General features: G+C 39.8%; 10 protein-coding genes and 1 long non-coding RNA gene across 62 annotated transcripts in view; 7 read left to right on the top strand and 4 right to left on the bottom strand.

Annotated features, from left to right (window-relative positions):
- The window catches only part of LOC111596821 (WASH complex subunit 4), a 5,162-nt gene extending 2,643 nt beyond the window's left edge, over window positions 1-2,519 (bottom strand). The window contains exons 1-5 of the mRNA XM_023311189.2: window positions 2,314-2,519; window positions 1,741-2,255; window positions 1,460-1,681; window positions 292-1,395; window positions 1-227 (exon numbers count right to left, since the gene is read on the bottom strand). The exon at window positions 1-227 is cut by the window's left edge and continues 29 nt beyond it. Coding sequence (XP_023166957.2) covers window positions 1-227; window positions 292-1,395; window positions 1,460-1,681; window positions 1,741-2,255; window positions 2,314-2,332 — 2,087 coding nt within the window. The 5' untranslated portion in view covers window positions 2,333-2,519. The remainder of the gene's footprint in view (window positions 228-291; window positions 1,396-1,459; window positions 1,682-1,740; window positions 2,256-2,313) is intronic.
- Window positions 2,520-2,845: 326 nt separating this feature from the next.
- LOC111596822 (ER degradation-enhancing alpha-mannosidase-like protein 2) lies at window positions 2,846-6,057 on the top strand. The gene is made up of 3 exons (XM_030224042.1): window positions 2,846-3,098; window positions 3,160-4,288; window positions 4,352-6,057. The coding sequence occupies exons 1-3, from the start codon at window positions 2,983-2,985 to the stop codon at window positions 6,014-6,016; spliced, it is 2,910 nt and encodes a 969-aa protein (XP_030079902.1). The 5' UTR covers window positions 2,846-2,982; the 3' UTR covers window positions 6,017-6,057.
- A 1,268-nt stretch (window positions 6,058-7,325) lies between these two features.
- LOC111596827 lies at window positions 7,326-8,426 on the top strand. The gene is made up of 3 exons (XM_023311197.2): window positions 7,326-7,353; window positions 7,417-7,659; window positions 7,983-8,426. The coding sequence occupies exons 2-3, from the start codon at window positions 7,494-7,496 to the stop codon at window positions 8,270-8,272; spliced, it is 456 nt and encodes a 151-aa protein (XP_023166965.1). The 5' UTR covers window positions 7,326-7,353; window positions 7,417-7,493; the 3' UTR covers window positions 8,273-8,426.
- Window positions 8,427-8,557: 131 nt separating this feature from the next.
- On the top strand, window positions 8,558-9,500 carry LOC111596825. Its single transcript, XM_023311196.2, has 4 exons — window positions 8,558-8,635; window positions 8,763-8,874; window positions 8,942-9,154; window positions 9,215-9,500. The coding sequence occupies exons 1-4, from the start codon at window positions 8,633-8,635 to the stop codon at window positions 9,412-9,414; spliced, it is 528 nt and encodes a 175-aa protein (XP_023166964.1). The 5' UTR covers window positions 8,558-8,632; the 3' UTR covers window positions 9,415-9,500.
- A 91-nt stretch (window positions 9,501-9,591) lies between these two features.
- Window positions 9,592-19,269, top strand: LOC111596823 (armadillo segment polarity protein). Of its 3 annotated transcripts, none has more exons than XM_023311193.2 (7): window positions 9,592-9,724; window positions 11,860-11,919; window positions 13,905-15,544; window positions 15,696-15,896; window positions 15,959-16,231; window positions 17,217-17,313; window positions 18,785-19,269. In XM_023311193.2, exons 2-7 carry the CDS (start codon window positions 11,889-11,891, stop codon window positions 19,051-19,053), a joined length of 2,511 nt encoding a protein of 836 aa, XP_023166961.1. In that variant the 5' UTR covers window positions 9,592-9,724; window positions 11,860-11,888; the 3' UTR covers window positions 19,054-19,269. The 3 variants fall into 3 exon arrangements, with proteins under 3 accessions (XP_023166961.1, XP_023166962.1, XP_023166960.1); XM_023311192.2 differs by lacking the exon at window positions 9,592-9,724 and adding an exon at window positions 10,065-10,206; XM_023311194.2 differs by lacking the exons at window positions 9,592-9,724; window positions 17,217-17,313 and adding an exon at window positions 10,062-10,206 and having other exon boundaries at window positions 18,785-18,894.
- A 312-nt stretch (window positions 19,270-19,581) lies between these two features.
- On the bottom strand, window positions 19,582-20,572 carry LOC111596818 (39S ribosomal protein L16, mitochondrial). Its single transcript, XM_023311185.2, has 3 exons — window positions 20,406-20,572; window positions 20,277-20,342; window positions 19,582-20,214 (listed from the first exon to the last, which is right to left on the bottom strand). The coding sequence occupies exons 1-3, from the start codon at window positions 20,452-20,454 to the stop codon at window positions 19,598-19,600; spliced, it is 732 nt and encodes a 243-aa protein (XP_023166953.1). The 5' UTR covers window positions 20,455-20,572; the 3' UTR covers window positions 19,582-19,597.
- Window positions 20,573-20,837: 265 nt separating this feature from the next.
- LOC111596840 (histone-lysine N-methyltransferase trr) lies at window positions 20,838-29,552 on the top strand. The gene is given in 12 exon segments (XM_030224032.1): window positions 20,838-21,823; window positions 21,891-23,997; window positions 24,032-24,158; window positions 24,161-24,694; window positions 25,139-25,360; window positions 25,412-26,388; window positions 26,512-27,502; window positions 27,574-28,047; window positions 28,110-28,705; window positions 28,778-28,907; window positions 28,975-29,157; window positions 29,227-29,552. Coding segments are annotated over 12 exon segments (7,062 nt in total). The 5' UTR covers window positions 20,838-21,195; the 3' UTR covers window positions 29,320-29,552.
- Window positions 29,553-30,459: 907 nt separating this feature from the next.
- LOC111596829 (APOPT family protein CG14806, mitochondrial) lies at window positions 30,460-31,403 on the bottom strand. Its single transcript, XM_023311199.2, has 3 exons — window positions 31,281-31,403; window positions 30,949-31,215; window positions 30,460-30,725 (listed from the first exon to the last, which is right to left on the bottom strand). The coding sequence occupies exons 1-3, from the start codon at window positions 31,323-31,325 to the stop codon at window positions 30,510-30,512; spliced, it is 528 nt and encodes a 175-aa protein (XP_023166967.1). The 5' UTR covers window positions 31,326-31,403; the 3' UTR covers window positions 30,460-30,509.
- Window positions 31,404-31,838: 435 nt separating this feature from the next.
- On the top strand, window positions 31,839-58,885 carry LOC111596739 (myosin-11). Its single transcript, XM_030224035.1, has 7 exons — window positions 31,839-32,187; window positions 32,443-32,544; window positions 51,215-53,928; window positions 54,293-54,456; window positions 54,518-54,721; window positions 57,774-58,055; window positions 58,123-58,885. Exons 1-7 carry the CDS (start codon window positions 31,984-31,986, stop codon window positions 58,455-58,457), a joined length of 4,005 nt encoding a protein of 1,334 aa, XP_030079895.1. The 5' UTR covers window positions 31,839-31,983; the 3' UTR covers window positions 58,458-58,885.
- A 5,308-nt stretch (window positions 58,886-64,193) lies between these two features.
- Window positions 64,194-75,508, top strand: LOC115483079. The gene is made up of 3 exons (XR_003944229.1): window positions 64,194-65,548; window positions 69,866-69,868; window positions 74,260-75,508. It is a non-coding gene; the product is annotated as an uncharacterized LOC115483079 (long non-coding RNA).
- Window positions 68,432-138,685, bottom strand: LOC111596842 (sodium channel protein para). Of its 50 annotated transcripts, XM_023311216.2 has the most exons (31): window positions 138,279-138,685; window positions 135,982-136,070; window positions 135,705-135,895; window positions 132,385-132,417; window positions 125,763-125,918; window positions 125,432-125,637; window positions 120,864-120,992; window positions 118,100-118,191; window positions 117,668-117,944; window positions 117,268-117,577; window positions 115,709-116,017; window positions 107,517-107,579; window positions 104,903-105,083; window positions 104,617-104,828; window positions 104,459-104,558; window positions 104,320-104,388; window positions 100,490-100,767; window positions 100,250-100,423; window positions 98,540-98,702; window positions 96,770-96,957; window positions 96,462-96,705; window positions 93,682-93,863; window positions 92,131-92,613; window positions 90,852-91,025; window positions 85,157-85,279; window positions 83,001-83,123; window positions 80,309-80,503; window positions 79,546-79,791; window positions 76,808-77,078; window positions 71,228-71,532; window positions 68,432-69,565 (listed from the first exon to the last, which is right to left on the bottom strand). In XM_023311216.2, exons 3-31 carry the CDS (start codon window positions 135,852-135,854, stop codon window positions 68,540-68,542), a joined length of 6,462 nt encoding a protein of 2,153 aa, XP_023166984.2. In that variant the 5' UTR covers window positions 135,855-135,895; window positions 135,982-136,070; window positions 138,279-138,685; the 3' UTR covers window positions 68,432-68,539. The 50 variants fall into 50 exon arrangements, with proteins under 50 accessions (XP_023166984.2, XP_023166985.2, XP_023166994.2 ...); XM_023311217.2 differs by lacking the exon at window positions 98,540-98,702 and adding an exon at window positions 99,852-100,014 and having other exon boundaries at window positions 135,705-136,070; XM_023311226.2 differs by lacking the exon at window positions 98,540-98,702 and adding an exon at window positions 99,852-100,014 and having other exon boundaries at window positions 96,501-96,705; window positions 135,705-136,070.
- Between the last annotated feature and the right edge of the window lie 5,494 nt (window positions 138,686-144,179).

Below are 144,179 nucleotides of genomic sequence, written 5' to 3'. Positions count from 1 at the left end.
TCCGTCGCAGGCACTTCGATGCAGCTCCTGTAGTCGAATGTTGTTTGCGTGAACGGATGCTCCTGACTGAGAAATAGATGTGCCAATGCCTCGACACGCAATAGATATTCCAGATGATTGCACAGAAAGTCCCGCTCACAGTCTAGTAATTTCTGCGTGGTCGGGCAGCTTGTATGCCTGTATAAGGCCAGGTTTTTGTCCAACTTGCTGCTGGCTGCAAACAAATTCTAACGTTTGTAAATGTGCATTAATAGAGGCGTTCAAATAGCTGGCGAGGATCCCTACACCTACCTGCAGTGAATAGGGATTATGCTGCTGCTGCACATACTCCTTGAGTCCGGCATCGGAGGTCAAGGTCAGCGAATCGTAGTTGCTGATCAATTGCGTTGAATCGAACTGGCCCAACATATTTTGTTGCAAGCGACAGAGATTGTTGGTGCGCAAGAAAATGGATTTGAGCAGCTTTTGCTTGTCGGCTGGCAGTGTGCGATCCTTGCCAAGATATTCGCTCAGCGCCAGATTCACAATGGTCAGCCGCCGTTTGTTGGGATAGCCTTTGATGGATTTCTCTGACAGTTTTAGCGTCGACAAAATGCTCATCTTCTTTTGCATTAGCTTCAGATCGACAATACTCTTCTTGGTCAGCATTAGTAGATGATGAATCTTTTGCTTTTGCCATTGCCAGAGGCTGCTCATAAAGCGTATGCATAGGATTTGATTGTCAGCAAATGTTTTCTGCAGTATTTGCAGATATTGTGTCAGTTTGCAAATCGTAAACAGAGTGGCTTTGCTTATGTGCAGTCCCAGTGTCAAGTGCCGCTTGATCAGGCAATCGATGAGGCCATTCACCTGGTTCGCATAGCCCTGGCCTTGTATAATCAGTTTCGAGAAGCTCTTCAACTGGCCAAAGGTGCCGCCAGCAAACACCCTTTGCATACTAATCGACCACAATGCCAGCTGTGTGCCCAGTTGGCGGCAGCTTTTCAGATCGCTAAGATTTATTTTCTCCACTGCTGCATGATATTGTTTAAGGCTGTCCTGTTGCTTTTCCTGGGCCTTGACCAACGTCTTCGCGTGCTTGCTAAAGAAGGCGTGGGGCGACCAGTAAACGTTTCGCTCTAAAGGAACACGCTGGTAACGCATCAGTGTATCCAGAGCGTTCTTCATCAGCTTCCCATCGAGCAGAATGCCCAGCTGATGCAGTACGCAGATAAATGCAGCGAGTCGTAGCAGATGCTTGGGCTCCTCATAGTGTTTATAGTCGTGCGCCTGATTCGTCTCGATGCAGCTCATCAGTTTGCGCATATACGCATTGGAATGTTGCGTTATATAATTAACATTTGCATCTTTCAGGTTCAACTGTCGCTTGGTCTCCAGCAAGCTTTGCAGAAATATCTATGGAATAAGGTGTTTGTGACATGGTTTGACATAAACTATTTTGTTTATGATGTTTGATTACCCGAAAGATGTTGCCAGTAATCACATTTTCTATATCATTAAGCGATGTCTCCAGGCCTTTTAGCTCGAAGGCGCTGCAGCTGTCAAATGTTTCGCTATTCTTAGCCAACGTTTGAAGCCACTTCTTGTAGAAGCTCCATTTGTTTGACAGATTTGACTGTTCGGTGAGCTCGTTAAATATCAAGATGTGCTGCAATAGTTCGGCCATTGCATCGAAGACATTCTGTGCAAATATATATATGGTTAAAAACAGTGAATTGCCGTTAATTCGTAGATACTCACAAAGAGATGCGCCTCGTGTATATCGATAGCAATGGATGCATAGCTAGTGATTTGTGACCAAATATTCTGGAGCAGAACAATCGCTCGCTTGAGCATAAAATAGACTTGGCAAAAGAAATCAACTGCTGAACTCATTTTGCACAGTATATGCTCTAGGCCCATGTTTGGACTTATGCCTAGTGAAATTTGCAAATTCTCCACCTGAATGCTCGTACTCAAGAATTTCAATTGTAATTGTTGTGCGCATTTGGTTAAGTCGCTGCACTGATTGCACAAATTGGACAAAGTTGTGAGTGGTTTGTTGGCCAGCAGCTCCGGCTCAGTTAGTCTCAGATTAAGGCTTCCATATATGCTATCACTCTCTATATAGTTTATTTCTATGACCGGCACGACAGATGTCAATAATTGCTCTTCTGTGCCATTGTTGAGCAATTGTTTTCGTAACAATTGCATTTTGTTGTCATGTTGTTCCATAAAAATGCCATAATCCTTGAGGATGTCTTCGGCAAATATGGCTGCATAAGGAAGTGGATAAATCATTATATAAAATATGGTTATTAAGTAAATACATACATAAGGAACTCTGTTTCATTTTGCTGTTTGTAAATGTTTGTGTTTTGACTTTTCTTTGTTATTAATCGAACCGATGACATCTTTTAAATGGGCGAGTTTCAACTATGTCATCGATACATTGCGACTGATTTTTAATTTCAAATACCGATTAAAAAATACTGCACATAAATTAAAGCGATTTGATTTTTTCATATTTTGTCTGTTTTTTTTTCTTTCTATAGAGAGAGTTGTAGTCAGACTTAGTTGAAGCTTACAATGAAATTTGAAAAAAACTTAAAGCTTAATTTTCTAACAGTACAACTTATTAAAAATATAAAATTTGCGACATCTTATTTTGTCACTTTTCTTATTGTGATGCACCTTAAATCACAATCAGGTAAATAATAACTTCATATAAGCACGTAAGGATAACCGTTTCATTGATTATTTTGTGGAACTTATTCATTATGATATATCGAGGTATCGTTATGATCTGCTGAAGCATCGATATATTTGTGTTTAAGAATACATGCATACACCGCTTAATAGCGGTAACAGCTGATTTTTGTTTTGCGACTACGTAGCCAGAACCGCAAATCGCACTCGTTGCTTCCGCTGGCTATGTGGACTTGACAATGCTCATAATCTAATTAGGGACGCATGGATTGCACGCAAAGCATTTATTGAAATATGCAAAAAGTTTGTAAAAGCGTGTACATCATCGGCACTCTGTGTATCCTACTCAGCTTCGCCACACAGCTAGTCGGGCAAAAGCATTATTCGCGTACACGCAAATTGGAGTTGCGGTAGGAATAAGTTTATATATGAAAACGTTCAGTGCTATATGTATATGTATTTGCAATGTAGGGAGGATGTTCGGCGCATGTTTCAGCATGCATACGATGGCTATCTTAAATATGCCGGCAACTATGATGAGCTGCGCCCACTCACCTGCGATGGCCACGATACTTGGGGCAGCTATTCTCTGACGCTGATCGACGCACTGGACACGCTGGCCACCATGGGAAACTTTACGGAGTTTCGTCGCGTCCATACGCTGCTCATCGAAAAGATGAACTTCAACAAGGACATCAATGTGTCGGTGTTCGAGACGAACATTCGCATTGTTGGCGGCCTGCTATCGGCGCATCTTCTGTCGCGTCGCGCTGGTGTCGATGTGGAGCCAGGCTGGCCCTGCACCGGGCCGCTCTTGCGCATGGCCGAGGATGTGGCCCGGCGACTGTTGCCAGCCTTCGATACCAGCACGGGCATGCCCTATGGCACGGTCAACCTACGCTACGGCGTGCCCAATGGAGAGACGTCGGTCACGTGTACGGCAGGTGTGGGCACCTTTTTAATTGAGTTCGGAACCCTGAGCCGGCTAACTGGCAAGAGCATATACGAGGAAGTGGCCCTACAAGCGATATATGCGCTCTGGGAGCGACGGTCGCCGATCGGACTGTTCGGCAATCATATAGACGTGCAGAGTGGCCGTTGGACGGCACTGGACTCGGGCATTGGCGCCGGCGTCGATTCCCTGTTCGAGTATCTGGTCAAGGGTGCCATTTTATTGAATCGCCCTGAATTGCTGGAGCTGTTCGCCGAGGCCCGGACGCCCATTGACAAGTACATGAGAAAGGATGATTGGTACGTGTGGGTGGGCATGAACAAGGGCCAGGTAACGCTGCCCGTCTTCCAATCGCTCGAATCCTTCTGGCCGGGCATACTGAGCATTGTGGGCGACACGGAGCCCGCCATGCGTACAATGACACGCTATATTAGCGTGTGGAAGAAGTATGGCTTTCTGCCAGAGTTCTTTAACATTCCAGCCGGCGAAGCGGCGGCCAATCGCGAGGTCTACCCCCTGCGGCCGGAGCTCATCGAGTCGGCCATGTACTTGTACCGTGCAACCAAAAATCAATATCTGCTCGAACTGGGCGAACACATGTTGGAGACGATTGAATTCAGTGCCAAAACCAAGTGCGGCTATGCGACGGTAAGACCTGCCCTTAGATTAAGACTGAGATTCCCTGGCTAAAGCGCATTCGCTTTCCATTAGATACGGAACGTGGTCACCCACGAGAAGGAGAACCGCATGGAGTCCTTCTTTCTGGCCGAGACCACCAAGTATCTGTATCTGTTGTTCGACGAGGACAACTTTCTGCACAACGATGGCGAGGATCGGCATGGCGAGCTGTTCGACACGGAGCAGAATGTGTGCGTGGTGCAGGCCGGCGCCTATATCTTCAATACCGAAGCACATCCCATGGACATGTCGGCGCTGCACTGCTGCCACGACTCGAAAGATGACATATTCAACATGCTCGATCTGGCGGCATTTACGCCGCGTGGTCTCTCCGAGCGCAGGAGCAAACAGCGCGTGGCTAAGCAGGAGGCATGGAAGCCGCAGTGCCAGGCGTCCCAGCCGGGCCATAGCTTCGAGGCAGCCAGCCAGGCGAGCACAGCCACAAATGCCAATGAACGACCCACCACTACCATGGCCGTGGACATTGAGGTGTTCGATGAGTTTCAGCAGCCGGCGGCGGATGTTCTGGTTAGCAATTTCGAGCGCATACGCGAGGAGCGTGAAGACAATCGAACGGATCAGAGCAGCGCAGTCAGCCGCAATCAGTTGACGGTCAGTGATCTGGACGATTTCTTTGGGCAGCGACGCGAGCATTTCGCCAGTGCCCAAGAGACGCTCAGCTATGTGTTCAACTTCATGAGCAACTACACCATGGACGTGGCCTTCATTCGGGGCCTGCAGCTCTACGATGGCAACATCAGCAGCGTCCTGGGCATAGCCGCTCAGAAGGAGTACGAGAGTCGCATGCGCTCGCTGTGGCAGCTCTTCGAGCTGGAGCAACAATATGCAGTCAATGTGCGGCTCATTCGTCGCCTGGGCCTGCTCAAGATTGAAAACGACAGCGAGCTGTTGCGCAGCTATTTGTCCAACATACTGGACACGCTGGATCACTTCGAGCGGCTGCAGCTGCAGCTCGCCTTCAATGCGAATGCCACGGCCGGCACTGGCGCTGGCGATCGCAACGACAGCGACGTGGAACTGATACGCAGTGCCATACACGCTGCGGCTCTGGACTATGAGCTGGCCATGCTGAATACGACGGCCATGCAGGACTTTATGTATCGCGTCTATTTGATGGGCACCAACGAGGCGCAGCTGCAGCACTTCCAGCCGCTGCTCAGCGCCGACGAGCTGAGCACGTTGCACGCTGCCGAACTGCAGCCGGCCGAGCAGCGGGAGCTCTTCAAGTACACGCGACGCATTGTTGACTTTCGCAAGCGCATGTCCGAGACAGTGGATCGCCTGCAGACGATTATGCAGGATCTGAATAAGGCCAAGACGGAGCCGGCAATAGCAACGACGCCAACGCCAGCGCCAGTGCAGCCAATTGCAGACAAAGCCACGCCCACCGACACAACAGACCTCGCAGAGAAACAGCAGCAACAGCAGCAGCCGCAGCCGCAGCCGCAACAGACGCCCGATGAGGAGGGCTCCGTGTGGTCGCAGCTGGTGCAGAATATTTTACGGAAAACAACCGTGAAACGGATTAAATTCGACGAGGCCGTGCTGCTAGAGAAGACGCGCAAATCTCTCGAGAAGCACGCCCACAAGCAGTTGTCCTACGAGCTCTTCAGCTGTCGACGGCCGGAGTATATCGAAGCGTTCGCCTATCGTGAATTCTATCCGGATGCGATGTGATCTGTTGACTGATCCTGTAGATAGTTAGATATTACGTATAAGTCCATCTATATATATATATATATATATATATATATATATATATATATATATATATATATATATATATATATATATATATATATATATTTATATATATATATATATATATTTATATATATATATGTATGTAACTATAAGTTAAGGTTCAGTTGTTGTGCGGAATTAGTTAATACTATTATATAATTTATTAATACTTACGTGCATGCCTCCATACTCAGCGCAGCGCGTGGCCCTTGGTTTGTTTGTTCGGGCCGTAATTAATTTTGATTGACTGTTGACTTTATTTCCGATTAAATCGGTGTATTTAATGTCTTCGATTAAGCCCAAAGGATTGCACAATGCCCTGCGCCTGTCTCCAGGTGCGGACTCCTGCTTTCGCTGCCAGGCTGCGAGTTTCACCTTCAGCTCGGCTGATGCGACGGCACGCAATGCCATTTACAATACCCTCTACACCTTACGAATGGGGTATGTGCAGGCCGTACGCATGCATGTGACAGAGATTAAATGAATTATGACCAGGCTTAGCTATTCGTATATATATTTAAATAACATCAAGTTGAATTTAAATAAGTTCCTCTGAAGTGCATCGACCTTCTCTGCGATTCTCAAGATAATTGAATTTAATCGAAATGTATAATTTAAATTGTATAAAGACATTGGAACTAAATATACTATAAAATATTTTATATTTTATTTTTACAATTATAAATAGCAGATTTATACAAACGTAAGATACCTCAATGCATTTTTATTTAAGAATTTCATATTTGTTATATATTATTAACAATCTGTACTAATTTAACAATATAAAATGCCACACGAAGCCGTTGTCAGTGCAAGGCTACAGGGTAGCATGTAATCGGGCATGCCTTCGAATGTATTTATTTTCGTATTATTGCTGCATACTTCATGGGTTCGCGTTCGGTTTCGCTTTGCGGAAACGTAACGACAGCGAATGACGTGAAACGAACGGCGCAAGCAGCGAAAGGGAAAACTTTTGCAGTCATGGATAACGATAACGATAATGATGATGATGATCGACTTTGTCCCCATTGCAAAATAATAAATGGCAAAACGAGCTGTAATGTTGACGTCGGTGTGTGTGTGTCAGATAGAGAAAGAAAGTGTGCTTGTGTGTATGTATGTAGGTCACGCCGCTGCTGCCGGTAGCCATTTGTATGCGTTTATATATATATATATATATATATATATTTATATTTACATATGTATATTTGTGGGTGCGTGTGTACACTGGCGAAATTGCCTGTCATGGGCTGCAGTAATAACAGAAGCAAGTACGAAAAACAATAACAATGGCAAAAGTTTAATGAGTTCAAGTTTTATAAATGAAAAGACAGGTGTCCTTGCAGCGCAAATCCCAATCGCAGACGGCGACGGCACGCTACGCGCCACAGACGTTGTTCTGGCCAGCGGGATGAAGCCAAAAAGTGGTGACAACGATGACGAGGATGGCGATGATCAGGACAACGATCACTTCGAGGGCGATCCACGCCCTATGCCCTACGACTTTGAAAAGGAGTTGATTAACAAGTCGAATAAACATATACGCCTTGCCGAGGTGTTTGTGCCCTCTAATATAGGTATGTGCTTGTTTAAAGTGTTATTTCTTTTGTACTTGAGGTGTTTCAAAAACTGTAAGCGGAAGTGCTTTTAAAACTGTGTTCCGATTCAAGTCTCAATTGCATACGAGAGAGATGAGGCATGGAAACTATTTCTTTCCCTTTCTCATCCGTAGCTGAACATTCGTCAATTGTGCGAATGTCACTTACCATATATCGGTTCGCATAAAAATTAGAACTAGTTAAATAATTGATTCGAAAGAACTTGAAGATAAGTCTAAGTTAATGGCATTTTTTTTCTTATAAAAACAAACAATTTAATGTTAAAAATTCCTTTATTTCAGTATATCCAATCACTTCAAAATTTTATTCTAAGCACGAACAACAGTCCATATTAAAGAAGCAGGCGCAGGCGCAACGCCATAGGTTCCATAAAGCGTTACCGGAGTATCCGTTTCTGGAGTCACAGGTGTACGGCTGGATGCCGCTGCAATGTAGAGAAGCGGCCACTTATTTGAATTGCATACATGCGCCAAAAAGGCGTTGCCGCATGACAATACACGGCGAACAAATTATAGCGGGGCGAATTACTGAACGCCCGCCTTTCAACGGCTTAAAATTCATACTTCATTAACATAAGATACTTTAATGACATAATTACCAATTGACATGCTATGATGTAGTAAACTGAATTTCTTTTATCAACTCGTTTAGTGGTCATGATTTGTAGTTAGCACATATTAACGTTAGTTGCATCTTTTCAAACTATAATTCAATTCCACTAATTCCACTAACAGATTGCAGTGGAACAATTGATTTACAAATTTTAAAAACTCTGGCAGCGCTGCATTTGGAAACAAGTTGGCAGGCCTATTGTCGTTAATGTTTACTTTTTATGTTGTGGCTCACAAAGATTTATCTAAATCTGAAACATAAAATGGACGTAAATGCGGCAAGTGATTAATAATCTAATAATACGCTGCACCGCAAGAATATGGTAAGCACGCAAATCACAATAAGAATGAACTTTCAAGCAGCACAATCGAAGTTTATGACATTTGTTGCCCTGGCAGCGGCATTTGCCGCTTAATTAGCCTCGATTTTAATGTACTATTTATTAACAGACACAATCAAATAATACGCACGCAAACAGCAAACAAGACACCGATTCGGACTCGCTGTCTTTGAATCCAGAACAACTATTAGAAGGCCTATTCCAAGCGCTGCAAAAGCTATGTAAGTTATACTTAAAAAACACCTTTTTTTTTAATAGTAATATAGTAATATAACTTTTCTTGTTTAGGGCTTCAGGGCCGCCGGCTTGTGTACTTCATTATGAGCGAACTAGGCGGCAATGAGTTTTTCGAAGCTGCCGTTTCATGGTGCGTCCAGCATCCAGATCTTTCGATCTGTTTGCTGGCTGCAGGTTTTGTATTCCTTTTGCCTTTGCTAATCATTTTTGGCTTTGGTTTTATTACCTTGGTGATAACATTTACAGGCATTCTAGTACTGGAAGGTAGTTGTATTAAGTATTAACTATTGAGAACTTCAAATTAATATCTGGCTCTAATTGCAGGCACTTTATTGACGTTTGTCTTGATGATATTTTTTGCCTGCATTGGAAGTTTGGCTATTGCTTTCATCATCTTTGCTGTTGTTGCATATTTTGGATTTTCACAGATCTATGGATTCCTTGGAATGGAGCGTTATCGAGATGCGTTTCTTAGATTTTTACAAGAAAATATTAGTGCAGCTACAGTTAATGAATCAAATTAGAAGTAGAACTTAAGCAGGTCATATTAATAAGCTATCAAAAAGAAAATATGTAGAATTCCCAGTAAGAAATAGACATATGAATTATTTGGTCATCTTCATGTGTTTTATTTTGTTTTATTTGATTTGACCACAGTTCAATTTGTCGATTGCAATTTGTACACTGTTGCTATCGATAGATGTATTGAAGCCATCTCTAATACAAACAATTAGTGTTTGCTGCAAAGAATTTGTTTATAAGCTATATTTATACGGTGCATACACTTTTGTGTATAAGTCCTGCGTCACAGCAGAGAATTTTGTTGTTGACACGGTAAGTAATACATTTATTAAATATTTTATAAATAATATTTCTTATGTATTATTAAGTTAAATACAAGTGGATTGTTGACATACTCAATGGGATATACATGACACACAAACATACAAAAGTACTTAAATACAAATGAACCAAATCTGATTTGAAACTACTATCATTTTTCTTAAAATCAATTGGTCATTGAATTCATCAAACGTTTATAGTTACCTTTAACTTTAAAAACAAACAAAAAAGTGAAAATAACAAAAAGTGAATAAAATTTATATCGAGTACATTACGTTAAATAATCGATAATAAGTACAATAATTGCGATAACTAAGCCAATCGAACGATAGTATCGTTGAAGGTATTGCAGGTCTTTTCTATGTACACACATACTTAGTTTTCGCTGGAAAATATTTAGTAATTTTCGTGTATTTAAGTGCGAGAAAATAAATAAAACCTGCTTTTAAGCAGACTTAATTCCTATTGACGCGGTAAGTAGTTAATGTTAATTAATTTTAATGTAAAACAAAAATTAAGAAGGTTTATGTAGAAAAAATGGTATAAAAAGAAACGTAAGAAAGTTGCTTATGACCAAGGGAAACAAGCAACTAGCGGGGGTGTGGTAGATTCACATATACAGCCATAAACACTGGCAGTTGCATGTATGTATTTATGTATGGAATCTCCATATTGTTTAATATGTTGTAAACATAAACAAAGATAGCTACATAAGTGGTATTCATTTCTTTAGTATATATGCATTTACTATGTATTCATTTATAAATACACATTAGAATAAAGACCACTATGTATTTCGATGGTATGTATGGCATACATATGTATATATGTATGCGTGCAGAAGGGAGCTGACAGCTTTCTGCGCAGCATAAAACATACACACATTCATATGTACATGTACACAAAACATATATATGAATATAAAGAAGTACTTGGATATATGTGCATGAGATTATTTTTAAATATTGTCATCAAAAATAATCAAAACCAGAAACGGTTTCCAAGAAAAGGTATGCAAATATGTCTTTTATTACCATTTTGTATCGCAGCATATGGCAACACTGTTAAGCTGCATTGGAGTTTCTGTCTTGTGTACTTATGTACACACAGTCTTTCTCTCTCTTTCCCATCATCTCGCTCACTCTCGCTGCACAATGTATGTATGTATATGCGTGCAACGCGGCCGCTACGGCGTCGTTCTCACTGTTTTCCAGTCACTTGTCTGCTTCGTTCGGTGCTGGTCGTTCGTTTCTTTGGCTGCGTGTGCTTAGAACCAGTACAAGGCTTGCCTTAAAAAAAAAAAAAAATAGGCAAAGCAGTGAAAACTCGACTACATACAAATATTTTGTTTTTTTTTTTCTCAGTGAATTATTAAAAAGAAGTAATTGGAAGCTGTGCTGAATTAAAATAGTTTTTTTTTTGCGTGATTTAAGTGCGTCAGGTTTGTAGCTGTGCTCTTCACATTGCAGGTAATTTTCAAAATCTAAGCTTGTTGCCCTACATGCACACACATATACATGAACATACAAATGTACGTACGCACTATCTAAACTATGCACCTTAGCATATTTTGTTTGCGCCGCTACGTCTCAAAACGGAAATACATGTTTGTTCGTACAAATACACACATATAGGTATACATATGTGTGTGTCTGTGCGCTTAGCTTATACAGTATAAGAAGTGAGTAACGATGCTCGTGTTACCTGCTGTTGTGAGAGTATAAGTTGAGGGAGTTAGTGTTCCATCTCACGTTTTCTTCCTCTGAAATTTGAGTCAGCAGCTCTCACGCTAAAATTTTTAAGTGCAGAGTATGTCAATGTTAATGTAATGCACATACATACATATATACATACTTGCTCATACGCTCATAACTACTTCAATTTTCTGGAAATTTTGTGAATGAAAGCATTTAGCGCTAAATAAGGGCCATAGAAACGATTAAGCATCAATGTTTATAAGTATATATGTATGTACATAAATCTTGTGTATATGTATATATAGAGCTTAGGCTTATGCAGGTAGGAAGCCGGTTGAAGGAGAGAAAAGTACAGAAATCGTATTTACTGACAGCGTTTGGCCATCTTAAACCATTTTGTATATATTTTCTTCTTTTCTTTTATTTTAGGTGTGGTGTAAATCGCCTAAATCACCAAGATGAGTTACATGCCAGCCCAGAACCGTACAAGTAAGTCTCTAAATTTATAACAATAAATAATTTACCGATATAAGTGTGGAAATTACCATTACATTAATTAATATTAATTAAATTTGACTTCCTTTTGACCAGTTGCAATTCAGCAATCCTTCAACTAGTTCAATTGCTCATAGGTTGTAACAGTATAACTGTAAAGTTCTCTCAAGCCTGCGGAAATGATTAAAGAACTTATCTCTCTTTTACATTGTATAAGTGGTTCACTCTGCACTCGCATTCCCGGTCTTGTTCACTGCAACTGAATCAAAATGTAAAAGGCTTGTGGCAGGGACAGAGGCAGTGTTAGGGCGGGGCTGGAACCCAATCAATGTTTTTGCACAGAGCTGCAGCACATATTCGCCTCAATGGCCATTGACAAACGATTATTTTGCAGCGGCAAAAGCGTAGTTGTAGTAATCGAATATAGCTAACAAATAGTGAGCCAGCTCGCTCCAGTGCACAACAACAACAACAACAAATGAATCTATCGGACGCCATTGTTGTTTATGTTCTTTTGTCAGTATTTCTTTTATATACATATCTTCTTTTTTTTTTATTTGAGCTGTAATGCATCTCTCCTTCTGCTTGAGTGCGGCCATCCCTGCCAACTTGTTCATTTTGCTCTTTGCGCTTTCAACATTCTTTTTTTTTTCTTGCTGCCTTTGCAAATTGCGCTTTGTAACGGCAGTTGTTGCTTTTGCTTCAACCACAGCTTCTCCTGCTGCTGTTGTTGTTTGCTTGTTCTTGTTGTTGCTGCCACTTCATTTGCAATTCGTTTGGTTTGGGTCGTGTGGGTGTGGGTGGGTGTGTGCGTGTGCTCTCGTGCTGTTTCTTCGAGCCATCTCCCTCGCACACGCTCGTTAACTCTTCCAGATATATGTATGTATGTATAAAAGTACGTACATACATACATGCATATATGTATTTTTCGTTTCTACTTCACTTGCTGGCGCACGTTTGGGACTTATTTCAGATTTGTACTGAACAATTTAATTAGAGCGGCGCGCAGTGGTCGTAGGGCTGACTGAAGGGCGTTCTTAGACCCGCCTGAGAATATGGCACAAAGTGCGTTTAATCGATCTGGGAAATATGCATGAATAGAGGCTTCAAGGCCTCAAGGACCTCGCTGCCGCCGTCGTCGTCGTCGACTGCCAGTTGCAGCGCATAAATAGCGCAAATTCAAAAACAAAGCGAATTGCTGAGCAGGCATAATTAAGGCAAAGTGGCAAACAAAACGCCCAACGCATTTGGAGCTCGCTTATCGCCCTATGCTACACACACAAACACACACACACACAGAGACAGCTGAGAAGCAGCAACCCTTGGAACTGAGTCATTTGTCCTGGCAGCGTTTTTTGGCTTTGATTGCTCGTTGAGACACAAACGACACTGATGGTTACGTCTTTTTTTATGCACATATAATATATATATATATATATATATATAGATATATCCATATATCCATATATATATATATTCCTTTATAAATATTGGTGCACGTTTCTTTTAATTTTGAAAGGGGCCGTCGCTTTTATAATATGCAAAAAATGTCCTGCAGCCCCATCCTGTCACATTCCTGTTTCAGTTGCTGTTTCCACTTCTCTTTTTGCTGTCACTTCGCTTGTCATCGTGTCGCATTTCAAATCCGACAAGAAGCCAGACATCGCCTTTGCGCCCGTCTCCTCTTTAACCCATTAGAGAAAGAGCGCGGTAGCGAGAGGAAGAATCGGCTTTAATCCTAGATATGAAGTGCACTTGTTATTTCCGCAACGGAAATGCAAATCCAATAAAAATGTGTTTGTTGGCTGAGTATCTTGAAGGATATTGAGCTGTCAGGATATTGCGGAAGAGTGTTTGAGCTGCTGAGGCGAGTAAATGGGTGTCCCGTTAAAGGATAATGTCGACACTGCTTCCAGTGTAGTCTAGTCAGGATTTGCCACAACATTCTGTTATATCTTATGCATAATTATCTTTTGCAGTGTCCCATAATAATCAATATAATCCGCCGGACTTGCCACCAATGGTGTCGGCCAAGGAGCAGACGCTGATGTGGCAACAGAACTCCTATTTGGGTGATTCTGGCATACATTCGGGCGCTGTCACCCAGGTGCCATCGTTATCCGGCAAGGAGGATGAGGAGATGGAGGGCGATCCGCTAATGTTCGACTTGGACACCGGATTTCCGCAGAACTTTACACAGGATCAGGTGGATGATATGAATCAACAGCTGAGCCAGACACGGTCGCAACGCGTACGCGCCGCCATGTTCCCAGAGACGCTCGAGGAGGGCATCGAGATACCGTCAACACAGTTTGATCCACAGCAGCCAACCGCTGTACAGCGCCTATCGGAGCCCTCACAGATGCTTAAGCATGCGGTCGTCAATTTGATCAACTACCAGGACGACGCTGAACTGGCCACACGCGCCATACCGGAGCTGATCAAGCTGCTGAACGACGAGGATCAGGTGGTCGTCTCGCAGGCAGCCATGATGGTGCATCAGCTATCCAAAAAGGAGGCTTCTCGCCACGCCATCATGAACAGTCCCCAGATGGTGGCCGCCCTCGTGCGCGCCATCTCCAATAGCAACGATCTGGAGAGCACCAAGGCAGCTGTCGGCACGCTCCACAATTTGTCGCACCATCGCCAGGGTCTGTTGGCCATCTTCAAGAGCGGCGGCATACCGGCTCTCGTCAAGCTGCTCTCCTCGCCCGTTGAGAGCGTGCTCTTCTATGCGATCACCACGCTGCACAATCTACTGCTGCATCAGGACGGCTCCAAGATGGCCGTACGTTTGGCCGGTGGCCTCCAGAAGATGGTGACGCTCTTGCAACGCAACAATGTCAAGTTCTTGGCCATTGTGACTGATTGCCTGCAGATTCTGGCCTATGGCAATCAGGAGAGCAAGCTCATCATTCTCGCTTCCGGCGGACCCAATGAGCTGGTACGCATCATGCGCTCCTACGATTACGAGAAGCTCTTGTGGACCACATCGCGTGTGCTAAAGGTGCTCTCGGTGTGCTCCAGCAACAAGCCGGCAATTGTTGATGCTGGCGGCATGCAGGCATTGGCCATGCATCTGGGCAATATGTCGCCACGTCTCGTCCAGAATTGCCTCTGGACGCTGCGCAATCTGTCGGACGCTGCCACCAAGGTGGAGGGACTGGAGGCACTGCTTCAATCGCTTGTCCAGGTCTTGGGCTCAACGGATGTCAATGTGGTCACCTGTGCCGCCGGCATTCTCTCGAATTTGACTTGCAACAATCAGCGCAACAAGGCGACCGTTTGCCAAGTGGGCGGCGTCGATGCGCTCGTTCGCACCATCATCAATGCCGGCGATCGCGAGGAGATCACCGAGCCGGCCGTCTGCGCTCTGCGTCATCTAACCTCGCGTCATGTCGACTCGGAGCTCGCCCAGAATGCGGTGCGTCTCAATTACGGCCTATCCGTAATTGTGAAGCTATTGCATCCACCATCGCGTTGGCCCCTCATCAAGGCCGTCATCGGACTCATTCGCAATCTGGCCCTCTGCCCGGCCAATCACGCGCCGTTGCGCGAACACGGCGCCATACACCATCTTGTGCGTCTCCTGATGCGTGCATTCCAGGACACAGAACGTGTAAGTAGAAGCAGAGTCTCAGTGCAGTCGTATTCGATAGTTTCCCAGGCATTCTCTTGATGAGTGGATCGCCATAGACTAGCTGAAGAGGAGGTGCTCCTCCTCTTCAATCTGTATCTTTATGTATATGTTTATTATCTGCATTATATAGCAACGTTCGTCTATTGCCACCACTGGGTCGCAGCAGCCATCTGCATATGCCGATGGCGTTCGGATGGAGGAGATTGTCGAGGGAACTGTCGGCGCCTTGCATATCCTTGCGCGCGAATCGCACAATCGTGCTCTCATACGCCAACAGTCGGTTATACCGATCTTTGTGCGTTTGCTCTTCAACGAAATCGAGAACATTCAGGTGAGTGTGGCCAAGGTGTGTCTCTGGAATTGCAATCGATAACTGAAATTGTGCATTTGCAGCGCGTGGCTGCTGGCGTGCTCTGTGAGCTGGCTGCCGATAAGGAGGGCGCCGAGATCATCGAACAGGAGGGCGCAACTGGACCGCTCACCGATCTGTTGCATTCGCGCAACGAGGGCGTGGCCACATATGCAGCCGCCGTGCTGTTCCGCATGAGCGAGGACAAGCCGCAGGACTACAAGAAGCGTCTCTCCATTGAGTTGACCAACTCGCTGCTACGCGAAGAGAACAACATCTGGGCCAACGCTGACCTCGGCATGGGTCCAGACTTACAGGTGCGTAACGCTTCCGCTTCCGGTTCCAAACTAGACGTAGACCTATCTATTGACTTCACTTGGGCTCCTATTTTCATTTCAATATTTGTATATACATTTCGCAAATTTATGTTTCGATCCCCAAAACTCCACAAATTTGTACATAAACATCTGTAGCAATACATATATAACTGAAACTATTTGTAAGCAGCAGATCAATCATGTATATAATATATATATATATATATATACTACACAAATTATCAGCATTGTATCGAATTATGAATTGTTTTCGAATCATTTTTAATGTTAGTTTTAAGTAGACTTTGATTGCATCAACTACGATTCCTCAATTGACCTAAGAAAAACAAAAACAAGAAAAGAACAATTTCAACCTCGATAAGATCAAAGTAAATGATGGCCTTGATTTATTACCATATATATATATATAATATTTATACATTATTTAGCTATTTTTATTTAAATATGTTTACTAATTACTGTTTAAATTTTGATTTTGTAATTAATTTGTATTTTGATTTATTTCGTTTCTTTTTTTCTTACATTATGTTTTGTTTGTGTGCAAAAAAAAAAAACAAAAAAAAAACCGAAATCGAACAAACCAAACACCAATCACACACATCGACCGAACTCACTTGCATCACGCACAACAACAACAACAACAACAACAAACACTATCAACTGCGCATCCTCTCTCTCTGTCTCTCACACACACACATAAACGCAACACAACAACCCGTGTTCTGTGTCTGTGTGTCTCTTCTCTATTTCCTAACAACTTTTCACTTCTGATCCATCCAAAAATAAAAAAAAATGAAAAAATAACACATACACACACACCCACACACACACACACCAACCAATCAACCAACCAACCAACCAATCAACCCACTTTTCGTATACTCACACACAAAATACATTTAAATTGACAACACGAACACGAACACGTACACGAACACAATCACGTTCACGATCACGATCACAGGATATGCTTGGACCCGAAGAAGCATATGAGGGCCTGTACGGACAAGGTCCGCCCAGTGTGCACAGTTCGCACGGAGGTCGCGCATTCCATCAGCAAGGTATGTATGCTCGCTTCCACCTACTACGGCTTTAAGGATCTACAGTCAACACTAATCAATCGCAAATCTTAACCCAGCCAAGCCTCGCCCCCAACCCTTGCCCCGCCCTCATTTAATTGCAATTAATCATATTGTATGAATGTGCGTGTTTCTATTCACTATTTGTTCAAGCCGAAACCAAAAGATGACGCAAATGGATTAGCTAAGCAAAAATACAAAAGAAAAAGCAAATTACGATTGAAGACAACTTTTCCCCCAACACCTCACTGTAGCTAACACTTAACCCCTGGCCCCACACCCTCAGGAGCCATCCGTTATCTCATCATTAATCAATTAGTATATAAGTGTCCTTATTAACAGTTATTACATACGTATAAGTGTCTAAGCGATTGCTGAACAAGTATCGTTGGTCGATTATTGCATACGTGCCTTTATTAATCGATTATTTCAGACATGAGTGCACCTACATATCGATTTGTACAATCATAAGTGATTAACCGTTATGCATATACATAAATATATATATATTTCAATGTCTTATCGATTAATACACAAGTGTTGTCCCCATAACTCGATAACATTACACAATTCATCGAAAGCAAAAGGGAAATTCACATGAACCAGTTCCAATTGATTGCCTATGATGATCATGTGAACTTTTCTTGAATCTTCGAATCCCTATGCTTGACACCTGTTTAATATTTATGTGCCCTGTTCCAAATCCCCAGACATAGTCGCTATCACCACCATCCATTTACTCCACCAATTTGCACGTAGAATGTGCCACACACATATATGTATGTATATATGTGTGTGTGTATACATCCAAATTCATTGAAACTTACTTCATTTCTCTTTGCGTCTGTTTAGTTAGTTACAAACCCTACCATCCGCCAATAATTTTAACTGTCTCTGCTCTAAACCTCATATAGTAATTGACAGTAGAATAAAGTATATAGAATAGGGATGATCTTTACCAGTAAAACACTTAATTTCGAGTCGAAATCGCATGCACTGCGTTATCATTAATGTCAAATCCTTTAGTAAGTGGATAAATAGTTGTCTTCTAGGCTTTCATATTTTCGTGTTCCATTCTCATAGCCAGAGCAAGCCAAGTTAGATTCTTGAACTCATACACATTTACCATAATCTCACACACACACACACACACAAACTCACAACTTTGACTTAAAGCAGGAGACGCCCTCAACAATTTCAGTTCTTTAACAATTTACTAAATATTATTTATTACGTTTATGTTGACATTGATTAAGCATTAATTTTGCACGCTTCTTGAATGAACAATCAAATATATATGTAAAGATGAATGAAAATGAAGCATGTACTATCTATTATATCATGTCAGTAGATATATATCTATATATATATATATATATTCGAATATGTGTTTAGCTCAGCTCTCGCCTATCGACTTGTTTTAATTATTTTATTTGATCTCTCATTCGTGCAGGATATGATACTCTACCAATAGATTCAATGCAAGGTCTCGAAATCAGCAGTCCAGTAGGTGGTGGTGCTGGCGCTGCTGGCAATGCTGTTGGCGGTGGTGCTGGTGCCGGTGGCGCAGCACCGCCTGGTGGGGCACCTACATCGCCCTACTCCATGGACATGGATGTCGGCGAGATTGATGCGGGCGCTTTGAACTTTGATTTGGATGCCATGCCCACGCCACCCAATGACAACAATAACTTGGCTGCCTGGTACGATACCGACTGTTAAGCACAGATGATAATGAGCACGATGATCATGCTGATGATGCAAGATGAAAATGACGACTACGACGGCGACGGCGATTAACAATGTCGTGCAATTAAAATACACACATTACATTATATATTAACATAAAGCAGAACAAACATATATAAAGTGCGAAATCTTACATATTACCCATATACACAAAAACAAAAAATGGAAATTAAACGAATGTTTGCAATAGAATCATAAATTAAAAAAAAAAAACGTTTTTCAAATTCAAACTTAGCTGATTGTCCAGCATTTATGTATTTCCTTCTCTTTCTGTCTTTCTTTTGAATGCAAAACGATAAATGTAGGCAAACGACTGGCAATGGAACACTTGCTATCGATAACGCACTAGGTATCTAGTGTCTGTTTTACATACAGTAGGCGGTAGCTAAGCGAAACGCCTTATTGTCTTCTGCAATGCAATGTGAAATGCAATTCAGGCGAGTGAGCACTGTACTTAAGCCAAACACAACAATTTGATGTTTTATTAAAACATTTACTTAGCTCATACATCGATTATTTATAAATGCTTGCCGAACCACTTGTGATCCACTGGCGACAGCCATCGATGGCAACCATTTAAGTTGTTTTGTATAACGTATTTCATTGTGAATGGATTTTGGTTTTCGCGTGCCAATTGCTCCTCCTCGACCTGCTGTTCATCCAGCATTTGCTGAGAGACAACCTTAGCCTGGAATGGCAACTGATTGGCCACCTGCTGTAGGAAGCCCTTGCATTCGATGAACTCACATTTGCCAGCAATTTCCACTATGACACGACCCGCCTTAATCGGGGTCACGTAATGATCGATGGCGCCCTTACCGCCGCCCATGCGCTGGCCTTGACCCTTCTTGGTGATCGGCTGCCAAGGCGCCGGCACACGCCATGTGGCAAACATTGTGTTCACGTTCATCTTGCGACCAATGGTCAGACGCATCATTTCGTAGTGGCCCCAGCGCAGACGACCGCCACCAGTGGCAATGATCGCATATTGCTTGTGCAGCAGCTGGTTGTGGACAAGCTCGGGTCCGCGCATGTAACGCAAACGTTTTTGCATTTTGGGCGGTCGAAGGTTGGGCGGCAGTTGGGGCATGCGCTCCATGATACGCAGCTTGGGTCGATCCACCTTCTCGATATCTGCAATATCGAGCCACAATTTAATAAAATACTTATTATACGCGATCTATATTACGGCATACTTTCATATTTGACTGGCGGTGGGAAATATTTGAGGCCGGCTACGCAATTGTAGTTCACATTGGCAGCTGTAAATGAAATGATATTGAATCAAACTATATCTCTGGCTGCGTGCAATAATGTGCTCTTACATGTTATGCTGTTTTTGAATAGTTGACTGACCGTTTTTAAGCACCACATGTTTGTTTTCTAATATATATTTAATATAATCGTGAATCCATGAATTTGTTCTGTTGCTGGTTGCATCAGCGCAGCGTTGCCAGACAGTCGAGGCAATAATTTTAAAAATTCTTTACAATTGTCTAGCATTCAATTATTTGTATTAATAAATAATTGTATTAAAAACTAAATCTTGATTTCTTTTTTTTTTTATTTTGGTATGTAATATTAATATTTAATTATAATACATACTTTTTTATTGTAGTAACACTGTTTTAAGCGTTACCGTACATTTTTCGTTATCGTATATATAATTTAATGATGGTAGGCGATATATTAATATTTTGTATATTCTGAAAACAAGCAAGGGAAATGATTACATTAACAAATTTGAAACAGTAAAAAGTACAGTATTGCCACACATGTTGCCAAGCTCAATATAGTTGTACAGGTTGCAGCATATGCAGGTATATAATTTGCATTTGCTTTTCTTGATGGAAACGAGGTATTTACGTGTGGGTGTGTGTACATATTGTTATCGAAAAATGCAACGCTGTCAAAGTGTGGTATTTTTCTTCATATATTATCACTGCTTAAAGTTTAGGATACCCTGCGCATACACGAAAAATCATTTTTTGTCTAAATAGTGTATGTTTTGAAACATTCTCTATATGTACATACAAACAAATAGAACTCCATATCCAAGTGCATTGAGCAACAATTGCTAGCGTTTAAATGTGTTTGGCCGCTTAGTTTGTTGTTATGAATATATCGAAAGTGACAACATCGCTTGCTGCTGCGGCTGCTGCCGCCGAAAAAGCGAAACCCGAACGTGTAACATCTGCAACGGCAGCGCTCAATTTTAATTCAATATCTATACAAAAGCGCAGCAGTGTGGACGACAATGATGATCCGAATCGCAAGAAAATAAAGCGCGATATTGTTATATGTACGCCCACAACCAGTTTACCCGCCAAACAACGTGCAGCTACAGCTACAGCTACAACAACAACAACAACCACAGCAGCAGCAGCAGCAACAACAGCAACAGCAGTAGCAGCCGTGGTAGTGGCAGCATCATCCACAAACACTGCAACAAATAAAATAACAACGGACGAGCCACTAACAACAAACATCAGCATTGGCGGCAATTTTGTTAGTCACTCGAATGCCAAGACAGAAGCTGCTGCCGCTGCTGCTGCTGCTGCCGCTGCCGCTGCTGCAAGTTCTGCTGACGTCTGCTGGGAGCAACGGGATGATCAAATAATCGTCTGTGAAATGAACGCCATCAAGCCAGAGGAGTCGTCCGCCACCACCGCGACCATCATCAACAACAGCAACGCCAGCAGCAGCAACAGTAACATCAGTAATAGCAACAACCCAAAGCAAAGTAAGTAGCGCCTAAGTTGAGAAGTGTTTGCAATGATTGCATTAAATTCATACATATTGTATTGCAGCTTATGCCAGCTTTACCAAAAAAGATGTCACAACAGCATCAATTTCCTCATCCTCCTCCACAGCCTCCATTATATCGATAGAGCCAAGCGGTGAGCAGACGCCTGGCAACAGCAGCGAGCAGCAGCAGCAGCTAGGCAAAACGGTGACCATTCAGGAGCTTGACTATGTGCTGCTGCCAGCAACAACAACGGCTGAGCTGAAGCCTGCGGCAACACACGAAGCAACAGTTACGAATAACAACACCAGCAGTGGCGGCAGCAGCAGCAGTAACAACAACAACAACAACAGTAGCTGCAGCAGCAGCAACAGTATTGCCAGCAGCACCATAGTCACTGGTAACATGACGCAAAAGTCAACGACGTCAGCGCAGCTACAACCAGGCAGCTACAACATGTTCAATAGTGGCACAACAACGGGCACGGGCACAGCTACGGCAACAACGACAACAACGCTGCTGAATCGCGTTAGCTTTCAGACAAAGTACAAGGGTCAGCAGGTGATGGTGAACGCCAAGAAGCTGGCGGAGGGCACGCAGACAACGGCCAAGGTGTCCATTGGCAATAAGATGATATCGGTGCCGCTGCTAAAGCCGCAAATACTGCAGGGCGGGCAATTTATGAGTGCGAGCGGTGCCACAACGGCTGGTGGTGCAACAATTGTTGAAAGCAAACAGCAGGCCACCGCTGTGACGACGGCAACGGTGACGGCCCAGCAACAGCAGCAGCATCAGCATCAACATCAGCATCAGCAGCAACAACAATTAAACCTCAAACTGGTCAAGTCACGCAAGAATCCAACAACCATCGTCTCGTTTGCCAATGTGCAAATCAAACCTGCCACTACCAAAATCGTCACCGCCAAGGTGGTTAGCAAAAAGATGTCGATGCAATTCCAGCAGCAGCAACATCTCCAGCTGCAGATACAACAGCAGCAACAACAGCAGCCAGGCGCCGGCAGCATTGTCACAATAACCCCAACTAACTCGGGTCAAACATTTACCATGCTGCAGCAGCAGCAGCAGCAGGACAAGCAACAGCACGATGGCGAATCACACGACCAGCAGCAGCAACAGCAGCTGCAGCAGCAGCCGAAAACAATCACCTACAGCGAGAATATACAAAAGATATTGCTAAACAAGAGCAAATCAATGGATGGCGGCGATGTCACCACCGAGTTTGGCAAAATTAACAGCGTGGTAATCAAGCCACTGGACAAGAGTCAACTGCACTGCACGCCCAGCATAAATATATTCAAGCAGCAGGCGCCACAGCAGCAGCAGCAGCAGCAGCAGGGAGCAGCTGGTGCAGCTGACGACTCGCTGCCGAAGCCAGCAACGGGCGCCACGCTCTGCACACGGCCCATCATATCCATTCAGAAGAATATCTCGTTGGTGGTGTCCAAGACGGCGATGGGACAGCAGAAGCCCAAAATGATAACGACATCGGCGAATAGCGGCGCAACGCTGCAAATGCAGCCCTTCAACTCGCTGGACGCTGAGACTGTGGGCAAGCTGCAGCTAAAGGCGCAGGCGGTGAAGCTGAACGAATCGAAGGCCGATGCCGGCGACAGTGAGTCGAAGCCGAAGCTGTTGCTGGTTAAGCAAGCGTCCGCTCCGCCGGATAGCCACAAGGATTTCCCAGCTGAACAGCAGCAGCAACAGCAGCAGGAGGAGCAGCAGCAGCAGCAGCAGCCGCAGGCGCAGCAGCTGGGCAACGCCACTGAGAAGCGCATCACGCTGCACGCGCGTGTAGATGATTCCAACAATGCGCTGCTCAAGCAGTTGCTGCAGAACAGCAGCAGCAGCAGCAGCAGCAACAACAGCTCCAGCAGCAGCAGCAGCAGCAACAACACCCACAATCTGCAGCAGATTTCTATAACATCGGCGCCGCTGTCGGCGCGCAAGGTCATCAATGTGCGGGCGCCGAGCATGGGTCTGGTTAGTTCGCTGGAGGCGCAATTGGCACGCCCCGTTATACCGCCCGTGCCGGCGGCCGTGAGCAGCAGCAATAGCAATACCAGCGGCAGCGGCAGTTGCAATACCATAACGACAACAACAGCCACTATGGTGGCTATTAGTCAGGCGGCCACGCCCACACCAGTTGTCGAGCCGCAAAAGCTGCTCGAATTGCAGCAGCAGCAGCAGCAGCAGGAGTCTGCACCAGCAGCAGCAGCAGCAGCAGCTACAACAACAACAACAGCAGCGGCAGCAACAATTACTGCCACGACAGCAGCAGCACCGCCAATAGCAACAGCAGCAACAGTTGCTGTTGCGCCGCCTGCGCCTCAACTTAAGCAATCGGTGCAAATTGTATCCAAGGAAACCTCGTTCATATCCACACCCGTGTCAGCCACAGCTGCAGCTGCTGCTGCCGCCGCCGCCGCTGCTGCTGCTGCTGCTGCTGCAGCAGCAACAGTCACGTCCTCGGCCATGCCCGCCGTGACCAGCAAGCTGCCCACGCTGATTGTTGAGCCGAGCAATAAGACAGAGCCACTGCCGCCGCCTCCATCTTATGAGCTGAGCACGGGGCAAGTGTCGAACGTGACCATTTCCATAACGACTAAGCCCACCAAGGAGCTGATCAAGCTCAGCAAGCTTGAGCCGCACGATGAGCCGCACGCCCAGCCGGAACCCGAGAAGCCGCATCTGCCCGCGCCAGTGCACAGCGACAACTGGAAGCTGCAGGAGAAGCCAGCAAATGTGAATCTGATTAGCAGCGAGGCGCTGAAACGAAAGTTGCCCATGCAACAACAGCAGCAGCAGCAGCAACAGCAACAGCAGCTGCAACAACAGCAGCAGCAGCAGCAGCTGCAACAACAGCAGCAGCAGCAGCAACAGCAACAAGCTGAGGAAAAGGAACTTAAAAGCGAAATTGCTTTGGGGCATAGCAACAATGTGGATCATGAGTTGATAAAGGCGCGCATAGCAACGCCGACAACGCTGCAACAGCAACAGCAACAGCAACACTTGCAGCAACAACATCAGCAGCAACAACATCAACAACAACAGCAGCAGCAGCAACAGCAGCAGTTGCAAATGCAGCTGCAGCAACAGCAGCTATTACAGCAACAACAGTTGCAGCAACAGCAACAGCAACAACCACAGCAGCAGCTGCTGCAGCAACAACCACAGCAGCAGCTGCTGCAACAACAGCAGCAGCAACAACAGCAGCAGCAGCAACAACAACAACAGTTGCAACAACATCAGCTACAACAACAGCATCAACAACAGCAGCAACAACAACAACAACAACAGCAGCAGCAGCAGCAATATCAGCTACACCAGCAACATCAGCTGCATCAACAACAAATGCTGCCACAGGCACCGCCAACACCAACAGGAGCAGCTGCAGCCGCCGCCGCAGCAGCAGCGGCAGCCGCATCAGGCACAGCCTTGTCTGAGCCAAAGGCCGTGGAGCAGCGCAAGCGACGGAAGCGCGAGGCGCAGAGGCCGCGACGCAGCAATGCGAATGCGGCTGCTGGCGCGGCAGCTGCTGCCGCTGCTGCTGCCGCCGCCGCTGCCGCTGCCAGCAGCCTGCGGGATATGCCCGGCACATTGCCAGCCGGCGCTGTGGTGCAATTGACCAATATGCCGGGCAACGCGCAGCTGAGTGGTCCGCTGGCCAGCGGCGGGCATTTGCTTACGGGCAGCAGCTCCGGCATGGGCTCGCCCATGCTGAAGAAGCGCGTGCGCAAGTTGTCCAAGGTCGAGGAGGATCACGATGCATTTACCGAGAAGCTGATGACGCACATACGTCAAATGCAGCCGCTGCAGGTGCTCGAGCCGCTGCTCAATCGCAATTTTCTCATTGGCCACGGCGCCTGCTTTGGCAGCAATGGCAGCAACGCCGCCGGCGGCGGCAAGCTGAAGGCCATTTCGCGTGCCCTTCAGCTGCAGCGACAGCTGGACGATAGCAGCAGTGGCAGTGGCAGCTGCAGCAGCAGCAGCGTTGATTGCGATCAGCTGCTCGGCCGCATTGGCAATCTGCGACATCCGAGCATCAAGTCGCTATACGATAGCGAACGCTTCGGCGGCAGCGGCGATGCCAGCAACAACTTGACCAGCAGCAACAGCAGCAGCAGCAGTCTGACGTCAAATGGCGGCTCGCTGTCGAGCATACAGAATGACTTCTACGATCAGGAGTTCTCGACGCACATTCAGCGCAATCCGCGCGAACGTCTGCAGCGCTTGATAACGGCAGTGCGCGATTGCAACCTGGAGACGACGGATCTCGTTGAGCAGCAGCAGCAGCAGCAGCAGCAGCAACATCAGCAGGCAGCAGCCACGCGCTTGGATGGCCCCGTGGCCTGGTCACGTCTCAGTCGCTATCCGGGCCTGGTGCTGCTCAATACCAATAGCAATCAGCGCTGTGCACCTGGACGCATGTCGCCGGTGGCGCTGGCAATGGACGCGAATGCTGTGCGAACGCGCGTGTCGCCGCTACTGCGCAGCTGCGCCGAGGACTTACGCAAGGCGCAGCAGCTGGATCTGGGCCTGTCGTTGGGCCACAACAGCAGCAGCAGCAACAGCAACAGCAGCAGCAGCAGCAACAACAACAACAATAGCAACAACAACAACAGTAGCAGCAGCAGCACCAGCAGCAGCAACTGCAACAGCAACAGCAACAACAACATTAACAACAACAACAATTACCAGCAGAAGAACCAAAATGTGATACTCTCGCTGCACACCTCGGCAACGGACAACATTGCCGGCGTGCTGCGAGATTTGGCGAATCTACTGCACTTGACACCCGCGTTAACCTGCAAACTGATCGATGCATCAGCAGCGGACAAGGCCAAGGAGCCGAGTGAACCAGAGCCGGGCCAGGGCCAGGGGCTGGGGCTGGGTCAGGGTCTGTCAGTTGCTGCCGTCACTAGTCAGGGCAATCTGCGCAAAATACTCACCGGACAGCGCAAGCTGTGCCGTTGCTGCAGCAGTGTGATCGCCGCCTTTGGGCTGCGTGTGCCGCATCAGAATTTGCCCGAGGAGCAGCCATCGCCCATGCTGGCAATGCTGCGTTCGCTGCTGCCGCGCAAATCCTCACCGCCGCCCTATGCTTACTTCTGCAATCGCAGCTGCTTTGCGCAGTACAAATGGCGCGGCAAGGAGGAGCCAGTTGATGAGGAAGCAACAACGACGACGGCGACGGCGACGGCGGCGTCGGTGGCGACGGCCTCGGCGACGGCCACATCGTCGTCTGCATCCAGTGCGCTGCCGGTTGCTGGGGATGCATTCATGACCATGTTGCCCATTGATAAGGTCGAGCCCGAAGACGTTGATATGGAGCAGCAACAGTCGCAACAGCAGCAACAGCAGCAACAACAACAGTCGCAGCCACAGCAGCCGCAGAGCGAATCGACGCCAACAACGCCGCCAGTGAAGCGCAAATGCATCATCAAGAGGTACAGCGCCGATTGCTTTGCAGCCGGGCCCGAATCTGCAGCCATCAAGCAGGAGAGCGAGGCAACGGCGCCCAATAACACCGTCTGGGAGACAGATTTCAATCCCAACAATCTAGAGGATTTGCGCCAATGCGTTTTCTGCAATCAACGCGGTGACGGCAAGGCCGATGGACCCTCGCGCTTGCTCAACTTCGATGTGGACAAATGGGTGAGCCACGATACCATGTGCAAATCCAATCTCTTATACATATTTATAAATGATTTTATTTGTATTTTCAGGTGCATTTGAATTGCGCCTTGTGGTCGAACGATGTCTATGAGACGGTCTCCGGCGCGCTAATGAACTTTCCGACTGCCTTGCAGTCAGGCCTCAATCAGGCATGCAGCGCCTGCCACCAGCTGGGCGCAACGATCAAGTGCTTCAAGTCGCGCTGCAGCAATCTCTACCATCTGCCCTGTGCTATCAAGGAGGAGTGCATATTTTACAAGAACAAATCGGTCCATTGCAGCGCCCATGCGGCAAACAGCTCGGCGGGCGTCACTGAGAACGAGCTCAGCTCGTTTGTGGTGCACCGGCGGGTGTTTGTCGATCGGGACGAGAATCGTCAGGTGGCCACGGTCATGCACTATTCGGAGCTGAGCAATCTGTTGCGTGTCGGCAACATGACCTTCCTCAATGTGGGTCAATTGTTGCCGCATCAGCTGGAGGCCTTCCATACGCCCCACTACATATATCCCATTGGCTATATGGTGGTAAGTACACACACAACCTATTGAAATTGTCAATGGATTCACCTGTTTGCTTGTTCCTTTAGAGCCGCTATTATTGGTGCGTGCGCCGGCCGAATCGACGATGTCGTTATGTCTGCAGCATTGCCGAGGTCGGCTGCCGGCCAGAGTTTCGCATCCAGGTGCACGATGGCAACGACAAGGAGCCGGATCGCGAGTTCCGCGATAGCACAGCCTCGGGCGTCTGGCAACAGATCTTGCAGCCCATTCAGCAGTTGCGCAAGGTGCACAAGTGGCTGCAGCTCTTTCCGCAGCACATTAGCGGCGAGGATTTGTTTGGTCTAACCGAGCCGGCGATTGTGCGCATCTTGGAGAGCCTGCCGGGCATCGAGACGCTCACCGATTATCGCTTCAAATATGGACGCAATCCGTTGCTAGAATTCCCGCTAGCCATCAATCCGTCCGGCGCGGCGCGCACCGAGCCCAAACAGCGCCAGCTGCTTGTCTGGCGGAAGCCGCACACCCAGCGCACCGCCGGCAGCTGCAGCACCCAGCGCATGGCCAATTCGGCGGCGATTGCCGGCGAGGTGGCGTGTCCCTATAGCAAACAGTTTGTGCACTCCAAGAGTTCCCAGTACAAAAAGATGAAGCAGGAATGGCGCAACAACGTCTACCTGGCGCGGTAAGCTACAGACGCGACTATATACCAAACATCTATCAAATGTATGGCATCTCTTTCTCTTCTCCGTATCAGTTCAAAGATCCAGGGCTTGGGCTTGTATGCGGCACGCGACATCGAGAAGCACACGATGATCATAGAGTATATTGGCGAGGTAATACGCACTGAAGTATCGGAGATACGTGAAAAGCAATATGAGTCAAAGGTGAGTGAATCTGTCTCTCTCTATCTCTGTATTGATATATATTAATATGAGAATTGTTTGCCAACAGAATCGTGGTATTTACATGTTCCGTCTGGATGAGGATCGCGTTGTCGATGCCACATTGAGCGGCGGTCTAGCGCGCTATATCAATCACTCCTGCAATCCAAATTGTGTGACAGAGATCGTTGAGGTCGATCGTGATGTGCGCATCATAATATTTGCTAAGCGTAAAATCTATCGAGGCGAAGAGGTGAATTCCCATTGTGTATATAACATACTGAAGCATTCAATTAATATTTAATGTCGTTTCGTTGCACAGCTCTCGTACGATTATAAGTTTGACATTGAGGATGATGCGCACAAAATACCCTGCGCTTGTGGTGCGCCCAATTGTCGAAAGTGGATGAATTAAATACCAGTAAACAACAACAACAACAACAGCAAACAACACCAGCAGAAGCAACATTATTAAACAGCAGCAGCAACAAATGGAGTTCGGATGCTGCTTGCCCATACCCAGTGAACACAAGTTGATTCGATTCGTTGTTATTCACATGTTGTACTCCAACACACATCATCAAAATAGTATATTCTTTAAGCAGTATATATGTACATATATTTATTAGATATATATATGCATGTATCCGCACATATATATATATATATATATATATATATATATGTATGTGACCATGAATGCGCCCTTCGTGCATATTGTAGCTAATTTGTATCCTATTGCTCATAAGCCAAACGTGTTTTGTAGTATAATTAAACAAAGAAACAAAAAAATAACAAAAATTTAAGGAAAAATGCAAAAAAAATAACAAAAACAAATATTAAAATTTCACGCATAAAATATTTGTAGTTAAAAATTTTAAGCATGTATTTTATGTTACTTACTTGATGATTCGTATGTATTACGTGCGTATATAATATATAAAACTATCTCTATATATATATTCTCTACCCAAATCCTGTAAACGCCAAGAGCAGACCTGGGTGTGCCTTCGTTCGTTTTTATTATTATTATTATTATTTAATTCTTCTTTTTTTTTTTTTTGCTGTTACGAGAGACTGTATAAGAGGATGAGAAACAAAAGAAAAATGAAAACACAATCTCTTCCGAAATGGTGTAGAATATTTATTTAATGTACATCCAAAACTGAATGTATTTTTTTACTTAATTTCATTTCTATATCTTAACATAAATTTATCAATTCAAGTGTATCTTTAGTTCTTAAGTAAATGTAAACACTTTAAAACATTTAACAATATATATATATATATATATATATATATATATATATATATATATATATATTATATATATATATGCATATAAATTATATATATATATCTATATATATATAAAATATATACATATATATAGGATTTTTGTTTATTTATATAATATTTACATGAACTTTGTTTTCTTTGTAGTGAAACAATTTAACTAAATTTCAACAATTTACATACTGTATGTACACCGAAATGTCATTAAATATATATATAGTATATATATAAATCGATGTATATATATATATATACTTTTGTTTAAAGTTAAAAACTTTGTTGTCTGTTGTTGATTGCGCTGGGTGGTTGCTACGTCTTTCTCCTAAGTCGATTTAATAAATTTTGCACTTCTACGGCAAACGCTAATGTGAGCATGTCGAAATTTTTCAAATACCATGAAATATTGTACATTAAATGGATGCGTCTATTTTTATCTAAAAACGATTTATAAAAAACACTCATTTGATCGGCGCTAATCTCATCGTTTCCGTTAATTTTGTGCAATTGTATGAAGTCCTCTTTTTCCTGCAACCAAAAAAAAAAAACAAAAAATTAACTACAATTTCAACTAACATAAATACAAATGAGAAAGAGTCGGAAAACGTGCACCGAAGTGTGAGAGAGATAGAACGTAAAACGTACTGTTTCATGCGTCTCTCTTACGTTATGTCTCTCTCTCTCTCTCCCACTCTCTCTCCCTTTCGCTTGCGTGAGCTGAATGATATAAATTAACTTCACCGTAACAAACCTCATAGAACCGTTTGTTGTGTTTTGTCCAAAAATCCATATTCCATTTTTCAACTTCAATGCGTAACAAACGTAATTTCTTGGCCAATTCCGTTTCATTCTCATCGTAATGCCGCACATAGGGCCGCAGATTGGATTGCGGATCCGGCGGACCAACGTAATCCGTTTTTACCAACTGCGGATCCGGCGGTTGTGTAAGACCAACGCTCACAGAACGTTTTTCGGAGCGCGCCTGTGTCTGATCAGCTGCATAGCGGCGTGGCCAGTGCTTAATGACAACATTTATTTATGTTAGTAATGGTATCTAAAAGGGTTTAGCTATGCACTACTTACTTTTAAGGAACTTATGAGTATCCGAGGTTGTACGGTTTTATTCATTTCTATTTACTAAGTTGTCATGTGTGTGTTTATATACATATATATAAGTAAATAGTGCCGCGACTAGTGATGAGCAAGAATTATCGGAATAATTAAGATTATGTTACGATAGTTCGATTGCTGGCTCTCTCTCTCTCTCCGCGCATGTCTTGATTGAAAAGAAGAGGGGCACTACGTTTTGCCGCCAAAACGCTAACTCACTAACTTATTCAAAAATATGAAAATAAAAGCGTTTTGTTGATAAGAAAATAGTGTACTTTTTACACTAACTATTGAGCTTGCATAAAGACTGGAGTCTTATTGTAATTACCCCTTATATTCAATATATATATATGTATAAAATAATATTTTTATTGGGTATTTCGTTTGAATGTTGAAGCTGTTAAGCTCAGCTAAATTTGGCGCAATAAAAGCTAAAAAGCCAAACAGCCGACATCTGTGCCTCACAGCATCCAGCATTTTGGCATGCACCCATCGATATATCGTCAGCAAATCTATCGATACCAACGATGACAATAACAATAATCAGCTGAAGCAGCTTTTGTGCCACGCAAAATTATAAATTAGTTATTTTTTAATCTAAGGAATATACAATCGAGTAATATATAGGACACTGAGCAAGAGAGCGTTGATCAACAGGACGTAGACAGCAGGCAGCATGTCGTGGCTAAACAACAGCCTAAACACCATCAAAGGACAACTGACGAACTTGGCCCAGGAGGTGTTGGCCGACACAGCCGGACCCGGCGACGATGATTACCGCGGACCTGACCTAAATACCAAGACGGCGGTGGAGCTGCTAACCGAGACGCAGATGCTCAAGGAGCAGCTGGAAAAGTCATGTGAAGACAAGGACCGTGAGGTGAGTACAAGGCGCAACTGCCACAGCTCCATTGGCTGTTCGGCTTGCGGCTGCGATAGTGGCTTCAATGCAGTGCATTTGCTGCATTGCATAGCAGTGAGCATTTGCTGCAGCTGCCACTGCTGCTCCATTGAAGCTGCAGAAGCTGCACTTGTAGGACTTCCTGTAGACGGCTCCTGCGCACTCTTGCCTGCTCTGTATGCTCTTCAACATATGTGCACACAGCGTTTAACTTTTTGCCACTTGCATCAACAGATTGCCACACTACGCAAGCAGCTTGCAACACTGAAGACCAGTCAACAAATTAACGAACCTGGCGTTGGCGCTGACGTTGATGGCGCCACAACAAAATCGCTGGTGAGTCGAGTGAATTCCTGCAAAACACTTTGATTAGCACTTAGAGCTTAGAGTACAGTAGAGTTGGGGGCGTGGCAAGCGGTGTTACGTGTGTTGGCAGCCAACTGCAGCGGCTGCATGCAACATTTCCGGTGTGTAACTCCGCCATGGACCATGTGAACCATATGCTAGGCATATATAACTTATATACGTATATTTATATGGCCATATATCGCTGGGAACATTGCGCTCCATATCGCTTGGCTGTTTGCTCGCGCTGTTTGCGTGCGGCGATAAGCAAACGGAGCGGAGTCAGAGCCAAAGCCATCGACTGCACGTAACTATATCTCTCTTGCTCATATCCCTAAATTAATATTTAAATTGTGATAAGCAGCAGCAGCGGCGTCGGCACCAGCAGCAGCAGCTCAGGAGCGGCAACTGCAATAGCAACAGCCTGGCTGCTTCGCCTGGCTTATCTGCTTGCTGGCCTCCTGGCAACGTGGCCTTATCAGCGTTTACCTGCTGCCACATTATGTTGCGCACACCGATAAGCAGCAGGCAGCTTGTCATATCTGCCCGCTCGCACGCTCCTGCCCCAATGTTCGCCTTTCCATGGAAAAGCAAGAATGACAAAAAAAAGTGAAATAGTTTAGGAAATTTCTATTTGGTTTCCCATTATGCTTCACACCACTATATGCCATATCTATTCAAATAAATATCTATATATAACGTATATGTATATACACGTATATCTATATACTTATTAGTATATTGTTGGCTATATGGGGTATATATCATCTGCTCTTGTTTGCTTAATTTACCGAATTATTTTTGATTAGGTCGCCTATCGAGCCTTGCCCGCATATAAGAACCCTTTCGCCCCGCCCCTCGCACCTCGCCCCTTGACGACCTGCGACCCGACTGATAGTGCTTGGGGTTGTGGCTTGGGTTCTACCTTTCTAATTTTGACTCTAATACCAGCGCTTAGCCAGCCTGTGCACAACTGTACCAAAATCGTATGATGCGTGAAGTGCTCAGTGTTCATATATATTTTAGATACTACACACATGTCTTTTAGATACGAGATATATCTACTGAAGATACTATATATATATTAGTTCATGTCAAACTGGCCTAGGCTGGCTAATATCGGCTTGTAATTAAGTTGACTAAATTATATAGTCATATATACAATTTCAGATGAAGCGAGTATTATTTCCAAACATATTTTAACATAGTTCGAGGCCTTTCTGCAATAGACTTTCTAGATGAAGCACACTTTTTAAAGACTGCTTCGTTTTTCTGTTTCCAGTTGTATTTTATGGATTATTTTCGCATAACTTTTATATATTTTTAGAATAAAAAAACACAAGTTTAAGTTTATCTAAGAATTTCATAAAATATCAAAACAAAGCTTCGATTGTTTATAACTTGGACTGTTTTAAGCTTGACTTCTATCTATATTTTATGCATATGCACAAATTAAAGTAAAAAGGTTGCTTTCGGGCAATCCCAACTGCATAATACTCGTTCCTGGTACAAAAACAGTTGAATCGCCTCTACTAAACCTCTAGAGGCAGCGTGCAGCAACTTAACTATTTCATTTTCGAGTTCTAGCCTTAAAACTTAGCATGATATAGTTATTTTCAGTTTGCCACGCCCCCAGGTACATATGTATACAATTTTTAGTGAATCAATAGAGCAGGTCAAGAGTAAATGAGCTGTTAAATCTAGAAATTGTAGCTGTGGAAAATACAGTTTTTACTCGATTTGCCACGTCCCCAATAGCTGTGGATTTACCTACTATATATTATTAATTTTATATTTATATACTTTTATATATATTTATTTATTTTATATTTTAGATTTTCAACTCAAGTATATATTTTGCCAATTTATGAGATATAGCCTTATAAGATAGCGTTTCCGTTTTGCCACGACCCTTGTGGGCGATAATATTTATAAGGGGAGAGTGCCAACGAGCATATTGTCAATTTTTAGCTTCTATATAGACGGACAGAGGGACTGACGAACAGCTAGACAGACATTGCTCAAAGCGAATATACTCTGTTCACTTTGTGAACGAGTATAAAACAAAGTTCTTTTAAAAGAGTTTATGTCTTTTGGTGTCGCATAGATTTTTATACAAAACTAGATGAAACTATTTGATATGATCTATATGTATATATATATCATATATATAATTTTATATAGCACTACTTTTATATATATATATATCTTTTATATAGATATTTCCGTATGTTCGCATATCCTCTAGGACTACAGTTGGTACTTAGGAGCGATGAAAGTTGGAAATCGTATTAGCTTATTATGAATTAATTGGAAAAGTAAGAAGAAGAGAAAACGCTCCAGATGGCAGGGGTTAGTCCGGGTCGCCGTTATCAGAGGCCGACTTGCCGTTTATCTATTGATTGGATCGATGGCAGACGCCATATTGTTTTGCATAAATGTGGCCCAGGCGGTTGGGCGATAACATCGTATGGTTTGGCTCTCTGCAACGCGACCCCATTAGCCGCTGGGCCATGTGGCCGCAAATATGGTGTTGGCCCGTTATCTTATCCGCACTGAGCTGGCCAGGATTCGATGGTTCGATTGTGTCTTTGTGAGGGTGTGTGGGAGGGCGAAGAGAGGCGCAGAGGGAGGAGGAAGCGGAAGCTTGGGGTGGGGGTTGCTCTGTATCTCTGCATATTATGGGGGTGGCAGATGGGCAGCCCAGGCCCGGCCAGGCCAGGCACCTATAAAAGGCGACTCACCTGCTCACAGCTCATTCATTTCGGTTACGTGCGATCGTCGCCCGGTTTCAACTATCAACTGCCTCCGTCTCGGCACTCGCACCCGCATAAAGTGTTAATTTTCTTTCTTTCTAATTTTTTTTTGTTTTTTTGTTTCATTATTTAACTTAACATATTTTTGTTTTTGTTATGTTGCCTCGGCTTTGGGCCTCGGTGCGCTCTTGTTGCTGGCCTAAAAAGACATAAACGCAATTTGCATTTTGAAAATCGTGTGAAATTTTTCCAAAAACCAGGCCAACAGCAACAAATAACTATTTACCAGTTTTTTTTATCTTTTCGTTGTTTTTCGTTTTGTATTTTTTTTTTTATCGTGTCGGAAGTTTGACTGCAGTTTTCATTTGAGGTAAGTTCCAAAAAAAATAAAAAATGGAAAAAGTGCGGCACATTATTTGCTGTCTTTGGCGGAAGAGCTGAATGGGCAATGGCTGGGCCCAGCTAGAGACAGCTCAGGTCTCATTGGGTCAAGATTTGAGCTTGATGAGAGTTGGCTGAAACTTGACTTAATGCAGCCTGAAATGTCTCTAGAGAAGAGAGATGTCGCTCAAAGGGTTGTCTCTTATAGAGCTGTCCTAAGACCTGATATCTAAAATGTCTCAAGGGGTCAAGATATGAGCAATCGATGCTTGATGCGACTGGGCTGAAATTTGACTTAATGAAATGTCTCTAGAGAAGAGAGATGTCTCTTATAGGAATGCCTCTCATAGATGACACTTAAGACGTCTCTTCAGAAGAGACAGGTCTGCACCCTGTGTCCTGGCCTGGCTGAAGATTCGAGCCTTGGTAGAAACTTGAGCTAATGAACAGACTTGACTTGTGAGATGTCTCTAGGGAAGAGAGATGTCTCTCATAGAGATGTCTCTTATAGAGCTGCCTCTACAGAAGCAACTAACTAACTAAATAACAGAGCAAACACAAAGTCAGTACATATGTCTGCTATATTATATAGTAATCACAGCGCCGATTAGTCGATAGCTGATGCAATGAAAGCAGAGATGTCTCTAGAGACAGCATGAAGGACGCGCCTTAGGCACCGTTTCAAGTGAGCAGCTAAAGCCTAGTTCCGAAATATTTCTTCAAATAGAAAAACAAATAGAAATATGTGAAAAATGTATAAAAAAAACTGAAAAAAATGGAAAGAGAGAAAAATTTGTGTCTCCATGCGTCAGCGCCAAAGCGAAATTAGTTTAATTGTTCAATTTAAACGCCATGATTAGAGTCGGCTGGCAAGAGCTGTGCTGGGCGCTTGACACGAGCGACGAGCACGCACCTGGCGTTGATAATGGGCGCTGTGGGGCAGCAATCCAGGTGAGGGGGCGTTGCCAAAAGGCGGTGCAGCTCGCATCATCATCATCAACGTCAACAAATTGAGAGCTGGTTGACATGTGGGCGGGTAATGAAGCGCGCATCACAAGAGCCCGCAGCCCTGAGCGCGCCGCGGAGTAGGGGTTGCCTATCGCAGGGGAAGCTGTTGGAAGGGGGAGGGCGGTGGGTACTGTTTTGGGGGGTTGCTGAAGCATATTGGCTGGCATGCACTGGAACCGGAAGCACGCCATGTTGGCAGCGTCGCGTTCCAACAACAAATATAAACTATTTGGCATTAGCAACTAATGTTACATGTCAGCTACGATATTTTTGTATATCTATCTGTATATAGGTGGTGGGGCTGGGGCTAAGGCTGATTTAGTTGAGGTGGCGAGTATTATTTTATATTGCTATCAGGTTAGATCATCAAAAACTTGCCTCTCAAGCGACGCGAATCAATGCAAAGCTGCGACTCTCTCTCTCTCTCTCTCTCTCTGTCTATCCCTCTCTCTCGCTCTCGCTTTGCCTGTTGTTTTTCGTCCATTTTGTGACCACGTCAGCTTCAATGGCCCCAAGCGTGTTCCATTTCAAAATGTTGATTTGTTACGCTCGGTCAAACTGTGTCAAATGGCTTTCAGCTGCAACAGTTCTTCTGCTTCTTCTTCTGCGACGACTGCCGCTGCGGCTGCCTTCTGCCTCTTCATAATTAGTGCAGCCAGCGGCGAGGAAACAGGGGACAGCCGCTGCGCCTAGCAGCGAGCGGGGGAGTTGGCCCGTTTGGTCTATGCCATTGGCGCTGCCTGTTAGCCATGGCTCGATTGTCGCAACCTTGTCCAATATGCGTGTCAATCGCTCAATATCGCATTTTGCATTTGTTTGCATTTGCCTCACATATTTTTCTTTATTTTTCTAAAAAATATATTTTCTATATCTATAATATTTTTATGAGTGTATAAAAAATTGCGTTTAAATATCTAAAAGTTAGTAACAATTGAAGCGATTTTTTGGTTAGTTCTTAAGAGAAACCATTAGATATTTTTATATATCTTAAAATTTCAATAATCCGTAGAGTATTATAATACGAGGTGCGCTCAAAAAATTTAACAAATTTTGTGTTTTTTCTTTTTCAACAATTTTCAAAAATATTTTTTTTTATTTTTTTTTCATAATTATTAAAGTAGATCCCATCGAATATTATATAATGTATAAAATGTAGTTTTCTATTCTAGTTTAGTGGCGCCTTTGTCTCCTCCATCATAGCCTCGCGTCATCCTTGGGGAACAAGTGGAGGCAATTCTGAGGACACTTTGCTTCAGTTTTTCCGCTATGTTTCTATATACCATATTTTTGTCGATAACTCAACTTAATTTCTTGTTATCGATAATAATCGATAATTTGCTTTAATTGTTAAAAAAAAAAAAAAACCTTGAATTCATCAATACACAGACTTAAGATATTTCGGCTGAGTTTAGCAAGCTCTGAAAAAGTGAGAAAGCAACTTCAACTAGAGCAACATTTTCTATACTACAGTCTAGGCAAGTCCATGCAGCCGCGCTGAGCTGTGTAGTATATAAAGTAGAGCATATATAAAATTATGGTATGTCTAGCAGAAACCTAGAATGATTGGAATAGCATAGTTCTGGCGCAGGGTTCAGGGTATCTCCTAGTCAGGCAATCCCACTTGCAATCTGACATGATACTCTATTTGTCAATTTGTCAATAAAGCTTGATCATCCGCTGATGCACCCACTGTGCCAGCTGCCATTCAGAGCCTAACCAAATACCCAAATGGTCAAGCAGCGAGCGACCAATGAAAACAAAATTGCATTTATGAAATTATCAAAAAAAAAAAGAAATATAGAGAAAAAACCCCTTTAACTATTGAAAATTACATTATATATGTATGTAAAATTGTTTTTTTTTTTATTTGTCTATTATTTTTAGTTTTTTTCTAGTTTATTTCTTATGTGTTTTGACCTGCGTCCAATGGGAGGCAAAACGTTGCATGTCGCTAAGTGCAGTTGTTACTCTGTTTGTTGTTGTTGTTGCAGAGAACTGCAATTATTTTTGTACATTTTGATAGTTGACATTGTTCATTGTTATTATTGTTGTTGTTGTCGGCGTCGTTTTTGTGTGTCTGTAAGTTTCTATAAACAATCAGCGAAGCGAACGGCAATTTTCACTAACTGCCCAACTGAGTAGCTAACAATGCCATTGCACAGTGTCCCAATCCGACTTCAAATCAATTTGGTGGGGGACCCTGTGAACACACACACACAGACACAGGCACCCGCACATTATGTGTGTGTGTGTGTTGTCATAATTCACACACAGATGGCGCTGCAGCTACAATTGCTACCCACTTCCGTTATCAAATTGTCTGCCACGTTGCGTTGCGTGTGTGTAACGAGACTTGAATCGAGGCCTAAACGGCGTTTTAAGCCAGAACCTGCATTGCGCCAACCCAGCTGCTCCCCTGCTGCCCGTCTGCTCGTTGCAGCTGCAACAGCTGCCCGCCACACCAGCTTCAACTTGGCCTGCAAATTCAAATGTTCTCAAGTTGTCTTTTGTGTTAGAATTTAACCTTCACTCTAATTATATGGGTGCACTTATATTTATGTTTGTCAATCTGTATGCATGCATATATAAATATATACATATATCTCATTGTTGCCACATGGCTGTAGCTGTAGCTGTAGCCTTAGGCCATCTGGGGGGCATTTGTCAATCAAAAATTAATTACTTCAGCTTAGCAAAGCATCGATAACTTCTTGTCAACTGTTGCTGACAAGGACAACGGGCGTTTCAAAGGTGTGTAGCTGTCAAAAGTGGGCGTGGCAGAAGGTATACTGCATATGTACATGTATATACATATTTGTATATTGTATATATTCTTGATGCGCCTTAGCAGCGTAATCATTCTGGCCTTTTTCTTCTGTCTCTCAACCTGGGAAGCTTTAAGCTCTTAGAGGCTTACAGCAGTAAGTGTAAATGATTCCGTAATATGTATATACGTATATATATTCTTGATCTGGGTAAACAATGCAGTCTAGATTAGTCTTTTTCGCTTGTCTGGCAATCTGGGCAATTTCTCAATTTCTCGCAGCGCAAGTTTATATCAAAACATCGATAACTTTTTACTTAGAATCGATTAAAATCGATCAATCTGGCAGTTTTCTATACTGTATATAAAATCATCGATACCTTTACATTAAGAATCAATTAAAAACGATCTAGTTGGGCAGTTCCCTAAACTTTATATAAAATCATCGATAACTTTTCACATATAATCAATTAAAATCGATCTATCTGGCAGTTTCCTAAACTTTATATAATCATCGATAACTTTTTCCATAGCAGCGATTAAAATCGATCAATCTGGTAAGTTTTTCTTTGAGCATGCGCAATTTAACTTTACATAAAATGATCGATAGTCATAAAATCGATATAAGACTAGCTTAAAGCTTCTTCAAACTCAAGCAAAATGAAAGAGATTTCCACTCCATCTCACCTTTCCCACCTTCTCCCATAAGCTGCGGCACAGAGCTTAGGGTATTTGCTAGTCAGACACAACCGACTCTCACTCGCTCTCATTGCTCTGGCATATTCTATAAAATATTGTGGGATAAAATTGACCGAAAGCCGAAAGGTATTTAGGCTTGGCTATGCCTCAGGGTATCTTGCAGTTGAGCAACTGCTGCCTTAACTTAGATATAAATACTTCTTCCCAATCACCATCAACAGTCCCAAGTGGGCAGTCAAAGTGGGCGTGTCATTTTTGCCGCCAAAAGAATTAAACATTGGCAGAAAAAACGAGTAGCGACTGTCATTGAGCATAGGCTGTCAGCAGATTATTTTACAGGCACTTAACGTGGCATTTACTGCGTTGCCAAAACAGTTATCAATATAGTTAGACATAAAGACTTAAAGATATATAAATTTTTAGCCAGACTTCAAGTAGCTAAACAGTGAGAGAGGGAAATGAAATAGAATCTTTTGCAGAAATATATTTTCTGCTCAGGCCAAAACCTAGTTGGGATCAAAATATAATAAAAATATAATAAAAAATTATATAACATTTGTTTAGGAATTAATAAAAAAGTTGAGATCAAAATATAATAAAAATTATAAAACATTTTTTTAAAAATTATTAAAAAAGTTGAGAAGAAATTTTAAACAATTTTATTTTCATTTGAAACTTTTCGCTTTCGGGCGAATGCGCCGCAAAGCATTTGCCTTTCGCTGCACTGACCCACTGACCCCTTGAACTTGATATATGAGCGTTGTGTTCTTAGAACTGCTGTACCACTGCACCACTTCACCACCGCACCGCCATATTCAGTGGCTAATTGGAAAATAGTAAGAGATGCGTTTAGCATTTAGCTGTTAAGAGTTTGGAGATGACGTCGGCGCGTCGTCGTTTTGCACAATTTGTTTAGATATTTTATGGGCCGTGGGTTATTTGGGCGTTCTAGTTTCTCAGATTTTCGATTTTAACAACTGCAGCAGCAGCAGCAGCAGCAGCAGCAGCAGCAACAACCGCAGCAGCAGCAACAAAACATATTTTCATTTTTTTGCTGTTGGCTTTGCCGTGTTTATGCAACTGCGCGACTGGCCAATAAAAACCTTAACGCAATGTTCACACACACACATAGACACACACACACACACTTACACACACATACACACACTTGAGTGAGAAAAGCGCGCACTTGGTTTTTCCAGTGCAAAAAGTCTGGGCTATAAATATGGGCGCTTAAATTTCGTCATTTATGGCCCGACTGGCCTGCTAACGAAAAATCTTTTCATAATTTAATGCTTATTAGCATTTGGCTTTGGGTAGAAGCAGCTAGCGCAGCTAGCGCAGCGGCAGCAGCCGACAGGGCGCAAGGGGTGGCTGCCCCTACGAGGGCGGGCTCGAGTAATTTGAGGAGAGCAAATGCATGGCCTTTGCTGGAGAGTTGGAGGTTGGACATCTGAGAGAGCAGTTGATATATATTATATGCAGAAACTGACTCGACTAGCACATACCCAGCACTTGGCACATCTAAGACAGACTCGACTAGCAGATGCCCAGCAATCAGTAAACTAGAAGCTGTCATTTGACTTGGGATTCTACTGATTCTCTATAGAAAATCTGTGCGACTTGCAGATACCCAGCACTATTATATTGAAGCGAATGCACTCGACTTGCAGATACCTCGCATTCAGTGCTGTTACGCTCCTAGCCATTTCCAGCTGAAATGCTGAAAATTGATACTAAAACAAAAATAAATCCATTCTTAGTTAAGCTTCGCATGCTTTCTCACACTAGAGTTTACCCCCAGACTTTTCTTTGCGTTGCTTCAATATGGCCGCCGGATATCCTGCTGCATGGTGTTCAGATCAAATCGAAAACATAAACATAATTAAATCGAATCCCTGCAGATTTACATTAGATCTTTCCTAAAACAGACTTAATTGGAAGGATACTAAAAGGGAATTAATGTAAATCTATAAACTGAAACTGAAACTGTTATACTTGCATGCCAAAAACTGTCATACTAGCATATAACAATTTGATATACTAATATAGAAAAAAACTGTTATACAAAACACCAGTTGTTATACAAGCAACAAACTGTTATACTAGCAACAAACTGTTATACCAGCAACAAACTGTTATACAAGCACAAACTGTTATATTAGCATATAACAAACTTGTATAATAGCCTATAACAAAATGTTATACTTGTAAGAAACTGTTATACTGAAAGAAAACTGTTATACTAGCCTATAACCCACATTTAATGCGTGTTTCTTAATGCAAAATGTCGGCCAATGTTGCACATATCGAACGCTTACTGTACCCAGTTCTTGTATACACATATATAGCGTGTTCCGTTTACGTATGCTAGGGCACATCTCCGTCTCTCTGTAGGAGCATCTAATGGGAGCTGGGTCAACTGTTGTCGGGCGGCGGATTTGAAGCGCGTTATTTGAATTTGATTTCTTGCCTGAATTTTAACAGCAATGTGTTAAATGGATGCCAATACAAAGCGGTTCGATGGTTGTACCTATTATTGTTGCTGTTGCTGCTGCTGCTCCGTGACGTGACACCAGGTAACAACGTACGTACCAAGTGCTATATACAAACACACACACACACAAGCTCTATGTATATGTTTATGTATATATATGCAGCTATGCATGGCCATATCTTTTGTATATCTATAGCTCAGACTGTAGCTGTAGCTGTAGCTGTGCTCTAGATCAGCCTTAAACATTTGCCTCGCTTAGACGAGGAAGATAAAGAGCAGCACAACTGCGACAACAACAGCCGCACGTCATTGATCATTATGCATCCGCATCCGTGTGTCCGGCTCTATACAAAGTCGACTATCTATATCTAATATGTACGCACTCTCTCTCTCCCTCTCTCTCTCTGTCGTTTCTTTAACTTATGCGACGATGCTCGTTTTCCACATATTGATCGAACGTGTGCAAATAAAATACAATTTAAATATTTATTATCTTTGCAGTTCGTTAGCATCTTGTATCTGTTTAAATACGACTTGGCCTCAATTTTGGGGCTATTCATACACACACATGTATGTATATATATGTATATATATACGTGTGTGTGTGGCTTCTACTATAACTACAATTCCTGGAGCTAAACAAATACCAATAAGATGAAAATTTATACAATTGGGTCGACAATTGGCGCCGGCAAGACGGACTTTTCTTCTTGTTCTTTTTGACTGGGGTGGGGGAGGATCTGAAGTGGAGTCACAGTTTCTTCAGATATATATATATGTATATATATCAACAATTCGATTTGCATTTGTTACAGAACGAAACGCGTTAGAAAAATGTTTTTGTTGCTGCTGCTGCTGATAAAAGAAATGCCCCCTCCCAAAACTAATTAACGCTTGCAACGTGTGTTGAGTTTTGCCTTGGTGTGCGGGTCGCTCACTCACGGGCTTGGTTTGACTTTTCGGGCGTCGGAAACGACAAATGTGGTCTATGTGTGGCTGTTGCTGTTGCTGTTGCTGTTGCTGTTGCTCTTACTGATATCGTGCCAGTCAGAGCGCGAGCAATTGTGTGCTAGAGCCAGATGCCACAACAGGTACATGGCTTGTCTGTATTTTTATCTGCTAATTAAACAGACGCTCGATTGCAGTAACAAAAACACAGAAAACAAAACAACAAAAAATGAACAGAAACAGCTACATTAACATCCCCGTTTAAAAGTCAACGACGTGGCCATATATTACTGCCTTATATATGCACACCCACACACACACACACATGCATACACGCTTATATATGCATATATATATATATATATATGTTAACAGTATCTATGCAAATTTCAAGTCGTGGCGCTAGAAGTCGAACATGCCGAAAACAATTGCCACAATTTTTGCTGACGCTTGCACCAACAACTGGCAGTCGCTGGGTACTATATAAATATCTCGTTCTTTATATACATATATTTATATATACATATAATTATGTAGCTATCTATATATATTCCACACTCCTAACATATCGTCATCTGCACCTGCAGCTCCCTTTACACTGCCCCAAAGCAAGGGCTACTCAACATCTGTAATATTGATTTAAATATTTTGGAGAAACTTGGCTGAAACACATTTTATATGTGTTATATGCTGGTATAAAAGTTTTTATTTACTATGTATAACAGTAGTTATTTGTTAGTATAACTGTTTGTTATAGGCTAGTATAACAGCTTGTATTAAACTATCTTTTTCTAATGTCACAGTTGGTTATATATTCTAGTATACCATTTTTTTTTGTTAGTATAACAGTTTGATGTATGCTGAAAAAACAGTTTTTTTAACCATTTTTTTTTGTTAGCATAACCATATTTATTTTTGTTAGTAGAACAGCTTTTTATTTGCTTGTATAACAGTTTGTTATGTATTCAAGTACAAAAGTTTGTTATAGATTCTAGTAGAACAGCATATAACACATTAAATATGTATGGAAAGTTGATCCAAATTTTAATACTTACTCAAACTGTTATACTAACAAACTATTATAACAGCATAAAACAAACTGGGATCGTTGAATTGTATGAAAACAACTTCATCTATTTTAGAATCCTCATCACCATGATCAGCATTATAAATTGTTACAGGCAGTGGGAAAACTTTCCTTATCTAACTTCGTTTTTCTACTGCGGGCAGTTTATCTATTTCAAGTTCTACAATTCTCGAATTTCGTATGGAAATTTCTTCTGTGCTCATGTGGGTGCTGCTAACAGAGCACAGTCCCATGCCGCGTAAGCTATATACAGATATATATTCCCATTGGTGCGTTATCTTTTTTCTCCTTTGAGGAGTTTCACTTTGTATCTCTCCTATAAACATGTTTCCGTCTGACTGTATGTATCTATATCTATATCTATATCTATATAGCTTTTCTCTCTCTCTCTCTCTTTGACTGTATCTGCGTGTATATGAGTTATCTGTATGCCCTAGACTTGATGCTGTATGGAAGCAAAGCCCACGTCTAAGGTTGTCCACCTAGACACACACACACACAGACACGCACACACCTGGAATTACACCTATGTGAATATTTGTTTGCCCATTTTCAACAAGTTGTTGCTATATATCTATCTAAAAACTGAAAACTACATTTTGAGTTCGTTTGTCGCCGAAGATACAAAAGCGCAGCGACGTTGCCGTCGCCGTCGCCGTCGCCGTCGGCGTTGAGAACAAACAAAAAAAAAAAGCAAATAAAAGCGACTTCACTTAATTTCAAGTTAAATAGCCGACGCGCATTATTTGAGTTTTGAAATGGAGAGCACAAGTCGGAGTTGGATATGCCATATACATAAGTATATACACACACACATATATATATATATATATATACATATATATATAGCTATAGAGACAACTCAGTTGAGTTATATATGTCTGGACATTGGAAATGTTTGTGTGTACACAACTGGACGGTGTCTTGTGCACCTCTGTTTGAATATGATTAGACGATAATTTCATGTGTTTCTCATGCACAAATTCCTAATCTTTTGCTCGAATCGGGGAGCAGTGGAAATGCCATTAAATCAATTGTGTCTAGATATGAAATCAATCATAAATTTGAGTAATTTCATCGATTTACAGCTTGTAAACAAAAGATAGCAGCAAAAGTTCTAATTTTGATTTCTCTATTAATTAAGAGTTGAGTTTGAATTGGAAAGCAAATCAGGCAATACTTGACTTGCAGCTAAACGACGGCTATGAGCATGAGTATGAATATATCTTCAATCCTTCAGTCGATATTGCGATCTAACAATTAATGAACATGAATTAATTAACAGACATAAATCGCATGTTTCTGATTGCATAGTTGATATTCTGATGATGCAGTATATGGATTTATCTTGGCAATAATTCATTAGTCCTCATACTAAGCAGCACAAACTTCAAGCATTCGCAATTAGACAAGCTGCTAAATAACAATTATAAAACAAAAATTAAAGTTTCAATCGATACTTAAGCTTTAGAGCTTGCATAAAGCACGAAAGAGAACCGCAATAATTGATTCTATTTATATATTTATACACTATATTTATATATATATATCAGCTAGAGATGATCTATGCTTTGGGCCCTATTTTACTGGTCCCCTCAAAATACATGCACGTACACACAGGCAACAGCATTTACATATATGTAAAATGCTCCAGTTTGGGCTGCTGACGTTGGCCGACAGGATTTGCCATTGAGCCGCTAGTCGACTGCGCGCTCATACACTAACGAACACACGCACACATGCAGAGCCAGCCGACCGTGTGTGTGTGTGTGTGTGAGTGATCGTCGCTGTAATTGTGACGTCGACTGTGGCTCTCAGCGCTTCGCTATTTTCCCCCATAGCGCAATGCACGTTGCGTTCACTCGTCGATCGGTCGCGCTGCGGGCAAGACGTGAACGCTGTCGTTGCCGGCCAACTATAACTAACTAACAATTCGAATTTGAAGTTCATTTCATTTACGTTTATTTGGCTGCCCCATTGCTGTACTCGCTGCAGTTGTATTTTTTTATTGTGTTTTTTTACTGTTGTTGCTGTTGTCCGCGCTCAAAACGTTTAAAGTTTAAGCAAAAATAAATGAGAGAAAAAATTTAAGAAATAAATAATAATATAAAAAACGCGAACACTATGCGACGCCGACGTCGCTAGCGTCTCAAGTGCCTGCCAAGTGAAAATTAACCGGGTTTTTTTCCGTTCTATGTACTTTACAATAATTTAGTTACGTTTTTCTATTATTTTTTTTTGTTTTCCGCTTTTTTGCTGGTCGAACTTTAATAAAAAAAACTGTGAGATTGAGTCGTTAAATCGGCTGCCAAATTAAGAATTGCAATTTTTTTTTGGCTGACACTCGAAGAAGAAGAAAAAACATGTAAGTTTCATATATTTTGCTGCTGCTGCTGCTGCTGTTGTTGTTATTATTTTAAAATGCTCATTAGCTTTACATGGAGGTGTGTAATGAGTACGTGTACTTAATTATGACTGAAGCTGATTGTCGTCTGGCCTGGCCTGGCCTGCTCTGGTCTGGTCTGGTCTGGTCAGCAACGACGAGATTTCATCGTCATTTTCGCCTTGACTTTCGACTTTTGTCTCTCTTGACATCTTCTCATATTATTAGCCTAGCAAAGTAATTCCCGACTTTATGTTCCGCGTCGTCTTTTTCTTCTTCTTCTTAGTTGGATATTGAACTGCATGCACTAAATTATTCCACTTAATGATAAGTCACCTTTTTTTGAGTTAGTTTCGTTGGCAAGAGCGAGCCAAAGTGCACATTCCTATAGTAATGTGCAGTATATATATATATATATATATATATATCTATATGTCATATGCATATATATATGACAGACAAAGCTAACAAAAGAAAAAGTCATGCTCGCTCATAATTTATTTTTTAATTGCTTCAGATTTCGAAAAAACTTCTTAAGTCATTTTTTTTTATTTTTAATTTTTGTGCTTATCTAAGCACAATTTGTGCTAAAACAAAAATACATTTTTAAATTTGATAAGCTTAATATCCTGTAATACCCTGTAAAATGGCCTTTTATGATTGCTTAGTTTATTTAAAAAAATATATATTTTTTAGTATTTTTTAAATAGTATTTTTGCTATAAAATAAAAAATTTAAATATCATTTTACAGTTGCTCCTTTTTCTTTATCATGTTTAGTATTTTTAAAATTTTTAGTATATTTAGTATTTTTAAAAGTTGTATTTTCTAAAATTTCTTTTTATTTATTTTTTTACATATATTTTTGCTACTCTTAAATTAATTTTTTAAGGGCCTATTCTACATGTAAATTATGCATATTTTTGTATACCCTGTAATAGTAATTAGGCAGCCATTGCAGCTTTACAACAGTAAAAATACGTTCGTTTCTTTTGCTTAGTTCTGGCGAAGTTCTTTTCAACTGAGTGGCATATTAGATACCCTACATTTACGTGTGCTTCAGAGCTTGGCTCTGATCTCTGGTATTCAGCTGAGCTACCTATTAGATACTTAGCAGTTTTAACAGGTATTCGAGCTTAGGTTTCACAAGTGTTCCCTGTTCCAATGACTGTACATTTAGATACCCTACACGAGCACTAAGCACTAACCGGCATTTCAGCTGGCTAGCAGTTTTTGGAATCTCTCGCAGCGGACTTTATATTTCAAACTATTTTCACAAGCTGCTTCCGCACTTCGCTCGAGCTGTGGCATATGTGTTTCAGTAAGACGTTTGTCACCTGTTGCGGTTTTCGAGTCTGGCCTTGCAGTTGCAGTTCAGCGAAAATTCGTGGCAGTGTTTACAATTTGCAATCGAATTTTGCTCGGTTTCAGGCGAATGGAACCAAACACCAACAAAGCAGCAAACGCAGACGGGCAATCAGAGACCCATATAGTTGAATATACATGTACATGTGTGTGTGTGAGTGTGTGTGTTTGGCTTTAGCGACTCCCTCGGGTCTCATTGCTGTTTATGCCAGCGCCGTTCCTCGCTAGCCCATGAGGCAGTGCTTCGATATTTATATATTTACTTAATTATTTATAAACAATCGGCCCATATAGGCCCAGTATATGAAAAGTCTTTATGCCGACCTGAGCACGGTTATGGGGCCGCGATAAGATAAGATGGATGATGATGGCAGCGCCAATGCGTATTACGAATGCAATAAAAATGCGAAGTGATTTCACGTTAAATATATTTCGTTAGACTACAATTCAATTTGTTTCTTTACAATATTTTTTTTTATTATTATTTGTATTTTTGCAGAATTTTGTTGAAAATTTCCAACGACTTCGGGGCAGATTATGAGCATGTGTGGCTGGCTTTTTATTGAATTTGTTCAGTAAGACTCATATCTAAAAATTCGCATAAAAATAGTTCCCCTTCATTAGCTTTATCAACTTTCTTAGAAACATTTGCAATTTTTTTTTTACAGATTTTTGTGCTAATCGAATTATTTGATAGAGTTTTTGGTATTTTTGTGTGTGAATATTCTGGCACATGTTCGCATTCAAATGGACGAACTGCGCTCTAACTCAGGTCCTACGAAAGCTAAAGACCTCAAATGTGAGCTATATATTACTAGATGCTGAGCGCTGTGGGAGTTGAGCAGATTTTTCTGATAACTTTGACGATTTTCTAAATATCCATAGGCATAACTTTCAGAGCTTTAACATGCAGAGCTTAGAGTATCTTCAGGTCGCGCATACCCCATACATTTGCTTGTACTTGACTATTGTGCAGCTGCAGACTAGCTAAATCGGGTCTGTAAGCCATAAAAAAAAGTGCAAATATATAAAAAAATTACAGGGTATTCATGTGATATGTCGAGTGGAAGTTGCTGGGATATTTTATATCCTTAGCAGCGCCTAAATAGTCGTTCGCTGGTACTAAGACCAGAGCACTTTACAGGGTGTCTTTCGCACGCTTTGCATTTGCTGCTTCAGCATGAATTTGATGAGCTCCACATACGGCTACGTATCCAGGGACTTGCTCGGTGTCTTCTACTTGGATTACACGTATTCGGCACATTTTTGCTTTGCTGCTGGCTTGGCTACGGCTGCTGGCATAGCAACCCCACTCACTCGACCTGCTCGCCGTGCCCCATTGAGTGCTGGCCTCTGGCAGCAGTCCCGCTGTTGCTGCTTATTTAGCTGTATATTTCCAGCGTTTGCGCTGCCATTGCCACTATCTAATCTCTGGCTCTGCTTCCTCTAGCTCATTAGCTTGCCACAATTGGCTGTTGTTGTTATTGGAGAAGGTATCGCTGTGTTTGCATTTCGTCTGCGTATGCTATATAACGTGTGTATAGCTGTATGCTTATCTATGGACTTAAGTCCTGGCCGACAATACGCAGATATATAGATAAACGTATATATATATATACAGACAGACATACATATATCATATCATATCATATCGTATCATATCATAATTCTGGGTATGTTCAGCTGACGCACAAAATGATCGATTGTCTCTTGTTGTTGTTGCTGCTGCTGTTGCTCATAGCCAGCTTTATAGAGCGCCTGCATGTGTGTGTGTGTGTGTGTGAGGGAGATAGAGTGCGTGTGCGAGCGCTGTAGCCATATAGAGTCGCGATGAATAATTTGACTAATATTTGTTTATGAAACACAAGTGTTTTCACACCCAGGCACACACACGCACACACTTGATTACATGGCCATTACCGTGTCTGCATGTAGATAACCCAATTTGCACAAGTGTCTCTGATATTTGTCTGTATGCGCTGCGTGCTCGGCTGGTATGCGTAAGAGATCCATGCGTTTTACATACGCCCTGGCCACGCCCACTTGTGACAGCAAACTCTGTTGGCTACAGTTTGTGCTAATTTTAATTAAGTTTCTATTTGCCCCCATTTACGAGGCAGCCATTTTAGCAGGTGAGCAACCAGTCGTAGTCTGTCATTCCGTCCGTCCGTCCGTCCGTCCGTCCGTCCGTCCGCCCGTCGGCCAGTCATGGGTTTTTATAGCCAATTTATTGTTGCCAGCGCGTCGACTGCTGTTGTAGTCAGCGACAGCCCTTCTGTGTCTGATAGTCGCTCACGACTCACACTCGACTCGACAGTCATTATCATGCGCTGCTCTGCCACCTGATAACATGTGCGAAGGGTTCGCGCTGCCGGGCAACGGGGCGCATGCGCAACGCATGCGCTTACCTGTGCCACGCTGACAACAAGGTACAGTTGCGTTCGCTCAATATAGTTGTGCATGAAACCGCTAAAAGTTAGACTAATGTTAAATGGTTTTATTTCGTTTCGTTATTTAGTAGCCACTACTATTTTTATGAACAACCAAGTTGCAGCTAAAGTTTGCAACACAAAAAAAAAAAAAAAAATTTTTTAATTAATTTTAATATTTTTGTCGAACTGTTTAGAAACTTTTGTGGTTCGAGTATTTTTATGAGCAATGAAATTTTGTCGAGTTTGCTTTTCCGAGTCGCACTACTATTTTTATGAACAAAGCTGCATAAAGCTTAGCTAAGATTTAATCTAACTCGAAATGCATTGCTCTTCCATGCGCAGCAATCCGGCGATGATCAAAATGTGGAGGACAGTTGGTGCTGGGAGCCGGCAGGCGTGGAAGCCACAGCAGCAGCAGCGGCAGCAGCAGCGGCAGCCCAAAGCTCATCGAAAGCTGGAATGGTGGAGGTTGCGCTGCCCGACACACCGAATGTGTCCATACTGAACACGATAATTGCGAATCTGGAGCAGGATAATGGCGAGCTGCGCAACTCGCTGGAAATGCTCGATGCACAGCATGAGCAGGCGATGCAGAATATGCTCAGTCAGAAGACCGAGCTGCAGGCGCAGCTGCTGGAGCTGAAGCAGCTGCAGGCCGATCGCCTGGTGGCGCACGAGCTGGAGATGGCGCGCCTGAAGGCACAGCTGGTCGATGAACAGAAGCAACAGCAGACAGTGGCGCTGGACCGCGAGCAGCTGCAGCAGCGCGTCGAGCAGCAGGGCAAGGAGCTGCAGCGCTGCATGCTGGAGCTGGCTGAGATGCAGCAGCTGCTGGAGAAACGGGGCGCCGACAATGGTGAGCTGATTGAGCGCGTACGTCAGGCCGATGCCGAGCGCGAGAAGCTGCAGCGCGAGTTGGACGAGCTGGTGAAGCAGTCCAAGGAGAAGAAGACGTCCGAGTCGTCCAACAGCTCGTCCACGGGCAAGCACAGCGAGGATGAGTTTATAGTTGTACGCAATACAGATGCCACCGGCTCTAGCTCGGATCCAGATCCAGATCCCGATGTCGACGTCGATGTTGATGTCGACGTCGATGTGGATGCCACAACGCTGCCATCTAGGGAGGAGCTGCGCCACAAGCTGCTCGCCCTGGAGACGCGCCTCGCCGAGGTGACGGCGATCAATGCCAAGCTGCAGGACGCCCAGCTGGAGCGTCAGTTGACCGAGTTGGAGACGCGTCTGCGCATTAGCGAGTGCGAAAAGGAGCAACTGCAGCTGGAGCTACAGCGCAAGCTGCAACAGCTGATGATGCAGAACCAGGAGCTGAAGCTGAACGCCGAGGCGGACCAGGAGACGCACGCCAATGATCTGGAACAGCAGCTGGGCGCGCTGCGCGCCGAGAATCGCCAGCTGCGCCAGGAACTAGACTCCAGCATTGCCCAGGCCAAGTTTCGCCAGGCCATAGCCGAGGAGAAGCAGGAGATCACCGACTTGGACTTGGACTTGGACCTGGACATGGACGCCTTAAGCCTGGCTGACAGCGGCTCAACGCAGTTGCGCTCGCTGCTCGAAGCGCTGCTCGCTGACAAATCCAAACAGACCCTGGATCGCACCTACCACCTGCTAAACGATCGCCTCAAGCACTTGGACATGGCCGAGCGGGACCTGATGGATCTGCGCAAGCAGCTGATCATCGCCGAGCACGACAAGAAGACGCTCGAGGCCGACATCTCGCAGTACGTGCTGCAGTGCGACGAGCTGATGAAGAACAACGAGGCGCTGCTCAACGAGATGGACAAGGTGAAGCGCAACAAGCTGGAGACCATCGAGGAGCACCATGAGGAGACCATAGCCCAGCTCGAGCTGCAGCTCGACGAGGCACAGATTCTGCTCCAGCGCCAGGAGCAGCAGCTGGCGGCCAAGCAGACTGAACTAGAGCAGCTCAGCTCTGCCGAGCACATTCCGGATGTGGAGCTGCTGCGCCAGGAGCTACACGACGTGCAGCTGGCCAAGCAGACCCAACTGACGCAGTTGCAGCAGCTCAGGCAGTCACTGCGTGCCAAGGACGAGCAGCTGGAGCTCAAGTTGAAAGAGAATGAAGAAGCCACAGCTGAAGTCCGCACGCTGCAAGCCCAGCTGACGTCCAAGCAGCAGGCATTGAGGCAGAGCACAGAGGCAGCCGAGCAACTGCAGGCCCAGCTGAAACAGCTAACGGCAGAGGCCGAGCACAGCGCGGAGCAGCAGCTGGAGGACTTGCGCGAGCAGCTGCAGACGAGCAGCAGGCAGGGCGAGCAGCTCAAAGTGGAGCTGGAGCAGCTACGCGGCCAGCTGGACGAGAAGACAGCGCAGCTGCAGCAGCAGCAGCAGTTGCAGCTGCAGTTGCAATCCCAGCTGGCGGAGCAACAAGAACAACAAAGGGCGGAGCTGGAGGCGCGCGAACAGCAGCTGAGCCAATTGGCGGAGGAGCGCGATCAGCTGAAGGCAGAGCAGCTGGCTGTGCAGTCCAAGTTGGAGGCACTGCAGCAGACGCCGACAGATGGCGCCGCTGTGCAGCAGATGGAGCAGGAACTGGAGCAGCTGAAGGCGCTGCAAGCGAAGGAAGGCGCCCAGCTGCAGCAGTCCATCGATGCACTGAACAGTGAGAAGCAGGAGCTGATCAAGGCGCTGCAACAGAAGCACATGGAGAACACGCAATACTATGCCGAAATACAGCGTTTGCAGCCGCAGGAGCAGCAGCTGCACGATCTGATCAAGGAGCGCGAGAAGCTGTGCGATCAAATCAGCTTCCTGAAGGAGAAGTCCGACATACTCACCACAAATCTGCTGACCGAGCAGAGCCAGCAGCGACGGCTGCAGCAGCAGCAGGCCGAGGCCCAGGAGCAGCAGTTGACGGTGCAGCGCGACTTGGAGCGACTGCGCGCCCATCTCGTCGAGATCGAGGAGCTGCACACGCAGGAGAGCGTCGAGCTGCAGCGCGAGCTGGACGAGACGCGCGCCAAGCATGCGGCCCTGCAGAGCGAGGTGTCCAAGTCCAGCACCGCCTACACGTCAGCCAGGTGAGTTCTGTGTTGGGTGACTCACAGCGGCCGCCATTTTGCGCGCGGCGAGTCATGCCTCGGCGTGGCGAATTCGCCAGCAGCCGGCGGCCCGCGATATGTGTTTTGCCTGATACAAATTGCATTCGATATGCGGTATGCCACTTAATGACTAAAGTGTGTGTGAGTGTGTGTGTGTGTGAGAGTGTGTGCTGTCGCGCTAATGCGCCATTGCCATTTCGATTGTTATCGATAACAGCTGACAGATGTTTTTGTGGCGCGTTTAGCGAAAAGCCAATTATAAGTGAGCAGCGAAATTGCAGCTTTCGTTTGCCTCGGCGATAAGAGGCAAAGTTTTACAGTTTCATTTCGTTTGCGTTTGTAGCATTCGAGCCAATCAGCAGGCGGAGACACTGCAGGCGCAGCATGCGCTGCTGCTGCAGCAGCGGGACGAGCTGCTCGGCAAGATCGGACAGTTCGAGGATCGCGAGCAGCGGCAGCAGGCGGCGCTAACCAATCTGCAGTGCGCGCTGGAGCAATTTCAGAATGGTGAGCGGCTATCAAATCGGTTTAGAGTTAAGCTAACAGTTTGGCATTCTTGTTGCCGCAGACAAGGAGCACGACATTGCGCTGGCCACGCAAAGGATGCGCCGCGAATTGCAGGCCCAGGTGGAGCAGCAGGCGCTGCTGCAAGCGGAGCTCAATGCGCTGCAGCAGCAGCTGGCGGAGGCCAATCAGGGATTGCGCGCCGCATCGCGGCTGTCCGATCAGCTGGAGGCTGGGCAGCAGGCCATCGCCGTGCTGCGCGACGAAGGTGAGTCCATGCACTCGAATCCGGCATGTTCACGTTTATTGACTAACCCCCACACCCACACCCACACCACCCCAACCACAACTGTCGGCAAATCGTTTCGTGTATCTAAAACGCATCAATTCAGCATTAAATCCACTTTAAAGGCGATTATCCAATACTGCCCAGCAATGCCTTCTAATATCGGCATGTTCTTAACCCACGATCCACACAGACCCCACTATATATATATATATACTATATAACCTGTTATATATCTATTTATCGAACTCACGCATACACCCGCACCAAGTTCTATTTGAATGTTTTTTTTTCCTAATGAGTGAGTGTTGAGTGTGTGTGAGAGAGAGAGAGAGAGAGAGAGTGAGTGAGTGAGTGAGAGTGAGCGAGTGAGCATGTGTATGGCTGTTAGTGTGTGAGCAAGAGCGAGAGAACAAGCTGTCACCTCACCCGATTCTCAAAGGTAAATATCAGCTGGTAATTCTGGGAGCAATGCCCAATATGAAACACTCGGAATTTCAGTTGGTATATACTTTTTTGAATTGCATTTTATCACCAAGCGCAAAAACCAAAAAACGAATCTGAACAAAAATGCAAAAAAAAAAAACCTAAAAAAATAAACAAAAAAAACATAATTTAAAAAAATTACAAATTAATGACACGCAAGATCGCACCTACGGCATGTGGCAATTGGCATATTGGCTGTAAACCCAAGTTGGTCTTTAGAGAGGGCAGGTAAACCCAATCGGACCTCATATTCCAAATAGCTTCTACGCTCGCACCGCACCCAACCACGTCCGTCCGCTTGCACTAACCAAACAACAGCACCGCCACCACCACCAGACCAAGATTAACCCCATCTCCCTCTGTTGCTGCTGCACACGAACACACACAGACACAGTTATATCTCCAAAAAAGCCAACAAATTTCCAGAATTATTTAGCTGCATTTTATGTTGTAAACTAAATGTTTTTTATATTCATTTATATGGCAATTTCAATTATGATTTGTAGCTTATAGCTTAGTTGTAGAGGAACCACTGTGCAAAGGATATACAAATTAAAAACCATTAAAAAAATATTTAAAAAAAAATTTAAAAAAAAAAATAAGAAAAAATAGTAAAAAAATTAAATTAGAAAAAGTAATTTTTTTTAACAGTAAAAAAATTCCAAAAGTTTTAATTTTTCTATTTTAAAGTAAAATGTCAAGCAAAAAATATAATATATTAAAAAATTTTGAAGTAATCTTAATATATTTTCTTTTATTATATACAGTCCAAAATACTATTTTTTGTTTATATAAAATCAAAGAAAAAATAGTTTTGAAATGTTTCTATTTGTAGTAAAATATATAAAAAAAATATATTAAATGTTTCTTTTTTTATCTAAAAAAATAGTAAAATTAAAATACTTAAATTTTTTTTGTAAACAAAATAAAAATTTAAACATTTTTCATTTTTTTTTAAATAAAAAATAAATATATTTTTTTAATAATTTTTTTTTTGATAAAGCAGATTAAAAAATATGTTTCTTTACAAAAACAAAATAATATTTAAATGCTAAATGTAAAATAGCAGATATTTAAAAATTATGTTAAATTTTTTCATTAATATTTTACAAAAAAAAAAAAAAAGATTTTGTTTTTATTTTTCACTTGATAAAAATAAAAACAATTAATAATAGAAAATATATCTGCTGCACAGTTTCCACTTGGTGTTCTAACTTATGATTTGTTGTTTCATTTATATTTTGCTGTTGCCTGCTTGCTGTTCCTATTATTATTAAAATTACTATTATTGTTACAATTATGATTGTTATTATACTTTAACTGTGAACTCTACTATATATTGTATGTATGCCATTATTTGTTTATAGTTTTAATTTTGTATTTATGATTTATGATTTATGATTTGCGTATATTCTATATTTCCTTATTGTTTAAATGTTTTTTTTTTATTTGAGTTTTTAGAGAGTTGATCGTAAATCGTATAATACGTCATCGTAAATCGGAGAGTAATATATATATAATATATATATATATATATATATATATATATATATATATATATATATATATATATATATATAAATATATATATATATAAATATATCTATATACATATATACATATATATATATATATATATATATACATATATATATATATATATATATATATATATATATATATATATATATATATTTATATTTATGCATTCCATGTCAAACTCCTATCTGCAGCATTGATTAATCTCAATTTGTAAATGTGAGCGATTTTTAACTATTTGACGCACTCACTTTGCAATTGGAGATTGCTCGAGACTGCAGCATATGCCACATTTTGTAACAAAGAAACAAACAAACAAACAAACTAAACTGATTCTTGTTTTGCTTGCATATATAGCCCACATATCCTCTTCTATATACATACATACATGCGTATATATCTCTCTTGTATATGGATAGATAAATATATATTTATGTACTCGATTGTTGTTCTTGTCTTTATTTCTTGTTTTCTGATTCGACCTTTTGCTATTGTTGTTTCTATTATAATTATTGTTGTTGTTGTTTGAGTTGAGCTAATGCATTGCAACACAGCCCCCTTTAGAGTAGAGTCCAGACTGACGTACCAGACCCCAGCTTTAGACCCCAGCAGCTGCTTAATTTAGCCACAAGCCGCAGTCGCAGTCGCAGTAGCAGTCGCAGTCGCAATGGCGGCCAGCCGCATCTGCATCTGCATCTGCATCTGCATCTGCATCTCCAGCAACAGCATCCGCATCAGCATCAGCGTCTGTACGGTTGAGTATTACATCAGGTACTGGTGTGCCATTTAACTAACGACCAGTACTTATGTCATACTACGCCGTGCAGTGTGCGCACTAACCGCATGCCACGCCTTAAGCAAAAATCCAAAATACGCGCGCGCGTCTTTGTGTAAGCCTTAGACATAAGTCAAGATCTGAGAGAGAGAGAGAGAGAGAGAGAGCGAGAATGCGTTTGGATTCGTCCCGTTACATAATAAATGCGAATTTGTTTTTCGATACTTTGCACAGTGGACAGCCTGAAGGAAGCCAACCAGAAGCTGGAGCAGAGCCTGAACAGCAGCGAGTCCAGCCAAACGGACAAGATTGACAAGAGTCTCATCAAGAGCCTGCTGATCGGCTATGTGGTTAGTGGACATGCGGGCGACAAGCAGCAGGTGCTGCGCATGATATCGTCCCTGCTCGACTTCAATGCCCAGGAATCGGACAAGGTCGGGCTCAACAAGCCCCAAAGCAGCTGGCTGGGCAACATACTCGGCGGTGGCGGCGGCGGCCCCTCTAACGCCAGCACAGGTAAATCTGAAATGTGTTCTTAAAGTTCAAGCTGGAATGGCTCTAATTATTTATTTACTTGCTGCAGGCAATGATAATTTGGTGCAGGCCTTTGTCCAGTTTCTGGAACAGGAATCCCAGCCGCAGTCGACGGCGCAGGCGCGACCCAATCTGCTCAGCATGGCTAAGCAAGCGGAGGCAACTGAAGCCGTTGGCGACGGCTGCGCAGATGTCGCAGCTGCAGCTGCAGCAACAGCAGCACAGGCAGCAACGGCCATCGCAACGCCGACGACAAGTATAGAGCACGCCACGCCCCCCATAACGGTATTGCCCCCGATGCAGTCGCTCCTGATGAGCAGCAGCGAATTCGCGCCCAGCCGCAACTCCAGCTCAATATTGAAGGATATTCTCAGCGACACTTGATTGTTGTAGAACCATTTGGAATTGTGTGTTCCGCGTGTGATTGACTTTATCATTATGTTTAACTATTTTTGTGTCTAATCTTTAATTCATATCAAATTGAATAGTTGTATATTAAAACGTGCAATTCAACTAGGCTAGCGAATGGAGTCACGGGCGCTCTACTCGTATTTGTCACTACAGATCCACACTTATGTTTGTATAACCTTTTTGTAACACACACACACACACGTACACACATACAAGCGCACTTGTAAATATGTAATATGTTAGATATATATATTTATATATATATCATGCCAATCCGTTGGGCACTCAGCGAGCTGTCCCGTCGCCTGTCCTTGAAGCGCCTTAAAAGCAGCTCGATGAAACGACAGCGAAAAAAGTTTATAAACATAGAATACCGGAAATAAATATTTAACTATAAACAATATATGGAATATAGCTTTTTAATTGGTCTTTGAATAAGACGAAAATAGGAGGAGGAGAGGAGAAAGAGAAACCGTCAGGAAGCTAGGAGATCAGAAGGTGATAAAGCTAGCAGCTGAGACGTTCAGGAGCAGTGCGGGAGGAGAGGATGTCAGGAGGATGTGGAAGACAAGAGGAGAAAAATTCAAATGGCGAAGAGACTAGTGGAAAGGAGCGCAGCATGAGTGAAAGTCAAGTGGAAAGGAGAGTGGGATTTTTATCCTGATAAGCCAGGCAATGAGCAGCGACTGTGCCACTCATAACATTTTGATCTGACCTGAACTGATCAAGATGTAACCGAGTTATAGCCATTAAAAATTCAAGTAAATTGATTTCATTAAGTGCTTGTGTTTATTTAACATAGTTTTACTATATATATGATCCGCTTACAAGTGACTTTTCGATTGGTCTTGTGCGCTCTTCAATCGTAGCTGGTTGCAGATCTCTGTGTCTGCGCAATGGATGTTGAAGTCCTTGGGTCTAGGTCGTATCGGATGAGGCTCATCAATGCTCTAGCCGGAAGTCCTTGAGCGTCCTTGAGTCATGCATCAGCAGTGATGTCCTGCGAGGCAACTTTGCCTTGGTTGTGCCTTGTGAATATTAAGGGTCTTAGCCTGAGTGAACACGACACATTTGACTCTAGCAGACGGACGGAAGTACCCTGCCTGACTGGAAGGGAAGTGATAAGAGTGTGGCATGCACTGAGCTAGATTTTCTATAGTGATTGACTATAAAATAGCAACTGTGCTACTGTATAACAGTTGGAGAGCTTTGAAGCTGCAGTCAATTAGAAAACATTTTGTATATTTTTTTTTTTCATTTGCATAACAAATTCAATTAAATCTCATTTTATTTCAGTTTTTGTTCTTTTTTTGTATTTTTTTTTTACAATTTATTAAGCTAAAGTGTGAAAAAATTTCGCTTTTAATTTAATATATTATTTTGTTTTTCGTTTTTTTGTTTTGTTTCTTATTTTTTGTTTTTGTTTTTATTACATTACAATATTTGTTGTATGCCCATTTTATTAAAGTTTGGATTCGTATTATAATTATAAATGTTTTGTTTTTTTTTTTTTAAATTATACATTAATGTAAATTATGCAACTTGCTGAGAACTAAAAAAGCATTAATTATTTATATATAATGAAATTAAAAATGATTCACTTCGGCTTTTTTTTTCTTAGCGCATTTCTGGTTTAATATTAAATTTTTGTTTTTGCTTTGCGATTTATAATTAATTTATATTTTTACATTAAGATGTTATTGTGCAGTTTGTTGCTGTTTTTTTTAATTATTGGGTATTTTTTGTTGTTTTACATTGAAGTTAGTTAATTATAATTTTTTGTTTGCGTAACAAACTAATTCAGGCATTTTTTGTATCTTATTTTTTTTGTTTTTATTCATTTATTTTTTTACTTCTGCATTTTTAAATACATTTATTAAAGTTGTATTTGTATTTTCTGTTTTCTTTTATATAATATATCTAATATATATATATATATATATATATATATATATGTATATATATACTTTTATAAAAACAATTTATGTTTGTGAGTGTGTATGTGTGTGTGTGGGTGTGTTTGTGTTTGTGTGTGTGTATTTTTTATTAATAAAATTAATACATACAAAATTGTTGTCGCACTGCATTTATTTTTTTAATTTTTTATATATATATATATATATATATGGATATATATATATATATATATGTATATATATACATATGTAAACATATATATATACATTATATATATATGTATATATATATATATATATATATATATATATATATACTTCCAGTTGTATTATAAAAAATGGCGCTCAAACTTAATGATTCTCTTCTTCTTTTTCTATTTTTAGTTACGAGTATTAAAAAAAAATTGATAACAATAGTTTTTTGTTTTTTATGTTTTAATTCGTATTTTGTATTAAATTTTTTTTTATAATTACGCGTAACATTCTCGATATTGCGAAAACATTTAGATGCATGACAGCTCTTAGTTTTGCCTTTATTATAATATTGCTAATAGAAGTTAATGGCGAGATGAGAATAACAAATCAAAAGGAAAATATCTACTAGAAAATGCTTCGACCTATATATACAAGTCGGGTGTGTCTGTGTGTGTGTGTGTGTTGGTGTTGGCGTTGTCTTTAAGCAAATGCACAATACAAACTGTTATACTGCTACATAAATATATATACTCATACATATTATCTTATATATACAGTCGATTTGTTAAGTAGAAAAGTGGCGGGTGTCATACATTTAGCTGCTGCTTCGGCTTCTGCTTCTGCTTCTTCTTCTTGTTATTCTTCTGTTTTTTGTTGTTGCACAAATACATATATATATATATATATATATATTTATATATATATATGTATATATATATAGTTATATATATAACAAAATATGTGTATATTATACAGTATAACAATTTCTGCTGTTGTTGTCTGTTGTCTGTTGTCTGTTGTTCTGGTTGGGCTTGTACAGTCATCTGAACCACTAATAATTTGTAGCCGGGGAAGTTGCTATCAAATAGAGTTGCTCAAAAACTGCGCTGTGGAAATGTGGAAGGTCTAAGGCTGTCTCGATATGAATGCTTGAAAGCTTGAACTAGACTAGAGCAAAGCTAAACAAAGGCTATGCGCATACTGACGACGTTTCTATGCGCTTCTCAAAGCGTTTTATCTTTGGCAGCTGTCTCATCTCCCTCTGTTGCTCTAGAGCCATGCTGGCGACCTCTCTATGCGCTTCTCAAAAAATTATATCCTAGCATGTTTCACAATTATGTGCTGTGATTCTCTCCTTGTTGCTATAGAACCATGCTAAGCATAGGCTATGCATGCTGGCGACCTCTCTATACGCTTCTCAAAACGTTTTATCCTAATATGCCCTTCAATTGAGTATTGTAACCGCAGGCGTATCTCTCTCTTTGTTTTTGTGTGTGTCTGCTCAAGCGAAAGAGAGAGAGAGATAGATAGAGAGAGAGAGAGAAAGAGAGATAGTGTGAGATAGAGTGAGAGAGAGTGAACATAAGTTGTGTGTTCCAGTAGAGTCAGACAGCTGTAGGCAGATGTAGGCATATGGCAGGCATATATAAAGTCTTTACAAAGACGTTCAGTTGTTTCTCACTAATAATTTATTTACTTCATTTACTTTTTGCTTAAATTGTATATAAAAAAAATATGCTAACGGTGCCTGTAGCTAACTCTCTTCTCTTCTGCTTCTTCTTTATTTTTGGTGTTCAGAAAAGAATTTGTTACATGCATGTATGTATGTATGTATACATATACACACATATATATATATATTTAAGTTACTCTTTTTTGCTTGCAGTGTATAAATATAAATACATTTTTCTTATTGTTTTTCGTTTATCTCATATACATATATATATACTATATATATATATATATATATAATTTTTTTTGTTTTTTGTTTTTTCCATTTGTTATTTCTATACAAGCTTCTTTTTTTTGTGGCGCTATTTATTAATTCTTTTTATTATTATTTGTAATAAACTTTCCATTGCTGCTGCTGCTGCTGTTGCTGCTAGGTAACTGTGTGTGTGGGTGTGGGTAGGTCTATGTATGTGTTAGCAGCTTGTTGCATTCTCGCTTGTTGCAATTTTGTTTTATATCTGCTTCGTCTTCTTCTTATGCTTTTTTATATATATATTTTTGCATATAAATTTTAAACATTTTGTTTAGTATCTTTTTCAGTCTGTTTTTTTTTTGTATTGATGAAAGTGTGTGTGTGTGTGTGTGGGTGTGTGTAAATTGCAAATATTTCGCTGGATGGCAACTTTCATAATTGAGTGTTTTGTTTTGTTTTGGTTTGGTTTTTCTTTATAGCTTTAGTTGTTTTTGACTCAACTGTACTTAAAAAAGCTTGGCAATTGGGCAAATGGCTGCTGGCAATCGTGTGTCTGTCAGTGTGTGTATGTGTGTGTGTGCAACAAAAAGTATATTTCAATTAAACTAAATAACAATTATACAAATTTAACAACAAAAAATTTGATGAAGAAATGTAAAAATTTTATATATTGAATATCTAATTGCAGTTTTTGTTTTCCTTTTAATTTAGTTGACTTTAGTTTCATTATTTGTTTTTAGCTATGCATATTAACTGGCTGCATTACACATAAATGTTTCTTATTTTTTTTTTACATTTCTGTTTTTTTTTGTTTTTATTATTTTTTTATTTCCTTTGAATTAATTTGCTATGCTTCGTTTGATTTTCATTCTTATATTGTTGTTTTATTTGTATTTTATGTAATTAACTAGACTTATGTAATATATTACAAATGTAAATGTACGAGTATAAAGCTAAAGTTGTTCTTCATTTAATTTTTCTATAGTGATTTGACAAAAAAGCATTTATTTTTTAATTAACTAATATAATATTCCACGCTTTGATTTAAGTGTACCTAAAAAAAAGTTTCTTGGTTTCTGGGTTTCTTTGTTGTTCTTGTTGTTTTTTTTATATATTTTTTTTTATTTTTTTTTGGTTTTTTCTGAATTTTTTTTTTGTATTTTTGTTTGCCTTGCTGTAGAATTGCACATAATTTGGGCCAGCAGTGTGCGGCAGTTGGCCGTTGCCTGTGGCCAAGTGTTGTGCCAGTGAGCCTGTGTCATGCAGGCGCGCACACACAGTTAGCAAGTGCACAGAGCTGGCGCAAACTGTTAGTCATGCTTACATGCAAATGTCAATGCGTCCGACATTTATTGCTCTCTCTCTAAGTTAATTCGAATATTATTATTATTATTTTGTGTTTTTTATTTTGTTTTGTTGCGTTGTGACCTCATTCAGCAGCACAAAATATGCAATATGTAATTTGGTTTATAAATAGGCATATTCATTTATGTATATATATATATATATATATATATATATATATATATATATATATATATATATATATATATATATGTATATATGTATATATATATATGTATATATATATATATATATATATATATATATATATATATATATATATATGTATATATATATATGTGTATATATATGTGTGTGTGTATATAACTTTATTCTGTCTAATGGCAATGATGCGCGTGTTGCTTCGAACGTAACCTCGGCACAAAAAATATTTATGCTAAAATATGAAATATATTTTTTGGTTGTTTATTCGATTATTAATTTATTTGTATTCATTAAGTACTTAAGTTTATTATTCATGATTCAATTATTTCAATTGTACAAATTTCTTTTATTTTTTTTTTTCATTTTTATTACTTTTATTTTATTTGATTTGATTTTGTTCAACTTTTTAGTATTTAGTCGCATTTTTGTTGTTCTTAAATCGCGTAAGCTTTAATTGTTTCATAGTTTGTTTTTGTTTTTGCTTTTGTTTTTCGTACGCTCTTGATAGACGCCTTCGTGTGGAATAAAATTCTTGTTTTTATTCAGTTTTTGTTTTTTTTTTCGCTTTTGTTTTTTATTTAATCTCGCCCCGCCCCTCATTTATAACAGTGCACTCAGTATATATATATACATATTGATATATATATATATATTGTCTTTTTTTTTGTTTTTGTTAAACTTATGCATTTTGTACGGAATTTCAAACTTAATTTTCTGTTATTTATGTTTTTTAGTAGCATTTTCGGTTAATTTTTTGTAGCATGTGTTCGTTCCTCTTTTATAATAATTATTAAATGGATTTTATATTCCTCGTGGATTTGCTTTTGTTGTTCTTGTTGTTGTTGTATTATTTGTCAAACAGCCAACAAAATGTTGATAGTCATGAAGCTAGTCAAATTGGCAATTGGCAATTGGCAAGCGTTGGTTAGTCGAATAACGGCAATTGGGAATAAGTCAAGGCCCCGTTAGGTGGCAGGAGTATAAATCAAAAGGCGCTTGGCAGCTGGGAGAAACGAAGTGGACGACGAAAGATCGAGCAGCGGCTGGAATCAGTCGATTCCGAACCAATCAACTTCGATAACCAAAGCAATCGATAAATGTTAAAATACTTGGACTTGGCTGCGTTTGATTCTGTTGTTGTTTTGCTTTTTGTTGTTGTTGTTTTTTTTCTTTTAAAGTTTGTTTTACAAAGGCAACGCTTAAACTGGTCCCCATATAATATTATAGCTGTGATTTGTTACTCCAATTCGTTCGGCCAGAGCCACAAAGTGCGACTGCAGCTGCAACTGTTATACGCCGTTGCAAGTCCAATTCGAGTTCGAAAAAGAAGCCAAGCTGCCGAAAGCTAAGCCAATGACAATCAAAACTACCAAAAAATAAAAAAACTTAAAATTATAAAGCAAAAATGTCTTGCAGTAAGCATAAAAGACTATTGGGAGCTCAATGCTGATGTTTTTTTTTCGCTTTTGGTTCGGTTTGCGTTGAAAATTGTTGCTAAATTGGTACTCAAAAAGTTGTTGTTATACAATTTCGATATGGTATGCAAGTGTGTACGAGTATGTGTATGTGTACGTGTGTGTGTATGTGTACGTGTGTGTGTATGTGTGTGTGTGGGGGGTGTTGATGTACATACATATGTACTTATGTATGCTGTAAATGTGAACAATTTCTACACAGAGTTCGTATTTCATATATATGTAGAGCAAGGCAGTGTGTTTAAAGCACATGTGTGTGAGTGTGTGTGTGTGCGATAGACTGAGAGCATGTTTCATACAGACTCGTGTGTCTAATGTAAAAATGCAATTTACATTTTCAATTTCTAGTCCAATTTTGAAGCAATAGCAAAGCAAGTGTGTGTGTGTGTGTGTGTGTGTGTGAATTTGCATGTGTGTTAGTGCGCAATGGAACCTCCCATTGTGGTTGTTGTTATATAGATAGTTATCAAGTTAGTTGTCAATTAGTATTTAGTTAATCCTTAGCTAGTTGCGTTCTAACTATAATTAAATCGCTTTTGCTAATCAAAAAGTGAAAAGATCGAAATGAAAATCTGAACAAAACATATATATATATATAAATATATATATACATGTCAACAAAATGCAATTTCGTACAGATTACAGAGCTAAGCTTTGAACGAAGCGATACGAAGCCAACTGAAACGAAACGAAACGAAACGGAATAGAACGCAGTAGGCGAATGCGAAATGCGAAATGCTAACTCCAGCTGAAAAGTAGGCAATATATATTTTTTTAATTTTCTTTTTCTTTTTTCTTTTGCTTTCAAGCTTTAAATCTGCTTTTGTTTTTGTTTTTTTTCTTGTTTTTTTTTTTTAATTGTATTTGCTATTTATAGACTTAATAAATTTATATATATATATTTTCTTTTCTTCGTATATATATATAATTTTTTAGATATTTTTTATTATTTTTCTCGCTCCTTTTTCTCTTTAGTTTCGTTTTTCTTCTCAATTAAGTTTTTGTTTTCTTCTTTCGCATTCGTCGAATTTCTTGCTGCTTTGTTATTGTTGCTGCTGCTAGAGTTATGTATTGTTAAAGCTGAATGACTCTAAAGCAGAGCACATGATCATCATCATCATTACCACCATCATCTTCATCATCGTCAACATCATCATTCAACAAATAAAACTTTACTCTTATTGTACACTCTTTGTGCTCCTTTTCTACTCATACTCACACTCACACACTCACACACTCACTCACTCACTCACACACACACACACACACGCACACATATGCACATTGTTTGTACTTTGTTTGCTTTTCTCTTTTGTCTGCTGCTTCTTTCTTGCTGTGTGTGTGCTTTGCTCGCTTTTTCTTTTTCTTTTCGTTTTCTTTTATAGTTTGAGGTTTGTTTCTTTTTCTATTCATTTTATGTTCACTTTGTTTGTTTTCTTTAAGTTCTTCACAGTTTTCTTCTTCCACTTCTTGTTCGTTTTTTTAGTCTTTCACACTTGCGGCACAGTTTTTGTTGTTGTTTAAGTTTCTACCAAGTTGAATGTTCAGGTTAATGTTTACTTTTTGTTCTCTTTCTGCTGCTGCTTCGTTTTTCATTTCCTTAGCCGTTTCGTTTAGTTAGTTATGTGTGGTATTTTTGGTTCCATATTCGTTTAGCTCAATGCGCCCCAACTCCAATGACAATGTCTCACGGTATAGTCGTGTGTGTGTATGTGTGTGTGTGTTAGTGAAGCACAGTTGCCGCAGCACAGCTGAAGCGCTCAGTGATGAGCATCTGACTGCTGTGTGTGTGTCTTAGTGAATTACAGTTGTGTCTGGCACTGTGTGTGTGTGTGTGTTGTCTGTGTATGCTTTAAACTTGTTGCTTTTAAATATGTTTCCGTTGCAAATTTTGCTGCGCTTAGTCAAATTGAATGAGAACACGAAATTCATGGCATAAACATTGAATGCTCGCGCTACAGCATTGCTCAATGGTTCCAATGTAGATTTATACCAGTACATATGTATGTGTGTGCCTGTGTGTGTGTGTGTGAGTGCGTGTGTGTGTGTGTGTGAGTGTGTTTCTTCAATTCTTAGTTTGTATTGCTTTTGATGGCAGTTCAGACGGTTTTTTTGTTTTCAAGATGTTTTTTATAAACTTCTTTTAAATATACAATACAAAATACTATTTAATCCATGCAATTGGTGTTTTCGAATCAGTTTCTTCTTCTTCATTTATTTGTATGCATATGTGTGCGTGTGTGTGTGTGTGTGTGTGTGGAGTTTATGCATTTGTTGTTATTTAGTTTTCATTTTGCACTGTTTTTTTTTGTTTACTTTATTTTTTTAGTTATTTTACATTTGTTGTATATATATATCCTATATTTGATTATGTGATTTATTTTTTGTTTTTTGTTTTCTTTTATTTTAATTTATTTTTTATGCAAATTAAAATATTTAAGGCTTCATTTGTTTTAGAATGTAGATTTAGAATTTGAAGAATCGAATTCAGTTTTTTTTTATTTATTAATTTGTTTATTTCATTTATTGTGTGTTTGTTTGTTGTTGTTGTTGTTGTTGTTGGTGTTGTTGGTGTTGTATTGGCTGTTTGCTAGATTGTACTCGTACTCGATTTCGTAGGAAATGGATTCATGTTTGATTCGTATATAAATAGAACATTTAGGCTTAATTCTTCAGGTAGGCCAATTGTGAATTGTTGTTGTTGCATGTTGCATGTTGCATGTTGCATGTTGTATGTTGTATGTTGTGTGTGTGTGTGCTTTGAAGGTAACTACGAGCCTGCTTACAAATTTAAAATATTTTCTTAATATGCTCAACATTTCTCTTTAGCTTAAGTATGATTGTTGTTTGTTTGTTGTTGTTTGTTTGTTGTTGGTGTTGTGCTTTTTCATTTGTATCATATTTGAAACTGAGTTAACTTAAATTTTTAGACACTTGCTGCTGTCGTTGTTTGTTGTTGTTGTTGTTTGTTGTTGTTGTTGCTGTTGTTGTACTTTATTACAATTTGTATGTTTTCCCATTGTTGTTGTTGTTGTTGTTAATCTATAGCAGAAAATTATGCTTGTTTCGCTGTTGTTGTTGCTGTACCTGTTTGCTCACTGTTGTTGCTGCTGTTGCTGCTGCTGCTGCTGCTGCTGCTGTTGCTGTTGTTGTAGCTGCTGCAGCTGGCACTTAGAGTGTTGTTGCTGTCGCCAGCTGCCGCTGCCGCTGCTCTCAATAGTCGCGTGCGTCTTGGAGGGGGGGGCGAGGCCTGGCTCAGACATCTGCCGTGCGCGATGTTATGCTCGGCGAGCGCGAGTGTATTACAACCTTGTGGCCGTTTTTTGTCACGAAGCCATCGCTCTCAACAAGTACGGCCGTTTGGCGGCCGGCGCTGCCGCCGCTGCCGGCGCTCTGGCCACCGGGACTGCCGCTTCCATTGCCATCGTTCGGACTATTTACATCAGCGTCTGCTAGATCATGACCGCCATTGGCGCCGGCCGCATCGGGATCATCAGTGTCAGCCGTGCCATCAGCGCCATTGTCGTCGGCGGCATCTGCATGGGCATCGGCTGCGGCATCGGGATCAGCTGGATCATGGCTGGCATCGGCAATGCCATCGGCATCAGCATCGCCATCGCCATTGGCCTCTGGATCGCTGCCGCCGCCGCCGCTTTCGGCGCGCGTTTTGTGCTTGCGCCATGCGTGCTGAATGAGGCGGGCGCAATACTCCTCGCGCTGGCGCCACAGCGTGGAGGAGACCGGCTCGTAGCCTTCGGTGTCGGGTCGTGCCGCAATTTCGCCAATTTCGCCCGTCTCCTCGATCGGATTGCCTTTGCGCGCGAAAAAGTCTTTGGTGAGGGCGTCGAGTATGTCCACGCAGTACATGAGATCACCGCGACAGATGGGTATGTCCATCGATATGATTTTGTACTTGTTCGGCTTGTGGATCTGCAGCGGCGGCTCGAGGACGTCTAAGAACTCTGAAAGCTGATCGTAGCGTATATACTGTGTACCCTCCGGATCGAACTGCTGCCAGATCTCATAGTACATATCGTAGTCGTCGTCGGTTAGACCCTCCTGCACGTCTTCGGTGGCCTGACTATAGTTCTCAAGAATGACAGCAATGTACATATTAATAACTATCAAAAAGCTTATAACTAGATATGAGAGGAGAAACGTTATTCCAACGGTCGCTGAACCACAATTGCCCGGATAGCCTTTGTCGTTGTCGGGTGGATCGCATGCTTCCTCATTGATAATGGCGTCGAGTACACCATCCCAACCGGCTGAGGTAGACATCTGCTCGTTTAGCGTATGCGCAAGATGCAATGGCAATCGATGGATCGATGGATCGATAGATCGACAGATCGACAGATCGACAGATCGACAGATTGATAGATCGAGATAGATCGATCGAGCATCGATAAACGATACGTTTTGAATTGAATTGCATTCAGAAGCGGCACGAAACGCATTTGTGGACGGCAGAGTTGAGCGGTTGGATGGTGTTTTTATTTTGGTATTTTTTTGGTATTTTTTGGTATTTTTGTTTGTATTCGTTGATCGTTCAGTGTGTTTGTTGTAGTGGGTCGATCGTAGATCGTGTCAAAATTGTAGTTACGTGTCGTACGTGTGTGTTTCATGTGTGTGTGTGTGTGTGTGGGCAGTGAAAGAAAAGTTTAAGACAGAAGATACAATAACAAGAAGAGTCATTAGTCAAACGTTAGGTTAATGGAGCACTTGGTTAAGCAAAACTAAGTAGTTGTTAGGTATGTTGGGCATATGGTAGTTGTAGTAGTTGTAGTTAGTAGTAGTTGTTGTTGTTGTTGTAGTAGTTATAAGTAATGGTAGTGGTTGTGGTTGAGGTTGGCTCGAATGCGCTTAACTGAATAGCTGGCTTGCAGTTGGCCAATTGATTTGGGCCACACGTATACATAGACATAGACAGGTATACATAGGAGCTTATGTATTCACACTGGACACTGTGTGTGTGTGTGAGAGAGAGAGAGAGAGAGTGAGTGTGCGTGTGTGTGTGGCGGCCAGTTGAGTCGCATTACGGTTTGATGGCCAAACAATGTAACGGTAAATGCAAGCGGCAGCTTTGTTCGTTTGTTTGAATTTTTTTGTGAACAGAGCAAATCGAAAGCTCAAAGAGTTGTAAACAGTTAAGGACAGAGAGAGAGAGAGAGAGAGAGATAGAGGGGGGAAGAGAGACAGTGTGTGTAAGTGATAGACAGAGAGAGAGGAAGAGAGCGTAGCGTAGTTTTTGTATTTCTTGTGGCGTTGAAAAACGCGCGAAAGTTTTGTTTTTTTTTTGCATTGTGTCATGAGGAAATTCCAAAATTTCATTTGGTATTTGTTGATAGAGCTGAATTAGATTTGTTTTTTTTTTTAATATTAGTTTAATGAATAAGTTTATGTAATGGGAAGAACCAAAGGGCTAAATAAAAATGGAAAATGGAACTTCAAATGAGCTCAAGCAGCTGTTCAAGAAGTTGCTGAAAGCCCAAACTGAAGAGAGGGAGAGGCAGAAGGTGAGGGTGAGAGAGAGACAGAGGGAGAGAACGAAAAAGTCACGTGAATAAATTGTGAATGAGAAAAAAACTCGCTCTAATTTAGCTTTTACCAACAACTACCGCAGCTTGAATCAACATTGTGATGTTGCCACTAAAACAAAATGGCGCGCACGGCAAGTGGCAACATAGGTCGAAAGGAACGCAATCGATAGATCGATGGATCGATAGATCGATAGATCGCTCGTCTGTCTGCGCGTTGCCAAAGGCTGTGCGACGCCAGGTGCCAGACCTGCCAGACCGCTCGCATTGCACTGGGCGGTTATGCTGGGTGGTTGGTGGTGGTGGTTGGTGGTTGTGTGTTAGTGTGGGGGCGTGGCAACATCACCCAACGACAACAACAATAGACAACATAAACCGTTAACGGAATTGTGGCAGAAACGCTTACCTGAAACAGCAATATCATGCTCTGGCCAAACGTCTTGAAGTTGTAGACATCGTTGATGCCGCTCTTCTCCTTCACGTGCATGAAGAACGACATGCCGAAGATCGCAAAGATGAACATCACCAGGAAGAGCAGCAGGCAGATGTTGAACAGCGCCGGCAGCGACATCGCCAGCGCGAACAGCAGAGTTCGTATGCCCTTGGCGCCCTTGACCAGACGGAGGACTCGGCCCACTTTCGCCACGCGCACCACACGCAGCAGCGTGGGCGACACGAAGTATTTCTCGATAATATCGCTAAGTACAAGACCTGCGGAGCGCGAGCGTCGATTGAGAAATTGAGTGTTCAGAATTATTGATGGCAGTCAGTTACTAGAGTAGGGCTCGTTTCAGAATGGGGATTCAGGCGGAGGTGGCGGCGGGGACGGGGACGGGGACGGTGGGGTGATCGGGTCGGGGTGGTTGGGCGTTGGGCGTTGGGCGTTGGGCTTTGTGTGTGTTGGAGGCTCAGGGGCGCGGCGCAATCAGAATTGCACAAGCAAGACACTAAAAAAAGAAACACAAATTAAATGAAGGGGCGGGTCGGGGGGCGGGGCAGCAGAATATTAACAATTTACATAGCTGAAATATTGAAAGCGTTAGGAATATTACACGGACGCAGTTGTTCGCTTGATTTACACAAGACTCTTACACAAACAACAAATAAGTAAATCATATACAAATACAAATACAAATACAAATACAGATACAAATACATATAGATATAGATATAGATATAGATATAGACATAGACATAGATATAGTATGTACAATTGTCTGATGAAATGATCATTTAGCTTCGCATTAGGCTGCAAATCAGTTGAGGAAACTCTTTGAGCTAGTCAGAAATCTAGAGTCTTTACAAGATATGGCAACGCTGCCATAAAAGAGTGAGGTTAGAACTGCTCTTGGAGTTCGCGAAAGTGAGAGCGCGAGAGAATAGAAATCTTTTTGTTAACTATTTGCAAATTAATCGAAACTTGAAGCAAGCATTTAGCATATAAGGTTCCATAGACTATACATAAAGATATCTTAGATCAATATCTGGACGATCTCTATGCATAGTGTATTCACTTTCATAGTGCCAAGCGTAGTGCAAATCATTTCATTTGAACACAATCATAAGATATATATATATATATACAATATCTGGGTTAGTAGAAGTTACCGTTACGTTACGAAACAGAAATGAAAAGGAAAACACGAAGAACATAGGATACACACAGATATTTATATATACGTATTCTTAGGTACGGGTATACAGCAGTGACATACAACTTACATACATACATACATAGTAGACATGAGTATGTTGAGTAAAACAAAAGAGAGAGAGAGAGAGAAAAAACGAAACGAAACGAAAAGAAAGTTGTAAAAGTAAGTTTTAACTGTAACTTGAACAGCAAACAGTAAGCAGCAACACTTAGTAGAGGATATCCATTTTTTAGTATTTTTTAAAAAATATTTTTTAGTATTTTTTTTTTTTTTGCTAGCGCAGAGGCGTTGAAAGCAGCAGCAGGCGTATGCGCAGGTGTAGGCGAGGGCGTAGGCGAAGGCGTTGGGCGTTGGGCGTTGGGCGTTGGGCGTTGGCATCGAAAATCATCTCGTGGCGCATGTCTTTAGAGATGTCTTCATACCGTTGACATAAGATCTTTGAGTTGTTGTTGGTTTTTTTCTTGTTTAACTTTGTTCATTATTTGGTTCGGGCTTTATATATGCATATATTTAGTTTTATGTATGCATATACATATATAGTAAGTGGTATGTGTGAGCGTCATTAACTTTTAGCGATAATCCGAAGCATATTTTAAGAGTGCCAAATATCAGCAAAAAGTTCGTTTGCCGCCCAATGGCGCTTGCTTTAGGGCAGAGCGGAAGGCGAGCGAGAATGAGAGAGCAAGAAAGTAGGGAGAGGGAGCGAGAGCAGCACAGCTGCATTGAAATTTTGAAACAATGTGTTCATTGGCATCTCATTCTCTAGTTGATACGAAATGCGCACTAGCGTGAGCGAGAGGGAAATGGGAGCACTACACACAACTGATAGCTGGGCAGTGGGCAGTCACTAAACACAACTCAACTGAAAGCTGGCTGAACAAACGAACTGTTGCGATTGGTTGAAATAGTAAAATGGAGTCAAATAAGAAGAAGAGCATAGCGAGTAGTTTTGAATGCCTATGCGTTATGCCAAATGCCAGGCTAATTAACAAAAAACAATAAACGGGAGCGAATTCACGAAAGAGAGAGCGGGAGAGCGAAAGACAGATAGAGAGCGAGAGAGTGGAGGGAACGTGAAAAACCAGAAAAAATAATAGAAAAATATATATTGTTTATATGTACACATATTAAGTCAAATCATAAGCACTAAAACTAGTTAAGACTAATGAGATTTTCGTCTATATATATTATTTTTTTTGCCAACTTTGGCCCGATGCGGGAGTTGCTGAGGTGTCTTCGGGTTGACCAGGTATATAGATCTAGCTAAATATATAGTATGCGTTTTACTACGTTCATAGTAAAGTACATAATCTCCATTGCAGATTGGACCAAAACCATTAAGAAGATTCAGGCTAGTGCCACGGTATTTGCTCGTATCGAGCTGGGTACGTTTTCGACTTGAATGCCAATACGCATAACATATAAAAGGCGGAGTTAAATCATAAACGGGTCACGTTATCCAACCAGTTATGCTACACACTATAAATTGGGAGTCGGCCAGGAGCTGGGGCCAAGGCAGCAGTCGTACGCGCATGTGTGCTAAACAGTGCGCACGGCCAATGCGTTGGCTGGCCGGCGAATGGAGTTTGACAATGGTCAAAATTTCTATACCGGGCAGTAGCTGACAGAGTTATGCAACCGACAATCGCACAGATCGGTTGAGAGTTGTGGAATGCCTGTTGACACCTAACTCTGATTGAATCTTATCGTGTTCTATTCATCAATAGCTTTTCATTTGCGTTTTTCTTTCTTTTTTTTTGCGTTTTGTGCAAGCCATTTTGAGTGTGTGTGTGTGTGTGTGTGTAGATATAGATTAGCATTTTTTGTTTATTATTTATTTAGATAAGTCGCTGTTATTTGCTATTCGCTTATTTGTTACGTTTTTTTTATCAAAAGATTTTTTTTTTTCATTTTGCATTTACAAAGCGTAGTTTTTTTAAGTTTTTTTCTTTTGGTAAATTTGTTTTGTTTTGTTTTGGTCTTTTTAAAGCGTGTATTAATATATTCGTCTATGAGGATATCACTCGGGGTCGAACAATCGAAGCCAAAGAATGAAGCATACTTTAAGGCGTTTGAAAAAATTTCAAGCATTTGCTTTAGAGTTTGGCATTAAAATTGATATTGAAACAGGTTTTAAAATACTTATTGAAAGTGCGCTTGGAAAACATTTGGCGCGTGTGTCACATAAAGAAGCAAAGCATGAATACAGAAAAGGAAAAAACAGCCTTAGCCCTGCTGGCTGCTTACTTCGGCCGGGTTACTTAGGAGTAGATCGAAGCGAGTTTCGACGTCTTCTTCTTCTTTTTTCGAATACGAAATCATAATCAAAGGAAAAGTAAAACAGATTTATATATATTTAAATGCAGGGTAATTGGCAGGGCATCGCCTGTCTGAGTCTGACTTCGGGGAAAGGGGGACGGGGGTTTTGTCAGCAGCTGAGAAACGGGGCTAGCGCACGGGCTGGGAATTTGTCGTTAGTCAGTTTCAACGGGCAGGCAGCAGCAGAAATGATAACAGCATCCCTTTTATGTACATGGAGTAGTATAAAATGGAAGCTCTCTGTTGCAGATATTAATGTAGTAAAGCATATTTTAAGCCATCTTTTGTACAGTTTATTTGTTGGATGTCTGGTCCAGACACACATAGCCATATGGGTTATCTACCTAGTTGCTTATCCAAAAACGAACCAAAATTTATTGAAAAGAAGTTGAAGTAGAAGAAGTAGTAAAAGTAAACAAAAACTGGGGGAGGCTTTGGGGCTTTGATTGAATATACACATTTTGAGGTATTCCCAATTTCTTGGCCCGGGCTGTTGTCATATTTTGTTCTTTTCGCTTTCGATTGTGTGTGCTTACGTATGCGCGATTGTTAAGCTGTAGCAATAAAAACGATCGAGTCGATCGAGTCGATCGAGCTCGAGGCTGGCAGTAAAAAGTTGTAAAATAAAAGATTTAAGTAATATTATAATAGATTAAACAATAATTGTAATGTAATTGTTAATACTCGCAATATCATAGAATTATTTCAATATATATTTTTAACGACAGTTACAACAACAATTTATTATTACAAATATGGACACCAATACATGAATCAGTTCAACAATTTAATCTTTACACATTTAAATTTCGAATAAATAAATACAACAAATATATCAACTATGTAATTTTTAACAAACCAACAACATTTATAAAGGGCGAACGGAAAGCAATGGGGATTTGCCTTGGTATAACAGTTCAAGGCAGTGGTATAACAACTGCTAACTGTTATACTCTCTTAGCAAAGTTAACTTTAAGCTAACAAAAACAAGCTAACAAATAATTTTTAATATAATTTTCCAAGGTATAACAGTTAAGAGCAATTGTATAACAACTATTTACTGTTATACTCAAAGCAAAGTCAACATCAAACGAAATAAAACAAGCTTAAAAATCATATAGAACATACTTTGCCTTGGTATAACAGTTTAAAGCATTTGTATAACAGCTATTAACTGTTATACTCAATGCAAAGTCAACTTCGAACTAAAAAACAAGCTAATAAATCATTTGGAACATACTTTGCCTTAGTATAACAGTTAAAAGCAGTGGTACAACAACTATTAACTGTTATACTCAAAGCAAAGTCAACTTTAAACTAAAACAAAAACAAGCTAACAAATCATTTGGAATACGTTAAGCACAACGACTTTAGTTTGTTTCACACAATATTTAGCACATTTGCCAATCTACATGGACTGATTATTTTTGCCATGACTGTATACAGGTCTGGTCCATGTAGGAATTGCCAAAGAGCTCAAATGGTTATGTGAACGAGCAACAACACATAAATTAGATTACGATTTTGGTTTTTAGTAAATTTGTACTTTTTTTGTTTTCGGTTTTTGCTTGGAAACAGAACAACAACAATAATAATTACGATAACGAATTACGAATCAACATTGAAACGAATATTTGTTGGGAAATTGCATTTTACGTTTAAATACGACAGCAAAGTTAGTAACAATTATTAGAAAGTTTATGTTTTATATATAGATAGAGGAATAAGGAGCGTTCTGTGTTACAAAATAATACAGAGAGAGAGAGAGACAGAGATGGTAAGAGAGAGAGAGAGAGAGAAAGAGAGAGAGACATACACACATACAGCAAGAGCGTACGGTTATGTGGAGTTGGGGGGATATTCGTACATTTTGGTTTGGAGATTGGAATCATTTTTTGTTTGGTTTTTTTTTTTGGTTTTTTTCGCCTAGTTGTTTAAGCTTTTTGGCATTTTTGGTATTTTGTTGGTATTTGTAAGAAGAAAATTGGTATGTTTTTGGCATTTTTACTTACCTAAGATGGATAAAATGACAACTACTACATCAAATAAATTCCATGGCTCAATAAAATAGTGATATCGTAAAGCGAATATTTTTAATAGACATTCGGAACTGAAAATAACTACGAATATCGCATTGAGATAGTCAAGGACCGCGTTGTACGTGTCCGACGCATCGTAACGATCGAGTGTCATGGTGAACATGTTTAGACCAATGAATAACATAATGATTATGTCGAATTTCTTATCGGTTACTATTTCAAAGACTATTGCTTGTGGACGCCACTGTAAATGAGAGAGGAATCAAAAATCGAAATCAAAAAAATCGAAAATCAAATTAAAATAAATAAATTATTTTTGTTTTTTTTTCGTATTTTTTTTTTGGGATGACGTCGTGGATACCCAAAGTAGAGAGAAGAGAGATAAGAAAAAAAGAAAATAGAAGAGTTTGGTATAAGTACATTTGAGTTAAGCACGATCGCAATTACTTGTGTGTAGGTATATGGCTGTGTACACATACACACTAACACATACATACACACATACGTATGTATGTAATAACACCATGTATGCACATGGACATAGGCTCTACTTATGTAACTAGTTAATACGGAGTCCTCCGACTCCACACTTAGTTGGTATTTAATGTATGATTAGCTTTTCTTTGTATTAGCTTTAGTATTGGTATTGGTATTAGTATTAGTATTAGTATTAGTTATATGTTATAGATTAGATTTGATATATCGTTTATCGTTGCCTAACTGCATTTAGCGTTGTAGATCTGTGCCAATAGCAATCTTTTTTCCATGATCAGCGCGCGCCCACCTGTATGTACAGTAGAGTATGCGTGGAACACACACACACACGCACACGAGCGGGTGTGCCTGCGTGTGTGTGCGAACATATTAATACATAGAGCAACAGATTAAAGTTAGAGTGTAACAGTGAGTCGGTGCGCTTTGATTATCATTCAGCAATTGTTACTTAATATGAGAGCAGCCATTGTCATTCACACTACATCTTAAGGACAGACAGCATTCACAATTGATTATCGATTATTGATAATTTGAGTTGATTAATTGATTAGTTGATTAGTTGATTAGTTGATTAATTGATTAGTTGATTAATTGATTATTAAGTATGTTCTTTTTGGTGTTTCGAGTACAGTTTGGAGTATATTTAGTATAAAACGTGCTGCTACTGTCGTGGTCTGATAGTTTGATGTATGTACGTTGGGCCGGGGTGGGGGACGTTAAGTCTTGAATTTTGGATCGTTGATCGCTGATCGGAACATGCCTCTTAGCTGTGTCTAACATAATTTCATTTGTGTCTTCTAACGCTACACAACATGCCCAAAACATGACTCAGATTCACGTGCCACTTAATTGATATTTAGTCAAAAAAAGAGAGTAGAGGAAACATGCATTTAGATTGCCTTTATAAAGAGAGAGAGAGTGTATTGAGAAATATATATTTATAAATATATAAAGAGAAATAGAGAGAGAGCATATATACATAAATAGATTGATTTTGTTTTTTTGTTTTTTTTTTTTATTCATTTTTATACATAGAATTTTGGAATTGTTTTTTGAATTTTGGCATAAATTTCATGTTTGTCTAGGTTACAAATGGCAGACATAAAAATGTTTAAGTACAGACAACCAAACGGACACAATACTTAAATATTGTTATCGAAATGAAGTATTAAGTATTATTATTAAGAAACAAACAGTAGTATGTCGAGAACATAGTATATACTTTAAGGAGTTCGCTCAATGGCAACGGTAGCGTGCTCTCAGCAATATCGATCGATGCACAAGCTGCTTCAGCTGCACACACACACACACACACACTCTGAGGAGTCATATGCATGTGTATGCACATATGTGTGTATGTGACTTGTGGCTTCTACAGGTTGTGCATGCCACACACTACGGCAGCTATTCCAGCGACTCGACTTTGCGCTTGTTTTAAGATCCATTTATTCAACTTGAACAAAATATTGCTAGAGAACAGGGCCTTTATCAATTTGAGATTTGAGATTTGAGATTGGATATATATTGCTGAATAGTTGTGTTAACAGATTTGCAAGGGTATTCGTCGCGTCGGCGTCAGTTCGTTACGGTCCAGTTCGGTATTTGTTTATAATATTGTTATAATTGTATTCAGTTTTCGTTAACGCATAGAAAAAAGTATATATATATATATATATATACATAAAATATATATATATATGTGTGTATATATATAGAGGAAAATAATATATATATATACAAATTGAGTACGATTGGCACAGATGACGCGATCGCGAACTATTCTTCTTCTTTCGTTTTTTGATTTATTTGATTATTGATGTTTTCATTTCAGATATATATATTTATATATATATATGTGGAAATATTTGATATATCATTTAATATTCATTTTATGTGCAGCATTTGAGCCGAGCATTTTGAACTGGATGTGCGTCCAATTCGAAAAGTTTTTGTCAAAAATAGAGTTGGAAATGGAAAGTCTGATCGTTGAGCTCGCACTGCAAAAGTTAAATATTTTTTCATTATTTTCTTTAAGGTTTTTCCTTGCGATAATTCAGATAAGTTATTTTTGTGATTTTTTTCTGTTATTGTTTTTTTTTAATGTTAATTAGTTTTGTTTTCTTGATTTTTTTTGATTAGTTGGCTTTGTTTTTTATGAAGTATTTATTTGATATTTTTTTGGTTTGTTTTTGGTATTTTTTTTTTTGTTGTCTTACCCTTGGTCTTGGAATGGCTTTTAATGGTTTTTTAGAGCCCATCTTTTTCATAGCATTATAGTACTTTTTCTGATCTTCTGTCATGAACATTTCTAATGATCCACCTGCTTTTTTCTTTTGCTCATTAAAATTATCAATGATAACACCAATGAACAGATTGAGTGTGAAAAATGATCCAAATATGATGAAGAACACGAAATATAAATACATGTAGATGTTCGTTTCACGAATCGGCTGCTTGTCCACCTGGTTATCGATATCGATAGCGATATAGATATAGAGATTTTGATTTTGATTTTGCATTTTGAATTTTTTTTGTATTTTGCAATTTTGTCATCGGTTGAAGTTTTTTTGCGGTTATTGTGAATGGATCATTTTTAGTGTTATACGGCAGTGTTGTTGTTGTTGTTGTGTAGTTTGTTGTTGTTGTTGTGGGTGGCCAGAGTAGTTGTAGTTAGTTGTTATGTTGTATTGTGTTGTTGTTGTTGTTGTAGTTGTAGTTCATATAAAAAAGAAGAAAAAAATATATAGATAGAAATGTTGATTAATTGAAAATTACTTTAAATACTTATAGATTCGTATGTATAAATATAGAGAGAGAGTATTATTATATTTTTGTATAGGATTGCGTTTAGCTCATCTTTTTAAAGCGCATAACCAAATGGATAGATATATATATATAGATAGATATATATCTAGTGTATATATGTATATATGTAGGCAAGTAAAATAAGAGGAAGGGAAAAGAACTGAAGAACATTACCTCTCGTGAATCGATTGCATCGTTCATTATTTGTATCCAGCCTTTAAAGGTCGCCACTTGGAAAAGGCACAGATACGCGTTACCTACATGATCGAAATTCATTGCTGAATTCACCCACGTGTAGTTCTCGCTCTCGCATGCGTTGCGATTTGGTATTATCTCGTGGCTGAGCTTTGTTCCATTTAAATCTTCGCACTGCATTCATCATCATCAGCATCATCGTCGTCGTCATCAACAGCAGCAGCATCATCATCATCGTTGTTGTCATCATTTTGTATTTTTCATTGGAAATGTTTTTTTTTTTTTTTTTTTTTTTGAGATTTTGTTTTAAAAGAAATGAGTTTCAGTTATGCGAAAGTTACATTTGGCAAATGGAGCTTAAACTGCTTCTACACAGCCCAAAAATAAAACTAACTTCCAAATATATCAGATAAGCAAAAACGATAAGTCGTAGGATTTGATTATGGGAAACAAAATATAATTTGTATTTTCTATATAATATTTATTTATTATATTTTTAAATAAATGCTCTTTAAATACATTTAAAAAAATGTTATTTGTCATATCAAATATTCTAAACAAAACATTTGAAAATATAGTATTTTTTTTAAATATTTATGGAGCGTATGAAAATGTTCCAAGTAAAATATTTAAAAAATAAAATTTGATCTTGAAATACAATTCTTGCTAGGGCTAAGCCGACTCAGCTTCAATTTCTTGTAAAAGGTTAATTTAAAATTTCAATAAACTATAAAAAAACTAAAAATATAAAATATTAATAAAATATGTTGTTTATTGTATTCTGTTCAAAAAATTCTTGATTTGGAATATAAAATGTTACATATTTAAATATATTTCAAAAGTTTTTGTTTTAGTTAAAAGAAAACCAACTTTGACTCATTTCTAACTAAATTGAAAGATATATATTACATAACTGAAAGAGCCTATAGGTAAGCTTCACTGTATAGAAAAAAGAAAACACGTTCTCAGCTTCTTTTCGGGCAGTGTAAAAGCAGTTTTGGAATTCAACATAATTTAGGCTAAGCTACAGCTAATTAAAAATAAATTTATTACAAGTAACTTGTAAAGGCATGTTGCAAGTGTATCTCTGTGTGTGTGTGTGAGTGTGTGAGTGTAGTTTCAGCAGCTAATTAGCATTGTATATATATATACAGGTGTATATATATATGTTTTAGCATTTGATTGCAGCCACTTGGCTATAACTGAGATTAAATTATGAGAGAGTATTTTGTGCAAGAGGCGAAACTAAATTCTAGTACTAAACGAGTGTACTAAACATAATTAATGATTAATTGGTTGTTTTTTTTTTTTGTATTGGTATTGGTGCAGCAACAGTCGTGTGTCGCATACAACTGAGCGTTAAGTGTATTGAGTACTTGATTTATAATTTGGATATGCAACTATTCATGCTCTGTGCCTAACTGGAATGCTATCTAGGACGCGATACAGTTGGGCAATATTATCGGAAGTACAGAGTACATGTTACATGGTCCAGAGTACATGGTACCTAGTATATAGGACAAAGTTGTTCATGGTACGTGGTACAGAGTACTTGGTACAAAGTGCAGAGTACAAGGCACAATGTACAGAGCATAAGGTACAAGGTACAGAGTACAATGTACAAGGTACAGAGTACTTGGTACAAAGTGCAGAGTACAAGGCACAATGTACAGAGCATAAGGTACAAGGTACAGAGTACAATGTACAAGGTACAGAGTACTTGGTACAAAGTGCAGAGTACAAGGCACAATGTACAGAGCATAAGGTACAAGGTACAGAGTACAAGGTACAAGGTACAGAGTACAAGGTACAGAGTACAAGGTACAGAGTACAAGGTACAAGGTACAGAGTACAAGGTACAGAGTACAAGGTACAGAGTACGAGGTACAAAGTACAAGGTACAGAGTACAAGGTACAAAGTACAAGGTACAGAGTACAAGGTACATAGTACAAGGTACAAAGTTCAAGGTACAGAGAACAAGGTACAGAGTGCACGGTACAAGGTACGTAGTACAGAGGACATAGTAGTTCATGGTACACAGTACTTGGTACATAGTACAGAGTACAGACTATATAGTACAGAGTACAAAATACATATAGTAGTATATGTATGTATATATATTGATAGTTGGGTAAGTAAGTATTACACCGGAGTATGTACAGCAGCATATTTACAACTGAATGCCTACACAAGTACAAATACATTCTCTCTCTTATACTCGTACTTAATCGACAACAAAAAATAAAGGCAGAAGAAGAGTGATAAGTACGAACGAGTGTACAAGCGAGTTAACTAGATAAGTACGAGTATTTCGAGTATTAATATTGTTTCTCGATTTCGATTTCGATTTGGATTTCGAGTTCGAGTTCGATTTCGATCAACTATTTACGAAAAATAGATGCAAAGATACGCATTTCACAGTCAAGTCTGAAGACCATTTGAATTCGGATTGAGAATCGTGTGATTTCTTGAATTTGTATTGTTGAATTTTCTTGCTAATTAAATGCTGCTTGGATTTCGGGTCGAAAAGTGGCACACGCTCTGCATTGAGAGGCCTTGCACCAGTTTTGGACCGTCGCTTTGTATATTTTCATTTGCTTTTTGGTTATTTTGTATTTGGTATTTAGAATTTTTGGTTTGTTTGGTTCTGGTAAAAACATTGGAACGTACCTTAAAATATTTTCCAGCAAAAAGCTGTACACCCATTATGGCAAAAATTAGCCAAAATATTAGACACACCAATAGCACATTGAAGATGGACGGTATAGCTTGTACCAGCGCATTAACGACGACCTGGTTTCATGATAATTTTGTTACGATATCATATTTGGTTTTGTTTTTTTTTCGTTATTTTTGAGTTGTTTTTTAATTATGCGAATTTTTTATATTTTTTATTATTATTTTTTTTTTTAGTTTTATTTTTGCGGGTCGTCGTTTTCGATGTTCGATGTTGGGAAGGTTTTTGGTTGATGTGGATAGTTGTGGATATCAGGAGCAGTTTTTTTTTTTTTTTGGTGTTGGTGAATTATGGTGGTTTTATTTATGTTTTTCATTATTTTTGTTTGGTTTGTTTGGTTGTGGGGGAGTATATAGAATATAATACAATAAATGCAGAGAGAGATATTTAGTCAATTTGGCAATAAAAGTTAGCAATTTATAGTTATAAGTAAGTTAGAGTTGGTTTAGTTAGTTTGTGTAGTAAGCATGATAAAGTACAGTTACGCTATTTATAGATCAGTTGTGTGTGTGTGTGTGAGATGATATCGTGATGTCTGCTGAGTATGCTATGATGATGATGATGATGATGCTGATGCTGATGTAGGCGTTGTTGGTGATGCGTGTTGTGATGTTTCTGTTTCGTTGTGGTTAGAACTACTTCAGTTGGAGCATGCAGCAAGCGTTGAGCTGATTTATCAGTCAATTAGTTCTCACATTATTTATATGTTTGTTATGTATATAATAGCAGCAGCAGCAGAAGCACAAGTGACTGGCATAACACTAGACAACACAGCATTTACATAGATCATGAAAGCGGGGGGCACTCAGCAATGCGGCAGAGAATTCATAAGGGTGCACTAAACTCTAAGCTACAAAAGAGATTTACATTTGGTGCTCGTAATCGTATAATATATAAAGATATATATAAATATATTAACTTAACTAAACATGGGCTTGGGCAATGCGTGATGAGAGAGTCGATGGAAAGTGCTCAGTATTCAGCATTTGTCTTGGTTCCGAATAGTTTCCCGTTTCTTTCGTTGACAATTATTAATTCTTATGCTTACATACATATTTACACACGTATGCATATGCATGTTTAGCAGTTTTAGATAGACATAGCTGAGCGCTAGCTCTTATAGACTCTAGGCTTTACCAGAGGACAGAATGCAGGTAAACTTTTGAAGAACGAGCTACGCAAGTACAAATGAGCGATAGATAAAGATAGATAGAGGCAGAGAGAGAAAAAGGCAGAGAGGGAGAGAGGCAGACAGAGAGAGAGAGAGAGAGAGAGAGAGAGAGAGAGAGAGAGACAGAGAGAGATGCTGAAGCACAATTTGTGGGTGGTGTGTGAGCTAAAGATTTAATTAGTTTAATTAGGCAATTTCCAATAGAGTTTTTACAAATAAAAGATAAACGTATATTGACTACAATTAACGGTACTTAAGAACATAAGATATATGTATATATAATGTATATATAAAAACGGGTGTTCGATAATAACAAGAGTTTGAGTATATAAATAAATTGAGCTAATCAGTTGACAAATTATGGATGCAATCTAGAATTGTTTAACGTTACGAAATAGTCTAGGAAAAATAACAAAAAATTTATTGATCTGCTGCACGTCGATAGGTATTTTTTTTAAATTTAGTACTTTTTTTTGGTATTTAACTGTTTGCTAATAATTCGACTAAATACATTTTATGATTAAATATTTAACTAATTAATAGATAGAGATATTTGTGTGTTTGTGTGTGTGTGTGTGTGTGTGTGTGTGTGTGTGTGGCTGGCTAGTTGTTGTGGCATGAGTGAGTGTATAAGAGTATTTAATATCAGCGCGCGTATAAGAGAGTGTTCACAGCTGCACAGGCAGCCATTTTGTTTTTGTTTCTGTTTTTGGATTTTGAATATAATGAAAATCGCTGTGGAATTTTGATTGAAGTTGATAATTTGATACTGAATGAATGAGTATTGGAATATGTAGTATTGAGAAGTTTTTTGCTGTTTTTGTATTCTGGTTGTTGTATTTGGTATTTTTTTTTTTTTTTTTTTGATTTTCTGTTTTGTATTTTTACGTAATTGGTTTAATGTATGAAAGTACGTACCCGCATGCCCTGCATACGGGACATGGCACGTAGTGGTCTCAGTGCTCTTAACGTTCGCATAGTCTTGAAGGCTTGAATACCACCAGCTCCAACAAGTGAAGCAACGAAGTTGATAAGCGATACCTAGTTTCGATATAGTTCGAATAGTGCCAAGTTTAACAAATTTATTTAAAATAGTTACGATTAATATAAAAGTGTTTGATAATTTGGGTTTCGAATTTCCTTTAATTTTTTCGTTTTCGTTTTCGTTGTTTTTGTATCGGGTTAAGTTGGGTTTGTGTTTGTCCTGTCGTACTTGTTCTTGTTTCTTCAAATACATACATAACTGAATTATAAGCATATATATATATTTAATGTCAACTGCTGCCTGGTGCCTGCTGCCTGCCCCAGTCGGGCAAGCCCTACGCAAACGAACCTGAACGGAACTCAATTGCCTTTCGCATTTAGCTTGGGTAGCTAGCACTTAAATCGACATTACTTATATGGTAGCCTAGTATTTTGTTTATGATATAGAATATATATAATAATAATAAGTTGGTATTTAAGGTATATATGTTTGTAGTACTTGCGAAACACATACAACACATGTAAGTATTTAGTCAACTAGGTAGATAAATGTTTATTGGAGTATAGCTAATTCGATTGATCACAGACATACATGGAACGTGTTAACACATACACAAACACATACATATATTTATATAGATAGGTCTATTGCTGGAAGTTGTAGTTGCACATACTTATAATATACTCGTTATGCATGTAACATTGATAGTTGTGGTTCAAGAATACGCTACGATTGGACAAGTACAAGTATTGCTCGAGGGTTATTGGAGCATTCGACAACAACACAACTGGGGATTACAACACTCATAGCACTGGATTGGTTGATCTGGGACGGTTGCTGACTGAATTGAGCAGTAGTAGTAGAACAATGGGCTGTTCGATGAGCTGTCAAAGTAGCAGAGATCGGGAGTCTGTCTGAAAGCGGGTGGGTATAGATCAAGTATAAGAGTTGTAAGAATAGAAGAGATCGAAAGATTGTCTGAAATGAACAGTGTTTTCGGGGTAGTTGTATAACAGTTCGGGGTGGGTATAAGATCAAGTATAAGAGTAGTAAGAATAGGAGAGACTGAAAGATTGTCTGAATAAACTGAAGAGTTGCTTCGGGGTAGTTGTATAACAATTAGAAGAGAAGAGGAGATCGGAAAGCTGAAGAGAAGTTATAAGAGATAAAGACATAGAAAGACTGTCTGCTTATAAGTGAGGTTATAATAGTTATAAGAGTTCGAAAGACTGTCTGTATAAGGCAAATGAAAAGTTGCTTGGGGTAATTAATATCTTTTGAATTACTCAAGTGGATGGTATCGAGAGACTGTCTGTTTATAATAGGAGCAGAAAGCACAAATGCTTAGGCATAAGAGAATAAGAGAGGGCTGATAAGTAGTCTAAGTAGCAAGGGGGACAAACCTTATCCTAAACAATATATAGGAGCTTGGCACAATTGTGAGATAGGCCTGAGTTAGGGTAGTAACTGAAGGTTGAGGGATGATCGAGAGCCTGTCTGTATATTGGAGATATCTCTGAGATGATTTGGGTATTTTTGGTATTTTTGTATACTAACTAATTGTTGCGCGTATATTGGCTCAATGAGGGGTTGAAGAATTTCATAAAAAAAGAAGAAAACTTTTTCTTTTTGCACCCTTGACAGCTGCACAAAGCTTCACAATGGACGAGGGCGGCATGCAAATGCCAAATGACGGAGGCGCATGGACCAAATGATTCAATTTTCTTATCGACTTTGTCAACTAGTGTTACAGTTACAGTTACAATTACAGTTACGATTACGAGTACTGTTAGAGTGTTCATTGTATTCGAATACTAGGTGCTGCCCCTATATACAAGGCCCAATATATTTTCATATTGTTTCTGTGTGTGTCAATGTCCGTTTGTACGTGTGTCCGTGTGAGTGTCCATGTGCGTGTGTGTGTGAGAAAACTGTGACGCTTGCATTGCCTGTGGGTCCATTGTGCCGCCGTGCAGCGTTCGCACTAGGTTTTTCATTCATTTGATGGGGCTATTATTGTTCTTTGGCTTTTGTCTTTATATTGACACATTTTTGCTCAAACTTTGCTGCCGGACTCGATTGGTTCGGGGATTTCATTGGCTGGTTGGTAGGTACAAAAGTTCTTGATATGTTCGCTAGCCTGGCCGGGCCTCGAATGGAGCTGTGTGGGCGTGCATCGCACGCAATTGGATCGTATATATATATATGCAATATATATAGAGCCCAGAGCCAGGCTGTTGTTTGGTTTAGTTTCGGATGCGGCTTGTATATAAGTAAAACACTGCCACCACTGCGTATACGCAATCTGCCAAATGTTGGCAATTGCAGTTGTATTCGACTACCTATTTACAGGACAACGGTATATATATATATACAAACGATTCGTATCACCTACAGTTCAACGAATATATAAACATCTCTGGGGTTGCTTATTTGCATTTGACTTTTTTACACTAGGCGACTTTTCGAGTCGAAGTCTGGAAGGTTTTTGCTCTTCGAGTCTTTGTACAGTGGTGGTGCTTATGCGCCTAATATATATAGTAGTATACAAGAAACATGTAATATACACATATATATCCGTTAAAACAAATATATATATAATTATAATATCTTTGGTGCCGCTAGGGTTCTAGGTCTTGGAGATTGTTCGGGGTTCTGGTATAGGTCCTTTCATGTGATTCGAAATGGCAGATAGAGTCGAGAGGCAAAGGCTACAGTTTACGCTAAGATTAAATATCGGGTATGGGAGTACGGGAATACGGGTATACGAGATTCTAGGGTAGACTAAGGGCGCTACTTAATTGAGTTTCCGATGGCTTCTGAACCAAACTACTTACATACGCATCTATTTACATACTGATGGGTATGCAAACGAAAGTGTTTAATGGTTTAGCAAGTAGTACGTCGTATCGGCTTAGTACTAGATATAGATATACAGATAATACAACTCTTATACGTACTGGCTTAACTATAATAACCTAGATTACAGTCTATAACTGGTGCTACGCTAGGCGACTGTATGCTATATAACTATATACTAGAGTTGATCTTATACAGTATAACAGTATGGACATATGTAGGAATACATAATATACAAAGCTAAAGCGTTACAGCGGCAACGTTTATATATAATAATAATACACATGTACATACATACAAGAATATATAAACGTATATGGTTAGATAGTTGGGTACTTGACTGGAATATGTATGTATATCAACGAAAATTGAAATGAGAACAAACTAAACAATAAGAAGAAGCTCCTTCTCTTACATTTAACTTCGGGTATAACAGAAAATCATATAAAAATAATAAATAGTTCACTGATTTACATACATACATACATATATATATAGATTCAATTGTTATACAATTGCAACATGATTAAACTCTTAATGCAATATTACGCAGATATATAAATGTTTTATATAATTATAGTACATAACACAATTGTTACACATATACATATATGTAGGTATATGTGGTATTAGTTATATTAGTTATAGATTGATTGCTGTGGATGGATAGGTACAATGGTTAAAGAACACAAAAGAAATGTACATACTGGCTGGTATAACAGTTAGCAGAGCGCCGCTCTAAGCGCAATGTGAACAATTGTTTGGTAATCAACACAGATAGAACGCTGATAATCGAAAACAAAATCAAAGTATATATAAGACGACAAACACACATACACACAAACACACATACATACTTATATACATATACGTTTATATATATATATATATATATATATATATATATATATTGATAAAAGATTTATATATATTATGGGTGTAGATGTACTCGCGACTGGAAGATCGCGGAAACAGTTAGGCATATAACAGTTCAGCGCATAATACATAGTTAAGCATTTAACAGTTAGTCGTATAACAGTTAAGCGTATAACAGTTGATCGTATAACAGTTAGTCGTATAAAAGTTAAGCATATAAAAGTTAGGCGTATAACAGTTAGACGTATAACAATAAGTCGTATAACAATTAAGCGAATAACAGTTATTCGTATAACAGTCAGACGTATAACAGTTAATCATATAACAGTTAAGCTTATAACAATTAGTCGTATAACCGGTAAGTGTATTACAGTTAGACGTATGACAGTTAGGCGTATAACTGTTTGTCGTCTAACAGTTTGAACTGCTGCAACTGATCAAATACGATCGGCACGCACATTTATACAGTTAGTGCAGCTTGGCGAACGCACACCTAGAATGTTAGCAGTTAGCACATACATAAAGAGAGAGCGAGAGAGAGAGTGAGAAAGAGCGCGAGAGCAAGAGATAGTAGTGCGCTTGATGTTGTCACAGCTACAACGCTGAAAGCTCAAAGCTCTGGCAAGGAAAGTAGCCGAGACAACGTCAAGCGCACAGCCAACTATCGCCATTGGCTTGGGTATTGAGTTTGTATAATAGTATAACAGTTAGTACATATTGTATACATATAAGAGGTTGATAACGGTAGCAAGTATTACGACATTTAATATAGTTGGTACACAGATGTATATGTATATAGAAATATGGGATTGGACGTAGCTAATGCGCACTCCCACACACACGCACACGCACACTCAAACAGACATACATAGCGACAGAGAGAAAGAGAGCGAGCGCAAGACACAGATATACGAGTACTATTTAAGATAGAGAGAGACAGAGAGAGAGAGAGAGAGAGACAGAAAGAGAGAGCGTCCATTACTTACTTTCATGCCCTCCCATCGCGAAACGGCGCGCAATGGCCTCAAAGCGCGTAGGGTCCGCATCGAGCGGAAGGCGGGCACATCGTCGGCTCCGGACCAGACCGCAGCCAAATTGATTAGCGACAGCTAAACGACCATTACATAAGTACATAGTATGTATTTAAGCATGAACAGCTTCAGAAACCACTCAAAATCAAGTTCGAAATCAAATGCAAACACAAAATCATACGTAAATCAAAACTCGAGTGAAATTTAAATGATCTATAAATGTTACTTTAAATATTATATATATATATACATATATTTTGTATATATATATATATATATATATATATATATATATATATATATGTGCAGATAGTAGTTTGGCTTAGTCTAAACTAAATAAATGACTAACTAGTTAGGTTAAAACTTTTATAGTCTAAGTTTTCAACTGGGTTTCATATGTTACATGGCTGCCTACGGGTTCTCTGTTATACTACTGTTTACAGATGTGTTATATAGAGTTCTCCTAGCCGTTATATAAGTTGTCAAATTGTTTAGCAAAAATAAAAAGCTAGAAAATTCTATATATATATACTTTCGGAATATATCAATATATCAATATAGAGTCCAAATGTCAGTCAGTGTATAGATCGATATATATATATAGCTCTATATATATTATATAGTACAGGTAAAGGTGATTGGTATTTCTTTTTTTCTTTTTTTTTTTTATACCTAATTCAAGTTGATGTAAGTATGTTTCTAGATATATATTATTGTTTTTTTTTTTTTTTTTTTTTTTTAACTTTGGAGAATTTTCATTTAGTTATGATATTCGGATTCGGATTCGGTTCGTGATTGGTTAAGTAACTTAAAAAGAGAGAGAATCGAAAGCATTTGTACATGGCCAACGAGATGGACTTACCATGACAATGACGAAATCGAGCCAGCACCACGCATTCGTGAAGTACACTTTGAAGCCGAGCGCCAACCACTTGATTAACATCTCCAAGAAGAATATAACCGTAAATATTCTGTCCATATAGTATAAAATATCCTGCAGTATCGGCCGTTGCGGCAGGTGAACATCTTCTAAAGCCTGTTTAGCGACGAGTTGGAGGTGGGTGAGGGGGCGGGCGCGTGGGGTATTCAAGTTATTTGTAAAAGAAGTTTTTGCATTACAAGTACAAGTACATATAAAGAGGTTGTATATGGTATCTAGAAGCAGTATAAGAAGCTAGATAATCGATAAGCAATATATGGTAATTAAGTGACTCTTGAGCAGCAGCAGCCGAAGCCGCTTGACTGGCCTTACTCACATACTCGAGTATCTACACTTCGTTTATTATTATTATTATTATTATCATTATCGTTGTCGTTATTATTATAGTTTTTTCTTCGTCTTTTTATTTATTTTATAGTTGTTTTTTCTTCGTTTACGGACAAATGAAAGTCAAACGCAATTAAAGAAAAATTTTCAAAGAAATTGAAGACAAAATTCTTGAAATAATACGCATAAGCGTCTCTCTGCAAAACTCTAGCTAGACGAAAAGCCCTAAGCCAATGCCAATTGAAATTTCAGAGATATCTGATTTCATATTATTACAGGGTATTTCATGTGCTTTTGCGCATAGGCAAAGACACAAACCGTTTGACTGGAGTGTGCCTAAGCTTAGGTCAAAAGTCAACATTGTCAGGGCGGGGATTAAGCTCGAAATAAACAAACGAAAGTCAACTTTCTGCTATGCTCAACTACTGATAGCAACAGCAACAAGCTGGCTGATCAAGCTGATCACGTCGTCTATATAATGAAATCATAGCTGAGAGTCTCAAGCAAAGCGTTTGTGTCATGTGTTGCTACCAGTTGCTACAGCAGAGAAAGAAATATTGCAAATAAAAAAGAAAATCAAACGGAAAACGAAAATTGATTAAATTATTTATAGAATTGTTCAATCTAAGCTAAGCTAAACTAGGCTAGTTGACTCTAGGAATAAATTAAAAGTCAAATTAAATTGGGAGTAATGAAGCAATCAACTTTGGTAAAGTTTAAGCGAGGCTTGTTTAACTACTTATATTTTTGTTCTTTCTTGTTTTTTTTTTTTAAATATGAAAATATTTTTGTAATATTTCAAAAATATTTTTTTTTTGCAAATTTGGTTTTTTTTTAAATTTTTTTTAAGTAGTTGTAGTTGTAGTCGACTTACCAAAGCTAAGCTACTCATTAAAATCATAGTGATAACAGCTGTTTCAAAATATTTATTTTCAATTAATTGAAAAGTTTTCAGTCGTAAATTGCCCCATCCTTGCCAGAACGGCGAATCTTCGTCACCGGCTAAGATTGGAAATTTCTTATAGTACGAATCGGGGCAGCAATCAGCTGGATATTCGTCAAGTATATCCTCGTCGTTAGCGTGTATTATGATATCACCGTCGAGGGGGCCCTCCTCGCATTCGCCCTCCTCGTCCAGCTCCTCGTCGAGGCCTAAATCCTCTTTGCTGGCGTCGCGCTTCTCCTCGCCCTCCATCGTTTCGGCGCTGCCCTTGTGGCTCTCGTCCTTGAATGGTCGATTCTTATGGCTACCATATGAGTTAATGCTGGCAGTGTCGTCGTCCTGTAAGGACAAACCTCTATGGTTTAGCTCGTGTTCCAGTCTATTGTCTTGGTGGTTAATTGAGTTGCCAATCATCTGTATAATTATTTATATATATTTTTATATATATATATTTTTTTTGTTTTTTTTTTTCATATATATTTTCGAGCGATTTCAGTCGAGTTCAGTTGGTTAGTTGATTTTTTGTTGTTGTTTTTTGTTTTGTTTTGTGGAATACACTCGCACACACACACACACACGCACGCACACACATTACAGTACAGATATATAGACAGTTATATGTAAAACAGGAAATAAATAAATGAACGAAAAGGAAATGAATAAATAACATAAATCAATTTTTTGTCGTTAAGAAAATTAGTCTAAATATGCAATATATATATATATATATATATATAGACATATAGATATATATGTATATATATATATATATATATATAAGAATAGTATACATAGGTAGTGAGCAAACATATATATATGTATATATATATACATAGAGACTTGCGTATATATGTACATAGACACAAATCCATGCAAATACACTGCAAACAATTGTGGCTTCAGTTGTGGAAATGTGCAATTGCCACCTGTGTGTAACTGCAGAGACTGCGGGTCTATGCTCTATGACTTGAGCAAAGCTAAAGCTAATAGAGCTTGAGAGCGATGAATAGAGTTAAAGAGGTAGTGTCTGTTGGTGAGCAATCGAACACTTAGATGAAAGACCTCCTGCCACATCATCTAGATTGAAGCATTGAGTAAGCAGACAGACTAAGAACTTTAATAGAATCATCTGTGAGATTAGTAATAAGAGACTGATTCTATAGATCTGTGAGTTTAGCCGTCACAGATAGGAGACTAAGTCAAAGATCTTTGAGTTTGGTAATAAAATATCAGATACCTATTGCATTACAGATTTATGAGACTGGAAATCAAAGATAAGCGCCAAGGGGATCGACCATTATAGAGCCCTAACTAATTCAACATATATAAGATATATAGTTGAGTTTGCAGTGCACTTGCACAGCTTCAAGCGTCCAGAGACATATTTATCAAATATCTATGCATATATACACACATACATATACATATATTGGTAGACAGAGATATATGTGTAGTTATTCAAATTCGAGTTGTCTTATTTACCGTTGCATTATTTAGATATTTGGATTTCTTCGGCTTGTTGTTCTTCATGTCGCCGTGAATTGTGAACTCCATGCCATCGCCGATGGCCACCTCCAGCTGTGTCTGCTCCTTGATGCCCTTCTTGATCAACCCGTCGGCCAGGATCTCGTCGTGGCCCAGCTCCAATTCGTTGTCACCATGCTCTGCAGATATACAACGACAAACGCCCTTGCCTTTCGTATCCAAATATTGTTTTTTTTTTTGCATTTTGTTATAATTGTTTTTTTTTTTTCGATATATACACGTTACATAGTATATGTATATATAGATAGACATATATACATATATATATATAGCATATGCGCAGCACAAATATATATACATGTATATATTATATAGCATATATACGTATATATGGTTGTACATGTATGGGTGATGGGAGGGAAATCATAAAGCGAGCGCGAAACATTCGCACGAATTTCAATTTCAACACAAGCAAAGCAGTTGCCGTTCGCATTAACGAGTTGTTGTTGTTGTTGTTATTGTTGTTGTTTTTTTTTTATAAATTATCATTGTTGTTGTTGTTGTTGTCGTTATTGGTTGATTTTATGAGATATAGATAAAAATATTTTTTATACATTTTTTTTTTCGATTTGATTTTGTCGATTGAGAATGATTTTTGATTTGAGGCGTTTGATACGTTGGCCAATAAATATACATATATTTATTTATTTATTTTTTTTTTAATCATGAAAGCCACATTACATAAATGAAAAGAATATAGATAGTTATGCGATTAATATCAGATGAATATTGAATTTATCTTTTTGGTTTGTTTTACGACACAGAATGGAACAGAAAATATGAGCGCGCCTGTCCAACTGATCGATAGCCGATCGCACAGCGATCGATAGTTGGCCAAGCGCTGCGTGGACGGCAAAAGACCGGCTGGCATGCTAATGCCAGCCGTGGAACAACACAACAGCGATTAACGTGATCTGTGAACGGGCGACCAAAGAAAGAGCTGCAGAGTGAGATGGGATGATCGCTAGATGATGATCGCTCTGATGATCGCTAATTGTCGAAAACAAATATGGAGCTGTCCAGTCGAGAGGCCACTGGATACTTTGCCAGTGGCTTCCCGATGGAACTATGGGTATTACATAAGCACTAAGTTTACATATTACAACAAAAACAAAAACAGAAAATACATGAAGTCCAAATACAATTGAAGTGCTAGCGATATTTTTTTTTTTTTGTAACTCTTATTAAAAATCAAAATTCGAAAAAGGAAAAAGGTAACGAAATCAAAAAGTTCCATACATATACAATATACAATATACAATATACAATATACAATATACAATATACAATATACACAGACAACAATAATATCGATATCGAAAAAGAAAAAAGAGAAAAGTTTCGTATCGCTATGAAGGATCAAATCCACTGTTTTACTTTCAATTTATATAATTTGTTCTTACAGAATGGGTATCTATAGTTAATATTCAATTATATTAATATATATATATATAGATATAACTAGATATATATATATATATATATATATGGATCAAAATTCATGTTAACCATTGGCAATTCGCTAATGTGGAGATTCTTCTCAGATGTTGACCAAATTTGTTGATGTTTTTAGTTTTGCTTGTTTCAAAAAGTGCAAATTTATTGTTAATTAAAACTAGGGATGAGGGGTCGGGGGCGGGAGAGTCATGAAACCGATTGACACAAGTCTATGCTATTCTATGAACAGTTCTGTGAGCTGTGGGCGCTAACCCAAAAGACGAATACGAATACGAATACGAGGAGTTCGAGCTGCTAGCTATACAAAATACATATTCATATACATATACATATACACATATGTACACACGTATGTAAAAACGAAAACGAAAACGATAACGATAACGAAATTAAAACGAAATCAAGTAAGAGTAGTAATAGTAGTAGTATTAGTAGTAGTAGTTGAAGAAGGTAACGAGAGAGATACTGGTCGAGCAGTCGATAACTAGCTAAGGAAACAAGATGTGTTTATGACTTTTGCTATAATATTAAATACGCACAACTAACGAACGCTACGATTCTAGTTTTGATTTGTTATATAGTAACCGTATATAGAATAGTTATGGGTAGAATACTAGGGTATGAGGTGAGCGGATGTGTCACACTCAGCGCAGTTCTTGTTGCCCCAGATGCATACATGGTTCGAGTACAGAGTGACGAGTACGTATGTATATGTATGTACAAATACAGATGCACGCATGTGCACACATACATACGCACAGCTCTCATTGAGGATTGAACAACAACAATTATGTTCGGATCGAACGGAAACCAAGGAACGAAAAAGGAAAACGAACGAAACGGAAAAGAAAAACGAAGTTAATTTCAAGAACGAGATGAAAGTCTTAATTCGATTGTATTCGATTTTAAATAGTTTCGATTTATCGATTTATCGATTTTTGAATTCATGGGAAATGGACTATGGGTACAACTGGATAACTAACTAAAGAGTTTTGGGTATATCTTTTTGGGTTTATTCTTGTAGGATTTTGGTTTTTGGTTTTTGATTTCGCAAATTGTCAACTAGGAACAAGATTTGTTAATGGCTTTTGATTACGATTGATTGGGTATTTGTTTCGTTGGTCAAACTAGAAGATATGGAATTTGTTAGCCAATTGTGAGTTGAAGTTAACGTTAACGCAATTAGATATCATCGATAATAGTAGTTGATATTATATAATTAAAAGTAGTTTAGTAAGTGAAAACAAGTGGATAAAAACCTTCGCTCCAAATCCAACTGATCTGGTTGATCCTCTCACCTGATGGTTGATCACTTATTTGATTTGTCAATTTGTTACGTATTAACTTGAAACAATCAGCAATATTACGCTTAACCCAACTCTTAAAACGGCCAATACGATTAAAGGCCTCGGCGATCTTATTGGTATCATTGTCGGCAGTCGGTGCTGATAAACTAGATGAGCCAAAATTGGACAAAAGCAAGGCTAAGAAAAGGTTAAGAACCTGCAAAGAAACACACACAAAATGAACGGCAATTCCAATTGCTTAGAGCATGGCGCACACTTACCACAAGATTGCCGATGACAACGGTGGCCAAGAAGAATGGTATGCAGGAGACGTCGCCCACGTACATGCAGTCCCACATGGACTCGATCCACTCGCCGCATAGCACTCGGAACACGATCATAAAGCTGTGCATGAAGTCTGTGAAGTTCCAGCGTGGCAGATCACCGTCCGGAAAGCGATCCTTGTGATCTGTGTGGCGCGACGATCGAACAAACAAGTACAGTAAATATTCAATAAGAAATACAGCATGTGTGTGTGTGTGTCTTGGGAATAGGTTTGTCGTATTATTCGTTTATCTTTTCTAGTTTGTGTTCTTGTTCAATTACTAAAGCCACATACAGGAAGCGTGTGCAGAGTAGTAGTAGTGGCAGCAGCACTCAAAAACAGTGTTGAAAAATGCGAGAAAAATCGTACAAAAATCACAAACCCAAAAATGAAAAGAAAAACCACAGCTTAAAAGGAAATCGAAAGACAAAACCAAAGAAAAACGAAAACAAATTGCGATCTGCTCTTGTGCTACAAGATCGCATAGCCAAGTTGCAGATGGGCAGTTTGTCTTATGTGGCTTAAACATAGATTGTATGGTACATTAGGTAAACAAAAACATAGCTAGAGAGTTGGAAAAATATATATATAGAAAGAGAGAGAGCGAGAGAGCTTTGAGTAAATAAGCTAGAGGAAAAGTTTTGCTCGCATTGATCGCGCTAAGGTACTTACAGAGGCCAAATACACGCACCAGCCTGGTGCCTGGCAATGGGACCCAAAGCTCAACTTAAACTTAGCACAGCGCGAATATCAAGTGAATACCCCTACTATATACATATATATGTGTATGTATATATACGCGGACGGACGCAGCTTACTCAGCGCAAGTCTAACAAACTAAAAGGAATTTCAAATTGAATTGAAATTGAAATTGAAAATTTCTCATACTTCGCACGACGATTCACAGAACAATTTCAAAAATTGAGCTTTAATTCTTCAAGTTTTAATCAATGGAAATGTCTCATAAAACAAAATTCATAATATATTTGAGTGGGAAATTATAAATCAAAAATAAAAAAATATCTTAATTTAATATGAATGTTTTAAATCACTTAATAATTACTGCCAGCATTCAGCTTTACTCCATAAAGTTAAGATTCGTATATTAAATACTAGATGTAGGCATTGCCGACGAGACTGCATCGAGACGACGATCTGTGTCGCAGTTGTTCGATAGGGACTCAAAATATATATTGAATATGAACTCATTCAGACATTAAGCAGTACAAGTTAATAGCTCGAGCATCAGTTGAGCGCCAGCTGGCTGGACTGGCTGCATGTCGACTACTCCAAATGCCCCCTACAAACAGATTTCCGGGTATATGCTAGTCGAGCACGCCCGACTAGAGTGCTCTTCCTACTGAAATAATTGCAGTGATGCAGTTGACACGTGGAATGCATAACAACATTGGTGTCGGCAACAATTAATCGTTATCGCAGCTATCGATAAGCACAACAATAACAACAGCAACAACCAAGAACATAAGCATAAAGTGTTACCTAACACTGGATAGACATAGACACATATACATACATACATATATTATTATATACACACACGCACATAGACGAATGAAACAAGAAGTGAACGGATAACGGAAAACGGCAAAGACGCCCACGGTAAATGAAAAGTAATCGAAACAAAAGGGAAACCACACGATAGGCATAGGCACATCGATAAACGAAAAAAGCTGGTGGCAGGCAGCGCAGCGAGTGGAGGACTTACCATGATAGTTCTTTCCGAACAGTTGCATTCCCATCACGGCAAAGATGAAGATGATAATGCAAAGTACAAATGTCAGATTACCCAAAGCGCCCATGGTGCGGCCCATAATCGAAATGAGTAAATTAAGTGTTGGCCAAGATTTTGCCAATTTGAATACACGCAGCTGCATGATGAATTTCGCAATTTCGAATTATCGAATTTTCGAGTTACGATTTTCGAATTTCGAATTTACAGTTTAGGCGATTTCGAGGTATACATTTCAGTTAGTCAATTGCAATGAGAGTTGTTGATTGTTTCGTTTATCATCATTATCATTATCATCATTATCATTATCATTATCATTATCATTATCAGTATCAGTATCATTATCAGTATCAGTATCATTATTGTTATCGAAATTGAAATTGTTATTGGTAGTAGTAATATTTTTTGGTATTTTGTAAGCCGGGCAAAGCATTAGGAATACAAAAAGTAAAAACAAATAGTTATATTCATGTAGCAATATGTCTTGGAATGCAAATAACGGTAAACTATGAGTAAACGAAAGACGGAAAGCTACGAACGAGACCGTAGTAGTCACTAATAACGCTCAGGCCCAGCCGTCGAGTGCTGTGCACGACTCTCATTCGATCAGTCGGAGGCCATCGAACACCACAGCGCTTGAGACGACAATGATTGATAATATTTGTCATTAGTTTGGAGATATATAGATTTGTTTGTACAGATGGAGTCGAGTGGAGCGCCGGTAGTGAAAACGGAAACGGAAACGGAAACGGAAACGGCCATTGGCTACTGATCGATATGTTTATCGATTGTAGCTTCTGTCGCGCGCATACCAATTCGAAACTAGCGAAGCTCAATAAAAATTATGCAAATCGAAATGCATTAACCGTGCCCAAAGCATTGCTCTATAAATATGTATAGATGAGATATTTGTTTATTTTTGGTTCGGCTTGTCGAATGTCGAATTTTTTCGTATTGGATTTCAGGTGGATTCAGCTATGTAAAAAGTTTTGCTTGGCTAAAGTCAAAAGAACAAACACAAAATCAAAACAAAAAAAAATGTATATATATAGATTATTTGAGAGTAGAATTAGTTAACTTGGAGTAAAAAGTTGAGTAAGTTGTACTAGGAAAATGCTTGGTACGATTAGTTAGATTAAAAAAAAATTATTATTTTTATTGCACGCTAAAAACTTGCGATTTTTGCTGTGTTTTGATTTTTTTCATTTTGTTAATTATTTTTGTTTTATTTGTCTTTTTTTTTAGGGGAAATTGATTTATTGTTGCGTTCGGGCATAGAGAATAATACCTGTGTAGTTCTTGCCAAACAGCTGCATGCCCATTACAGCAAATATGAAGATTATAATGCATAGGACGAAGGTCAGATTGCCCAGAGCGCCGACAGTGCGACCCATTATCGATATTAGTAAATTTAACGTTGGCCATGATTTGGCCAATTTGAATACACGCAGCTGTAAATTGGCAGCACATGTGGGTAACATTAGTGTGTGTGTGTGTGTGTGTGTGGGTGTGTGTTGAGTGTGTAGAGGCAACGGGGTAATCGGATTTGAAGAAGTTCGCGTTAGTTGACATTACATTGCTTTGAGTACAGTTTTTGATAAATCAGACCCGTTACAAGTCTACCTTAGTTCCTGAGCTAACTAGAATTATTGACGTGGATTTGAGTCGGGTGCGAGTTTTGCTTACCAAACGAAACGAACGCAATACGGACAAGCCCTGAACGCCCTCGAGTCCCAGCTCGAGCAGTGAGAGTGCGACAATGATGAAATCGAAGATGTTCCAGCCCTCCTGGAAATAGTACTTGGGACTCATGGCCATCAGCTTCATGGTCGCCTCAATGGCGAACGTCGCAGTGAAGAACTGAAAGCGATATGCTCGATATTGTATGATTCTCGATAGATTCAGCCACAACGCAACGGCACTCACATAATTTCCGCTCTTGAGCACACGCTCCATCTCCTTGTTCATGTCGTGATGGTCCATGGCCATGAACATTGTGTTCACAACGATGCACAGCGTGATGAAGAGCTCGACGAACGGATCGAAGACGATGAGAGAAACCCATTCCTGAAATTTCAACCAAACCCAGCAGCAATCCCACACACAAAACACATCGATCCCTTTGAGTATCACTTCGAGCGCCTTGTCTTTGAACGTCGGCCCGTCCTCGTCGTCGTCCTCTGTTGGGAAATAGTAAACGGAGACTGAACCATACAAAAGTTTGTTATTAGTTGTGATTTGACCAACTTTGACTCAGCCAGATTAGCAGATTTTTTTTTGTTTTTTTTTTTTTCAAGCACATTTTTCATACGATTCACTTTCGCAGTTCTGTATGAAAGAAATTTTATTCTTTTGTTGTGAAGCTTCATTGCATTGGAAATTATTCGTTTGCTTTTTGAGTTTAAACAGAAAGAGAATTAGAAAGCAAACACACTGTCTGTCTCTGTGGTGTGTGTGTGTGTGTGAGTGTGTGTGTGAGGGAGTGGGTGTTTAGGTGTGCTTTCGAAAAACTAGAGAGACTTTTGTGTATCGTTATTGGAGCGCTTGTTGTCTTCGGTTTGATTTCTTTACAAAGATATTCTCTAACAGCTAAAGCATGAAGTTTCAAAATCAATTCGACTTTCAGTTACTCTACACTTAACACAAAACAGCTTCAGCTTAAACAGAGTGCACCATGAGTCAGACTCTGCAGCTCCGAAACGTTTCAACCTGAATTCGAGTTGGGCAATTTGAAAGGGTTTCGAATTGAGAAAACCTAATTTGAAATAGCTGTAACGTTCCTTTTAAGCAAGTTAGTTCTAAAGTGCCTGGCTAGGAGATGCCTCAACCCTTGCGAAAAGCTTCTTTTGTTGACATTATTACTTATGTATTAACCCACACACAAGACTCTAGTATTTGAAAAAGGGTTTTTTGCTAGACAAGAGGGTATTCAAAATCCATGATATACCAAAGCTGTATATTTATATAAGGCAAATACACAGTAGATTAAAAGCTTTTCTCTTTCGAAGTATTTAAGCTACAGCTGAAAACACAAAGTAAATGATCGATTTTTATCGATAATAATTTATTGATAAGCTCATGCTGTATATGCTATACAGACGGACATAGCTAGATCGACAGAGCTTGTCGTCGTTATAAATGAAATCTGCCACGCCTCCTTCTGCCTGTTACATATATATTCAGAAGACTATAAAAGCTTAAATTCCCCATTTGCAATGGGTAAAGAAAACCTTAAAACCAGCTCGAAAAAGATTTTCGATTTTCGAAATCTAAAAGGAAATTTTAAAGGAAATTTTAAAAGGAAATTCCAGTTTTCATTTCGAACTCAGCCCAGCAAAAGTCTTCGGAGAATTACAGTCTGATTCTTGGCGACTAAATTTGTCTGAGAAAAAATATGTTTCTAGCTACTCTGACTACTGGCACTACTGCCTACGACTACGAAAACAAGAAATCACTAAACTCTGGAAGACTCAAAGCTCTATAAACGAATTATTGAAATATTGATAGTAAAATTGTGAATGTTCTGCTTGTGAACCAAGGCTCTACTGCTAACTCTCAGCGAGTTCTCAGACTTCTTTTGTTATTGATTCGATACAGAATCTGCTAGAGCTATAGCTATATATGCTGATTGCAGGACTGACGTCGTTTGGTTTAAGCGCGAATCATATTCCAATACAAATGTTAAGCATTCAGTTCAAGTTGTTACAGAGTTAATTACAAGTTATTGATTGCGAGAGTTACTCTAAGGGTGATTTGTGACAGCTGACAACGTTCTACGGAAGAAGCATGCGTTTAGGCTCTACATTAGATTAGTTAATGCGTATAATATAGGTTTTTTTTTTTTTATTGACTACAATTAACGCAAGCAAGCTACAAAAACAAAAATGAAAAATGATCTAGAATATATAGTTAGAGATTAGAGGCAAAGTTTTGGTTAGGTTAAGTTAAGCTAAGTTGAGGCATGCAGAAAAGTTCAAATTTCAAAAATCAATTTCAATAAAACTTACGACTTTTAGTAATTTTTGTGATAAACAAAATCAAAGTTAAGTAAAATTAGTTGATTTAAAAGGCTCTCTGTTTTTTTACTATTTCGAATTGTTCCGCGCAGACATGTTCCGACTTACACTCGAAGCAGAAATTTGTTTAAATATTTTAATTTTTTTTTTTTTTTTGGTTTGGAGTTGCGGATTTCGGAACATGAGTGTGAACTGAACTATAATTAATGTTTGTATGTTGTTTGGCAGCAACTGTTCTTGTGTGTTGTGCAGTGAAGCAGCGCTAACGGTGAATTCAAAACGGTGCAGCAAGCTAGGAAGCCTCAAAGGAGGACACTATCAAAGCGTCAAAAAGTGTTGCCTACTTTTTAGGGCAGCGGCAAAGCGAGCTTTTGCTGCTGCGGCGCTGTGTCTCTGTGTGTGTGTGTGTTTGTATGGGTGTGTGTATATTTTGGCATACAAAATGATCAATTAGTACTGAAACTATTAAGTTCTTGTGTGAGTGTGAGTGTGAGTGTGTGGCTGTGTGTCTGTGTGTGTAAATATTTTGGCTGGCTTGCTGCTTTTATTGTAAAATTCATAATTGAAATATTATATATAAATATTGTTTTTTTTCTTGTTTCGCTTTCTTCTGTTAGCATCAACGGCATTAAATAAAATGGACGAGTCAAAGAAGTCATTCATTTGGGTATAAACATATGTAATTATATTTAGATAGCTATAATTATTAAAATATTTTAAGTATGTTTGCTTTTGTTGCTTGAATTCTTTGTTAATAATAAAAAGAAGAATAAACCAATAATATTCAAAATAAATGAGATACAAAAACGATAAAAGAAAACCAAATCAACAAAAAGTATCTATTCTATATTCATATAGATAAACGTGAGAGATAAAAATGTTTAAAATTTAAATATTTTTTCATTCTTTTTTGATCTTTGTTAGTAATAAATGAAGAGTAAATAATTAGTATGCTTAATCAACTGATGCACAGGCCTAGATCCGCATGCAGCACGCTAGAAATATTATATAGTACTGTTCAAGCCATCCATCAATCAATCAATCAATTAATCAATCAGGCGGCCTGCAACGCACTTAACGCATGCGTTTCCATTTCATTTTGATTGCAACAATAAAACCAACAAACATGATTATATATCGTATTATATATGCATATATATAGGATGTGAGCTTGAATCTCTAGACAAAATCCTTCAAAATTCACTTCGATATGAGTTATGAGATGGATGCGAGGTTCGCATTCCGGAAAGTCGCTGACGCACTAAATCGTAGCACAAACAGATGAAACTCATTTAGGTCTTTTCATTTTACAGAGTATCATAGAGTCGAGAGTAGAATAAAAAAATGACTATTGGGCAAAAAAGGCGTTGTCAGAGTAACAAACGTTGGTTTATTTGAAAGTTCTTCAAATGGATATAGCCAAAGGAAAGGAAAGAAAAGTAAAGTTGAACGAAAATGGTTTGCTTTGTACTTATTTACATGAACATTTGGTTAGTATTATTTTTGATATAATTTTTGGAAATGTTCTTCAAACAAAAACGGAAATCAATGAAAACAATGCACATGGAAGAGAACACAAAACAAAGGAAAATGTACAAGACGATCGATTTCAATAATATATATATATTTATGTAGAAAGAGAGAGATATATATTGTTCAATGGATATGTCAAATGTACAACATGAATGCAATGCAATAGTTGAGATCGATTTATCGATAAGTCGATAAGTGTTTACTTACCACCGCGATCGCTCGCTCGACTATGCCGACCTGCGGCTTGCTCAATAATATCATTCAGGACCATAACATCTAGAGGGAGAGAAAGAGATATCGATTATATATAGTCGTATTCGCCATCTCCTCTACCCTTCTCCAGTACCTTTCATGTCGACCACCGTTTGTGTCTGGACGGGCTCAATAAAAGGATTGTCGTGATGTTTGATCTTGCCCGCTTCGTCCGTGCACTCCAGGCCGATTTCCTGCAATTTCGTATTGGGATATTATTTCTCTTAGATAATGGCAGCGAGCGGAGCTTACGTAGTCGCGATGCTCGACCTTATGATTGGTGTCCAGGCAGGTGGTGCCGCCATTGGTGGCGCCCACTGATTGATTGCGTGTATTGCGATTGCGCAACTTGCTCTCCTTGGTCATTGTGCTGACGCCCATGACGGCCATGCCGCCAAGCAGATCGCCATGTGAGGTATACGATATACGGGACTGGTGCGAGGTATACGACGAGTGTCTAGAGCCTACAGTGGCGCGCAAGGCAATCAGTAATTAAAGTAGATATATGGATCGATTGTTATCGTTATCGGTCACCCACCCAGATTGCCATAATAAACAGGCACTATGATGGCTCCGTTCTCCTCAGACATGGGTGTCACGGCGTTCGAGTCATCGGCGTATGGCAAATGTTGTTGTGCGTCCTGATATGTTGACAATACGAGCGGCTTACGATCACTGCCAGGTATTCCGAAACGGCCACGTCCATTACGTATCGTGTACTGATTCGATGCGGTTGTTGAGTCGATTCAATGCAATTGAGCTTAAGATTAGTATTTCTGACCAAACACATGACACAAAACTGTTTACAAGTAGTACTGTAGCTGTAGCTGTAGTAGTAGTAGTATTAGCAGTAAATAGTAGTAGTAGTAGTAGTAGTACGTAATAGTAGTAGCAGTAGAGAGTAGTTTTGTAGTTGTAGTTGTCAAAGTGGTGAATTGTAGCAAATATTATGATATACGATTATTATAGAAAAATATATAAGCCAAGGCTTTGTTTGGCATGATTTGTATGAGGGATATCAATTATAAATGTTTGAAAATCGAAAAACAAAAACAAATCGAACTTAATGGAACTCAAACAGTAATTGATATAACCGGCACATACACATATGTACACACACACACACATTTGATGCTCCCTAGCAGACTTATCGGATCAGAGTTGGACAACAGACAGACAGATAGAGAGACAGAGAGACAGAGAAACAGATAGATAGATAGGGAGAGAGAGAGAGAGGGAGGGAGACAACTTGACTTGGGAAATAAGAAACTAAATGTTCTATGGATATGTTAAGATATATATAAGTGGAAAGGAAGTAAATAGGTATATAGCCACAGCATTGTATTGTACAGATATATATATTTTCATGTATTTGCATATCGACAGCTATATAGTTATTGGGGTACAGATACAGTTAGATATACGTACATGAAATCAAAACATTATACAATGTGTGACTGAGACGGTGACAGTGACGGGACAGTGACAGAGACAGTGACAGTGACACTAACAGTGACACTAACAGTGACAGTGCGTGTGACTGTGACAGTGACTGTGACAGTGACAGTGACAATGACAGTGACAGTGACAGTGACTGTGACAGTGACAGCGACTGTGACAGTGACAATGACAATGACAGTGACAGTGACTGTGACTGTAACTGTGACTATGACTGTGACAGTTACTGTGACTGTGATGCTGACTGTATGCCTGAATCAGTAACTATAGCATTGACCCAGACCGTGACTGTGCCTGTGACTGTGCCTGTGCCTGTGACTGTGACCGTGACCATGACCGTGACAGTGACCGTGACCGTGACAATTACATTTTGTGCGCTCTATGGATACGTGTGCGGCAACCTGCTGCTGGCAAGAACTGTTCATTTTACGATCCGATAACACGATAACAATTGTTAAGTTGGCTGCACCTCAGCTTCTCCTCAGAGATCTCGAATGAACAGTTCTGCGCTCGCTCATTAACATACGAAAGTGGTATAACTGTACACAAACAGACATACATGATGTAGTACACACACACACACACACACATTCACATACAGATACACAGACACATACATACAGACAAATACACTCACACACACAAACGAGCCGATAGTACAAATACTGATTGGTTTAGTTGTATAACATTCCGTATAACAGTAGAAAAGAAACAGAGCGAGAGAGAGAGGCAGACAGAGAGAGAGAGAGGTGAGAGTGAGAGAGTGTTTAGAGTTAGACAGAAAGAGACAGAGAGAGAGAGAGAGTGAGTGCTGGTACAGTTAGTACACTTACATATGGCTTATGTAGTTCAAGAAACATCAAACATGACCAAAATATCACAAAATATAATTATGTATACCAATAATATATATATAGATATGTGTATGGAATATGTATATATATTTTACAAATAAAGTAGTTACATAGTTATAGACAAATAGGCATATATATGATGGATGACTTATGGAAAGGAGTTAGCCTTTAACTAAGTTAAGTTACCCAAACGAAAGAGAGAAAACAAAAGAAGAATCGAAAAACGAAAGTCGACATGGTATGCGCCTAAGTGATATATCTACTTAGTAGATATCTATGCTATGTACACCTAGTGCAATCTAAAGTTAACTCTTTCGAGTTACCCGGCGACCGCTTGTCTTGCTTTGTCTGTGCGTTTTTACAAATCAAATGGGAATCTATAGTCAGACTACCATCTGCTCTAAGCATGTGTATTACGTGCGCACAGTGGAGTCATTATCTCTTCCTTTTCTCTTTTTTTACACTCCAATGAAGTCTCTATGTAATTCATTTAATTATGAGGCCACTGTGCGTTGGCTGTATTTAACACACGCACACACACATACAGTCATAAATTAGCAGACTCTGAGCGCAGTCTGTGTGTGTGTGTGTGTTGGTGTTTCAACTCTTACTTTGTGTAATTTCGTAATTGCTAGATATATATTTGATTGTCGTGTTGAAACTCTATCTAGATGATATGATAATGGTTGAGGCGACTGTAGTACTTGGATGCTCTTGTTATTGTTGTTGTTGTTCTGGTTGTACTGGCTGTCGTTGATTCAAGGATAACAATACGCTTGGTGTCTATGTGTGTGTGTGTGTGTGTGTGTGTGTGTGAGTGTGTGTGTATTGGGCGCTTACCTTGTGAGAACTACGTGATCCCCTGCGTATGTTAAACGGTGAACCAGGTAAGGATAAGGATGTCTAAGTTGTCGTATTTTTTTTACAAATAAAATATAAATAGAAGAAAAAGAAAAACGGAATCAAATAAAATATATATATATATATAACTATATATATATATAGATGTATGTAAATATAGTTATATCTGCTATGTTTTTTATACAATTTGCTGTCGTTGTTTCGGGCTGTTTCATTTCGAAAGCAAAAGTTAATTGTGTTTCGATACTCGGAAGTACTTCGACATTGTTGTGTATGAGAATATATATATATATAATGAGCCTGACACGTAAATAAAAACGTAAAGTAAATATTGATTTAGCTGCAAATTGTTTCGATACTTTTACAGTTCTCAGTGTGTGAGGCGTGAGTCGGCGATTAGAGCGGCGATGTTTCATTGATCTACTTTAGCGCAGCGTTTAATTGAGCTATAATTTAACTAATTTCAAATCAAAATCGGCTTGTCTGAAAACCACAAAGTTCTAAGAATACAAAAAAAACAAACAAAATCGATTCAAATTACTACAGTTTTAAGTTGAAAGTCTCTAGAGTTCCAGACAAACTGCGAATCTAGAAGAACTCCTACGGGGATGCATGTAAAATTCCTTTAAAAAACAATAACGAAATACCACAAAAATTTCTAATATGGAAATTACGTCAAGTTCCTAATCGCCAGCTGCCGAAAGTCGTTCAATTTGAGCTCAACTTTACAATATATATAGATTTGAGATATATTCTATACTTCAGCATAGATCTGTGCTATGTAATTTGATCAGATTTAGTAACCAAGAACTCAAAGTTCTCGCAGCGATAGTTAAGGATTTTTCAAAAGACACCTGGAGAGTCCGTTAACTTAACTGTATTTTTGACACAAGCAAATATTTATTTCTTATTTTTGTTTTCGGAATTCGAACATCGAATTCTTGGTTACTAAATCCTGTTGGCCTGCTTTGAGTTACTCTATTGGTCTTAGTGTCGGCTTGAAATGTGTAGAAGAGTTCGGTTGATTAGAGCATTAGAGTTAGAGAGTGTGAGTGGCTTAGAGAGAAACCTACCTGAGACCCATTTCGTGGCCGTTTTGTGGCCAACTGTGACTGCGATTACGATTATGATAGAGTAAGTTTTTTTCGAGAATGCAATCGCTGAGCAATTCAATTGGCATTTAAGAGCGAGCGAGCTAGCAAATGCAATAGCAAGAGCGAGAGCGAGAGCGAGACAGCAATAAGAGTATTTTAGGTGAGAGTACAAAGTTCGAATTGTCATTTGAGCACTATTTTCGAGCAGTTTGTAGTCAGCCCGATCTAACCGAAAGTCCATTGAGGAATTTCCAATGTTAAGTTTAAGTTAAGCTGTGATCAACAATCAAGCAGTCAGTCAGGCAGGTAGGTATACTATATATATACATATATAGAGTGTTATCATAGGTGAAGTGTGTTTTTGTGTAGAGTCCTGAATGGATTCCCCAAGTTCGAGGTGCCAGAGCCGCTGTGCGCTAAGCAAATGGTTGCCAAAGCCAACAAAAATGATCGAGAATATATATATATATGAGATATAGATATATATATATATATATATATGTTCAGCATAATTGTGAGGGAGTTCAAGTTTCCAGAGCTAAGTATCGACATGCTATAGCATGTGGGTGTTATCGCTTCGCTTAGAGTTATCGAATTGATCGGTGCTAGTGTAACCTTTGTGCCGTACTGTACTTTAGAACTTGTCTTAGCTTAAATTTATGATCGAATCGAACTTAAGTATTTCGTTTATCTTTCGTGTTTGAGCTGCCTTCAGCTAAGTAAATACTGTAAATAGTTGAACTGAAATCAAAGCAACAACGTTCACTGAATGCATGCAAATGATAAGACAGCCATTGAAATAATCGAATCAAATCAATTAACTATGATAAATAATAGGAAATGATGAGAGATTTGATTTGCTTTGCGATTTGATTGCAGAGATATATGAGAAGCCCAAGCTGTCCTACGCAAGTTGTTAGATAGATAGATTGGTTGGTTGGTTAGTTAGTTGGTTAGCTAGTTAGATGGATAAGATAGTTAAGATAGATACGCATAGTTCAAGCACAAATTTTCGACTGATTGTGAGCTGAGAAGTGTGAAGATGGCTCAAAGCATGTTTGCTGCACTTCGACTGAAGCCGCGCATTTAGTATATTCAATTTTCATTGATTGGCATTTGTAGTCGTCCTCAGTTAGAATTTAGCTTGCATTGTAATGAAGTTAAGCAACGTTGGATTCGTGTTCGTATTTTGATTTGATATGATTATAATTAGAATTGTTGTTGTTGTTGTTGTAGTTGTAGTTGTATTTGAGCTCCAATCACGTACAACCGAAAAGTTTTCACCTAAAGCATTCCGAGCAATGAGTCAACTGAAAACCTGAACTGAAAATATCTTTACAAATCCAAACATAGATACCCATTAAATAAGTTTTTCAGATCACAAAATCAAAATCAAAATCCAAATCAAAATTTGTATGCGAATGCCAATTAAAAGAGCCAGCTAGAAGCTACGAGCATGAACGAAATAACGGTTTAACAAACCACTGTCTGCTCACTCACACACACGCACACACGCACGCACGCCGGCACGCACGCACGCACGCATCTACACACGCTCAGAAGCTGAAAGATATAACACGCACACATTGCACATACACAATGACAAAATTCATGCACTAATACAATCAAATTATTGTCTAATACAATGAAATGAAATTTCAAACAAAGAGAGAGAGAGAGAGAGAAAGAGAGAGATACATATATATGTATATATAATGAAAGAAAGAGAGAGAGAGAGAGAGAGATAGAGCGAAAGAGCGGATAGTTGGGTAGAGCGAGACTACAAGCTCTCTGACTCTCTATATTATCCAATATACATATATATATTTAGTTAATTATTCATACATGAAACTAAAGCTATTTATTTATGGAGATATACACGCACTAGCACTACTCGTTAGATGGAAGGCAAAAGGTATCAATATTTTTTTTTTTTTTTTTTTTTTTTTTCGTTTTTATTTCTTTATTTTGTTGCAGCTTATTGTCTTAGACTCTATAGCGCATTTAGCTCTAAACCTTAACTAATGGGAGGGCAGATATGCCAATTATTCTGCACTTGTAGCTACTATCTTAATTAGTTCTAATATTGTCTAGAGGATGCAATCTCTTCAGTCTTCGCCTATTGTTGTTTATAGCCAGGTTGCTTGCGAGATGGTTAGGATGCGCTGCAAGTCTGTCCGCGTATCTTGAACTGTGTCGCCCAATGAGTTCAGCAACTGTGGGAATTGCTAAATCCCTATGTAAGACTGAGTTTCTTACAAACCAGCTGGCTCCAGTCCATCTGCGTAGTGCTTTATTCTGCAGGGTCTGAATTTTGTTCCTTGTAGTCTTCGCCGAGGAGCCCCATAGAGAGATACCATATACGAAGGTTGGGACAACTATTGCCTTGTAGATGGCGGCCTTGCTGCTGTAAGACAACTTGCTTGAAGCTCTCAGCATCCAGTCGAGGGTTTTTAGCTTGCTTTTGCATTTTGAGGTTACTTGACTTATGTGCGCTTTAAAAGTCAGCCTTCTGTCAAGAGTGATACCAAGGTACTTTACTTTTGAGGCTTTGGGAATAGTGGGCCCCAATGCAACGCTTGGGCAATCTCCTCTTCTAGTGGCGAAGGTAGTATGTACAGACTTTTGTGCATTAATGGTGATACACCACCGTTTTGCCCAGCGTCCGAAAGAGTCCAGATATTTTTGTAGTGAGTCTGAAGCTTCTTGCGCAGATACGTGACGTGATAAGATGGCGGTGTCATCTGCATAGGTCGCTATGAGTACTGCATCTGTACTTCCTATATTTGGCTCGGGAGTTGGCATATCTCCTGTGAATAAAGTATAAAGTGTTGGGCCTAGAACACTACCCTGTGGTACTCCAGCCATAATTGGTCTAGTCAAGGATACTGTTTGCCCCCTTGACACTTGGAAGGTTCTTCCAATAAGGTATGAGGATAGCAACGCGAAAAATGGGGCTGGAAGGGTGGTCCTCACTTTCTGCAGCAGTCCCAGGTGCCAAACTCGATCAAACGCCTGTTTGATGTCTAAAAAGACGGCAGAGCAGTACATCTTTTCTTCAAAGGCTCCAAGGATATGGTGCACAACTCTGTGAACCTGTTCCGGTGTTCCATGCTGTCTCCTGAAGCCAAACTGATGGTTTGGAATGGCCTCCTGGCGTCCCAGATGTGTCAGTACTCGTTCCAGAAATATTCTTTCGAATATTTTGGAGAGTACTGGCAACAGGCTAATTGGTCTGTACGACTCAATTTCTCCCACGGGTTTGCCAGGCTTAGGAATCATCACAATCACGGCGCGCTTCCAGCAGGCTGGAAAGTGCCGGATGCGGAGCATGGCGTTGTACACCATAGTTATGTAGTCTATGGTGGAGTCAGGCAGTGCTCTAAGGACTCTGCCGTTTATTAGATCATATCCAGGGGATTTTTTTGCCTTCACTCTTCTGATGTGTTCAAGAACCTCTTCTTTTGTACATCCAGTTATCTGGTCTTCAGCTGGGAGGGGCGAGAGAACGATGTCTTCTGTTGCTTCGATTTCTGAGGCCTCTGCGGTAATCACCGGCGTGAATTGGTCTTGAAGGTGGTTTGCAAAAGCCTCAGCTTGAGCTTCGTCTCCAATGTGCCAGGAACCAGAAATGCTCCGAATGGGATGACGTCGTATTGGCTGCCGTTTGAGCTTTCTTGTAAATTTCCATAATTGAAACTCTGCGTCAGTGGGCGATTCAGCTCGTACCAGCGCATCGCTGATACACCTCTTTTGAAGCAGGGCGAGAGCAGCTTTAAGATGCCTCGTGGCTTCGTTGTACATGGATTTGGCATCAGGCGTGCGTAATCTTAACCAGCGTCTCCTGGCCCATCTTTTGTGTATTAGTAGGTGTTGGGCCTCCAAGGTGAGGGGGATGTTGTACGGAGACTGTTGTCTTGTTTGGCAAGATGGTGGGGCGGCTTGGTGCGCAGCTTTGACTATTTCTTCCTGCAGTTTGTTTGCTGCGTAGTCCACGTCTTCAGGAGTGTTAAGTTCCATTTCTATGTGCAAAGAGTAATGGAGCTCGCGCCTAAAGACTCCTAAATCTGATCCTGCTGGCAGTAGTTGTTTCCTAATGGGCAAGGGCTGTGGCTGCGCGTGGATTGTGACTATTAGTGGCAGGTGGTCAGAGGATAGGTCCAAGGATTCTTCAATGGTCAATTGCCGGTCACAGATGCCTTTGTAGACAGCGAAGTCGATTGCCGAGGGCCTGTGTCCATTAATTGGGTAACGGGTGGGGGCTCCAGTCGCCAATATGCTGAATTGTAAGTTTTGAATCGCCTCAAATATGACTTCTCCGCGACGATTCGCACTATTGCTTCCCCAAAATGGGTGCCATCCATTCCAGTCGCCGCCGATGAGGGTCTTATTCAACCTTTGGCCTAGAACCTGTTCCATGTGATGATCACACAGACCAGTGTTTGGCGGAAGATAAATTGACGCAACTTCGATCGCTCCAATAGACGTAGGCAGGGTGATGGCTGAGACCTGCATTGTTGCGTTGCAAATTGGCAGTAAAGGTGTATGCGGTATTGTTGCTCGTATGAGGATTGAGGATCCACCAAAGCAGTTTGCTCCTTCACCATGAGCCTGATAGTGTTCGTATCCGAAAATTTGTGTAGTGGGGCACTCATGAGTTTCTGTTATTAACATTATATCTATGTTTTCTTGTGAGAGAAACGCAGCCAGTTCCTGAGTCTTGTTTCTCAGGCCATTGGCGTTCCAGATACCCACACGTAAAGCCATTATTTGTAGGCAAGCTTGGTTATGATGGCCATTAAACTGTTTAGCATGGTTGCTTGTTGGGATTGTACTTCTCGCATCGCTTTGAGCTCGGCATTAATTGCGTCAAACTGACGTTGTTGTTGCTGAAGCATTTCAGTGAACAAAGTGTCACTTGTGGTATTCTTATTTGACGGTCCACCTCTAGCGGCCTGTGCGTAAGAAACACCACTAATAGGCGTTGCAAAGCTCGTGGCTTGGGTAATGCTCCGGGGCCTTGTAATTTCGGAAGCAGTACTCGGACCCGTAGACGGTGTTTGTGTGGGACTCCTTTTTTGTGCTGGGGATTGCAATTTGCGCAACCGCTTGTATACTTGGCAGCCCTTATAGTTGGCTGGGTGCTGTAACTCACAGTGCACACAAGTTGGTGCCTGGTCCTTTTCGCGGGTGCAGTCTTTGGATGCGTGTTTCCCGGCGCAACGCACACATCTGGGAGCTTTGTGGCAGTAGCGTTGTGTGTGTCCAAATTCTTGACAGCGATGGCATTGTGTCAGGTCGTTGTATCTTCTTGGCAGTTCCACTGTGCAGCGTTGCCTGCAGACAACTCGAATGTCCAAAATTTCTTTGTTGTTGGGGGCCTGAGCCACGTCAACAAAAAATATATTTAGCGGTGTTTTGTCCATACGGCTCAGTGGGTTGTGCACATTTGTAATTGTGTGGCCTTTGGTTTCCAATTCCTTTTTAATTAGTGTTGTATCAGTGCTGGAGTGAAGCCCTTTGAACACGACTCTATATGGTTTGTCCTCCTTAAGCTGGTAGCAGTGGAACTCCAATTCCAGCTTAGTAAAGTGGTCTATAACTCTGCGATAGTCCTCACTGCATTGGGTTAATACACCTATGTTATTCTTCTTTGGCTTAATTACGTATGATTTAGCATCAATTACTTTATCTATTATCTGTTGAAGTAGGGCCACAGACTTGATGTTTGGACACCATATGGGGGGCGGACGAGGTTTCGGAGTAGTTTGCTGGTCGGTCAATACTGGGGCTTCTGGAGCTACAGGTGATTCGCTGTAGTCTTCATCTTCTTCTACGAGCAGTGAAAATCGATTTTCTGATATTAATGCTGCATTGCTGGTGCTTGGTTCGTCGAAGATGAGCCTTTTCTTGATGGTTTTTGGTGAATTTGGCTGTTTACGTTTCGTGTTTTTGTTGTTAGTGATGCCTTGCACGGAGGCGATATCTATTTTTGAGTTTATTGGCATGATGGAGGCTTGCCTATTTGCCATCACAACGTTAAGCTGGGCTTGCATTTCTGCATTTACCTTTACAGCTGTAGCGAGGTTATTGACATTAGATGTCATCGCGGATTGTGCTTTTGAGTGCAGGCGCACTCGCGCCAAGCGACGAAATTTCGTAAATTGCAATTAAAGCAATTGAGTTACGCGGAAGCAAGCGATAAGAAAACGCTGCGTGTGCGGTTTTTGTTGCTGTTGCGTTGAAGAATGCACCGCAAAGTTCTATTTTTAGAACTCTGCAGCAGTAGAGCTTAAGCGAAGGCTGTTCGAATTCACGTCTTTACAGGTCGAACGACTGATCGCGATTGTATCAATATTGGCTATGTTATGATAGCTATTATACATAATTGATAAATGAAAATATAAAGAGCAACAACAGCTGGAAAAGTTAATATGTGATTAGAATCGACGATAGCAAAGAAAGGCAATCTGAGCGAGAGCAAAGGGCGGCGAGTCACGTCTGGAGTGGGACTCGCTCGCAGCGAGCAACGAGTGGAAACGAGTTGAATGCAAGCTGGAGTTGAGTGGAGAGCTCATTGCATCCGTGGACAATGACTGAATGCATTAAACAAGGCAATCAAAGTCGATAAACGATAAACGATAAACGATAAACGTTAAACGAGAAACGAGTTAATATCAGTATGGCAAACCAAAATAAACGAACGCAAACGCAAATGCATGTTTAATCATAAAAGAAATCTTTCATACCACACTGATTGCAACTAATAAACGATATGATATTAATAGACCGGCCGTTTAGCTGCATATGACAAAATCGAAATCGAAATCGAAATCGTAATCGTAATCGAAATTGATATTGATAAACCAAACACAAGTTCGTTAAGTATATATTTATATAGAGCACAGTTAGTATATAAGTATATATCCCAAAAGAAAGAGAAAACGAAAAGAGATACGGAACAATTCAAGACCAAGAAACGAACGAAAGGAAAACGAGAAAAGTAAATCAGAAAACGAGAAACGAGAATCGAGAAAAACCAAAGAAAAGGAAAATTATTGCGCTCGGAATACTTACCGTGCTCACTTTACGAACTTTGGTAGCTTGGTGTGCTGTGGTAGGTGCTGGTTGTCTTTGTATAACGCTCACCGACTCCGACTCCACTTCGACGCTACGGATGGACATCTTCTCCTTGTTGTTGTCGTCGTTGCCCTTTTCACCGCCAACGAATAGCTCATAACTGATGCACGAATACGTTGGACTCTTGGCCATTTCGGGATGCAGTGCCGCCTCCTCGGCGGCGGCTGCATCTGCGGCGGCTTGCGCCTGCGCATTGGCTCGCTCCTCCAACTTAGCGGCCTTCGCAGCGGCCGCCTCTTCTGCCTCCTATAATGATATATATGCACAGAGAATTTTGTTTGCTGATCTGGAAATGGGCGCGAGTTAATATCGGCACATCGTCATATATCTCACACATACATATATGCTATGGATATATATATTTATATAGTTAGCATGCGATTGGGTCGGGAATGGGAATGGGGAGTCGGTTGGATATCGGTGACTTAAGAACAGAAGACAAAGTTCTACATTCAATATGTATGTACACTCAGATATTTATATACATATCTATTGGTAAAATTATAAGAATTTCAAGTGCTGTGCTGGGATGGGGATGAGATGGGGAGGGGCTGGGCGCATCTTTTCTTACAAATCTATTTGTATTTGATTTTTTCTTTTGTTCATTGCTTTTTACTTTCAAAAACGAAAGAAACTCAAAAACTGTGCAGTTAAATGGAATATAGAATATATGGAATCGTGTTTAGATATATCTAGATATATATATATTTAGATTGATTGAGATATATATAAAGGAAATGTACAGAAATTAGTTTTAGTGCCAGCTACGCTGAGATCTTTAGCTCTACACGAGAGAGATACTAAAACTAAAACCAAAATTAAACGGAAAACGATATCATAATTTTGAATATATATTTGAGAGATATACAGTTAGAAGTTTACTGGAAATCGGTAAGCAATACATATGCACAAGTATATGTATACGTATGTGTTGATATAGATAGTTAGCTGAACATTACAGATAGTAGAGTTAGTTGTACAGATTATATATATATATAAATGTTATATATATGCAATTTGGTGGATCGGCTCTACACAAGCGACAATGTCTGTGTGTGAGTGTGTATGTACATTCGAAAGATAGTTACATATACATATATATAAATAGAGAGCGAGAGCGAGAGCGAGAGAGAGAGAGAGAGAGCAAGAAAATGTACTAGAATGTGTTTTTGGAGAGTTCTCGTATCATCATCAACTTAGCTGTCACTAGGTGATGTACGATTGATTGAATTGAAGTCGAAATTGCAATTGCTAATAATATATAGGGAATATAGTTTATAGTTTTGTAATTTTTGTAGCTTTGTAGTTGGTTGTTAATACATACATAGACAAAAGAAAAAAGCAACTCTGTTGTATTCGGTAGATATTTTCAATGATCAATTCGGCTCGTGGGCGAGATTGAGATTGAAATTATCTACCATTCGTTTGAAGTGGCTTATGGTAGTGGTGGTTGTTAGTCCATTGGGCGTTTGGGTCTCTACTGGGCTTCTACTTACACGTATCGCCTCCTCTTCGGCAGCCTCCTCTTCTTCGGCCTTCTTTTGCAATTCGTCATATGACATGGCAACAATGGCCAAAATCAAATTCACAAGATAGAATGAACCTAGGAAGATGATGACTATAAAGAACAGCATGTGCCAGGGTCCAGCGGCGCGTAGCACCAGCTGGTACAGATCCTCCCAAAAGTCCTGCGTCATCAGTCGGAAAGCGGATAGAAATGCCCAACCGAATGAATCGAAACTGGTGTAGCCATAGTTGGGATTCGGTCCAAACCCCTGCAGACACACGTAATCGTCATCGCACTGACTGCAATCAATCAATCGATGGCAAGCGATTATTGTCGATAACGAACGATTGTCAAGCGTGGCACGGGCATCACAGCTGCGATCTACTCACCCAGCGCCAGAGATATTGCCACACAGCGGAAACGATATGCCATCGTCCTCCGAATACCAATTGGAACTATTGCGATTGTGATAGTCCCAATTCTCATCGGTCAAATTGCCCCAGGAACCATCAAGCGGGAATTTCTTAATGCATTTCTGTGTCAGTACGCCCATGTAGATTTGGAGGCCCATCAGTGCGAACACCGAAAGGGAGAACATTGTCAATATTATCACATCGCGCAGATTTTTCACAGACTCAATGACCGCTCCGACAATGGTTTTCAGGCCTATAAGAGCGGGTTATTGATATATAGATATGGATGAACGTGTATAGTTGTAGGCGCGGTATAACAGTTTGTATAACAGTTCGTATAACAGTTTGTATAACAGTATAACAGTTTTTTTGTTTTGTATTTTCTTTAAATCAATGTCAAAATCATACCTGGAACAATGGCTACGGTTTTTAGCGCACGCAGCACCCTAAACGTTCGCAAGGCTGCAAGATTACCTAAATCTATACCCATGGTCACATAACTGTGCGCGATCCAAGATTAAATGTCATTGTTGTAGTTGTTGTTGTCAGCAATCAGTTGTCGTTGTTGTTGTTGTTAATGTTATTAACGATGACAAAAGCAAATATACATACACATGAAATGTCATTAAGTATTTGGTAATTATACATATATATAGATATATATATATATGTGTGTATATATATACAATATATATAATATATATAATGCTATCGATCTAAGTATGTAAAAATAGAGCTTTGGTACGAGATTATGTTTGCAGTCGTTAGTAATTACAAATGTAAAGATTTTTGTTTTCATTCTTTTTAGATTTACAGAAGCTTGCTTCATGTATGCATGTGTGCGTGTGTGTGTATGTGTGTGCATGTGTGTGTGTGATATCTTTTTGAAGTTTTGTTTACTTATTAAACAGAGCAATAAAATAATCAAACGAAAATATATTTTGAGTCATAAATGAATTAGATTTGATGTGAATGCATATGTGTGTATGCGTGTGTGTGTGTGTGTGTGTGTGTGTGTGTGTGTGTGTGTGTGTGTGTGTGTAGTTGGCCAGCTGAGACGCATGAAAAGTGAATGGGGTTTGGCCAGTTAGTGAACCGTGGCCCCCCAGCCCGTCGCCTGCGGCGCACTCTCATTCGCAGCTTAATGATTCATTACGAAAATGGGCCACAAGCTGCGGAGAGCTAAGTTCAAGTCACACCTGGGGCAGGTGCAGCACCTGCTGCGGCTGTCACATCAATTGTGCGTGTGTGTGTGTGTGTGACTTGCTATAAAAATATTTATGCACGCACACAAGCGTGCCATGGAAATAGCTGACACACACACACACAGAGAGGGAGAGAAAGGGCGAGAGAGAGAGAGAGAGAGATACAGATAGAAGCGCTTCTGATGTGGCCTGGTAATGTCCATTTGCTTGAGTTGTTTGCCTAGTCGTGCTGTATGCTGTCATCCTTTGGGAATTTCACGTTACTTCTGCAGCCAGGCAAACCTAACATTTATTTTTCATGAATATTTATCGATTTGGACGCATATAAATACAGTTAAATGCACACACACAGAGAGAGCGGGAGACACGTGTGTACATAAGGTCTCTCTCTCTCTCTCTTTCTCTCTCTGCAAGTACATGCTCGCATTGCGTGTAAATTGGCCATCTAATTGGGCTGGCCTCTAAACTGTTTACCCGGCAATATATATATATTTATGTGTATACACGCTCGCCCAGCCATAAGCAAAGCTTCATATGCTCCAGCTACATTCTTTATTCTATTCTTTTTGGCTTCAATTTAGTGTTTTTTTAAGTCGCGTCGCCCAAAAGCGCGCTTTAAACTTTCTGTGCCACGGACTGCCATATGAGAGCTGTGTGTGTGTGTGTGTGTGTGCTTGTCCAAGGCTGCGCGTCTATGCGGCGCCAGCGAAATGCGCTGCACGAATAGCCCAGCCACGTTACAGCAACCTCGAACGGCCCTCCTTCCCCCTCCATCAAGCCCGCGGCGCCGTGCAACTCGGGCCAAGTAATGCGGGCCAAAACCTGTCGCTACCCAGACAAAGGGCGCCCAATAAATGGTTAAATTGGAGCAAAAAGCAATGAAACGAAACTGTCACGAAACGAAAACGAAAACCAAAGCGAGCAACAACAAAAGCGACAGAAAATAATAATATCTTGCAGAACCAAATAAAGAAAAGAAAAATGAAAACACAAAAAAAGGCCAAAAAATTTGTTTATGACTCTAGCTTGGTGTGTGCATTGGAATGGGTAATAATCATAGGCAATGTGTGTATGTGTGTGTGTGTTGGGCACGTCATTAGTAACGGCACAAAAGAAATCAATAAAATCGCTCTCAACTAACGCGACTGTTAGCTGCCCCGCGGCTCACATGGCGTATGTGTAATTTTAGCTAGCTACCTTCGCCCATACGTGTTATTATTGTTAATGTTGTGGTTGCTCTTGTTGTTGTCGTGACATTTTCTCCTGTTAACTGTGTGTGTGCGCGTGTGTGTGTACGTGTGTGAGTGTGTATTAAAATTAAAATGCAATGCGCCCATTTTTGGTTAGACGAACCACGTTCATATTTCCGATGAAAATAAATATATTTAACAAGTAATGACAACACACACAGACACACACACACACAGAGCGAGATGAAATTTGCATTTCAATAATGTTTTACATTTATTCCATTTTCTTTCATTTTATTTTATCTAATTTGCATAATTGAAACAGAATAAAAAAGAAAAACATTTTTTGTTTTATGTTTTTAACATCTTTTTTTACTGTAGTGTTTTTTATGGGCTGCTAGTTAATTAACATACGATGTGTATTAACTACTTTTGATATTAATTAAAATGGCTAAAAAACGAACCGAGGCGGGGCAAGAGAAACTGAAAAGAACTCAATGACTCTGGCGTGTATAACAGTTAATGTTTCGTATAAAAGGCGCTTACGATACGATACAATACGATACGAGATTCAGAGAACAGAAACATAAAGGAAAAGCGATATTTATAGTACAGATACGAGTAGTCGAGGAGCATGTATATGGTATGGCGTGATTAATGATAAGTGAGATATGTCGGGTTATATATTGAGTGAGTGGATGAGTTAGTAGTAATTCGATTAATATATGTATTTATATTTATATATATTTGGTTTGATATAATAATAATATAACTCACGCTAAAGCTATTACTACGAAGTCCAGCCAATTCCATGCATCTCTAAGATACGTAAACGGGCATAAAATGAAACCTCGTGCCATCACTTTAACAGCTGATTCAAATGTGTAGATTCCGGTGAATATCACCCTAAAAACGAATTGAATTTCGAATGCAATTTGTTTTTTTTTTTTTCTCATCTTCTTCTCTTCATATCCTCGTTTTTTTGTTTTTTTTTTTTTTGATTTGTATATCGTAGAGTACGAGTATCTTAAGTGCACTTGCTGCCTGCTTAGCGTAGATCCTCTCAGATATAAATCGATAAACGGCAAGCCGTTCGATCAAATGCCCTTGCAGAGTGTTTGGCATCGATATGTATCGATAACATTCACTGTTTATTTATGATTCAATGCAATTTTCATATGGTTTCATTACATGTCTACTACATATCCAACACATTCCGAATAGTTATCGAAAAGTTATCGACAGCCTTAGTTATCGATCTCTGCAAGAGCATGGCAAAAGTAAGTGAGTAAATTAAATGAAAAAAAAACAAAGTTAAATGTGAACACAAAATGAGAATTAGTCTTAGCTGCACTATTTGTATAGCTGATTCCTTAGAATACCAGATTATCGCTAGGCCCTGCATATTGGATTTAGATAATAGCCTTATTTACGCTTATGTATAGAACTTAGTTACTAGCTTAGCCCTGCGCTTAAAGACCACGCTTAAACTAGGTAAATCAAAGTGGAAGCAGTGTTGGAAAGTGCCAAATGCACATGACCAAGAGCCGTGCCTTAAAGGCAGAAAACTCATGGAGCATCTTGGGCCAGATCAAAGGGCAGCATGCACAATTGTTAATAACAAGCACTTGAGATGCCTGATAGACAGACAGTTGTTCCACGTCTCGTCGACTTGTGCCAATTGTCAATGTCAATAATTGTTAATAAGTGCTTGATGATGATGCTGCAGCTGCTGCTGCTCTCGCTGTAGCTGCTGCTGCTGCTGCTGCTGTTCTCTGATGTAGGCGTTTAGATCAATAAGCCGACCTTCGGCCTGAATTCCAGCTGAGGCAGCTCTAGATGTGTGTGCGCGTGTGTGTGTGTGTGTGCAGCTGCTCTGTGTCTTTGGTTAGTCATTTGACAGATTTAAATCGACTTGCAAGTGACTGGCGGACAGGCAGACCGTCAGGCGTACAGCTGCCCGAATGCCCGCCCATCTAGAAGCCAGTCTGGCGGGGCCAGGCCTGGGCAACGTGTCTCGGGAGCTGCAACTAGTTCAAAGTCGCTGGATGTGGGCTGAGCGCTGCGTTTGACCTAGGCCCCAATGCCTGCGAAGGACACTTGAGTTGCGTTTTAATTGCAGGTATTATGTCTTTCTGGGCGCCCACAAGTGCGCCCACAGCTGCAGCCCAAAGCGGTCGACCCACATAGATGCGGCTGCCAACTGCTTAGATAGGCGCTCTGGCAAAAGTTTAAACGCTCTCTCTCTTTCTCTCTCTCTTTCTTTTTCTCTGTCTCTGTGTGTCACCCACTTCTGCTAACTTTCTCTCTCTCCCTCTTTCGCTTTCTCTATTTATATATGCATATTCCCTTACTCTCACTCTCTCACTCACTCACTCTCTGTGCATGTGTGTAGGTGCAGGGCTGGCTGTGCGTGTCTCAAGTTATGCGACAGCAGCTGTGCACTTTTTTTGGGTCTAAGCGCAGCCGCCGTTGTCAATGGCGGCCCAGAGAACTTGGCCCAAAGGGAAGCTGGAGACGGAGCTGGAGTCGAAGCTGTAGGCCAAGACAGAGACGCAAGTGGAGTTGGGCATGGAGACGTGTTGAGTTGCCATTGCAAGTTCAAGTGGCACGCACACACACACACACGCACACACACTCGCTCACACACACTTGTGCTTATGCACGTCTATTTGTTAGGGTGCTCGATTCTGATACCAAATCTGCGACAAATTCTTTGATATCAGCTAAAAAAATGACGTAACTCTTTTCACTTTTGTTGCTTCTTCATACGCTTCTTGCGTTTTTCTTCTTTTTTTTTGTAAGCACTTTGCTCGTTCTTCATTTTGGTTTTTTGTTACGTTAGTTACGCTACTTTACGGTTTTACAGGTACACGAGCTATGTACAGTTACTGCTAGACAAAATACATGTACTTCGTACAGTGAAGCTTAGTAGCTAACTGCTGTTCTACCTATATACACATATGCCTATTTATATGTGTGTGTTTATATATGTATGTGCTACACTTTGATGCACATCTATGCTAATTGGATTTGAATTATCAGCACTTTACAATAATGATGAGAGAGAGCGAGTCTAAGGGTGGGAGTTAAGTTGAGGTATACGAAGAAGTTCTAGAGCGATATATCTAAGTTTTTATGTATATATATAAACTATGCCAGATTCTGGCAAACTAGAGCTACGTATATATGTTATAGTTACTAAAGATTACAAGCTAGAGACTATTGATATCTAATAACTAGTTCCTTATAGCAGTGCCTGCAGGTAAATACATAGGCTGATCGTATTTCGTATATCGTATATGGTATACAGTATATGATATATTGTACAACGTATGTCGTATATCGTATTTCGTATACCATCGCATATCAAGTATTTTGTATCGTATATTGTATATCGTATATCGTATATCGTATATCGTATATCGTATATCGTATATCGTATATCGTATATCGTATATCGTATATCGTATATCGTATATCGTATATCGTATGTCGTATATCGTATAACGTATAACGTATATCGTATCTCGTACATCGTATATAGTATATCGTATATCGTATATCGTATATCGTATATCGCATATCGTATATCGTATATCGTATGCCGTATATCTTATATCGTATATCTTATATCGTATTTGGTATCCGGTATATCGTATGTCGAATATCGTATACCGTAATTCGATCGATTGACTAATTGAGCTCAGGCACTGCACACAGAAAAAACAAACCCAAATTCTTTTTGGTAAAGCCAACAAAAATGTACAAAATTTAGATTTATGACTAAGTGTTTAGATTATATATATATTATATGAGCTATTGGTATACATATGGTACATGTCTATGTAAATATAATATCGATATACATAGATATAAATATATATATTTATATATATATCTATTTAATAGGCATTTACGTCAACTGCATGATAATGGAACTAGTCTGGTATGCTACATCGCTATTAATATACTCATAAAATATGTAACAACTTTGTAAATGGTACAATTAAATCGATTGAAAAGGATACTGCATATACGGGTTAGGGCTGTTATCGTTACTTAGTTACATACTTAAGCTACTTAGAAATAAATATATACTGTGGCTATATTCGTTCTAGGCTACGTCCAAGTATATTACTAAAAACTCAATTTAAAATGTTATCGAATTTGATCTTTGATGAATTCTGTTGTTATACGAAAACGTGAACAAACCAAAACCATTTTGGCTCTCTGGCGACTGGCGACTGGCGACTGGAGTGGCCAGTTACAATATATATTTATTATAGTTACAAATATTAGTTAGTTAGATAGTTAGGTTGACTACAATTCAATAGATTAGAGATAGTTAAGAGCGTCCAGGTACTAAATGCGTTTTCGATTAAGGCAATTTACAAAATGAGCGGCATCGAAATGTGTCTAAGCTTTAATTGTTTTAGTTTTTTTTTGTAGTCGATTTATCGATAATTTAAATGTTTTTGTTTTATAACGGAATGTATTATGTACGTGATGTAAGTACAATCGAATATAATACAGTTTGGCCAACAGGCTCAACAGGTCTTGCGCGGCTGGCAAAAGCTGTTGATCACAACACGCGGCAACGCCTGCTGGCCGAATGAGTTTTATAGCAATGAGCTTGCAACTACTACAAAATGTTTTCTTGATTTACTCGAAAGTTTTTTAGTTTTCAGTAAGTTTTTGTACATATTCCTGGCATGGGCTTGACTAGATGTTACCGTTACCTGGCGGACGCTTTAAAAAAAATGTGAAAAATATTTAAAAATTGTAATCGTTATCGTTCATCGTTATCATCACTTTGGTTTGTTGTTGTTTTGTTCGATTAACTTTTCTTTTCTGTTTTTTTTTCTTTGGTTTTTGTATTTTTTTCTTGGCAAATTATAGTTGAAATAAATTTATGTTTGACCTAAATACACGTTCGCATCAATATCGAAAAAGTTACAATTTAATATAAATAGTATTACGTAAATATATCGATCTATATATATATATATATATATGTGTGGTATATATATAGAGTTGTAAACATATGTAAATTATTGTTGAACTTAGTCGAAAGGAAAAAGCAAAGTGGTTAAACAGAATAAATGAACAATCGTAAACCAAATCAAGTATTTAGCTAAGGATTACCCAAAATATGTCTGTATTTAGATACACATATATATAGAGAGATATAGTAAGACCCAGAGTGGAACGAATATACATGATCAGTATGTATATATGTATGCACTGGCAGTATGTGTACTCTCGGACATACCACTACACATATGGACGTGTATGTAGCGGCTGCGCTAGCTAAGCTAGAGTTTCTAATTGGGAATACTTACTCAGTGGACTCGACCGTGGGCGTCGTCGGCATTATCATCAATATGCAGTTCACGAGAATGGTGGTAATGATAAATAACGAAAATAATGGATGCACTAAAATGTAAATGGCCACACGACGTATCGGATTGAATGGATCGAGCAGCCACATTGCTTTTGATGCAGAAAAGCGAAAAATATCTTTTCCCTTGCTTACAACTACGAATGTCTGGAAAACGAGATATACATAGAATAGATGGATTTGGATTGGCATTGAAACGGGCTCGATTAGATCAATCAATCAATCAGCTATCGCATATGTTAGATAGAGGCAATTGGGGGGCAGTCACTTACCAGTACATTGCTGTAGTATGGATCGATATCCTCGAGAGGAGTGGAGGCCAATTCCGGCGGGAAGCTGCCCTGCAATCGAACAGGTATTGGCACACCCTGTTCAAGTGTAGGATCCGGTTGTGGACCTTCATCCTCGTCCTCGTCATCATATCGGATCTGATTGTTCCGGTACGTTTCAGACGTTTCAAGCGTTCCATGAATACAGAGAACAAACAATTGCGCACACACATATTAGCATAGGCGGGAAAATCGATTCACATGGTCATCAAATACATATATATATATATATATAGATGAGTATACAGTTATATATATATATATATATATATGCATAGATGTAGATTTGTAGTTTGTCCATTGATGTTAACAAGTCGTAAGTGGTAAGTAAGTAGGTAAGGCACATTAGTAGGTTAGTTTAAATGAAAAATCAAGGCAATCACATTAACTAAAAGATTATTTTCAATTTGGAATATTCTAAAATTAGTTTTGGAATTTTCGTTATGGTTTAACATTTTGCATAGCACAGTGAGTGAGGACATCAGATAACAGATGGGAGTTGAAATCATTTTTGGTGTCAGATTCGTGGACTGGGCCATTATGCAAAAGATATAACCAAAGTGAACTTGGGCCAATAACTCTCATCAATCATTTCATATCTTTTGTTACATATTTGCCAGATCTGGATTGAACTTTTCTATATACAAGTCGGAAATCATAGGGTATAGTTAAATAAATAAATACCGTAGACTATAGACTGAAAGCGTTTTGGATACATCACAATTTGCATGCAGTACAGTGTTGTTTTTTAACCAGTGTTGTGTAAGTTTTGTACAAAGCTTGTTTAAAGTCATCAAATCGTGCACGTGCTAAGGCGTACGTATAGAGTTTTTCATATATAACTACATATTTATATATATACAGTCACGACACACACACACACGCACACACACATAGTATCATATCATAGGACACGATACATCAACATTCAGACACAAAACTTGGACAATTACAATTGCAATGCAGTGCTCAATTCTGCAATCATTTTTCGTTCATTTCTCATGCCCGTTCGCGCAAAAGAAAAGGGGTATATTGGCTTACATCTGTCCATATACGCATACAAGCAGTAAAAACCTCGTACTAGAATGTTTAGATTGAGATGGATAAGCTGAATTAACTGCTGGATAATTTATTTCAGCTGGATCTATATTCTCATAGCTTATCCTGGTCTGATAGAAAGTATAGATTGAGATGGATAAGCTGAATTAACTGCTGGATAAATAGCTAGAGCTGGAAATATATTCTCATATGTTATCCTTGTCTGATATAAAGTTGAGATTGGCATGGATAAGCTAAGTTAACTTATGGGTAACTGGTTTCAGCTGGATCTATATGCCTATAGCTTATCCTTTTCTGATAGAAAGTTACGATTGAGATGGATAAGCTGAATAAACTGCTGGAAAAATAGCTAGAGCTGGAAATACATTCTCATAGGCTATCCTTGTCTGATATAAAGTTGAGATTGGCATGGATAAGCTAAGTTAACTTATGGATAACTGGTTTCAGCTGGATCTATATGCCTATAGCTTATCCTTTTCTTATAGAAAGTTAAGATTGAGATGGATAAGCTAAGTAAACTTAGGGATAACTGGTTTCAGCTGGATCTATATGCCTATAGCTTATCCTTTTCTTATAGAAAGTTAAGATTGAGATGGATAAGCTAAGTTAACTTATGGATAACTGGTTTCAGCTGGATCTATATGCCTATAGCTTATCCTTTTCTTATAGAAAGTTAAGATTGAGATGGATAAGCTAAGTTAACTTATGGATAACTGGTTTCAGCTAAATCTGAATACTCATAGGTTTTCCTTGTCTTGGATTGAAATGGATAAGCTGGGTTATCTATTGAATGTATACTCTTAGATTATCTTTGCCTGATGAAAAGTTGAAATTATATCGAAATTTCGAGGTGATTCTCTGAAAATCAATTCGCATGGCACTACAGCTCGACTATTTGTCGCCTCACTTTCAGCTTGTACATGAGTGAGCGTGTATTACGCAGCCGGTTGCAGCCCACCATAGCAAAGTTCTTGGTTGCTTTGCTTTTTAGTTTTTCATATTTCTTATGACGATGATTATTTTTGTATGCTTTGGGCAACTTTAATTGCCCTGTCATGCATATTGTATGGGGGACAATATTTGTGTCCCATTGCTGGGGCCACGGCACGTCTATCGATTTCAAGAAGCCCTCATTCACACACACACACACACACACACACAGGCATAGAGTGTGCTTGTATCGATGTACAAAATAACTAGGTATTGTGTTCGTAGTTAGTTTTTACTTTCCATGGACATGGACATGGACATGGACATGCAATGCCAAAAGCAAAAGTAAAGCAAAAAGCCGAACGTCAGCGTCATGAAATTGTTCGAGTTTCTATAAAGACACACACACACTAACACACACACACACACAGTGGCTATAACGGCGCTAAAAAATTCCATAATAGTTGGTTTGTTTGCTTGTTTGCTTGGCGTGACAATTAGATTGTGTGTGTATGTGTGTGTGTGTGTGTGTGTGAGTGTGAGTTTGTGTATTAGTATTTGTGTGTTGACGCAATTGCGCCAACGAATGAGGACACAGGGATAAGGCAGGAGTCGGAGACGAAGCCATGACCATATAGCCGGAGTGCCGCAGTCATGACGGCGACCAAGGGGCAGCCCAGGGGCTGGCCGCCTTTTTAAACAGACCAAGTCAAGTCTATATTTAAACTAATAAAAGGCAGCAACCGCACTGCAAGGCCCACACACACACACACACACGCGCACACTGACAATATGGCGGTTACAACCGGATACGTCTATTCCTGCTGACTTACACACTGAGAATTTATGACGCATGCAACGACTGAAGCTGAAGCTGAAACTGAAATGGGAACTGGAGCTGGAACTAGAACTGGAACTGGAACACAGCAAACAATAATTGAAATCTGTTTTCAAAACTTTTGTTTATGTCGCTTATGTCACAGCGGTGCTGCTTCTGAGACTGCTTCCGCTACTAGATCAATATCAACAAAGCTCAGCAGTCGCTACTGACTACACAATACCCGTTCACGTGCTTTAAGCTTGCCTCTGCAGAGCAAATGCAGCTTGGAGCTGCTGAGTATTGACTAGGAACTTGATGTGAACAGTTCATAAAAAGCCTCTTGTATAGAGACTGAGAGCGAGGGCAAGCCAATATACTCGCTTTGCACTCTGCGAACGAGCATGAGAAACAACAGAAGCGCGTCGGATGCTTCACTAACAGATTGATTACCTTTGCCAGTTTAAAGGCCACTTTTAGCCATATGTAGGCGGACGCTATATTTGGACTACCTTTGGCATTTCGGGGCTGCCATATTCGTGTGTTTGGCGTTGCCATATGTATGAAATATTTCAGGACAATGAATTTGATGCCTTCTACAAATCTAGCTTAGACTAAGATGCAACATGCAAATGCAATTATGTTGCACACACACACACGCACACACACAGTAGAGCTACTTGATGCCAGCTAGAAGGCATTGCACTAGGTATAATTAGGCAGTCAGCTATCTATGTATAGAACTAGAGTTGAACAAGCAAGCAGCTACAAATTAAAAACAACTCAACACAAATTGCCTGTAGAGTAGCTTCTGTCTAATTAATTGCCGCACTTAGTGCGCAGCTTAAGCGCTTCGAATACAATTTCGGGTTTATCCCCAGGCCAATGCCCTGCGAGTAGAGGTCAAAAATTCTGATGAAAAGCGAAAATTTAACTCAATTTATTCATAAATTCTTGTATAAAGCTGCATTAATATATACCCCTTACTTTTAGACATTTACAGGGTATACCATGTAGGACTAATAGCTAGAAAAATTAATCTAAATTTGTGCGTATTTTCTAAGTCTGATACGCTTCACTTCCACTCAGTTACAGGGTATAGCACATAGTAGCTGAGCTAGCCCGAAGGCGGGCCATTAAATTTCAAATTTAATTAAATTTTGTTAGTTGTTTGCTCGTGTATTATACCCTACCCTTTTGCCACCATTTACAGGGTATACACTGTGACTAGAGAGAGCTTGTAGCTAAAGCACGGACTTGCACATATAAATTATTGATCGAATTGAAGCTATCTATGCAGCAGCGTAACTGGCATACCCCTTACCGCTAATTACAGGGTATACAGCAGAGTTAGAGCGAGATAAATAGAGAGAGTAGACGGACAAAGTACTGCCAAATTTAGGCAAATTTATATGCTTGCGCCTCAACTAGTATACCCCCTTTGTGACCCCACAATTTACAGGGTATGCAGTATTCAAATTATATGAGTAGAGAAAGCGAAAAAGCTGCGCATTAACTTCGTTTCAAATGCCAAAGTTTGCGGCTATTATAATTAATATCAGTTGTTGTTGTTGTTGTCGTTGTTGTTGTGGCTGTTGCTAATGTAGTTATTGTTGTTGTTGTTGTAGTTGTTGCTGTTGTCATTGAGTTTTGAGCACTTACTTCTCAATTTACCAGTTACCCACTTACTGCACGATGAGTCACCATTCGCATGATATATATTGTGATTTATGTATGTATATCTGGGATGTATGCAGTATAATATTATATATGATATATATTATACCGTTAATTATGTGCTCGGCAATGCGAAATTTCGTGTTAATTGTCACAGAGACAAACAATTTGGCAATTGCTCGCATAAATCATCAGACATCTGCATAGTATGGTCAAAAGAAATCGTTAACTGAACCTGAGCTAAGCCTTACAACTCACACACACTCACACGCACGCACACATAGAAAATTGTAAAATATATATATATATATATATAGAAAAGTAAGCGGCATAAATATGTTTTTAGCGAGTTATTGTCTTACATAGTTAGACGAGTATTACTAGAAGCAGATTCGTAATTGTGAACGCATTTGAATATATACTTAACTGTATATATGGCGAGAGAAGGAGAGGAAAGGGGGGAAAGAGTGGGAGAGGGAGAGAAAGCCTCTGCTTTGTTGTGCAACTTCAATATATGGCTTTAGTGATTGAAAATCCTTTGAGTCCTTTGCTTATAAGCGCATTAGCACAGCTCAGGCAATAAACGCCAGTCGATGCTGCAGCCAGCAGGCGGCTGTGGGGCATCGCAAATCAGTGGCCAAGAAGCCATTTAAGCACGAGCAAGCGCAACTTTGTGACTTTGATTCAGTAGTTAAAACACTGTGCAACTATAGTTTGGTCTATGGCATTAGGTAAACATAAATCGATAAGTGTATCGAGGTCGATTATAAGCCATTAATTGAAAGCTTCACGAGTTCTTAGAATTTTATATTGAATTTGGAATTATTAAATGGAATTACGATTCGTTTACTTTAGACTTTGATTACGTTTGCATACTGAGGCCTGATTAAGCGAACTATATTGTTTATATATAGGCCACAAGCTATATATATTCCTAAACAAGATCCACATTGCAGTTGCCCTAGCGCTTCTCATTGGCCTTGACAAAGAGGTCATCTAGATGAATCTTCATATATTCTATACATTTTTACTAAATCGATAAAAATCGATAACAGATCAAGAGCTAAATAGGTCAAGTTTCTTGTATAGATTATATAACAAATTAGCTATATTACCAAAGGCATATATAATAAAGGGTATTTGCTTGCCAGATACCTACAGGGTATCTCTTAGTCGTGCATTGCACTCTGAGCAGACTAATGGCATTGCTGTTAAGCCACATTCAGCATAGGCTTAAGATAAATGAGAACAAAAAGTGAAAAGTGCAAAACAAAACTGTGTTGCACAGTGTAAGCGCTGAGCTGGCTGAGTTGCAAACAAATATTGCCAGACGCGTCTCAAAGAAGATTTTGTATTTGGCAAATAAAGTAGAAATTGTAGATATATATATATATATAAAATATGCATTAAAAAGCTGCACTTTGATATAGACGGGAAGTATATAGACACGCGCCGAAAACATATTTACGAGTATTGAGTAGAGGTGAGTTATTTGATAAGCAAAAGTAGTAGATACATAGAAAGTATATGGCATATATATATATGTATATGTATATATATGCATAGATATATATATATATACTTAGGATAAGTCTGAGTATTTGGCAAGTGTTGCACCAAGTAGAACTAATTTGTACAGGGAATTATACGCATATCAATAATACGAGTTACGAATACGATTACGATTAGGATTACGAATACTTAGACGAATACGAATACGAATACGAATACGGATACGAATAAAGTTAGAAGCAATTACAGTAAAAACAAAAATATGCGGCTAATAATTAACAAATTTTGGCATAAAGTTCCAAATAAAAGGCAAAACAAATGAAAAGCTTTATTTGAATTTCAGTTTTTAGTTTGTTGAATTTTTGTTGGTATTTTTTTCTGGTTCTTTTTTTTAAATTTCGTTGAGTTTTTGGGTTTTTAATGTATTTTCATTTCTTTTTTTTTTTTTGTGTATGTGCTTGGCAGTTGTTGTTGAGCGGGTGTTAGGGGTTGGGGGCGGAGGGTAGAGGTTCGTTATTCGTTGTTTTTTGTTCTGTGTTTTAGAGACTAAAAGTTCTGTGGAAATCTTACTTCTTTTTGTTTTTTCTTGCGACCATATTGCGGCTGAAAGAAGATTTGGATTTGGTATTTGGTTTAGGGCATTGATTGATTTATTGCGGTTTTTTTTGCGGGAATTATGTAAAAGTTGAGTTAAATAAAATGGTAGAAAATTTGAGATTTTTAAATTTTTTTTTAGCGTTAGGCAAGCGCCAAATTGTTAATAGTTATAAATTGATTTTGTTATAATTATGTTTTTTTTTGTGTTTCATATTGGTTTATTGTTCATTTTCGGTTTTCGTTTCCAGACAGCAGCGCGCAAAAGTTTCGTTTGGGGAGCATTCAAAGTAGAGAAAAAGTTGTAAAAAAATAAAAGAAAAAAGTACACGAAAAAACGAAAACATAAATAGAAAATAATTATATATATATAGAGATTTATATATATGTATGTGAAACGTTTAGCATTCTTCAAGATAATAATCATAATACGTAAGCCTTTCAGGTTCATTGATAAGTCCTATTTATACAAGGAAATTCTGACTGGGGAGAGAGCGGGGCATAGACAGAGCGAGAGAGAGAGACAAATGAACAGGTGTATAGATCGAAAGCGAGACAGAGAGAGAGAGGGCGAGAGGGAAGCGATAGAGTAGACAAGAGCCGTGACGTGTGTTTGTGTGTTTCCGTTGTACAGAAGACAAGACTTTGTTTAATTTTGAATCTGAATGCTGAATAGATTAAGTGCGCACATGAGATTTGTTATGAAATATGCTTATGTGATTTGATTAATCTATATTTGTACAAATTTAGAGAGAGAGAATGAGAGAGAGAGAGAGAGAGGGAGAGAGGGAGGGAGAGAGAGAGCGCTTAGAGGAAGCAAGTTTCTTTAGTTGAGTTTAGTTGAAAATTTCTGTACAACATTTGAAAGGCAATGCTCGCTGCATTGGTTTCATAGCAGTCAGCTTTTGAACAGCTGGCGGCTTTGGCACTTTTTCGCTGCTTCTTGTTTATTGGCACTACGTAGCTAGTTATTATATGTAATTATTATTGATTTTTGTTTGTTCTTTATATAAGTATAGTTCAATTTGATTAATGTTTATATATATATGTGTGAGTCGCAGCTACAGGAATTACACATTTATGCATGTGATGGACAATGTTTGATGTTCTATGGCCTGGAGTTGGTGTTGGTCTAGGTATTGGCATTGGTATTGGTATTGGCACAGGAACTGGTGTTGTGTTGTTTAATGGCTGAGACGTACGTACGCATTAAATGACTTGAACTTTTAGTATTTACACAAACGAAACGAAACGAAACGAAACGAAACGCGACGGCCATGGAGATTGTGAGGTGCATAGCCGCGCGCACACAAGGTCCAGTGATTTATTGATTCGAGGTACAGAACATTAGTTAATGAGCTCACACAGAAATCAAACAAAGATCAAAGTAAGACAAATGAAAGCGATAATCAAAACTCAGGAGTCAATCAAAGAAGAAAAACAAACTTTTTGCCGTTGACAATAAAGAAATTTGCTGCGAACTCAAATATTTGAATACACAATAATGAAATATAGTCAAGATATATATAGATAGATACATACATATATGTATTATACACGATTAAAACACATTACGAGGCCAATAGTATAGGAATATACAATTCTTACTCTCAATATGGTTAAACAATTAAACAAACAAACAAACGAACAAACGAACGTACAACGATTATGACTGGAATTAAATTTTTTCTTTGTGGATAATACGATTTACGATTTTTGGGGGAAACTGTGAGGCATTTAAGAATACATACGTAATACGACAAACAACATAAATTATAGAACAATACAGTTATTTTGATCAAGTTGTTTTTGAATTTTGTTCAAATCATAATAAGAAGGAAAAACAACAAAGTGACATCGACTCAAATAAACATAGTCCACATTAAGCACGGAAAAGTTCTAGACAAGTAAACCCAAGTGGATGTGGATGTGGAGTGGGGCACGTTGGGGTTTAACAAAAACACAAAATACTCTAGCTGGACTAATTACGGTAAAATGGTAAATGAAATCAACTTTCTTAAGCAGCTGCATTATCAGGGATTAGATTGCGAAATACTTGATACGGGAAAGTTGAGCATAAACTAGATAGAGAGTGTGCAGAGAGACAGAGAGAGAGAGTGAGATAGACAGAGAGAGAGTGAGAGAAAGAGAGAGAGACGGAAAGAGAGAGATATACATATACATATAGTATGTTGGGTCCAAGCCGTCCGACAGGACAAGGGCCAAGCACTTTTTAAGGTTTTCTTAAATGTTTCGAAGCAGCGAGATGTGAGCAGAGCAAATAGATTTACATATACACATATACTATATATATAGTATAGCTTAGATTGAATGGAGCTGGGATATGATGTGTGCTCGATAAAGCCGTAAAGAGTTTGTCAAATATGAGATGTGAATAGATTTAAAGCAGAGCAGGATGGCAAGAGTCGGTATGTTGTGGGAGGACACCTTGACATTGCAAAGATAGAAAATGGGGTCTCTGAGGAAATACGAGTAGTACGATTAAATATTCGAGGGTACGAAAACAAATCCACTGTTTGGAAGGCTTCAAATACTGTTTGATAGTCAGATTAGCTGATGGCGGAATTCTTTTCTGGAGTATTACTTGGCATTGGGTTAGCATATATAGGTTAGTAGCAAGTAATATTAGTACTTAGTAGTAGTAGTAGTAGTAGTAATAATAGCAATATTTTAGGTACAGTTAGATAGGTGTTCTGGTATATGGATTAGATAGATATATATATATAATAGATACATATTCAATAGACGTTTAAGCACGAACAAAAGCGCACAGTAGCGTTTAACGTTAACGATCAACGATTATCGATAAGTTTCGATTGTTGTACATTTCGATTGTTAGCTAAAACAATCGAAAGCTGAGTTACCAAAGCATCGATATGCATCGAAAATCGGTCATCGATAAATATCGATTGCTGTACACACATAATTATTGGCAAATAATCGACATACGTCGAAAGTTGATAATCGATAAGTATCGACTGCTGTACATGCATAATTATCACCACAACAATCGACAACTTGAAAATCAATTACCAAATAATCGATAAACATCGAAAATCGATTATCGATAAGTATCGACTGTGGTACATTTCAAATTGTATCGAAAACCGAGCATCGATCAATCAAAAACATCGACCATCGAATATCGTTATACTCAATAAGAATTAGTATTAGAATTATAGTTATCGATAACAGATTAGACAGAAGAGACACAAAATAGCACAGAATACATATTTGTAGGCATTAGCAGACAACATTCAGCTAGAAATAATTACCACCTCTCCCTCGGCTCTCTTTCTTTCCAGCTCCTTTTGCTTTTCATGTTCAGCGGCAATGCGTTGTTCAATTTGCACCAATGATTCGCGGGTAAAGGGACGGAACAAACTGCGTTCTTCCTCAGATATCGAGTCGGAATCTTCTGTCATTGTCTATGCGGCCAACGATGAGAGCCTTAGATTTCCAAGGCCTGAAAAAAAGAAAACAAAATGGCGAAAATACGTTGAGCCGATGAAGTTCGTGCGGCAAGCCTTCGCTATCTTTGGTAATACTCACATGAGGCACATGGATGTCGCCTGCTACATTAAAGCTACAACTATATCCGAGGCGCCATGTTCGAGTAGCGCCCGCCGCTTAGCACGATGCTGCAATTGAAATGAAAAACAAATAGACGAAGGCGCACATTAGTGTATTTATTCATTATGAATTCAATAATTATCGTGGTAATGTGGAGCAATGCACTCGTGGCTGCTGCTGCTGCTGCTGCTGCAACTGCGGCACGTCGCGCACATTGAACCCATTTGCGTGAGTGGCTAATTGGATTAGCGCAGCTAACGATAGGCATTAAATGCATTCCAATTAAACGCAAACAAAACAGAAAATAAAAAAAAAACTGAATGCAATTGACAATCGATAAATGTATGCGAAATGCACTCGAAGAAATTGGCGTGGGTCGAGCTATTCAATCAGAGACGTCTCTGCTTGCCTTGCCTACTTAGGCTCAATATATTTTAACAAATTTTTATTAAACTTGAAACAGTTTTAAATTTATTTCAGCTTGAGTTTATTGTACATAAAAACATGGACTGCGCTGTATGCCTATCGAAATTGAAGGCCAAGGCCCATGTATCTAAGCCTAAGCCAAACTGGAACTTTAAGCTTCAAGTAATTGTCACAAATAACTGCTCCAACTACACACGCACACACCCACACTCAGAGCAAAGCTTACTTATTAAAATGAAATTTATTTAAATCATGAAAAATGAATTGAATTTCTGGCATTTTCCTGGAATTCTTTGACACAGGCCAAATGGCAATGAAAAATAAATGAAATATTTGAATAATGTGTGCGTTGCTCGTGTGGCAGGCGCAAATGCCATTTAATTGTGATTGAAGTTGCACGCATAATTGCAATTGCGATGCGAACACAAAGTGCATGCAGTGCCATAATTATGGCAATTTCTTGGAATTAGCAATTAACTCAAATGACATATGATTGACCATGGAATGCAGCGCAAAATACCTGAGAACCTGAGCTGAGCTGAGCTGACCTGACCTGAGTTGAGCTGAGTTCAGTTCAGCTGGCATTGAAATCAATGGCAATGCGTAACGAGAGCAATTAGTTAGCAAGCATTTAGCCAAAGCAATGGGAATTGGCCAACAATAGCTGAAGTTGGCTAAGCTATGGAACAGAATTCTCTCGAAATTTTGAATTAATTTTCGATTGTGCTTTCGGCTTATGTAAGCTGCCTGCGCTAAGGTCAAAGCACTCTTGGCCACTGTCAATATGTGTGTGTGTGTGTGTGTCAATATAAACATATATACACATATGTGTATATAATTTAAGTAAATACGTATATGTGTGCGCAGGAAAGTAGGTCAGTTCGATATTTCGACATGTTTTTATACACGCAACACGCACGCAGACACATGAGCATCAATTTATGCTTAAATATATATATATATGTGTGTGTGTGTGGGTGTGTGAATGAAGCAAATTGTAGGCTCAGCTTGAAATTGCAAATCAAATCAAACAAATGGCACAGCTCAAGTTGCAAACACACGAACACAGAGGGCAGGGCCTTTGCAGGTGGCGCTGAAAAGTATGCTATGAAAAATGCATTTGCTGCAAATGATTAATCAAGAGTGTAGCAATATGATTTAACAATGCAAAAATTGATTAACTAACCTACACACACACACACACACACACAACATTGCTCGCATGTTGTTAGTCAATGAATTTTACATATACATAAGCACAAAGCAAGGCTAGCAGAGGGCAAGAGAGAGAGAGTTTGTGCGAGAGTATGGGCAGTAGAGAGCGAGCGAGCGAGCGAGCGAGCGAGTGAGCGAGTGTGTGTGAAAAGGAGCGAGCGAGTGGGTTAGCATTTGTGGCCAGAGCGAGCGCCTGCGCCTTCTCAGCGCCACACACACATCCTGTTTGACTCTCTGGCTGTGGTACAATCTTGTATCTCGAAGATACAATTATTTTGGTATGTTTCTTAACGAAACTTAACGCTCAGTGGGGCATGTATTGGCCCGTTTTTTCTTCCTTTTTTTTTTTTTGGTCTGCCAGCGACAGTGCCTCAAGTTTGCCCTCCAAAAGCCACCAAAAGGTTGTGCAGTAGGCCAACAAAATGAAGAAAAGCCTCTCTGTGTGTGCGTGTGTGTGTGTGTGTGGCAGCAAGTGTTTGCCAAGTGTCTTAGCGTTTTCAATTGCTCGGCTCATTAGTGACATAATCATGGCCAGCAATTAGCTGCGACTCCTTCTGACCCAACTCCGATCACACATATCACGATATATATCTATATATATTTATATATATATATGTTATGCATGCCAAACTTACCGTTAATCGATGTCAATCGATGTTGTGCCTTTGTTGCTGCTGCTGCTGCTGCGTCTATTGTTGTTTGTTGATGCTTATTGTTTGCTGTTGCTGTTGCTGCTGCTGCTGCTGTTGCTGTGTTTGCTGCTGTTGCTGTTGTTGCAATAAGCTGCCACAAATATTGCTGTTAACTATTGTTGCTGTTGCTGTTGTAGCCTACACATGAAACTGCATCAACAAACACAAATGACGGCGCTTTGATGGCTCTGAAGGATGACGACGACGCGGCGCGTAAAAAAACAATTTACACAATTTTTTCCCACTTTTTTGTTGTTGTTGTTATTTCTTTAGGGCAATGCGAACGCGCTATTTGTGATTATTGCTGTTTGTTTGGTTTTGTGTGTGTGTTTTTTTTTTTTTTTGGTTTTTTTTTTGTTATTTTTTTAAATTTTTTGTTTTATTTTGTTGGTTCCCAGCGCTGTGAACAAATTTCAAAATTTCAACAATGTTAGCGAACAGGCACAAGAACATGAACATGTATGCGTGTGTGTGTGTGTGTGTGTGTATGTGTGCGTGTAATCGCTGCCGTAACAGGAGCCGTAGCCATTGACGTTGCCTTTGCCGTGGCAGAAGCAACGAGAATTAACGTTCATGTGCGTGCTTCGAACTTTTGTTTGTGTATCTGTGTCTGTGTGTGCGTGTGCGTGTAAGTGTCTGTGTGTGTGTGTTCTATAAAGCCGGCGCAATTGTATTTGTATTTGATGTGACTTGGTTTTCAGTTGATTTAACTTATTGTTGTTCTCGTGCTTTGTATGATTTCTCAATGATATTGATTGATTGATTGATCGATTGTTGTTATTGCAGCCACTGCTGACTGTTATTTTTGTTACTTTGACAATTTGTAAATTTTAAGTGATTTCCATTGAGTCGACAGCTCAGTTTAAATAGTTTTTCCAATGCATTTATTTTCCTCTTCTTGTGACTTTTGCTAGCACCAACTGTTGTGGCTCGTTCGTGTTACTTGAGCACCAGAACAAAAAGCACAATACACTTGAAAAAAATTAGGTATAAATACAATTCACCGAAAAAAAAACCAACAACAGCGAGAATTGTCTACTTAGCGCAGTGCAGCGCAGCGCAGCGCAGTTTGTTTATGTTTATGCAACTTTGGAGCTTCAAGCGGATTATTGTAGCATACTTTCGCGCGCACGTGAGTAACGCAGGCAACGCCGAATCAAAGGCGGTGAGAGACGCAGGGCTGCAGGGCCCTTCAGAGAGCACAATTGAGAAGAGAGGCAAATAGAAAGACATAATGAGAGACACACAGTGTGAGCAAGACAGACAGCGAGAGAGAGAGAGAGAGAGAGAGGTGGAGAGGGAGAGAGCAGCTTTCACTATTCATTTAACAGCAGCAAAATGTAGCTTTCAACTAAGTATTTTCAAGAGTTATTTTGTATTCTTTTACAACTGCAGCAAAGTTAGAAAAGAAAAGAAATAAAATCACCAAATGCCGTTAACTGTGCAGACTACACCATGCCCCTCTTCCTCTCCCTGTTCTTGTTCCTCTCGCTCGCCCTGTCCACCTCTTAAAAACCCGTTGCTCTGCCGTAATCGCAACCGAAAAAGGCTGCAGCAGCAATCGCTCGATGCCGTCTTTTGCCGCGACAACGAATTCGCTGCGCGCTCTCGCTTCGGTTCGTTTCGTTTCGCTCTCGTGTCGCCTGCGCCACTCGTCCACCGACCTCCACCTCGTTCCCAGCCGTAGTCCGTTCGTTCGTTCGCCCGTTGTCAACACAAGTTTTGTTGTGCTACTTTGCCGCTGTTCGCCGCGTGCCTTAGTGACTTGACTTCTTATGCTATTTTTAGGTCATCAAATTGGTGGCCAGCTCTCGCCGCAACTCGCCGCAAGTCGAAGCATTTCGAAACACTTGGCACCAGTCTGACTGGGCCGTGCCTTAACCATTCTGGCAGCCGCAACCAACGGCCCATTATAAGTTATATGCCCTATAAAAATAGCCTAGCCATTATCACAAATCATTATGACCTGCTGATCCGCTCCACATTGCATTTAATTGCCATTGCCACTGGCCACTGCACTCACATCATTTCCCACACACACAGACATAACTTTAATTATATAGTAAAATTCCATGAAGCTTCGACTCAACTCAGTGAAACTCAATTGCCACTCAATTACACAAATGTTCACTTAGTTCGTATGCAAAATTGTAATTAAATACTTAATACTTTCCACAAGTACACACACTCACACATACATGCATACATACATGCGTGTGCACAATTGCTGGCATGAAAGCAGATTTGCAGCGCTAAGCCGGAGCGAGCGAAGTAATTCTAAGCTCGTATTAAAATTTTCGCTTAACCAGCTTTAAGCCGATAATAGAAGAAGTATTTGAGCGTTCGAGTGAAATATTTTCATCTACTCAGGCAGCTTTCAGATTGTTCGGAATCTGAATTCTAATCGCAACAGAAAAGATCATATATATTTTTATATACGTAAATTTACTACAAATAAATCGCTTTTTATTCTTGCTAATTTCAAGCAAAATTATTATTTGAAATATGTGCGAAAATTAGTAAATAATTAAGGAAATATTCTAAAACTGCGGCAAAAGCCATTTAGCGCTGCTTCTAAAATTATTGCTTTAGTGTACGTGTAAACACACACACACACAGACAGACACACTGGAGCACGCGTAATTTGGTGGAATCGTTACGGAATCGAAATTCTGCTGGGCAATCAAAGTGAAATGGGATTATGGCAAACGCCCGTGGGCTGTCACACAAAAACTATAGCATACATTTTCGGGTTGGCTTAGGGCAACCAGCCTGTGTGTGTGTGTGTCTGTGGGTGGCTGGTATGTGTGTGTCCTTTTTGTGCTGTCCGCATTCAATCTATTGTTGCAGCACACGTATTTAATAATTTATTTATGCCGCATTTACGTTATGTAAATTTAGCACGGCCAACAACACAATCAGCAGCTGAACAAGAAAAACCAATTGAATAGCAACAATCAACTGCGGACAATGGACAAGGCAAATGAGCACACGCACATGGGCCAGCGAACTGGATAACCTTTGGGCAGCTGCTGTTCTGATTGCCAATACATATACATATATATAAATTTATATATATATATATTTTTAAGCGCCCGAACGTCGCTGGCAAATAAATGAACTCACACACAATGTGAGATTTCTATTTTCTAATGCCAAGCAGAGAAAGAGATGGGGGAGAGAGCAAGCGTTGAGTTATTCAGCTTTAAGCTGCTTTGGTTTTCAAGCTGCGCCCGCAAGTATGCAGCACTTTTTGCTCACGCGATAGAAAACTGTGCACAAATGCTGCAGCCAATTGGTTTCCGGTTTTTGGTTTTCTTTTTTTTGTTTTTGGCATTTTGGCTCACATTGTTGTTATATAAAGAGCAGCAGCAAGAGTGAGGCCAGCAGTTGGGCTGGCTGGCCCAATCGAATGCGAACTATTTGCTCATTAGAAAGTGCCATTAACTTTATTGACTTTGCCACATACATATATGTATGGATACATACGTCAGTGTGTCGCCTCAATAAAAAACTGAGCTAACGGCTAAAATTGGAGCTGAAATTTATTGAAGTGCAGCAGCGAATAGGAGTGGAAGGGGGAGATGGCTGGCAACACCATTGAGCGCTTGGCTTATTTAGAAAATTCTGTTGCATACTTTTACGCTGCAGGCGAAATTGTGAATGCTGGTGCTGATGTTGTTGTTGTTGCTGTTGCTGCTGCTGCTGCCGTGCTAGACAAGCAAACAAACTTCAAAAGCGTTGCACAATTTTCGTTGGCTGTCAGAGTAGCAGAAAGTAGGAGAAACGAAATACGACGACGACGACGACGACGACGACGACGACAACCAGGCAGAAGAGGCATTCAGGCAAATTTTTCTTCTTTTTTTTTGTTTTTGGCCTACCCAGCAAAGGCTCGTCGTCCTCGCCCTCGTCCTCAGCTAGCAGCAATGTCCCTGCCCCTGTCCCTGCCCCAGTCCCTGTCCCTGCCTCTGCCTCTGTACCCGTCCGTGTCCGTGTCCGTGTCTCTGTGCCTTTTCCTTTTCCTTTTCCAGTTGCCAGTTCGCCGTTCGTCGCTTTCGTTTGTCGCTCGGCTCTTTTTTGCGCACAACACAAAACGCGATATGGCACACGCGCGTGTTGCGCTGCCACAGGCGTAGGGGCGTCTAGGGTACGGGCCACAGTCTCTCTCTCTCACTCCCACTCTCTCAGGGGCAAGGGTGGGGGGGCCTGGTGGCTTACATACTGCCTTAGTTTAGCCAGTTAGCGAGGCGCCAGCGCTGCCAGCCTAACTGACAGAATGACGAACTGACAAACTGACTGAGTGACGGACTGTGTGCCTGGCTGTGAGTTGCCCTACCCAGCACAGTGCAGGGTGTGCGACTGTTCGGCTTTGCGCTGCTATTTTTCGAGTTGAGTTAAGTTGAATTGTGTGCTGCTCCGCTTCGCCCTGCTCTGCCCTACCCTGCCCTGCTCTGCTCTGCTTTGCTTTGCTTTGCTTAGCTGTGCTGAGTTGAGTTTCGTGCCAGCGCAGACGTCGTCCTGCTTGTTGGCATTGCCTTACACACACACACACACACACACACACACAGACAGGGCATATGCGCGCTTGGAAAAAGGGACATGCCAGAAACAGTTATAAGCGCACACACACACACAAACATAGCCTAAACAAGCACAGGACTCAGAGCAACAACAATAAGTTGAAGACAAGCCACGAAAAATCGAAAGTCCAAACACACACACACACACACACACACGTACACAAAGGGAACACTTCAAAAGCACTCCAAAAACACACACAGCGTGCGTGCGTGCCTATGTGTGCGTGTGTGTGTTGGGTGTTTGTAAATTTTTCGTTGCCTACTTAAGCGCTGCCCTCGCTGCCGTTTCAAACAAAGTGCAAGTTATGCATTCGCATTTAGCCATGTAGTCGAGGCGTATACGCAATCTTTTGTCTGCTCACATCAAGTATACGCCACGTTTTCGAAACAAACACACACACACAGTGACACATGTGCTGCTGGCAACGCACAACTCTTGCGGCCAACACGCACAGACAAACACTAGCACGCGCGTCAAACAACAACAACAACAACATCAAGAAATACTAGATATATATATATATATATTGAACAAATTTACTTATATAAACTACACACATATATATATATATATATATCTATATATATTTTGGTATATATGTTTTGCTTAGTTTTCTGTTTTCTTCTTCGTTTTCGGCACTTGAAAAAAAATACAAAAAAAAAACATTACAAAAGGAGCTTTGAGAACTTATGTAAAGCGTTTTGCTGCCTGCGCACTGAGTTTGCCTTTTAGACATATAAAAAAAATTTAAAAAAATATATGAAGGCATTATATACATATTATATATGTATATATATATATGTGTGTGTGTGTGTGTGTGTGTGTGTGCGAATATATGTGCTGGTGTGTGAGGCCAACATATTTAGCTCAGCTCAAATTTCGGTCACTTTTTTGCTCGAACTCTGAACGTGGAGCGCTCTGGCTGAGTCGGGAGTTTCGAGTGCGGCCAGCACAGGATTCGTGTGTCCTTTGGGCTTAGGTGCTTTCTATGCGTTTATTATTATTCCTTTTTTTTCTTTTGTTATTAATTTAGTTTTATTTATTTTTTTTTGTTTTTTTTTGTTTCTATTTTATATTTATTTATTTTCTGTTTGATTTGATTTGATTTTCTTGTTTCTTGTTTCTTGTTTGGTTATGCTGGCTGCTGTTTGGGTTACCCGTAATCCGTTCGTCTCCGTGGTTCACTGAAACTGTCAGCTGCCGCAGCGCGTGTGCGTTCATCGAGTGCGACTTTCGTTCAGTTGGCCGTTCGGCTCTAAG

This window comes from Drosophila hydei, unplaced genomic scaffold, assembly GCF_003285905.1.
Source record: "Drosophila hydei strain 15085-1641.00,03,60 unplaced genomic scaffold, DhydRS2 tig00000339-arrow-arrow-pilon, whole genome shotgun sequence".
NCBI classification, from domain to species: Eukaryota; Metazoa; Arthropoda; class Insecta; order Diptera; family Drosophilidae; genus Drosophila; species Drosophila hydei.
Note: the sequence above shows the minus strand (reverse complement) of the source record. Positions and strands in the feature narration are given on the sequence as shown.

Bases quoted from the DNA above. Each gene is read 5' to 3' on its own strand.
- LOC111596829 (XM_023311199.2), bottom strand. From the start codon at position 31,325: ATGAATAAAACCGTACAACCTCGGATACTCATAAGTTCCTTAAAA. The intron at 31,216-31,280 runs GTAAGTAGTGCA...GTTGTCATTAAG, and splicing joins TACTCATAAGTTCCTTAAAA to CACTGGCCACGCCGCTATGC. The intron at 30,726-30,948 runs GTTTGTTACGGT...TTTTGGTTGCAG, and splicing joins ACAACAAACGGTTCTATGAG to GAAAAAGAGGACTTCATACA.
- LOC111596823 (XM_023311193.2), top strand. From the start codon at position 11,889: ATGAGTTACATGCCAGCCCAGAACCGTACAA. The intron at 11,920-13,904 runs GTAAGTCTCTAA...TATCTTTTGCAG, and splicing joins GCCAGCCCAGAACCGTACAA to TGTCCCATAATAATCAATAT. The intron at 17,314-18,784 runs GTATGTATGCTC...TCATTCGTGCAG, and splicing joins TCGCGCATTCCATCAGCAAG to GATATGATACTCTACCAATA.
- LOC111596739 (XM_030224035.1), top strand. From the start codon at position 31,984: ATGTCGTGGCTAAACAACAGCCTAAACACCATCAAAGGACAACTGACG. The intron at 32,545-51,214 runs GTGAGTCGAGTG...TTCCATGCGCAG, and splicing joins GCGCCACAACAAAATCGCTG to CAATCCGGCGATGATCAAAA. The intron at 54,457-54,517 runs GTGAGCGGCTAT...TTGTTGCCGCAG, and splicing joins GCTGGAGCAATTTCAGAATG to ACAAGGAGCACGACATTGCG.
- LOC111596825 (XM_023311196.2), top strand. The intron at 8,875-8,941 runs GTAAGTTATACT...TTTCTTGTTTAG, and splicing joins CCAAGCGCTGCAAAAGCTAT to GGCTTCAGGGCCGCCGGCTT. The intron at 9,155-9,214 runs GTAGTTGTATTA...CTCTAATTGCAG, and splicing joins AGGCATTCTAGTACTGGAAG to GCACTTTATTGACGTTTGTC.
- LOC111596842 (XM_023311217.2), bottom strand. From the start codon at position 135,854: ATGACAGAAGATTCCGACTCGATATCTGAGGAAGAACGCAGTTTGTTC. The intron at 120,993-125,431 runs GTAAGTATTCCC...ATTCGTTTTTAG, and splicing joins CCCACGGTCGAGTCCACTGA to GGTGATATTCACCGGAATCT. The intron at 118,192-120,863 runs GTGAGTTATATT...GATCGCGCACAG, and splicing joins TTCGTAGTAATAGCTTTAGC to TTATGTGACCATGGGTATAG.
- LOC111596822 (XM_030224042.1), top strand. From the start codon at position 2,983: ATGCAAAAAGTTTGTAAAAGCGTGTACATCATCGGCACTCTGTGTATC. The intron at 3,099-3,159 runs GTAGGAATAAGT...TTTGCAATGTAG, and splicing joins ACACGCAAATTGGAGTTGCG to GGAGGATGTTCGGCGCATGT. The intron at 4,289-4,351 runs GTAAGACCTGCC...GCTTTCCATTAG, and splicing joins CCAAGTGCGGCTATGCGACG to ATACGGAACGTGGTCACCCA.
- LOC111596818 (XM_023311185.2), bottom strand. From the start codon at position 20,454: ATGTGGTGCTTAAAAACGGTCAGTCAACTATTCAAAAACAGCATAACA. The intron at 20,343-20,405 runs GTAAGAGCACAT...TTTCATTTACAG, and splicing joins ATTCAAAAACAGCATAACAT to CTGCCAATGTGAACTACAAT. The intron at 20,215-20,276 runs GTATGCCGTAAT...TCGATATTGCAG, and splicing joins ACCGCCAGTCAAATATGAAA to ATATCGAGAAGGTGGATCGA.
- LOC111596827 (XM_023311197.2), top strand. From the start codon at position 7,494: ATGAAGCCAAAAAGTGGTGACAACGATGACGAGGATGGCGATGATCAG. The intron at 7,660-7,982 runs GTATGTGCTTGT...CCTTTATTTCAG, and splicing joins GTTTGTGCCCTCTAATATAG to TATATCCAATCACTTCAAAA.